The sequence below is a fragment of the Leopardus geoffroyi genome, chromosome A1 (assembly GCF_018350155.1).
Source record: "Leopardus geoffroyi isolate Oge1 chromosome A1, O.geoffroyi_Oge1_pat1.0, whole genome shotgun sequence".
Classification (NCBI taxonomy): Eukaryota; Metazoa; Chordata; class Mammalia; order Carnivora; family Felidae; genus Leopardus; species Leopardus geoffroyi.
Window position 1 is genome coordinate 235,503,728 of NC_059326.1, and position 135,079 is coordinate 235,638,806.

Consider the following 135,079-nt stretch of genomic DNA (forward strand, 5'->3'; position numbering starts at 1 on the left):
GAAAGGCTATCATTCAAAATAGAAGGAGAGAGAAAAAGTTCCCCAGACAAACAAAAATTGAAGGAGTTTGTGACCACTAAACCAGCCCTGCAAGAAATTTTAAGGGGGACTCTCTAGGGGGAGAAAAGATGAAAATATAAATAAATAAATAAATAAATAAATAGATAGATAGATAGATAGATAGATAGATAGATAGATACCAAAAGCAACAGAGACTGGAAAGGACCAGAGAACACCACCAGAAACTCCAACTCTACAAGCATCAAAATGGGAATAAATTCATATCTTTCAGTACTCACTCTAAACATCAATGGACTCAATGTTCCAACCAAAAGACATAGGGCAACAGAATGGATAAAACAAGATCCATCTATATACTGTTTACAAGAGACCCAATTTGGACCTAAAGACACCTTCAGATTGAAAATAAGGGAATGGAGAACCATCTATCATGATAATGGTCAAAAAAAGAAAGTCAAAGTAGCCATACTTATATCAGACAATCTAGACTTTAAAATAAAGACTGTATCAAGAGATGCAGAAGGGCATTATGTCATAATCAAGGGGTCTATCCACCAAGAAGACCTAACAACTGTAAACATTTATGTGCCAAATGTGAAAGCACCCAAGTATATAAATCAATTCATCACAAACGTAAAGAAACTCATTGATAGTAATACCATAATAGTAGGAGACTTCAACACCCCACTCATGGCACTGGACACATCATCTAATAAAAAAATCAACAAGGAAACAATGGCTTTGAATGACACACTGGACAAGATGGACTTAACAGATATATTCAGAACATTTCATCCTAAAGCAGCAGAATATAAATTCTTCTCCAGTCCACATGCAACGTTCTCCAGAATAGACCATGTACTGGGACACAAATCAGCCCTCAACAAGCAGAAAAAGACCAAGATCATACCGTGCATATTTTCAGACCACAACGTTATGAAACGCGAAATCAACCACAAGAAAAAATTTGGAAAGGTAACAAATACTTGAGACTGAAGAACATCCTACTAAAGAATAAATGGACTAACCAAGCAGTTAAAGAGGAAATTAAAAAGTACATGGAAGTCAATGACAATGATAACACCACAACCCAAAACCTCTGGGACACAGCAAAGGTGGTCATAAGAGGAAAGTATATAGCAATCCAGGCCTTCCTAAAGAAGGAAAAAAGATCTCAGATACACAACCTAACCTTATGCCTTAAGGAGCTGGAAAAAGAACAACAAATAAAACCCAAAACCAGAAGAGACAGGAAATAATAAATATTTGAGCAGAAATTAATGCTATTGAAACAAACACACACACAAAAAAAAACGGTAGAACATATCAATGAAACCAGAAGTTGATTCTTTGAAAGAATTAACAAAAATTGATAAACCACTAGCCAGTTTGATCAAAGAGAAAAAGGAAAGGACCCAAATTAATAAAATCAAGAGTGAAAGAGGAGAGATCACAACAAACACAGCAGAAATAAAAACAAAATAAGAGAATATTATGACCAATTATATGCCAATAAAATGGGAAATCTGGAAGAAATGGACAAATCCCTAGAAACATATTCACTACCAAAACTGAAACAGGAAGAAATAGAAAATTTGAACAGACCTATAACCAGTAAAGAAATAGAATTAGTAATCAAAAATCTCCCAAAAAACAAGAGTCCTGGGCCAGATGGCTTTCCAGGGGAATTCTACCAAACATTTAAGGAAGATTTAACACCTATTCTCTGGAAGCTGTTCCAAAAAATAGAAATGGAAGGAAAACTTCCAAACTCTTTCTATGAAGCCAGCATTGTCTTGATTCCAAAACCAGACAGAGACCACACTAAAAAGGAGAACTATAGACCAATTTCCCTGATGAACATGGATGCAAAAATCCTCAACAAGATATTAGCCAACTGGATCCAACAATACATTAAAAAAATTATTCACCACGACCAAGTGGGATTTATACCTGGGATGTAGGGCTCATTCAATATCTGCAAAACAATTAACGTGATTCATCACATCAATAAAAGAAAGGACAAGAACCATATGATCCTCTCAATAGATGCAGACAAAGCATTTGACAAAATACAGCATCGTTTCTTGATAAAAACCCTCAAGAAAGTAGGGTTAGAAGGAGCATACCTCGAGATCATAAAAGCCATATATGAATGACCCAACGCTAACATCATTCTCAATGGGGAAAAACTGAGAGCTTTCCCCCTAAGGTCAGGAACAAGACAGGGATGTCCACTCTCGCCACTGTTATTCAACATAGTATTGGAAGTCTTAGCCTCTGCAATCAGACACCACAAATAAATAAAAGGCATACAAATCAGCCAGGAGGAGGTTAAACTTCCACTCTTCGCAGATGACATGATACTCTATATGGAAAACCCAAAAGATTCCACCAAAAAACTGCTAGAATTGATTCATGAATTCAGCAAAGTTGCAGGATATCAAATCAACACACAGAAATTGGCTGCATTCCTATACACCAACAATGAAGCAACAGAAAGAGAAATCAAGGAATCAATCCCATTTACAGTTGCACAAAAAAAACATAAAATACCTAGGAATAAATCTAACCAAATAGGTGAAAAATCTATACATTGAAAACTATTGAAAGCTTATGAAAGAAATTGAAGACACACACACAAAAAAAAGGAAAAAGATTCCATGCTCCTGGATAGGAAGAACAAATATTGTTAAAATGTCGATACTACACAAAGCAATCTACATATTCTAATGCAATCCCTATCAAAGTAATACCAGCATTCATCACAGAGCTAGAACAAACAATCCTAAAATTTGTATAGAACCAGAAAAGACCCCAAATAGCCAAAGCAATCTTGAAAAAGAAAACCAAAGCAGGAGGCATCACAATCCCAGACTTCAAGCTATACTACAAAGCTGTAATCATCAAGACAGTATGGTACTGGCATAAGAACAGACACTCAGATCAATGGAACAGAAGAGAGAACCCAGAAATGGACCCACAAACGTATGGCCAATTAATCTTTGACAAAGCAGGAAAGAATATCCAATGGAATAAAGACAGTCTCTTCAGCAAGTGGTGCTAGGAAAACTGGACAGCGACATGCAAAAGAATGAACCTGGACCACTTTCTTACACCATCCACAAAAAGAAACTCAAAATGGATGAAAGACCTCAATGTAAGACAGGAAGCCATCAAAATCCTTGAGGATAAAGCAGGAAAAAAACCTCTTTGATCTTGGCTGCAGCAACTTCTTACTCAACACGTCTCTGGAGGCAAGGGAAACAAAAGCAAAAATGAACTACTGGGACCTCATCAAAATAAAATCTTCTGCACAGTGAAGGAAACAATCAGCAAAACTAAAAGGCAACCAACAGGATGGGAAAGATATTTGCAAATGACATATCAGATAAAGGGTTAGTATCCAAAATCCATAAAGAACTTATCAAACTCAACACCCAAAAAACGAATAATCCACTGAAGAAATGGGCAAAAAACATGAATAGACACTTCTCCAAGGAAGACATCCAGATGGCCAACCGACACATGAAAAAATGCTCAACATCACTAATTATCAGGGAAATACAAATCAAAACCTCAATGAAATACCACCTTACACCTGTCAGAATGGCTAACAGTAACAAATGAGGCAACAACAGATGTTGGCGAGGATGCGGAGAGAGAGGATCTCTTTTGCATTGTTGGTGGGAATGCAAACTGGTACAGCCACTCTGGAAAACAGTATGGAGGTTCCTCAAAAAACTAAAAATAGAACTACCCTACGACCCAGCAATTGCACTATTAAGCATTTATCCACGCGATACAGGTGTGCTGTTTTGAAGGGACACGTGCACCCCCATGTTTACAGCAGCACTATCAACAGTAGCCAAAGTACGGAAAGAGGCCAAATGTCCATCGATGGATGAATGGAGAAAGAAGATGTGGTCTGTATATACAATGGAGTATTACTCGGCAATCAAAAAGAATGAAATCTTGCCATTTGCAACTACGTGGATGGAACTGGAGGGTATTATGCTAAGTGAAATTAGTCAGTCAGAGAAAGACAAAAATCATATGACTTTACTCATATGAGGACTTTAAGAGACAAAACAGATGAACATAAAGGAAGGGAAACAAAAATAATATAAAAACAGGGAGGGGGACAAAACAGAAGAGACTCATAAATATGGAGAACAAACTGAGGGTTACTGGAAGGGGTGTGGGGGGGGATGGGCTAAACGGGTAAGGGGCATTAAGGAATCTCCTCCTGAAATCATTGTTTCACTATATGTTAACTAATTTGGATGTAAATTTTAAAAAATAAAAAATTAAATTAAAAAAACAAAAAACAAAAAAATAAATGGCAACTGTGATTCCCATATATATATATATATATATATATATACACACACACACACACACACACACACATATACACACACATGCCTATAGATAGATAACTATATATATAATATATATATCTATAGATAGACAAATATATATAATACATATGTCTGTAGGTAGGTAAATATAATTCACTTTTATCGTATGTATATATGCATACCCATACATTTGTCTGAAGTACAATCATGTTTTACTTACACATTAAGGTAACCTCTTTCCACGTAGACTGTGAGCATGTTGCCATCCATAAAGGACCCACATCACTTCAAGCATCTAGTTCTGCTTCGACAGCACAGCCATAATAATATCTGGCTTTGGGGGGCCGTGGCCATGGGGGTTCTCAGCAATTCACATGCACCGTTCCAGTTAAAGCATTTAAAGCTCGAAGCCGCACTACAAAGTGGCAGTGGGAAAACTGAGGCACCCAAACTTACACAGATAAAATGTGTTCGGCTGTTGAGATACTGGGGTATAACATGAAACGGATTCTGGTCTTCATCTCCAGGTCCTGGCACAGAGCTCCCAAAAGCCATGTCAGACTCTTGGAGGGTCCCCTGGGTAGCTCCTGGGTGGAGACCGGTCACCAGAAAGAACAAAATTTGATTGAAAGCTGGGAACGTTCAGCCCCACCCACCTTCTTCAGGGAGGGGAGACGGACTGGATATTGAGTTAATAATCATCCGTACCCACGTGATGAAGTTTCCTTTAAAAACATCCCTAAGTGACAAGGTTAGGAGGCCTTATGGGTTGGGGAGTACACTCAGGTACCTGGAGGGCGCAGCCCCCAGACACAGACCCTTTTGGACCCCGCATTGTGTACCTCTTCATCAGGCTGTTCACTTGTATCCGCAACGACGTCCTTTATCACAAACCCATAAAAATAAAATGTTTCCCAGAGTTCTGTGAGCCCTTAGAGCAAACTGTGAAACCTGAGGCAAGGGGTGTGGGAACCTCCCAGTGGCCAGTTGGTCAGAGCCCAGGTGATAGACTGAGACCTATGGTTGGTGTCTGAAGTGGGGGCCGTCTTGTGTCTGAGCCCTTCACGTGTGGGGTCTGTGCTATCTTGGACTAGTTCGTGCCAGAATTGAATTAAATTGTACATTGCCATCCACAGAGACTTGGAGTACTGCTTGGTGTGGAAAACCCATCATTTAGTGGGTCTTCCTATCAAAACTCACAGAATCATAGCTGTCCCCAATGTTATTACTAAAAACGATCTAATGAATATCTTTATGGCCAAATATTCATGTGTATCTGTGATTATTTCTCTAGGATGACATTTTTAGAAGCACGATTGCAGAGCTTAAGTACATGATTACGGTAAAGAATTTTGGTGAGCGACTTCCTAGATTGTGCTCCACTGTTTCTTAATTTATGGGCTGGTGGGGGAGATATGGCTATTTCTGCTTTTACCTGTCATATCATGTACCACAGCAAACTCCTTGTCAGTCAGACAGGACCTCCGTCCCAGAGAGGTGAGGCTCCGTCTCTTCTCTTTCTCTGGGTGGGCCAAGCTGATTCGGCATTGTTGCTGGTAAACCACACGGGGCACTTTTCTGGAGCTGGGGCGCTGTGTCCTCTGCGATCCGGGACTGGCCCTCCACCGCACCTCATGCAGACGCACCAGTCTGGAAGCGTGGCCAGCTTGTCGGAAGGACCCGCCATCAAGGTCTATCAACAGCTTTATTTGAAGAGAGCCCAAGCCCCGAGATGGCAGCTATGAATGCAGATCAGTATGTGAACGGACACTAAGTCTATTTATGGTCCTGCCCAGCAACCCTTTTCTTTCATTTCCCCTTTACCAGAAGCTTCCAAGTATAATGTGCTCGGCACTGAATTCAATCAATATCTGCATTAACATCCTTTCAAAGGCAACGGCCCATCAGCGTTCTCGCTTCCCGCGACCTTGCTCCACACGTAGGCTTGGCATGTGCTCAGCACCATCCTCGTGACTGCCCTGTCAGCGTGGGGCGGCGTCATCCTCAGATAGCGTCCAGGTTAATTAACCTTTAGGTGAAAATGCCGAGGATCCCTGTGATACGTGCTTCCTTCTTGCTCATTACATTCAGCTGGAAAAGCAGCAAGGTGCTGCAATAAATGCATTCATTAGGAAAATGATTAAATGCAGTTGCCTTTATTACCTTGGCAGTTAATCCTCTCTGCAAGGTGCCTGAAAAGTCACCCTCATCAGGGGGGAGCCCATGCAGGGGAGAGGCAGCTGTGAGAAGCCCAGGGTCCCTCACTCTCTCACTAGAAGATGAACTCGAGCTTCAACCAGTTCCACAAAAGCCCGGCCGGTCACCCAAGCACAGCATCCTCCCCTGCTTTTCCCCAGAGCCACCCTGCTGAGAAGGTGTTAGAAGAGAGTGTGGACATCTGTCACCTGTCACCCGTGGGGAGTACAGACCGCGTGGCCCACAGGTGGGAAGGCTCCCTGGCTGTCTAGCATCTCTGGACACTCAGTGTAGAGTTCTACCGGTGGCGTGAGTGGAAATTAGTAATGACAACTGGTAAGATTGGGCAACGTTTCGAAAGAGAGGTGAAGGGTTTCATTGACAGATGCCCTTACCAAGGAGACATGACCGAGGCCAAAAAGCATCCTTCTGGGATGACCATGCCATCTGATGTGCTGTGTCTCACCCTGGACGGTATGTTGGAACCTGATCTACCATTGCTCAACCCGGAAGTCTCACGGGGTCAAGTTAAATTGCATCCAGTGGGTAAACCGTCCAGAGAACCACTTTCTCTCTCTGCTTTGGGATGCATTGCCTCTCCTCGTTCCCCTTCAAACCCAACCCTGACACCTCTCACCCTTCCCGGAACCACCAGGTTCCCTCCTACCCACACAGACACCGTTCCGCTGACCTTCCTGCCAATCTCACTGCCACACTCTTCCCAATAAAATGCAATTCATCCACTTACCTCACATTCATGCTCACAGCGTCAGTTGTCCAAAAGGGGCCTACCGCATTGTAGGTGCTCAGCAAACGTTCATAGAAACCGACTTGGAAGCACAATACATGATATCTTCCATAAAGATTCAAGGAAAGGGAATCAGCTGTGCTACAGACTCCATGTGAAGGCAATAACTAAAATGTGTAAAGCTGACTCTGCAAGCTGACGTAGGACAGAAGGGAGAGGGGCAGAGAAGAAACGATTCTCCCACCTCAGTGCTCCTCAAGACGGACGTGAGTGTCCACTCAACACCAGCAAACCTCCTTATAAAACCACCTTCTGCCCCTCTCTCTGCAGGGGTCCCTGACCTCCTGCCTCTCCATCCTATCTTCTGTATGCCATCCCGGAAAACACAACTGAATCTCATTAAAGGTAAAGTCCGAGACTCAAGAATTGTGACATTTACCAATTTCTATGGGGAAAACAATATCAAATTATTAAAAATTAAAATTCTTACCTGCGATGAGTGAAAACCTCTTTTTCCCAGTCGGTTCTACACATTTGCTGTTGACAGAATCACCGCAAAGCCCTGGTCCATCCTGTTCTCTCCAGCCCCCCGTCCCGCACCCTAGGCCTCCGCCAGGTGGGACCTCGCTGTGTCCAGCTGAACATATGCACCGAGTTTTCTCCAGGAAATCTATGAAGGAACTCCAGCTTCCTTTTAACCTGAGTGAAGATGAGCCACTTAACTATTTACAGAGTGATTTGCTACTCTATTTGGAGAACGACAACAAGGTCCCCCAAATCCTGGAAACATCTTAAAAACTAAATCAACTTCAGTGCCAGAAGGCTTGTCTACTTTGGGCCTCTCATTCACGGAAATTGAAAGTGATGTCAGTGCTCTGTCTACGAGGCCAGTCCAACCAGGGCAGCGTAGGAAACGCCAAGCCCTCAAAGCCAGTCTTGGCCCACCACGGGTTGATTTGCACCAGCAAATTGCCCTGTCTGCAAAATTCACTGAAGTCCCAACCCCCAGGTGCTCAGAATGTGACCTTATGTGGAAACAGGGTCCTCGCAGGTGTAGTTAAGCTAAGATGAGGTCATACTGTAGTTAGGGGAACCTCTAATCCAACATGGCTAGCGTCCCTATGAAAAGGGGAATTTTGGACACAGAGACAGGCATATGCCCACGGGGAGAATGCCCGTCCCGGGGGCGGGAGAGAAGCGACAGCCAGGCCTCCCACCCCGCAGAGCGGCAGGGCCCCAACCAGGTGGCTGGGCCTGACTTCCCTCTCGACCCCAGCCCACCGCCCCACCTCAGAGGGCTCCTCTCTCTCCTCCAGGGCCAGTTCTTCAGCGACAGGAGCCCCTTGGGACTGTGGCCTCCATCAATCCCACTTGGAGAAAGCCAGTGAGGACAGGACACAGGACACAGAGTCTACGGCCATACCACCCTGAACGCGCCCGATCTCGTCTGATCTCGGAAGCTAAGCAGGGTCGGGCCTGGTTAGTACTTGGATGGGAGGACACAGAAAGACAGTGAGGACAAGAGACAGGACACAGTGAGCGCGTGGGAGGAAAGGGGAGGCCCTGGCAGGGCCCCGCCTCAGGGAGATGCCCCCAGGTAGCCCTGTTCAGGCCTTTGTGCCGCGGGGGCTCCCTTGCTCCGGCCCAGCTGGGGCTCAGAGCCAGAAGGAGGACATGCTTCTGCTCCCGACCTTCCCCACCCAGGTCCCTAAATCTCCCCGCCTGGACATCCTCTCAGGAAGTATCTCCACCCTGGGACTCACCACAGGGGGATCATCCCGGGCACCACCCCACTTGGTGCTTGGCCAATGGAACTATTTCCAAAAGTGGTTCTTTTTTTCGTGCGCAGACACATTCAAAGTGCTCGCCCGCAGACGCTGAGGGATGGTGCCAGTGCCACCAGGCACTGGCATGGACCCCACCCCCACCCCCCGCCCCGCCGGGCCATCGAGTGGTTATGCACCAAGCTTAGAGAAAGGATGCAAAGCTTTTCTACCCCACCCCTGGGTACCGGAGTCCCCCCTCTCTGCTTCCTCGACCCCAGTGGAGATGCACGACCCAGGATATCTCCCCAACCTCCGTTGCAAGAGCCGTGTGGGCTGAGAAGCGTGGAAATGAGCTCTCTATCACTCATCCGAGCCAATGTCACCGTGAGGCTGCTCTGACGTTCCCACATTGAGCTAACCTTGACACTGTGCCATCTGCGCAGAAGCTCCCCACCGTCGCATCCCTGCGCCTGCGACGTTAGGGGAGGTCTGTTTGCAGCCGACTCACCTGAAGCAAGCATCACTCCTTCCTGGTATTCACACCTAGGTATTTTTTTTTTGACATTCTAATGACTCTTAAATATGCATAATCATTTTCCAGAAAGGCATTCCACACTTTATAATCACTTGCATAAACCGACCAATTTTGAGAGCTCGCCCCTGGAAAGGGGGCACAAGTGAGCCGTAAATTTAATTTGCTCTCACATCTGCTGTCATTACGCCGGGGCCTCCTGGGCTCGATGACCGTCCAGGACTCATATGTTCTAACGCCTCAGTTTTTGTTGTGACTGTTTTTAATTATAAGCGCTTCCACCAAAATGAATCACCGTTCACAATTCCAGCCAGGGAAGTCATTTTTTTTCTGCTGAGCTACACTGAGCCCAAAGCACATTCCGGCTAGAAACGCCGGGGCTCAGAACGAATCCATTACAAGAGCGTCCCGGTTTGCTGCTGTCACTTTGTGTCCTGGCGTGGGGAGGGCCGTTTCCCTGGCTCAGTGCACCCAGCTAGAGCTCACCACCCAGCGGGAAGCCCGGGCCAGAGGATGCGGGGGGGGGGGGGGTGGCTGGTGCAGGAGCACGGGCCCCCAGGGCCGTGGGGGAGGCTGAGGTGGGCTAGGAAGGGGGGCTGTGAGCCTGGAGCCCCCTCTCCCCATCCTGGGAGGTCTGAGAATCTGTATTCAAACTGGCCTTCCCCAGATGCTCAGAAAGACCCAGGGAGAGAATGTGTTTTATTCAGCAGCTGTAACTCTAACTGCCCTGGATTATAATCTGCACTGACTTTGAACCTCAGTGGGGAGATGGTGGGTGGGGGGGGGGGGTGTCTGCCTTGGCAGCTGGCCAGGTGCCCGGTGCCCCCGTGCTGGCCTGCTCTGGCTTCCTCCAGTGAGGAGGCCCTCTCACAATGGTTTGGTGAAGTCTGGAAAGAAACAAGAGCCCCAGATCGTAAAAAGCACAGCCCCGAACATAAATTCTTGTTGAAGAAGAAAACGAAAAAGCCCCAGGGTGACCCCGCTGTGTTTTATATGGCTGAGGGGGTGTGATCTTTTTCTCTTAGAACCCAGCTTTTTTGAGGGTTAGTAAAGAGAAAAGGTGCTCTTTGGCTTTTGAAGGATAGTTTGAGTCTCCCGCGGAGCGGAGTCCTGACAGAAGCGGCCGCCCGTGCTGCCTCCTCCCCTTTCGTATTTGCATCGTTCATTCATTTTTCCTGCGTGCTGCCTGACCGCTCTCCAGGGCTCAACTGGGGGCCGGGGGGCAGGTAGATTGCTGCAGGGGCCCTGGAAGCTCACGGAGAGGAGATGTGGCGTGCCCGCAGGAGCAGCAGCAGCTTCAGTCGGCTGGAGGGGCCATGAGGCCTCTGGCGGAGGACAGAGTTGAAACGGGCTTGGGGTGTAGGGTCTGGTCATGGGGGGTGGCAGTGAGAGGCAGCTCCAGGCTACAAGGGCTGAGAGGAAGAAACAGGCAAGAAGCGATCGCAGACACAGCATGGGATCCAGGATGCCGCGGATACGAGGGAATAGGCTGGGAGTAAAGGTGGAGACCAGTCACAACGGCTTTGCACAGCCTGCTGCAGGCGTGGGACGCTGTGAGGCTGCGGGCGAGGGCACGGCGTGAGGGAGGCGGCCCTTTCTATGTAAGACGCTGTCACTGTGATCATCCTTACAGGGCGCAGCCGATAAGGAGCCGGAGGAAGGAGCCAAAGGCACAGAACTAGGAAGGGAAGGCTGTGGCCATCGGAGGGCCCAGCGCGGGCCAAGGCCACCGCTCGACAGCCCAGCGGGCCTTTGCGGGTGGTGCCCACTGTGTCCTCAGGCCTCCGAAAGCGCGTGACGCCCACCTTAGAGACCCAGCGGAGACTGGGTCCAGTAAGTTGCCACAGAAAAGCCTAGATAACACACCAGGATCTGCCCTTGCGTCTGCCTAACCCCGAAGACCATTTCTACCCCTTACTTCACAGGGAGGGTATTAGAAATTAAAAATATATGTACCTATATTTCTGTAAGCCTTGGTGATGCCTTAATCTGGGGGTTTGGAAAAAGAAGGAAAATAAACATGGCTCAGTCATCTTACAAAAACATGGAAGTTCGGGGGGGGGTGGTTATTTGGGGAAAAGATCAAAAGCCAAGTGTCAGGCTTGTGTGCTTTATGATGAAAAAGGGGCATCCGGGATATGCTCAGGGAACGAACTACGTCGCACCAGGGGCGAAGTCTTTGGAGACAGGGACCGAGAGGTTCTAGTTGTAGGTCTGTTCAGAAAAGTGGGGTCTGGGTCAAGGACTCAAGGGAGCAGTTCATTTTATCAAATCAGGAAAGTAAAAAAAAAAAAACAAAACAAAAACAGTATGACCTTAGTTTGGTGATTTTTCTTTAATCTGAGTAGAAACAATCCATGCCTCGCCCCCCTGCCAGGGCTAATTAGAATTAAAAGATGAATCTGTATACCACAGAGGAAACCAACCAAGCTAAGGCTATTCCAACACCCCATCTTCTAAGGACTGCCCCTCCAGGAGCGGGATGTGCCCGGCCCGGTGGCTTCTGGAGAGCCGGCTGGATTTAGTGACTCCCCTCGGAAGACAGAGCGTGGCAGGAAACCAGGTGTGAAGGGTCCGGGTTCACCAGCACCTCTGCCCCGCTCTCCAGGGAGGTGTCCATTCCGCAGGTGCACGAGAGGTGACCCCGTCGGGTGGGTGAGCTGACACCACGTGGCTCTATGCAGCGCCTCCCGTCCCCACCGCCCTCAGCCGGCCGCACGCCTCCCACGGTGTCTCTGCGGAGCGGTGGGCACGCAGACCAGTCTGGGTTCCACTGAACACAGACCCACAAACAAACGGATGATGGGAAAGGGAGAGCCGGCCGCTGGAGACATTCTGACCCGGGGAGGGAGGGAGCGAAACCAGATAGGTCTTGGCAGCCTCCCCAGGGGAGGGCTGGGGAATTTCACATCCTGACTGTCCCCAGGGCCTTCCCTCCCATCTCTGTCCCCTGCAGGGAGGCTGGAGAACAGTGATAAATGGCCTGTCACCTCCCTCGCCATCAGTCTCCAGCTGTTTACTGACACTGGGTTCAACTCTACGAATTCCAGTGACCCTTTTAAAATGGCTTCAAAATGCGTCATCCACCGCTGAACACTATCCCCCACTTTTGAGTCCTAAATGTTGTCACCGCTCGCTTTTCTCAAACCTGGTTTCTTTTTGCCCGGGAAAGGATGCTCGCAGAGAGGCCCCGGTCGGTACAGTAAGCTGCAGTGAGGTCAGGCCAGCATCTGAGGCGGAGGGAGGGCTCGTGGGGTCCGCGCCCATGAAATTTCACCCCTGAGCGCGCCCCTCCCTGATGACACTTCTTCCCCACGGGGGGGGGGGTTTACATGCGTCATCTCATTTCAAAGAGAAAACTATGAGGCAGAGGTGAGTAACTCGCCTGGTCACAAAGCCGGGAAGTGAGCAGGCCCCTCCGGACCCCTCTAGACCAGGCCCCGGCCTTGGGCTGTGACTTCCGGCTTCTCAGCTTGTAACCCCGCCTCCTTGCAGTAACCATTGTGCGCGCGCGCGCGCGCGCGCGTGTGTGTGTGTGTGTGTGTGTGTGTGTGTGTGTGCGCATGCGCACTTTTTACAAAAATACGATACTGCATAGACTGCTTTTTTTTTTTTTAATTTTTTTTTTTCAACGTTTATTCATTTTTGGGACAGAGAGAGACAGAGCATGAACGGAGGAGGGGCAGAGAGAGAGGGAGACACAGAATCGGAAACAGGCTCCAGGCTCTGAGCCATCAGCCCAGAGTCTGACGCAGGGCTCGAACTCACGGACCGCGAGATCGTGACCTGGCTGAAGTCGGACGCCTAACCGACTGCGCCACCCAGGCGCCCCTAGACTGCTTTTTTAAAAATAATTTTATGGAGGTGAAATTCACGTAACACACAATCAACCATTTTAACGCGAGTACTTTGGCGGCATTTAGCGCATTCATCATGTCTCGCAATCAGATCTCTGTCTCATTCCAAAACATCGTCATCCTCCAAAGCGAAATCCACTCATCCTTGGGCAGCGTCTTACCATTCTCCCCTCCCCCTCCGGCAACTGCCAGTGTGCCTTCAGTCTCCGCGGATCTGTATGTTCTGGACTTCTCGTATAAACGGAATCGTGCAGTATGTGACCTTTGATGTCCGTCTCCTTTCGGCCAACACTATCCCCGAGAACACGCATCCACTTGATAGCACGGATCAGGACATCGTTCCATTTTACGGCGGAATTAAGATACTACTGTGTGGATCGACTACCCTTGATTCATTCATCCCTTATGGACATTTGGGCTCTTTCTGCCTTTTGGCTGTTGCACTTGTGCTGATGGCTATAAGCATGTCCTTGTTGAGTGCTTGTTTTCAATTTTGTTGAGTCTATACCGAGGCGTGGAATTGTAAGGTCACAGGGTAATTCTATGTTTAATTTTTTGAGGAACCACCAAACTGTTTTCCACAGAGGCCTAACCGTTTCCCCCCCACAGGCAATGTACAAGGGCTCCAATTTCTCCATACCCTCATCAACACTTCATATTTTCCTTTTTTTTTTTTTTTTTTTTTACCACTATTATAGCCATACTGGAGGGCATGATGTGGTATCTCGTGCTTGTCGTGTTCATTTGACTGATAACTAATGGTGCATTTTTCTTCATCAGCTTGTTGGCCATTTGTACATCTTCTTTGGAAAATACGTATGCACCTTCTTTGCCCCACTTTCTTAATTGGCTTTTTCTGTCGTTGAATTCTAAGTGCTCTTTACATATTTTAATGTATATATCAATGATCAATGTATAATTTACAACCAATTTTTTCCATTCCCGTATGTTGCCTTTTCACTTCTTCGTAATGTCCTTTAATGACAATATTTTGACGACGTCCAATTTTTGTTTTTTGTTGTTTTTCGTGCTTTTGGTGTCATACCTAAGAATCCATGGCCAAGGTCATGAGGATTTACCCTGATGGATTTCAGCTCCTATATTTAGATCACTGACCCGTTTTGTGTTAATACCTGCGTGTGCTGTGGGTAGGGGTCTGACTTCACCGTGTTTTGCGTGTGGAGATCTAGTCACCCAGCACCACCCATCCCAGAGATGATCCTTTCCCTGTGAGGAGGTGACTAGTGAGCAGTCTTGGCACCTTTGTTGAAAATCAATTCACCATAGATGTATGGGTTTATTCTGCACTCTCAGTTTTAGTCCATTAGCTATTATCTCTATCTTTATGCCATTTTTATTATTGTAGCTGCATATACGGGTTTATAAACTTTTTGGCTTTACTTAATAAACCGAATACGTTCTGCAATGACAGCACTATAAATATCCTCCTATAACATCATAACAAGTCAACCTTTTTTGGTTAAGTGGTCCATATTTCTTCATTATCAAGAGCAACATAATAAACACGCTTGTAGTTTCATAAATGAGATGAACCACAATCATTCCTCAGAATAGCTTCTTGCCCAAGATTTTGCAAAACTCTGAAAGTTTACATAGCTGTTGCTGAATTCCCTTCCTGAGAAGCTCTGCCAGCTGGTCCGGTCCCCAGACCGAAGCCACCAGCTCAGTCCCTGTGCCCCACCCACTCTCTCTTCCCTGCTACCAGACCCCAAGGACAATTGTCCCCTCTTTTCTTCTTTTTCCAACTGCGTTCCATATCATCTCTTCTTCCTTCCAGTGTTGACATGAATCACACGTTGGAAAATGTAGCACACCCTCCATATTTCTTTAGCCCAGAGATTGAAAAAGTCAGCTCCCTTGGAAAAGCCTGAAAGCCCCATTCCTGGTGCAATGGCCCAGCGAGGACGGAGCCTGATCACGAGTGGCTCCTGGCTGATGCCTCCACTGGGGCACAACTGAAATGATGGGTCCCTGCATCCCAACCGCGCAGTATCAGCTCTTGGTGATCGCCTTCAGAATGGAGAGATAGTTGAAACTACCCAGCATAAATAGTTGCTAGTCTCAGCTGAATGATGCTGCTGAACAAAGTCCTCTCAAGCCCGCCGGGCAGGGATGACACAACAGAGACAAAAACATGCCTCCTTTGACGCCAGACATTGACCCTCCTCTCTGATTCCCTGAGAAGACACGGTTCTGAAAAATTCCTGCTCTGCGGCTGACACCTCATCAAAGCCACATGGACTGCGAAGGTTCAGTGAGATGGAAACGTCCTTCACCAACGAACTCAGAGCAGGGACTGCTGGGCCGCACATGGGGAGAAATGGAAGCGGGCTGGGGCTGCCGCTGTGCACAACAGGGGAGAGAATCAGGTCCCCCTGCCCCGCATGTCTGATTGTGAGATGCACTCTGCAGCCCGGGGCTGCCCTGCAAAGCTTCCTGCCCGGGTCCAGTCCCCGGGTAGGAGCACTGAACCACTCGCCGCGCCGAGAAGCTGCTTCCGTAGCTGAGTCCCGGGGACAGCCGCTGGGAAGACAGAGCTTCTGGACTTTGCCTTTATTTCCAGGCTCTTTAAAGACTATGACACAGAGCAAATGAAGAATTGGCAATGAGGAGGGACGGAAAAGCAGGTGGGGAAAGTCAAGAACGTGCGGGACAGCAGGAGAGAAGGAGTGATGAACTGGGGGGAAACAAGCGAATACAGACGCGACTTTCCGTTTACAGGTTCCCTTCACAAAGCACTTCAAACACCATCATCCGGTCATCTGCTAACTGTACCCCCGGGGCGGGAAGCATCAGCCCTTGTTTCCAGATGAGGCGCTGGGGAGGGGAGACCCCCATGGTCTGAGCGAGGTCACGGGGCTCCTTCGCAGCAGATGTTTGCTAACCCAGGTCTCCCGGCTCCTGCTAGCGTCTCAGCTGATGTCAGATAGACAAATAAATGCACAAGGAAGAACACGTTTAAGAGCCCTGATTTAAAGCAGAGCAGAAGGGAGTTAGCAGAACGACTTGGGAGGAAACAAAGGGGGGAAAAAGAATAGCTCTGAGTGGAGGAAGGGAAGGGGAGCACGGGCCAGGAACAGGGCTTGGGGACACAGTCACCCCATCCCCACGGCCTCTGTGGGCGGCAGGGAACTCAGAGGCCGGGGAAGGTCACAGTTCAGAAGGAGCCGGCTGGAAGCACAGAAGCCAAGAGTCGAAAGGAGAGCAGCAAACAGCAGGTGGAGAGAAACTTCCAGATGGAGCAGAGGAAGGACGGAGCTCCACGGAGGACTATGCCAGGGTTCTCGCCAGGTTCAAAGCGGGAAACGCCAGGGGTGGGGCGGGGAAACCGAGGCAGAGGCGACGCACACATCCGGACTCTGATCACAACCTTACGACACTTTGGATTAAAGGAGGCTCCCCTGGTGCCTTCTCTGCCTATTTGACACCTCCCTTCCAAAGGTGGCTTGAGAAAAGGATGTAAAAGTTCACCTAAAGGTTTCCACTGCAACTCTCTGATGAGGGACCGCCTGCCACGGCTTGTGTTTTTATTTCAGCGCTGTGCATTCACAAAACACGGTGATTTGTTTTCCTTGGAGAAAAATCAGAACAGAGTGGCTTTTAGTGGCCATTAATCCCTGCGACGTCATTCACTATTCTCTTCAAAGAGGGCAGAAACCAGAAAGATTTCAAAGGAAGGCTCCTCTAATGAGCAGAGACAGACAGGCAATCTGGGAGTAATGATCCCTGAGCCTGTAATCAGCCACCGTGTTAAAAAGTGTCCCCAGACAAGAAAACCCTCGGAATCCAAACAAGCACACATCTTACCTGATGTGGCTTCCTCTCTCCAGAGGAACTCTTCCCCCTGTAATTTCTCACTTTCCCCCCCCCCCCCCTCCTTCCCACCAAGACCCAGGCGAGAGGTTTGGGGAGTGAGAAGTCTGTTTATTTTATGTCGCCCTGTGGTTCTCAAACAGAGATAACCCCCCTCCCCCCGCCCCTGCCGAAACCACCACACGTACCACCCAGGAGACATTTGCAGCGTCCAGACATACTTTTGAAGGTCATGACTGGGCAGAGGTGAAGGGTGCTGTTAACTCTGGTGGGCGGAGGCCAAGGGATGTACCTCACCAGCCTACAGTGTGTAGGATGGCCCCCAGCACAGGGATCCCGGCCCAAATGTCCATACAGCAGAGGTGGAGAAACCGCGGCTAACTGCATGACAGGAGAAATCACACCTCGCCTGCCGCCTCTGACATCAGAATTAGTTCACACTCAGATCCCGGATCGGCCATCTTTCTCACAAGTACGGGTTCCAATATTCGTAAACCCAAATAGGGACGGGAGTAGGTGGCTCATTGTTGCCGCCTTATCTACTGCTGAAGTGCTGTCTTCTTGTTCAAGATGTTGCTGGCAGAGAAGGTTGGCCTTAATTACACACTGATCTGGGTGGGGATGGCTCCAGAATGTGCGACTGCCTGGGGTAGGGATGCGCCACGAAGAGTTAACTTCGGCACAGTCCACACATCAACTCTTTTTCTGCAAGAATCTCAGAGGCCATATTCTTACCTGCCTCATTTGCTGCACTGCTTTCTAGAAGTCAGCTACCTTCTGATGACTCATCCCGTCCTGATGGGATACTAAGAAAATGAAAGCCCCTCTTTAACCCTGGGCAAGAGGCTGCTGGGAGCTTGGAGACTATATGTGTCTAGAGGAAGAAAGGGTTGTGTAACTTTTTTTCATCGTGGTGAAAACAACAGAGAAGACGTCCTTTACAAACTGAGCATGTAAGGGCACCTGGGGGGCCCAGTGGTTAAGCCTCTTGACTTCGGCTCAGGTCATGATCTCACAGTTTGTGAGTTGGAGCCCCGCGTCGGGCTCTGTGCTGACGGCTCGGAGCCTGGAGCCTGCTTCGGGTTCTGTGTCTCCCTCTCTCTGTCCCTCCCCGGCTCATGCTCTGTCTCTCTCTCAAAAATAAATATTTTAAAAAGGCATGTAACAATAGCTAACACGTGGAAACAACCCCAATATTCATCACCTGATGGATGGATTAACAAAAGCAGGAATGAAGGCCTGAAATAGTCTGCAGCGTGGATGAAGCTTGAAAATATTGCACTAAATGGAAGAAGCCAGATGCAGAGGCCACGTGTGGTATGATTCCACTCATATGAAACGTCAGTAAGCAAGTCAGGTGAGACAGAAGTGAATTAGTGATTGCCAGCTTCTGGGTAAGCAGGGACTGGAGAGTTTGGGGCAGGTCTTGGGCCCTACAGGTATATCAGGCAGATTACCTACCTAGTGCTAATTAAGTGACTTCTGATCGGCTTCTGGGTAAGCAGGGACTGGAGAGGGGAGTGGAAAATGTTCCCCAACTAGGTAGAGGTGACGGTTTCACAACATTGACAATGTACTAAAAACCACTGACATGTAGGCTTTCAAGTGGTTAAATGGTTAATTTTACATTATGTGAATTTATCTCGATTTCCAAAGGTGGGGGGGAAAACATGTTTTGGGACCCTTCGCTTGGGAAAAATCTGATAAAATGAGCTCTCTTGAATGGGAGGGAAGTTAAGTATGAAAAACCATTCAGAATCTATTGACTTATGAAAAATAAAGCCAAACAAATAGCAAGAATTATCACAACGCCAGGTGTTCGTGGATGGTAAATTGTATCATCCACTCTTGGCACCCGGTCCCCCAGTTCTGGGACGGAATAAATGAATACATGTCACTGAACGTAAGTCAGTCCCTGATCACTGTCCCGGCATATTGTTCTGTCATTTCCACTTTTAATAGCTTTATGCAGCTTAATTTCACCAAGACTTGGAAAGCTGAGTGTAATCATGGTCAATGCCAACCCCCGGCACAGGTGGCTGCCTATCCATTGGGACCTTGAGACCTCCCTCCCCAACCCTATTTCTGCCAGTGGCATCAATGGATCCCCAACTCTGGAGTCAAAACCTATTCTGCAGGTAGTCCTGGGGAGGAGACAGAGTGCCATGAGCTGTCATCTGTTAAGTCTGCACGACCCTCAACAAAGTGAATAGCATACAGGATGACCAGCCTCTGAGTTACCTAAACCACACTGCACTTCCTACCAAAGCCTGGGTCAAGCTGGAGACCCTGCAAGCTTGCAAAGGCAGAAGACAAGAAGGAAAGGCATAGCCATTCTGAAAAGGAGGTGGTTTTCAACAAAAGAAGATGGGGTGGGCTCCAAATAGGAGGAGGTAGGGCCCTGAAGTTCAGCTTCATTGCTTCCACCTGCCTGAAGACCCCACCTTGGGCTCAGTCCCCTGTCATCCTGTGGTTAGATCTGACCGTCACCTACATGCTCCAACCCTGCCTTCTTTTTTGATGCTGCTAGGAAAGGCAGACTTCAGGGTTCCAGAATCTTCCAGCAACTTGTCAATCCCACAATCAAATTCACAGGGTCAAGGTCATTGCAGAAAAGCAGAAGCCATTCCAACCAAGACATTTTTTACAAAGGAGAGCAGGTGTGTCCACTCAGACATTGGACATCGTTTCTCCTGCTCATTGCTCATTGCTATGCTGCAACAGCACGTGAACGTGTTTTGGGCATTCGCCAGTGTTAGAAGATGAACTGAGGCCTATTAAAAAATTTAAGAGCTTATTTGAGCAAAACAGCTCATTCGGATTGGCAGCATCCAAGCTAGCAGGTAGAAAGGAGATCTGGGGTGCTGTACAGAATTAAAGATTTTTAAAGGCAGAGGTGACTGGAAACAAGGAAGTTCTACCGGCAAAAAAGAAAAGCAGGTTGGCTATTGCATGGTCACCTTCCTTTAGGGAATCGAAGGAGTTGTAGGAAAGGAAAAAAAAAATCCTTTCTACCCTACAAAATCCTTCCATCTGGTCTAATAATTTGACTTGCATGAGACAGATTAACAGGAGGAAAAAAGCCAAAGTTTTATAACATGTGCTCGGAGACCCAGTGACAAAACTGGGACCCAAAGAAGTGACCAAGGCACCCAGTTTTTATGCTTTTTAGACAGACAATAAATCTGGGAGGAATTGATAAGACAAAAATAACTTAACTTTAGGAGCTTTAATTAGTAAGGAAGTCTAAACAGAATTTGGGCTGGGGTAGTAAACTAGTAAAAAAATAACAAAGGGTGTTTATACAGCTTTTGGGCTGCAAGTTCCATATCTCTGGTGATCAGGGTGTTTCTTTACCTCCTGGTACAGGGAGGGTACCTTTCACACGGGACATTTATTTCCTGCTTTCTGGAGGCAAAGTGGGGGGCACAGTGTTCTTTTTGCACTGGCTGTTCTTAAGTATCTCTTAATTCAAAAATAATTAATCAATATGTCAGAGTGGTGCAGTTTGGGGCAGGTCTTGGACCCTACAGGTGTATCAGGCAGATTACCTACCTAGTGAAAATTAAGTGACTTCTGATTGACTTATTTCTGCTTCCATTTCTGGGAGAGCCCAAACTTCAAGTCAGTTAGTTCTCAGCTTGGTGACATGTGGCTTAGCATAAGCGACTCCGTTTTGAGACTGTTGTCTTGTTTTTGACAGCAGCCTGGGTTATTTTCTTTGATTTGAAGCAGGGTTTAAAAATCACCATAGCCAATGGAAGCTATCCAACCCTTAAGAAAAAATAATTTCCGTCTTAAGATTGTCTCAAATGCTAAAATGGGTTTTGTTTTAAATGCTCAAACAATACCAGAAGGCTTTAATAAAACTGAAAAGAAAAACAAACTAACATATAAAGTTTCAAAAATCATAACCCTCCTAGGCTCCTCTGGTGTGCACTCCTTATGCTTGTCTAAAAACGTACACAGAGGGGAAATGGAGGTTGTTTCGAGTTATTACCCCATCACATAGACAAAGGCAAACACCTTGCTTGGTTACATGCATGGTACCTGATGGCCAAAGGCACAACATGATCCCTCACACTGGTCAGAGTGGCTGAAATTAGCAACACAGGAAACAACAGATGTTGGCGAGGATGTGGAGAAGGGGGGACCCTCTCGCACTGTTGGTGGGAATGCAAACTGGTACAGCCGCTCTGGAAGACAGTATGGAGGGTCCTCGGAAAGTTAAAAATAGAATTACCCTATGACCCAGCAATTGTACTACTAGATATTTACCCAAAGCATACAAAAACATAGATTCAAAGGGGCACATCTACCTGATGTTTATTACAGCCTCATCAACAACAGCCAAACTACAGAGAGAGCCCAAGTGTCCTTCGACCAAAGGAGATGTGGTATATATATACAACGGAATATCACTTAGCCATCAAAAAGAATAAAATCTTGCCATTTGCAAGGATGTGGATGGAGCTAGAGTGTTAAGCGAAGTGAAGTAAGTCAGTCAGAGAAAGACAAATACCGTATGATTTCACCCCTATGTGGGACATAAGAACCAAAACAGATAAACGTAGGGGAGGAGGAAAAAAGAGAGGGAAGCAAACCATAAGAGACTCTTAACCATGGAGAACAAACTGAGGGAGGTGGGTGGGAGATGGGCTAGATGGGAGATGGGTATTGAGGAGGGCACCTGTTGTGACAAGCACTGGGTATTACACGCAAGAGATGAATCATTGAATTCTACTCCTGAAGCCAGTGTTACACGATATGTTAACTCACTAGAATCTAAATAAAAACTTGAAATTAAAAAACAAATTGTGGTCCCATAGGCTACGAGAGCACAGTGGGGGGGAGGGGGGCAGTCACACTGCACGGCCCCTCCTGCCTGCACTGACCTAAAACCCCTGTCTCCTTAACTTCCTCCTTTGGAACTTGGTCTATTTTAAGACTGGGATCAAATACACAGTTGTGTACTAGAGTTCCTCCAAGTCAGTGCCCAGGCCCTTGCTGAGGGCTGCGGTCAACTCCCACGGGCCACCACCCGCCCCTCCGCACCGTGACGGAGGACACCTGTAGATCGGTGACCGGAAGACGAGGGGGAGTTGGTGTGTCGACTGGGGTTGATGTGGATCCCAGGTTTCTCGTCACCCCCTGAGGGAGGGGAGCGGGAGGCCAACAGGGACTTCGGGGTGTAGGTGGGAGCATTTAGGGACTTCTTTATACATCTGGAAGATGCACTGAATGTGAGCGTGTGTATACGGTACCTATGTGTGCGCACAAACTTGTAAACACATATAAGCTCATACAAAGATGGGGGTATGAGACACCACCGCCCCCTGTATGAGTCAGCTGGGCTGTCACGAAAAGCGCCGTGGACTGGGTGGCATAAACAATCCATTTTCTCTCGGCTCTGGAAGCCCGAAGTCCAAGGCTCCTTCTGAGGCCTCAGGGAGAGTCATGCCTCTCCCCTCACTTCTGGCTTGTGGGCAATCTTTGGCCTTTCTTGGCTTCGAACACATCACCCCCGTCTCTGGCTTCACCCTCCCTGAGTGTATGCCTGTGTTCAAAGCCTCTCGTTGTCATAAGGGCGCCAGTCACGCCGGGTTAGGAGCTCACCTCCTCCGGTACGACCTCGTCCTCACTCACTATGTCTGCAAGGACTCTATTTCTCAGTAAGGTCACGTTCTGAGGTACTACAGGCTAGGACTTCAACACATGAATTGGGGGGTTGGTCACGATCTCACAGTTTGGGGGATCGAGCCCCACATTGGGCTCCGTGCTGACAGTGTGCAGCTTACTTGGGATTTTCTCTCTCTCTCTCTCTCTCTGCACAAACCCCCCCCCCAAATAAATAAATAAATATTTTTAAAAAGGGAAAAAGTATTCATGACACTTGGCAAGACGGTAAGGCAGACTTTCTTGAGGGGACTCTCACGATCGCTCCAGGAATCACCACAGTAGGGTTTTGTAGAAGAGGAGGGAGGTTGGGCTCGACTCTGGATGTGAGAAGGAAACATGGGAAGTTACAGCCCGGGAGGGGTTCCAGCTCACCTGGCCTGACAGGACTCTTGTTGGAGGTGGGCCAGGGGGTCGGGCGTCACTGGGCCAGTGGGGGGGTCAGAGACCTGAGAGATATTGGGGGTGACTAGATATGCAGGGAGGGTGGTTCTGGCTAAACCAACTTAGCAGGACTTTTGCTAAAAGTTCATGAAGCAGAGAGAGACAGGGAAGTCCGGAAGTCAGGGTCCAGTTGGCAAGAGGGCTCAGAGAGCCCTGACCAGAGTGTGGTCAGCGAGGGGTCACTTGACCGCGTTGGCCCGTCGGGTCTGGCGAGTAACGGTCGTCTTCCCCATTGTTTCCTTGAAAGAAGCCCCCGCTTCTGAGACCAGCCCTCTCCTCCAGGTCTCCCGAACCATCTGACTCTGATTTCCTCTTCTGCCGGGACCCTGACTGATCCAAGCCTGGGGTCCGGCCCTGTCCACGACGGCCACCAAAGCCATCACCAAAGTGCCCAACATGAGCTACTGTTTTGTTTCTCCCGGTATCATGCAGCAGAAATTTGAAGACCTCCTGACAACAGGCAGGCCCCTCCTTCAACATGGAGGCACGTGAAAGACAGATGTCCCCCCCGCCCCACCCCATGCTCTCAAGGCCTCTCAAAGGAGTGGCTTGTGAATAGGAAAGATTTATCACTGTCATCCCTGCTGGGGAAAACAAGTCTGCACCTCACATCAGAGCATTCCAGCCGTAGACAGCGAAGTGACACAAAATCGGCCCGTGAAGACGGCCGGAGAGGCGCCTCCCCACCGCCAGACGTGGGCTTGTCTCTCACGAATGCTGATCTGCCTCTAAAGGGGATGGCTCTGGCCTGCACCGCGGAGCCCGCACTTTCATTCTGAGCTTCCCTTGGTCGCCGAGAACGAGGCAAGCCCACGAGCCCAGTGCGCGGAGTGACCCCTCTAGTCTTGCTGGAAAAACCCACCGCGACACACGGGTCAGTGGATCATAACTGGGCGAAACGTGGAGGCAACTGCTTGCTGGTTTTCTCTCACTCAAAGTGTAAAGTGACACCTTTCTTCGACTCGTCTTCCTTCACTGACGCCAGAGAACAACCACAGCCTAACGGAGGTAAATACTTGATATCACGGTTGCTCAAAAGCCACCTCACGGGGGTGCCTGGTGCGGCCCCTCCTCCGCCCCACCTTGAACTACACTCTGCCAGAGGCTCTGACGGGGACCCGGGGCTTTCTCCGTCCGCCTGCTCATCCCAGCTTCCCTTCCGGCCCCATCGGTCTTGGCCCTGGCGCGGCCCGTCTAGTTTTGCTGCACTTTCTGTAACTCAACGCCAGGCATCTCCCCCGCTCTGCGATGACAGCTTCCGGGACCGCCACGTGAGAAAGCGCTTGGCCCCCGTCCTTGCACAGCACTGAGCGAGAAGTCGGCCTGCAGGACTCATGCTGAGCATCTGAAAGACAAACCACCTCGAAGACAAAGACACTTGAAGCCCTACTGAGGTTGCTCCGTGTTGTAGAAATCCAACGCAGAGCAGCAAGGTGCTTCCACTAAAGGGAACAAAAAACCTTTTGTTCAATGGGAGGCTTACACGAGCAAAAGCCTTACGTCGTCAGCTGTAGGCACTGTTGGCTGGACACTAAATAACGCCACCGCCCACGAGCGGGAGTCTACCCAGCTCTCACGTGTCCATAGTGCATCTGTGGCCGGTAATGGAGTGAATGCACACCAGACCAGGTGACAGACAAGAGGCTGGCGTCGTGGCCCGTGAGCTAAGCCCGCTCCGTCTCCTACGTTGCACGTGGCCCATCGAGTATTTGCAACCACTGATAAAATAATTTGGGGCTTTGGTATTTTGAAAAACTGGTCTTTCGTTCCATAGTGGGTCATCAGAAACGGTTTCCTAATGAACCCACGTTCCACTTACCGAACTTTTCCTCCTGTACATAATCTCTACTAAACGCGAGGATGTCTACAAAGGCCTGGGATTAACTCGGTGGTCTATTTACAAACAAAATACTTTTCCATATGTAGAGTATTAGTCAGGTTGCAGAGAAACAGAACCATAGTGTAAGTGTAGACAGAGAGAGATTTATTTTAAGGAACTGGCTCATGCGATTGTGCAGTCTAGCCAGTATGAAATGTTGAGGCAAGGCTGGCAGTCTGGAGACCCAGGGGAGGGTGCAGTCTGCAGCTCAAGCCTGAAGGCTGTCTGCAGACAAAATTCCTTCATCCTCAGTGAACACCAGTCTTTCCCCCTAAGGCCTTCACCTGATTGGATGAGGCCCACCCACATTAAGTAAGAAAATCTGCTTTAATCGAAGTCTTCTGATTTAAATGTGAATTACTTCTAAACAAGTACCTTCACAGGGACATCTAGACTGCTGTTTGACCCAACGCTGGGTATCGTGGCATCGCCAAGTTGACTCATTAAATTACCAGTTACACGTACAGATATAGGCAGGTAAAAGTTAAGTAGTCAAGAATGTCCATAGAATGTGCTACCTGTCTACCTGCAGGTGCTAATATGTTTGAGCTTTCTGGGCTAAAGTCCTATTAAATAAAATCAAAGTCGATGGCATTAGACGTTCGTCATTCATAACAATAAATACCTCTATGCACCTAACTTGTCCTTTCTGGAAATTGAGGTGATTCAGTTTGCACAAGATGTTTTAATAAAGTAGTGTAGTGCAAGACCCAGGGTTTTAGAGGCTGTCCAATCTCAGTTCACACCTTGGCTCCTTTATAGACTCCCTGCATGATCTCGTACCACCGACCTATCTGCTGAGCGACCACAGAAGCACGGAACTCACAGAGCAATTGTGAGGAGGTGTGCCTGAGACCCATTAGGGAGGCAGTGCCGGGCGCACAGTTGTGGCTCAGCAAACGGTGGCTGTTAAAGCAAGACGGAGAGGGTTTCAAATCACGGTCTACTGTCCACAGTGGAACAAAGACAGACTCAGATGAAGGCAATGAGGATACCTGAGCGGTAAAAGTATCTGAGCTTCAAGGAGGAAGCGGGGGAGCGGCGATGGCCAAGACCCTGCAGAGTTTCTAGGCAGGCGGGGACCTGGGAGATGTGACCAGATGGTCCAGCCCAGGGTTTACGGGGATGACCGTCTCCACGCTGATTTCATGGCCAGTTAAGAGCAGAAAACACAATCAAGTTGGCAGAGTATCCGAAAGTCATGAACATTCTAGAACAAAAATATTCCAGTGCTGGCATGAGAGCAGTCTTTATTCGTTAGCATGGTCATAGATAGCTGTGAAGAAGAAGGTTGGTGGGTAGGTTCGATTACTTTCCCATGTATTACGTGCAAACTTTCCATGAAATCAATTTATCTAACAAATGGTTAAGATATGGCTATACAGTTGAGTTCTAGCTCCACTAATACCAGACTAATCCTTCTCCATGAGAACACCCATAAAATCTGAGAAAATATTGTTGAAGTATATTTAAAGTTGTCAGAAAACTAACACAACAAAAAAGATGACAGAAACAAGCTTTGAGACCTGTTTAATTTGTTTAATTTGAGACCTGTTTGAGACCTGTTTAATTTTAACAGGTGAGTCTAGCATTGGGGGATTTTTGCCCTAGAACCTTCTCCTCCTGCTGAAATGATCAGCAGAACATGTAGCAATGATCAGAGGCTTTGGCTGACTCCCAGGGATAGAGACAGAAACTGGAATTCAGGGCTTTCCTGGTATGGAGGGTGGTTCTGTAAATACATGTAGGCATCGAGTCGGAACATCAGAGAGTTAAAACCTAGGAATAAAGATCAACCAGAAGTAGACTGACCCTCACAGAAAGACTGTAGTCAAGGCACCTGGGTGGCTCAGTTGGTTAGGGGTCCGACTTCGGCTCAGGACGTGATCTCACAGTTCATGAGCTCGAGCCCCGCATTGGGCTCTGTGCTGACAGCTCAGAGCCTGGAGCCCGCTTCACATTCTATGTCTCCCTGTCTCTCTGCCCTTTCCCTGCTCATGCTCTGTCTCTCTCTCAAAAATAAACATTAAAACAAAATTGTTTAAAGAGAAAGACTATAGTTAAGCATTGATCCACGCCTGTCCCTGAGAGTCAAGGTAACCCCAGCTTTGAATCTGCTCACCTAGTTATGGTCCAGAAGTAGACTGAAACCCCCTGCATAGGAAGAGAGCATCATAAAGAACCTCAAATTATCTCTACAACTTTTCAAATACGATGCCTGCACCCTGTCAAAAATTACCACGCATGAGGAGAAAAGAAAGCATTATTTAAAATCCAGAGAAACCGTCAACCCACGAGGGATGCAGACAATGGCATTATCAGACACAGGCTGTAAAGCAACAATGCTCAACGCGCTTATGGAAGTAAAATGCAGGCTGAGAAATTTTATAGAACTAGATGCTCTTTTTGCAGAGAATTTTGTAGACAGCTACGAATTACTTTTAAAAGCCCAGGTGGATCTTCAAGAACCAAAAAAAAAAAAAAAAAAACCAAAAAACCCAAAAAACAAAAAAACTACAGTGACACCATGTTAATGAATTTAACAGAAAATTATGAAGAGCTGAATATGGAATTAGCAAACGGACAGGCAGGTCAGAAGGAATCACCCAGACAGTATAATGAAGACAACAGAAAGAACATAGGAGATGCAGGCACATGGTGAGGAAGTCTACATGACCTATGCCTGAAGACCCAGCCAAAAGGGAAAAATAAAGAGGCAGAGGAAATAATGATACTTTTCCAAAACAAATGAGAGACCTGAGGTCACGTATTCAATCAGCTCTACAAACTCAAACAGGGTAATTGTGACAACCCCACACCTACACACAATGTAGAAAAACAGAAAAACAAGGGAGAAATCAGGCAGAGAAAAAAGACAAGTGGCTTTCAGAGCGATGTCCGTGAGAGTTAAAGCTGATGGTTTACGCGAAGTGACGGAATCCAGGAGGAAATGAAGTCATGTCTTCAAATGACAACAACAACAAAACGAAGAATTGAAGTTCATCCGAGTTCTAGGAAAATATATCTCAAGGATGAAAGTAAAACGAAAACATTACGGCAAATGGGCGGAATCTATTAGCCTGGAACCCCATGGGCAGAAAGGCTCGAGTCCTCTCAGTGGAAGAAAAATGACTCCAGGTAACAAAAAGGATGGTAAACATCAAACAGGTGAGTAAATCTGAACAGAAGTGTCCATGTCAAGTGCTAATAGCATCCAATCAACGTAAGTGACAACAGGAACACAGGAGGTGGGACAAGACTACATGCAGGTAGGATGGACCACCCTTCCTGCTGGGGGTGGAAACAAGTAAAAGCAGGAATTCATGTCAGACATCGCAAGTCACAATGCTTGTTGCATTCTCTAGGGTAATCACTTCTGTAAAAACAGTACATAACTGGGGCGCCTGGGTGGCTCAGTCGGTTAAGCGGCCGACTTCGGCTCAGGTCACGATCTCACAGTCCGTGAGTTCGAGCCCTGCGTCGGGCTCTGTGCTGACTGCTCAGAGCCTGTTTCAGATTCTGTGTCTCCCTCTCTCTCTGACCCTCCCCCGTTCATGCTCTCTCTCTGTCTCAAAAATAAATAAACGTTAAAAAAAATTAAAAAACAAAAAAACAAAAACAAAACAGTACATAACTGGGGCCCATGGGGGGGGTGGGGGGCTCAGTCGGTTGGGCGTCCGACTTCGGTTCAGGTCATGATCTCGTGGTCTGTGAGTCTGAGCCCCGCATCGGGCTCCGTGCTGACAGCTCAGAGCCTGGAACCTGCTTCAGATGCTGTGTCTCCCTCTCTCTCTCTGCTCCTTCCCCACTATGAAGCTAATGAGGGTGGGGGGGTGGGACAATTAAAAAAAAATACTTAACCAGTTTAATAAAAAAGGTAATCCTAGACAGAAAAACATCTCCAGGTATCAAGGAAAGCGTTCACCAAGGAACTGCCATGCACTGATCATAGAGCAGAGTGTGTTTTGGCCCAGTATCATTTTTAAAAGTAGCGTGACACATTGCGATTTTGCAGCCTCATTCATATAGATAGTCTTATGATATTCATATAGATATCATATAGATATAGATATAGATGACTGTATAGTCAGAAATCCTACTTGGGTCGGGAGTGGATGAACCACAGAAAAACAAAGATCTAATGAATCAGATGGGTCACATTCTCCCTGAGAGCCTGTCCCAGATCAGGAATTTCTGAGACTCGGAGGGCCTGAGAGAGACAGCACGAGAAGCCCCAGCACGTCCTACGTCCTGAGGCTTTGCGAATAAGTACGTAAGGCTGATTTTGTGCTCTCTGCTCAGGAATCACTGCCCTGAGCTCATCCTTCTTTCGCTCTGGTCTTTCCAGTGCAGGAAACAGTGAAATCACGATCAGCCATGAGAGTTGTGCCCCAACCCACACCTTCATCGGGAACTCTGAGAGAGCCTCCCTACCGCGGACGGCGTAAAGCATGGGACACTCCCGGTGGAGACTGGCCTATGAAGCTCCCTTCATCTCCTCCGACCCTTGTCCGAGTGCTTTGGCTCGGTCTCAGCCTCTCCCCCCATGGGTCATAGGGCAGGGATGGCATCCTGACTTCAACAACCACACACGTGAAGACAGATCCGTGAGTGGGCTCGTCCAAGAGTCCATGTGATAGCATTTCCAAAAGAATCATCCCAAACAAGGGAAATGAGAATCCGTTAAGGAGAGTTTCCAAGTCTACTAACTGGGCTCATAACAGTAACTATATCCTAGGGCTTGAGGCTTAAATTAGATTAAACTAGATGTAAGGCACCTGAAACAGAGTAAGTTCTGTAAACAGTAGGCATCACCATCATCGTCATTTCATTATCATCTCCACCATGTTTGTCCTCATCACCATCACGGCCACTGTCATCACCACGGCCATCATCATCATTATTCTGGAGCTGGTGTGTTATTTCTTAACTTCTTGGTTTTTTCCAGCCTCCCGCACTCTGGAGTGCTCCACCCCAGGCCTCCGGAACTAAATGTGCCCAGCCGTGCCCACCACAGAGGCACGGGCAAGGCGCTGTGTGCCCCCCGCCCTGACTACGTGAAAATAAGCAGGGATGCCTGTCGACGGCCAACGGCGCGCCACGTTAGTCAGACCCACCACAGCCCGGCCTGGACACATGGCTTTGAGCTCATGGACACGGACGAGGAGGACCTGGGTCCCGGGAAGCAGCGTGACCAGATGGCCAAGAATAAAGATATTAAGAAACTGGCTGCCTGTGATCTTGAAAGTGCAACTGACTTGTGGCCGCAGGGAGCCTGTTTTGAGACTCTTTGGCCTTGAGGCTTTGAATGGAGCTCATCGTGATGCGTGTCTGTTCTGCTTGTTTATAGTGATGAGATAAAACCCAGGTGAGTTATTTGGCAGCAGGGAATGCTGCTGTTTTTAATCAAAGCAAATAAAAAGACAATCTCTTTATTGAAAAGATGTATCCTCAAGGCCTTTTATAGACTGCAGATGTGTGCACCTTAATCTCATATTCCTTTGAAAAGAGAACGCTCTTGAAAAGCAATCTATATGTTCCTAATGTCACAAGGAAATACCTGAATAGTTCTGTCCTTCTGAACCAGAAAAGAAAAGAAAGGGGGGGGGGGGGGAATAAGCCTGCTGGGACACGGGAGCCACCTCATGTCACAAGCTGGAAGGCCGCATGCTGGGGGGAAAACCAAGGTCAAGGCCATCAAAGCAGCAGGCTGCTAAGAGGCAAATTCGATTTGGCAACAGAAACACGAGAAGTCAAGACAATGGCGGAAATATGAGCACGGAAAGGCTGAACAGACCAGCAGAGCCCAGGGCGTCTGCGGTTATGGCTGCAGGTGCGTGTACGTGCCGTCAGAAAAGACTTCACACCCACAAGTCAAGGAGAAGTTGCACGTCGTCCGCTATCTCCTATACAACGACAACGAGCAACAGAGGCACATGGGCAATGGCTCTGGAAAAGCAGGAAAAAGCACATCGGCCTCCGTGCGTGCTCCCAGGGAGAGACCTACAGGGACAGGTGCCCGGGTCGTGCACACAGGCGTGGCACGGTCTTCTGCCGAGGGGGGCAGAGGGATGATCTCTCTGGTGGTGTTGCTAAGGAAAACCATTCTCTCTTACCTATTCACTTCTCGTGCCTTTATAGACAACAGTGTATATAAAATATATCTTTGTCACTGGGTTTCTAATGTGATTTCTTCACCCAACTAGATTAGAAGCAAATCGTTATGGCTAATTTTCTTTGAACGTTTCGTTTATTTATTTATTTTGAGAGAGAGAGAGCACAAGTGGGAGAGGAGCCGAGAAGGAGAGAATCCCAAGCAGGGTCCACACTGTGAGCGCAAAGCCTGAGGGATGATGCAAGGCTAGGACCCACGAACTGTGAGATTGTGACCCGAGCCGAAATCGAGCGTCAGACAGTTCCCCGACGGAGCCACCCAGGCTCCCCAGTTTCTCTTTATTTTTTAAAATACCGGTTTGTGGTTGCAAATACAATTTCTCCATTTCTCCGGTGGTTTCACTATTCCTGCGTGACTCTGACCGCCAAACCCAGTGATACCTTGAGGAGTTTTCGTCACAAAAAGAATATGCAGAATGAGCGAAGCTGAGGGGCAGTGGGACTCGGGGGGCCTGAGCTCCAGGGGATAAATGTGTGTGTGCTCACAAAGTATGGACCGGGTAGGAGAGCGCCTCTCCCCGGACCCACGTCCACCCTGGGCTTCATGGTGTGACTTTATTTGAAAGCGAGGTCCTTGCGGGTGGCATTGGTTCAAATGAGGTCCTTCTGGGTTCGGCTGGGTTCTCACCCAAGGACTGGTGTCCTCATACAAGGAAGACAGGGACGCAGCAACAACAGGGAAGAAGGCCACGTGAAGACAGGCAGCGAACGAGGTAACGTGTCCACCGGCCCAGGAACACTGGGGATTGCCAGCAACCACCAGAAGCGGGCGAGGCAAGGAGAGATCTCCCTTCGAAGCTTCAGGAGAACACAAGCCATCAAGTGTGTGGCACTTTGTTACCGCAGCTGCAGGAAAGCCGTGCCCGGTCCCGTGGCCATCTGGAGAACGATGTTCACAGAACAGCACCGTCCAGGGACCCTTACACACTGAGCATTCAAGTGCCTTTTGAAATCTGTGAAGGGAAGCACCTGTGCGAGTAGATCAGGAAAGCCCTCCCTTGGGTGACTGTGCCAAGGCGCGGAGCTCTGACGGGTACTCTGTCCTGCCCTGCGTGACGTGCGCCACCGGGGGTCCGCCAGTCCCGTGCGTGTGAGGACCAGGCTGATGGGAAGCGACGCCTTTAATCATCTAGCCTGCGTTTTCAAAAGCCTGGACTGGCTTTCGCTCTACCGTCCGTGGTTTTTAGCTGAGATTCTGGAAGTCTCACCTGGTCTTTCCGGCTGCCTCCGCATCTGCCATGACTCCCGTGCCGGTCCCGCCCTGCCCCATCTCTCCCTCCCCTGGCCCTTTCGCTCTCCCCGCCCTGTACGCCAGGCTTCCTCCAGCCCCTTTGCACCTTGTGAGCCTCTCTCGTCCCTGCACACACAGGTGCATTAGTTTCTGGGTCACTGACGCAACACCTCTCTCTCTCTCTTTCTCTGAAGCAAACTTCGTGGCCGAAACCCACAAAAATTGTACCCTCCCACAGCTCTGGAGGCCAGACGTGTGCAGTCAAGGTGTCGGCAGGGTCCCTGCAGGCTCCAGGGAAGAGTCCCGTGCCTCCTAGTTTCTGGCGCTGCAGACGATCCTCGGGGGTCCTTGGCTCGTGGCCACATCACACTGATCTCCGCCTCTAGCATCCCCGTGCTGCTGTCCCTACATGTCTCCGTCTCTGTATCTCTCCCCTCAGAAGAACATCAAAGGCCGAGTGGGGTCCAACCTACCCCCGCACGACCTCACGTGAGCCTCGGCAAAGATCCTATTTCTGAAGAAACGCACATTCGCCCTGTACTAGGGGTAGGACTTGGACAGGTCTTCGGGGTGGGGGGGACACAGGTCAGCTGACGGCTGGAGACCTGGCCCTCTCTCCCACTGTCACCGCTCCCTGCCTGCAGCCAGCCCTGCAGGGCAGGTGATGACCCTGTTTCGGAACCTTGCTCTAGCCCGCACAGGGTCTGGGCCTGGCGATCTCTGGGCCCCACCTGTGCTCTCAGCCCTTCTGCCCCTCAGGACACACACGGGCCCGTCTGCTGAGGGCCCGCCTTTTGGGGGTCAGAGCTCCCCGGTGCCCTCGGCTTCAGGAGAAAGCGGCAGACCCAAGTGGGTCCCTGACCGACCACAGCTTCTGGGGAGGAGCGATTCTACACCCCCGATGACACCAGCCAGGGCCTCCCTCCGTGATGGCCATCCCGGAGCCCGCGTGGCCCTGCTCTGCCTGCCGAACCTGAGTGGGTGTGCCCAGGGGAATGAGGCTGCTTGTTCGGGAAGAGGGCTTTGCCCACGTGGGGCCGGGGTCAGGAGGTGCAGGCCGACTCAGGCCACGGAACACCCTCCACGTGCTCGGCTGCCGTCAGCAGCCCCGTGTCTGCCTCTTTGGAGGGTGGCCCGTGTACGGACGGTTCCCCAAAGGAAGACCGAAGCGAGAAGGAGGCCGACACATGAGAGTAAAAGCTAAACACAGGCACCAGTTGTGAAGGGCTCGCGGATGACCTGAGCCCTGCGTTATCAGAACCTCACCAGAGCCTGGAGGTGGGCGTCTGGATCTGATCAGGAGGCCGGGATGCGGGTACAGTGGCCTGGTCGGGCCCACGTGACTCAGTCGAGGGCAGGGCTGAGGCCTGAAGCCCTCAGCGTCTGATGCTGCAGTCATTAGCCACGGTGCCTCTGTGCCTCATCCCCGGGCGGCGCCCGGCTCGGGACGCTCCCACGTCTGCGTCGTTTCCGGCTGCCACGAGAGCTTCCGTTTCAGCCGCAAACTCCTTGCCTCTCCAGTGAATGGGGTCAGGTGACAGCCGGAGCAGGGCTGCGGGTGGAGGTGTGGTGGGATCAGAGCTGGGGCCCTACGGCTGACCCCGGCGCCCGTGGCTGTGTGACTCTGGCACTCTGAGACTCCAAACACCTGCTAGTTCAAGTGGGTGATGTGGCCCCTGGGCTGGTGTCTCTGAGCGGGCGCTGGGGTTACCGTCGGCTTCCTCGGGAGCAGTGAATCACAACACCCGCTCTGACGTGGGAGAAAAATTCCCAGATCCTCACCGTCCTGAAGGAGCCCCTACCACACCTTGCTGGGGCTCAGTTTCTTTCTACATAAAATAAAGAGACCGGATTGTGTCATCTTGGGGAGGTGACATTAGTCTTTCACTAGAAAATTCCCATCAAGACCAAAGCTGACTTTGCCTCCAGTGGGGCAAACCACGTGCAGAAGTTTCATCTAGCAAACCACGTGCAGAAGTCACTGAGCCAAGCGCGTGCTGGCCTCCCCAGACAGCGCCCTCCCTGCTTGTCCTTAAAGTTGCCAGCTCCACCTCAGGACCTTTGCCTCTGCTATTCCCCCTGCCTGGGATGCCTCTTGGACAGCGGAATGCCTGGCCTCTGGATCCTACCCTTCCTTCAGGGACAGGCGATCTGGGCTGTCCTGGGAGGAGGGAATGTATTCGGGATACGGGCCAAGGACACTGTTGTCCAGATTTACTGAGGGACAGGGACGTGGAGGGAATGAGAAGTCAGTGTATGATCACTCTGAGTTCCCAGGCCCAGACAGTAGGCAGGATGCAGCCACTGGGAACCGTGAGAGCAGGAGACGGAGAGCAGGCAGCAAGGGCACGTCAGGGGTTGTATCTAGACGTGTCACATCTAGGATGCCCCTGGGACTCACAGGGGAAGATCCTGGATAGCCACTCAGAGATGAAAGTCTGGAGTGGACATATTGCTCGTGGCTGGAGGTACAAATCGGGAACCAAGAGCTGACGTACCACGTTCAAAACCGGGAGAATTAAGTGTGAGCAGAGGAGGGAAGAGGCATGAAGGCTTGGAGAGCAGGGAGGGAGAGCGCCCACAAAGGAGGCTGCCCAGGTGGAGGGGGCTGGAGCTCCACCAAGCACAGAAGGTGCCGAAAGACAGGAGAAACCAGCTCCTTACAACAGTATGTGAAGTGTTTTTCCTTCTTTCATGGGAGGAAATGAGATAAGGAACTTGCCTAAGATCACTGAGCCGGTGAGACACTGATGTGGGATTCAAATCCAGGTCCGCTGGAGTTGAGAAACACAGATGTTTCCACCACAGTCTCCTTACTGCTCGATAAAGGATGGCATATTCTCTATAGTTATCATGCCATATGTCATAGGCAGAGGAGTCCCGGGGCCACTGTATCATTCACACCCCTTCCGAGTGCACTGCTTTAGGGGTATCAATTCTTTGTTTTTCCAAAGTTTTTAAAAACTTAAATAGAAGAAAGGGGTGCTGGGTGGCTCAGTTAGTTAAGCGTCCGACTCTTGATTTTGGCTCAGGTCATGATCTCACAGTTTGTGAGATCGAGCTCCGCATCAGGCTCTGTGCTGACAGCGTGGAACATGCTTGGGATGCTCTCCCTCTCTCTCTCTCTCTCTGCTCCTCCCCTGCTCACACATGCTTGCTCTCTCTCTCTCTCTCTCTTAAAATAAATAAACATTAAAAAAAATGCAGGAGTACCTAGGTGGCTCAGTCGGTTGGGCGTCCGACTTCGGCTCAGGTCATGATCTCGTGGTCCATGAGTTCGAGCCCCACGTCGGGCTCAGTGCTGACGGCTCAGAGCCTGGAGCCTGTTTCAGATTGTGTCGCCCTCTCTCTCTGACCCTCCCCCATTCATGCTCTGTCTGTGTCTCAAAAATAAATAAACATTAAAAATTTTTTTTAAAAATTCAATACAGGAAAATGCATCCAGATGTATACAGCTAGACAAACGTCACAAACTCATCATTATCGATGAGCTCCTTATATCTGTGAATCAATGTCCTTCATCAGTTTGGGGAAATTCTCAGTCATCATCTCTTTTTTTTTAAATTTTTTTTTTCAACGTTTATTTATTTTTGGGACAGAGAGAGACAGAGCATGAACGGGGGAGGGGCAGAGAGAGAGGGAGACACAGAATCAGAAGCAGGCTCCAAGCCATCAGCCCAGAGCCCGACGCGGGGCTCGAACTCACGGACTGCGAGATCGTGACCTGGCTGAAGTCGGATGCTTAACCGACTGCGCCACCCAGGCGCCCCAGTCATCATCTCTTTAAAGATCATCTCTGACCCATTCTCTGTTTCCTCACCTTTAGGGGCACTCACTCCATCAACATCTGAGCTTTCCCTTATGCTACTCTGTCCTTCCATTCTTTGTCATGTTTTCCATCACTTACTCCTTCCGTGATCCAGTCTGCATCGTGCTTCTTCTGTGCCCTGGTTCTCAGGTGAAATTCTCCGACCTGACTTTTGGTTCTTGATATCTTACAGTCCATGTCTGCTAACTCCACCCCCTCTGTTTTCATTACGCCATCAATCTGCAGGGCAGATTACCTCTCTCGTCAGACTGGTGGCCAGCGTGGGGTGAATTCACAGTGGAGCCCCTTCTTTGGGAGACCTGACCGGTTTTTGGTTTACCCCTACCCTTACATGCTATCCTGTGAGAGTCTCACCTGAAAGCCTGGACTTCTTCAAGATAGTCTCTGAGACTCCTTTCCTGTCCTTTCAGTTCTACAGATGCTGAGACATTTGGCTCCTGCAGTGTCTTGAGAGGAAAGTGGCACCTGATCTCAGGACTTGCCTCCTCAACTCCTGCACTGTTGAGAGCTCTGCAATGGCTACAAACCGATGAGTCTCTTTCCTTTTTATTGTGTTCAGTTTTCTTATTGTTCTCGGTGGGAAGGTTGTGCTGCGCTATCTAGACTTCCATCACCAGGAATAGAAGTCTCTTCTTCTGAGCTGCTTAAAACAGCTTCACAGACGTTCCCCTGAAAGCATTCATCCGCCCATCAGCATGGCAGATGCCTAGAAAGACACAGTTCACCACGCAGTTCCCACAGGTATAAACACAAATGACTTCATGCAGTGCCTTAAGCACATTATTTCAAGTAATCTCCTTAATGAAGTTTTCTTCCCCCTGCTTCATTTTGCATCATAAAGGGCCTAAAGTGTTCACTTTTTTTGAAACAGTAAATCTCTCTCAAGTTTCATTTGTGTTGTGTTCATAGAAACTGTCCACTCCTCATTAAAGCATGCAGAGCATTTTACTGTAAGTTTCCAAGCAGCAGTTGGGCCAGGATAAGGGGTTTCAAGATGGACAACCTCGCCTCAAACTTAATAAATGTATTTTTAAGGGGCAAAAAAGAACTTTAATTAAGAAAGCAAAATGAGAGATCAGAGAAGTATAATCAAGCAAGTCAATCCTACACAGCCTCATTTTTGTATCCATTTCCTCTTGAGATCCAGCTTGGAGAATGAGAGCCAATGATCAGTTTGAGTTGAACTCTTCCTCAGAGTTAGCCTGTGCTCATCCCCCCACCCCCCCCCAACCCCAGTCCTCGTCACTCCCAGGACCCTGTCATGCAGCCTGAGTGTGAGGGCTGGGAAAAGAGGCAAGGAAGGAGAGCTCATTGTACAAAGTAGAGATGGGGTTGGCGGGGGGCGGGGGGGGGGGGGCTGCCCCTGTATGAACAAGCAAAGATGTGCTCACAGATGCGTACGGGCAAGTCAGGGAGAAAACCTTGCAAGCCCCCTGCCTGATGAGTATTTTAGGTCACTTAGAAAACATACTCACTAAAAACATTAATCTCGTGTGCCAAACCTTATCAATTGGCAGGCACTGTGCTCAGAAAGATTCTGAAGCTGCATCAAGGTCAATGGCAAAGAACACTACTGTAAACAGGTGAAGTCAGCCACAGGCTTGGAGCTGCACCAGCCACTCCTCCCATTAAAATGTGTACAATGACAAGTATTCCAGAATTGCTGTGACACGTCAGGGTGCATCATTATTTTTTCACTTGTTTCTAACACAACCTCGTGATGTAGGTAAGACAGGTATCATAAATCCCATTTTCAAGTAAGAAAACTGTAATATGGAACATAATGGAATTTGACCACATCACCCACAGATCCTTATTGACTCTTATCCCAATTTCTACTCAACTTTCCCACAGTTGTAAGGAAGACAGCAGGCACTGGATGACCGGGGCATCGTGTAAAAAAACTGACCAGGCAAAGATATTCGCAGGGCTGGTCTCAAACAACACAACAAATAACTCTCTAAAGAATAGCAAATAATTCTGCCCATTCATGTTACAAAAAATGAACATATAATTCATATTCTTTTATAAAACATAATTAAAATCTAAAAATTATGAATAATCATGAACATAGACTTTTTTCATATTACTGATGGAATACCATAAGTGGTTAATGCTGTAAACACATAAGAAAATATAAAAGGTGCCTCCAGGATTGAAAACTTTAGCTGATAATTATTGTGCATACCCAAAAACAAGGCAGAAAAAAAGCAGTTCACATCAGTAAAATAAATATTTAAGTGGACCATATACCAAATGCCTAGAGTATAATCTATGTATAGGATATACTAGAATATAATCTAGCATGGGTTAGATAAATGTACAAATAACTATAATCCAAGACTACATATGACACATGGCATTGCAGAGACACAGAGAAAATATCACGGGGGATCACTGAAACAGGAGATTTGGAAATAAGCCTTCAGAATGATGACTGCAGGAGCATCATTTCATTTTTATAAATATTTAAAATTTACTCTCAAATTCCAGAAGGAAAAAGAGAGAGAGAGAAGGATTTCTTTCAACTTTGTGGATTGAATCTGCTCCTGTTGTCTTTCCTAGAATCCTCAGACGGGTATGAACAAACCAGGGCCCCCCATGTACTCACGGCCATACCCAGGAACCTTCCTTTGTAGGATGGTGTATAACAAGCATTCCATAATAAACCAGTTTATCCCAGAACTCATGGCATGGATTTTAGTTTCTGCTTAGAGATCTTCAAAGGTGAATAAAAAGGAAAACGTCTTCTCCAAACGAATCCTAGAAACCAAGAATTGGATGTAATTCCTTCCACCTCAAATAGAAATATTGTTAGACTATCCAACCTAGACGATTACTCACCTTCTTCTATGGCTCTCCTGGAAACAAGATATGAGAACTCCTTGCATCAAGCGTTTGGGCACAAAGTCCCTTTGGGCTGTGAGCTCTTCTTCTCTTCAGGGTAAACACATGGGCACCAGGCACGCGGAGAGAGACTTTAGAGTTGCGTTACTAATTTGTTGCAGTCTCAACAGTGGTGTCTCTTTGTTGTTGCCTCCCCTGAGACCTCTCCCTCAAGTCAGGCAGGCTTGTGACTGCTTCAGGCTGTCCATATGGCAGAAGGGACACCACCTGACTTCTGGAGGGAGGTCACACAAGCCATGCAGCTTCCATGTGGCTTCTTGGAACACTCTCTCCTGGAATGCTCCTCCTCAGAGCCTGACCCAGCCTCGTGGAGAGGCCCTGTGAGGGCACGCCCGCTTACCTGCCCCAGCAAAGCTCAGCCTTCAAGTCTCCCCAGCCCAGACACCAGATGTCTCCGTGAGGGAGCTTCCAGATGCTTCCAATGCCAAACTCAGGTCACCCCAGCCATTCGAGTTTCCCAGATGAGACCTCCAAACCTTCTGCATTCTATACAATTTCCTGAGCCGTTCTGGACCCATAGGGTTTGTGAGCATGGTAAATGACTGCTGCTCCACACCTCTAAGCTTGGGTTTGTCTGTTACACAGCGCTCAATAGCCACATCACGTATCATGATTTGGGCCACGTCACTCAAACTTGCCCAGCGTCTACGTCATAACCCTCTTCTATCCTGAGCACATGGTCTCTGTCAGTCCTTCTGCAACTTTTCCATCTTTCACCCAATTTGCACTCGTACTTTTCTCATTGTCATATTTGGGTGTGCTCGTTTCCATTTGAAAGCCGTCTTAATATTATGCTCAGGTTCTCTTCCACCGGATGCAATTAGGGACGACGCGATCACGAATAGCTTTGTATGTGATTCTGTGCTTGAGTTTGGGATTGGTTTTATAAGACAGATTTTCAGAAGTTCAATTACTAGCTTAAAGAGGATTAATGACTGTAGGCTCTGGAGGCACACTGTCAGATTTATTTTCAAAGAGTTGTAACAACTTAGAGTGACACCGATAACAGAGGAGCGTGTCTATGTCACGGCACCCTCTCCAGCTAAATTAAGTTTTAAAATTAAGAAAAATATTAATTTGAAGCATCAAATGCACAGATTAATTTATCTCCCAAACACATGTGGATGAAGAGTAACAACAAGGGCAGCTAGAACAATAGGCACGTTCCAGTGTGGGATAAATACCAGATGACGTATGATTTGGAAGTGAAGAAAGCAAAAGAAAATCGTAATTGTCAAGCCCGAGGGAGAGACAGGAGGCGGGAGGGAATAATGCAGCAGCAGGGAAACTCAGAGGCCGTGGCTAGACGGCCGTGCCTAGAAGGGAGAGAGAGAAAACCAGAAAACTCCGAGTAGCTGCGTGCATCACTGTCTCAGGGACGATTCTGAGGCTCCAGTAAAGCCCCTCGAGGCTGGGTATCGAGGTGTGCTAGACGCGACTTCACTTCAGGGGGTTTTCGGGATCTCTGCGTCTGACGAGTAGACCAGGTATTGACTGGAGGGGCCCAGACAGGAGTCATCAAGAGAACGAGGGGCAATGCTGAGCACTGGGGTCACTGGGATAAAATTTCCACCCTGTTTATCATCCCTTTAGATAAATAGCATTAGGAAAAAAATATATATTTGGAGTGGAGCGAATGTGGCCCGAAATGGGATTCCAAGAACTCCTACCACCGTTTTCCAACTAACGGTTCGTCTTCTTTCAGGTAAATGTGGTTCTTAGACGGAAGAAATTTATGAGGACATTCAAGATGGCATTTTAGAGAGTGTGTTCCTTGAAATCCCCCTGTTTAATGGCCCGCGTGCTGCGCTGTCCTATTTTTTCCCGGACACCAAGGGTTTGTGATAAAAACATCTGGTGTACGTGAGCTGGGTTTTGGCAACAGCACGTTATGTAAATAAATATCTGCTTCAAATGCATCACACGGTTGCAACTGATGTCATCGGCCACCCAGTTTTCCAAGAACAATACGAAGTAAACCCCCAATTAAGCTTTCTCAACAGGAAGAGGACAGCAGATAGAATGACCCGTTTCGTTCAGGCTCTGCTCTGGGCTAGCAAGCAGGACCCGTGTAATTCAGGGCACGCGGCACTACGGCACTCGCAGAGAGAAACCCAGCTCCCCCCAGATCACGTGCACGTGCTCCGCACATACACCCCGCGTGTCCCAACAGAATTTGGGTTTCTCCTTGGCCGGGAAGTGGGTAAATTCAATATTCCAGTTGATAGGGTAAGCCATATTTATATATCAGGTGGATTGCCCATCACTAAAGATCACCTGTATTTGCAGACTGACCTGTGGTGTGAGAGATGCTTTCCCGTCTATCCCATTCCCTTCGCATAATCCTGACAAAAACCGATTAATAGCTCCACTTTTCAAAAAGGTTCCCGGTGGGTCCGACTGCTCGTCTACACGTGAGGAGCCAGTGCTGCGGGCAGAAATTGCACAAGCACCACAGAATGTGCCTTCAAATGTGCGTTCTCCGCGTGCACCTGAGCTCCCAGCCTCCCCACCACACCCAGGCGCCCGGGCCTTCACCATACCGGGGTCCCCACCACGCCTGGGCACACAGGGCCCCACCACACCTGAACCCACGGGCCCCACCACACCTGGGCTCCTAGAACTCCAGCCACACCTGGACCCACAGACCGCCAGGAGGCCTGAGCCCTCCTGCACTTCCAGCCTCCGCGGGGACTCTGCCTTCCGCCCGAGAGCCCCCCGGGTTCGGCAGCCCTCGCCCACTGTTCCATCATATTCACCACGTGGCCCTGTGGCACCTGCGGTTCTCCCGGTGAACCCAACACAGGCCCGTGGAGAATGAAAGACTTTGTAAGGTCTCAGGGGGTCTCAGGACAGCCTTCAACATCATTTCCTGAATCCCTGGTTTATGGGGGAACCCCTAATGGGACAGAAAGGCCTCTCTCCGCCCAGAGATCCCTGCTGCCCTCCGACCAGCTTTCTTCCCAGGCAGACGGCATTCCCGTTTGGCACCCATTGATTTTTAACGTTTATTTATTTATTATTGAGAGTCAGAGAGAGACAGAGCATGAGCGGGGGAGGGGCAGAGAGAGACAGAGGGAGACACAGAACCTGAAACAGGCTCCAGGCCCCGAGCCGTCAGCCCAGAGCCCGACGCGGGGCTCGAACTCACGAACCGCGAGATCGTGACCTGAGCCGGAGTCGGACGCTTAACCGACTGAGCCCCCCGGGCGCCCCAACATGGTGGCTTTTAAGGCTGCTTGGCTAGAGCCCGTGGAAGGTGCTTGCTGGCACCAGGGCCGCGGACTGGCCCCTCCAGCGATCAGCAGGTGCACCTGTCTCTGACCTCAGCAGACTTTACACGCGGGACAGGAACGTGGGCGGCTATGGGAGGGACAGGGCGGCACGGTGGGTTCAGTCCCAGAATCCCCAGCGTGGGGCCGGGCAGCTGTCGGTGATGTTTCCAGTCAGGTCCCCAAGAAGCAGACCTGAGTCACGGGGTGACGTGCGTGTGACAAGAAAGGGGGCTGAGCAGAAGCCAGCGCCAGTTGAAGCCGGGCAAGGACGGGGACCCAAGCGAGGGCAGATGCCAAGCAAAGTCCCTCGATGGCAGCTCGGCTGACCCCAAAGGGAGCCTGGGGCGTGAGCTCCGCCTCCCCCATCGAGGCAGCCGGCACCAGGCGCCACACCCGGGGACACGGTCAGCGGTCACCCTGGGCCAGGCACTCCTGCTCTGTGCACCTGGGAGGACAGGCCCAGCAGCCCGAGGAGGCCAGTGCATCAGGGAGGAGCCCCAGCTTCTGGCCACTGAATGGGCGCTGAAGAGGGGGACCAGCACGGAGCAGCACCCAGGGACCTGGGGGGATCCGAGCAAGGACCTGGCTTCGTCCACCACAGGCCGTGACTATTTTTATTATTCGACACTTAAGCAATGTATGCATAGGAATTCACTTCACCCTTGTAACAATCCATTTTACAGACGGGTAAGTTGTGCACAGAGAGGTTGGTTAAGTGGCCAGAGGTCGCAGGGCTCCTCTGTGGTCATATTCCTACAGATGGAAGAGCCAGGCCCCCAGTCCGCCCCGAGGGCCCGCGCTATGACCTCTCTGTTCTGCCTTCGTGTAACAGCCTGTTTCCTCCTCTGGAAAATGAAGTAACGACTAGCTAGTAAGGTCATACAGGAAGATCCTTGCTAATTACGAAACCGCTGATGAACCGCGTTCCGGGAGCAGGAAGAACCACAAAGGGAACCTTGCTGGCCCCAGATGACCAGAGGCCTAGTCAGCTCCAGCCACGTGAGCCTCTGGTCCCCGAGTCCAGTGTCAAGCTGGCTCATGGACAGGAACAACTACGCACATGTTTAACTCCACCCTCACGACAGCCTCTGTGCAACAGACACTTACACCAGTCCTCTTCCGCGTGCCAGGACCAACCTACAGAAGTTATCCTTAAAAACTGGCAGTTTTGTTTCCTTCACCTAATGGGGATTCCAGAGGCACTGGTTGCCAGCACTGATTCAGTGACTCAGTCCAGATGTCTGGAAGCAGTCTGCTAGTCTCTTGGCCTTCCCTCAAGGTCACAAGATGGCTGCTGTGATTCCAGCCATCACACCCAAACCGCAAGCAACAGGAAGAAAGAGCCGAAGGGCAAAGGGAGAATGCTAAGTGCCAGCTGAGCCTTCTGCCTTTTCAAGTTTTCCTAGAAAGCTCACCCCAGGACACGCATCTGTCAGAACAGTTTCACATGGCGACATCGTGAGCAAAGGAGGCTACGAAATAATACTCCCTCATCTGAGTTCACTGCTGCTCGAGAATGCTGTTTCCATGCGAGCATTATTTTCCTATTGCTTCCGTAAGAGAATACCGCAAACGTAGTGACTTCAAACAACACACATGTATTCTCCTCCGGTGTGAGAGATCAGGTGTCTGACGAGCCTCACCAGGCTAAATTGGAGGTGTGGGCAGGGCTCTGTTCTTTCCTGCAGGCTGTAGCAAGGCATCCGTTTCCTTGGCTTCTCTGGCTCCCAGAGGCCACGTGCATTCTCTGGTTTGGGGCCCCTTGGGTCTTGAAAGCCAGCAAAGCCTCATGGAGTCCTCTCGAACTTTGGTCTCTCTGGTTCTCCCTCTTCTGTCTCCCTCTTCCACTTTCAAGGGCCCTGTGATTACTTTGAGCCAAGGCTGACAACCCAGAATCCTACCCCCACCTCAAGGGCTTCAGGGGCCTCAATGCCCCTGTGCCGCGTAAGGTGACCCATTCACAGGTCCCAGGAAGTAGGTCGTGGACATCTTGGGGGGGGGGGGAGGGGTGTCATTTTCCTGCCCACCACAGTTGGAAAGGAAATAGACACTGGCTGGGCCACCAGCAACATCTACCCCTTGGGTAAGTGCCTGGATCCTTGCAGTAAAATGTTCAGTGAAAATAACCCCAGGTTCCTCTCTGGGCAGGGTTATAATATCAAGGAACGCAAGAAACAGCCACCAAGTACCTGGTTTTGTTTGGCACTGAAATTGGAAAGTGAGGCATGAGAGGGCTGACCCGCCTGCTCAGGTCACGGAGCAGCAGAGCTGGGGCTGTTCGTCGGGAATGGGGGGTGGAGGGTCGAGGGCGAGCTGGGACCTGGTCCTGGGTCTGCGTCCTCACGCCCCAGACGCGGCTCCTCCCCGGCACCCCGCCCTCCTGCCTTCCCCACCCAAGGCGTCAGGACTCCTGGGCCGTCCCTTTACGTTTGTGTGCACGAAGGGGGTGGGGGTGGGGACTGTGCTCGGCAGGCCCGCCCACCCCGCGCAAGGAATCAGATACTAAATAGTCACACTTCAGGACTCTGCGGTCTAGTCGCGACCCTCCCACCCGCGGTCCGCGAACGCAGGTGAATGGGCGTGGCTGCGCGACAACGGCACTCTGTTCCCCGAGGCACCCAGCCCAGCCGGGGGCACAGCTGGCAGTTGGTCTCAGAAAGCTGCCGTGGACGCTGTGCTGGCCCGGGCCGAGCCTTGTCGCACCGAGTGGTCACGCCAGGGGAAATACGGGGGCCTCCGGGCACCCTTGTCAACCTACCGGTACACAACCTTGTTTTACGCGCGTCTTTGTTTCGAGACAGCTTGTTTACAGTAGAGTTGATGCAAAATCAACACCGCGATGAGATGCCACCTCACAGCTGTCAGAATGGCTGGAGTTCACTCAGGAAACGACGGATGTTGGCGAGGATGCAGAGAAAGGGGATCCCTCTGGCACTGCTGGTGGGAGTGCAAACTGGGGCGGCCGCTGGGGAAGGCGGCGTGGAGGTTCCTCGAAAAGTTAAAAATAGAACTACCCTGCGACCCAGCAATCGCACTACTGGTATTTATCCAAAGGATACAGGAATGCTGACTCGACGGGGTCGACGCACCCCAGCACTGTCAACAATAGCCAAAGTATGGAAAGAGCCCGAATGTCCATCAACCGACCAAGGGATAAAGAAGATGGGGGTTTATATACACAATGGAACGTCACTGGGCAACCAACAAGAATGGAATCTTGCCATTTGCAACAATGTGGACGGAATTAGAGGGTATTGCGCTAAGCGAAATAAGTCAGGGAAAGACAAACCGGATTTCACTCAGATGCGGAATTGCAGAAACACAACAGACGAACACAGGGGAAGGGAAGGAAAAGTAAGATAAAAACAGAGAGGGAGGCAAACCATAAGAGACTCTTAGGTACAGAGAAGAAACTGAGGGTTGATGGAGGGGCGGTGGGTGGGGGGCATGGGTCAAATGGGCGCAGGGCATCCAGGAGGGCACTTGTCGTGAGGAGCGCTGGGTGTTAGATGCATCACTAGATTCTCCTCCTCAAGCCAAGACTACACTGTACGTTAACTAAGTTGAAAATAAATTAAGCGAAAACAGAATAAAAATAATAAGAAAATATAATTAATAAAATAAAATAAAAATAATAATTTAAATAATAAATTAAATAATAATTTAAATAATAATTTAAATAATTTAATATAATTATATAATATAATATAATAATTATATATAATAAATATAATATAATAATAAATATAATATAATAAATACAATATATATTATATTAATATATATAATATATATAAATAATATTATTTAATAATTTAATAATTTAAATAATAACTTAATAATTTAAATGATAATTTAATATATTAATATATATTAATATAATTTAATAATTTAAATAATAATTTAAATAATAAAAATAATAATTTTTAATAATAAAAAATAATAGAGTAGAGTTGCCTCATTAACACTGAAGCTGGGCCGCCTGGAGCCATCCTGCGGAGCAGAGCGGGTCCACCTGTGTGCACCCACCTGGCTGTGGCTCCCCCTGGCACCGCTTCCCTCCTGCTACTGACTGTGCCCCCCCCCCCAAATTCCCATGCGGAAGCCTAACCCTCAGCGGGATGGTATCTGGAGATGGGGTCTTTGAGGGGACCTCAGGTCTCCCCGAGGTCCTGGAGGTGGCACTGCCATGATGGGAGCAGCGTCCTCATAAGGAGAGACACCAGAGAGGTTGCTTCCTCTGTGTCCTCTCTGACACGCAAGGACGAAGCAAGACAGCCCTCTGCAACCCCAGAGCCACCCTCGCAGAGTCCGCCAGCACTTCGATATCTAGGGTGATGAGAAATACACGTGTGCCACTCGAGCTGCCCAGTCTGTGCTGACTTGTCACGGCAGCCCGACAGACGGAAACAGTAGCCCCGCTCCCTTGCTCCCCAACACCACAGGCATCAGCCAGCAGCACATAATCCTTTCCTCAGGCTCCGCTTTCTGGAGAACGCAGGTTTGGTTCCAAGCATTCCATCTTTCAAATGGAGATCAGAAGGTTGGGGACGGAATCACATGCGGAGAAGCCGACACTTCTTGGGCGTGAGCCGTATACTGATACTGTGCTCAGCCGTTTACATTCAGCACCTAGTCCTCAAACAACCGGTGCGGGGATCCTGTTTCACGAAGCAGGAAAGTGAGGCAGGGAGACTTGGAGAGATTTGGCCAAGGTCAAGTTGTGAGTTCAGGGGCTGCACAGGGCTCCACACTTGCAGGTCTGGCCCCGGACGGCCCTTCTTTACATGATCTCTAAAGCCAGAGGTGGCTCGTAGATGATGGCCTCCCTTCCCCTGCATCTGCGTTTACCATTATGATAGAACATGGGCTTTCTTTAGCTGAACATTTGTAACATGATAATCCCCAGATGCGTGCCTCTAGCTCCCATGACATCTCCTATCAGCACCCTCCCACGCTGGGAATGGAGGCTCAGAAAAACACAAAATGAATGGACTGTAGAACGTAGGCCATTAAATTATTCTGCAAGATCCTTAAACGTGCCAAAGTGCCCGTCTCAATAAATATTTATTCTCAGAAGCTGGTGTTGTTTCTGAAACGACGTGCAGCGTATTGATTCTTATTATAGCCCTGAAAAATCATTCAGTTTGATCGTAGTTAGTTCTGCTTGACTTAACGATTTTGCGAGTAACTTTTTGATTCCAGGAAAACAGATGAATTAAAAGTCGACTGCAGGAATTGAGTCACACTTGAGTTCAGAGCCCCTCGCACTTTTTTCCCCGTATTTGCTGCCCACGCTCTCCTCTTGCCCCTTTGCTTTCAACCTTAGAAGAAATGTATTCTCACTCGTGGGAAGAAAGCCAGCATGATACGCTATTTGCAGATAACTGGAGATATTGACGCTGGCTACTTTCTGTGGTTCTTGGGAGGTTCTCAGGCACCAGCTGAGCCCAGGGCCCCAGCGGACGGCCCCCCGGGAGAACAGCAGGTGGAGGAAGGCAGCGGGCAAGGCTCTTCATGCCAGAACTAAAGGGTGAAAGCACAGAGCTTGGGCTCAGAGTGGGGGACAGGGAGGCAGCCTCCTCAGGAAGGCTGCAGGGGGTGAGCCCTCGGCTGCTGAGAAGCATGGTACTTGTCCAGAGACTCGAGGCAAGGAAATCCCAGATACAGGTTCCATGAGCAAAGCCACAGGGGATGGAAGTTCGCCCAGCTGGGCGTTCACAGCGCAGATGGTGTGTGACAAGATGGGACTGGAGACGCAAGGGGCGAATGCTGGTCTCCCGTGGGCCCATCAAAGAGCCAGACTGGCAGGTGAGTGGAGGCAGGTGATCTGTAAAGGCAGTGAAATTAGCATTCTACCAACCAGCAGGGGAAACCGATCCAAGCCTGGAACGAGGCAAAGGCTTCCTGTGTGCCATGTCCAAGGCGAGGGAGGGGTGCGAGGGGATGGACGGGTTTCCCGGCCCCACCCAGACCCCCGTAGGTCTATGCCTTTGAAAGGGAGGGAAGAAAGAGAGGGGGCGAGGTGCCGGGACAGGAGCGCGTGCATCATCTGGAGGACGGCAAGGGAGGGTCCATCGTGGTGTGCAGCCAGCTCATGTAATCTCCTTAAGAGGAACCGGAGATGGGCTACTGCTTCAGCGTTTCTTTCTAAGCCCCAGCCTTCACCTTCCTTCTGCTCGGGAACCTGTGGCCTACCCCAGTTTGGATGCGACTGTCTTCTTCAACGGTGTGCCGATGACAACCCTACGCCATCGGATACACTGAGGATAGCAGGCTGCAGCTGGACCCCATTGTGGGATTCTGCAGTCCACCTGGTGACCCCACGTGAGATGGAAGATGGTGTGGCTCTCAAGAGGCAATGGTGCGACTATGGAAAGGCGCTGCTGATCTGGGGACACAGAAGCAAAGGGCTCCGTACACCCCGAGAGGAGGGGTGAGTGGGGAGGCGGAGGGTGAGCGGGACCACATGTATGCTTTGTGTCGGCGTCGGCGTGGGCTGGGGTGGCGGGGTCCAGACAGGGTGGTCCAGCCCCCATACCCGTTCACTCCGGGGTTCCGGTCCCGACCAAGCAATTCATCCTATGATGACTCTGAGAACCGACATTCACCCACCCGGTGTATTCACTCTAGAGTAGCCAACGCGATTGCCCTCAGCAGAAAGTATCACACGGGTATCAGACTGAAACCCTCACAAACCAGAGATGAAGAGATTGCAGCTCAACGAGTTTGCAGTCAACCACTGCTTTTCATTGAGAAGGTAATGAACAGGCACATCATGAGGAAGTATACAATGAGCACTACAGCACTGTTTTAGGGAGTCTGGATTCAGAAAGATGAATGCCCTGGTCCCCCAAAATGCCAGCCTGAAGACACCTTCATCAATCACTTTAAGAATGTTTCTTTCCAAATAAATGACCTTCCCACCAAGTCACCTGCTTCCTCTGCATTGGGAGTATGGGTTCTCCAGAGACAGATACCAAGAGGACATGTATTGGTCGGGAATATGTAGTTCTGTGTCTCTGGAGAACCCTGACGAACCCAACACCGACAGATGATCAATAGATGATAGATAGAAATTGGTTTCAGATATATCAGATATAGATACACAGACATAGAGAGACCTAGATATGACATGTAGATCTCTGCATCTATTTGTAGACAAATAAATCTAGATATCTATGTACGTCTCTACCTCTATATAGTTACCTAGATGGATACAGATTAGAGAGATTATGTCTATCTATAGATTTATATAAACCTATATATCTATTGCAGATGTGAACCACACTTGGAAAATACCCTCACAGTGACGTGGAGATAGGTGTTTGACCACAGCTGGGCACCACAGCCCAGCCAAGCTGATGCATAACGTTAACCATCCCAGCTGGTACGTACTTCCCTCCCTCTAGAACTTCCATGGGGTGAGAACAGTCATCTTTCCCCAGAGAGCACACGTGCCAGTGGGTCCACCAGCCACAGGTCCCAAAGCAGAGGGAAGTCAGGTGGTAGGAAACTGAGGAAGGTGGGGGACCTGGGAGGGCAGGCCGAGCCGGCTGTTCTGGGGGTGTTCTGAAGGTCAGATGCTTTGTACCCCAGGAAATTTCCCTGAAGGTGACTTCAGGTCTGCTCTGTGAGCCTCAAGGGTGGAAAGTACCCAATTTCACACAAGGGAAAAAAAGGTCAATGTAATTTACACACATTGAAATGCTCAGATCTCGAGTGCATTATTCTACAAGTTCTGTGACTATCCACTGAGGCACACAGCACCTTCCTGCATGGAAAGTTGCCTCGCTCCTCCCTGGTCAATCCCTCCCTCCCTGAGGCAAGCTCTGATCCTGATTCCTATCACCATAGGCCTCTTTTACTTATTCCTGAAGTTTATATCTACAGAATTACACAGTATGTGCATTTTCGCGTTTGGCTTATTTCACTCAGCCTATTATTTCTGAGACTTACACATTGCGTGTACATGTAGTTAATTTCTTCTCATTGCTGAGTAAAATTCCACTGTGTGGACAAAGCATGGTTTATCCATTCTGTTGATCAATAATCCACATGTGACTATTAGAAAGGTCTTATGAAAGACTTTTCATACACACAGACACGTGTATTTTGGACAATTTACCCAGGAGTGGGATTTCCGTGTCATAGAAGCAGATTTACCACTTTAAGAAACGGACAGCTTGCCACAGCAGTTATATTCCCGCCTACAACGTGTGAGAGTCACCGTGTCCTTTGTGTCCTCCAGGCTTTTCTGTGGTCACCCCTGTGCATTCCAGACATTCTAGTGCAGTATGCGTATCATTATATCATATTATAGCCAATGCTGCATTGGGTTTTTAATGTGCAAGCTTCTTGATGATTAATAAAGTTGAGTAGGTTTTCACAGGTTTATTGACCTGTGTGTGCGAAGTGCCTATTTGCCTTTATCGCTTTTGAAACTGTATTGCCCCTTATTATTGAATCCAGGAGTTCCTTATATATTCTGGTTGCAAATACTTGGACTTATGAATATGTCTTCATAGTCTGTGACTTGCTTATTTTATTGACAGTGTTTTGTGATGAAGAATTTTTTCTTTCCATGAAGTCTAATTCATCATTTTTTAAATTTTGTGAGCATGTCTTTTGACTCATTAGAAACCTTTGCTTACCCCAAGGTCACAAATATGGTCCTTTGTGTTTTCTCATTTTCTTGTTTACATTACCTTATTTTCTTGCTTACATTACCTTTACATTTTGGTCTATCTTAACTAGGATCTTGTATGGAGTGAATTCCATACAACGTTTTAAATGGATCTCATGCAAAGCACATTGTAAGACCTAAATTACAAGGTATTAATATAGAGCAGGGGGATCGTGTACTCCTTCCTTCCTCAATTTGGCATTTAATACAGATTTTGACGACCAGCTTTCATACACCTGGGGGCATAAGACAGCCCCCTGAGATCTGCCTGCTTTTCTAGCATTTCCAGCTACTCTCCAGGGCCCCACTCGGACCTATCGGCCACACTTGTCTATCGCTGTCCGTGTCCTTGCCACCGAAATAGCACTTTCTTTGCATCCCTTTCTTTGCATCTCCAGATGGATTCACCTCCCTTGATTTCTTTGTCTCTCTACTTCTTTTTTTTTTTTTTTCAACGTTTATTTATTTTTGGGACAGAGAGAGACAGAGCATGAACGGGGGAGGGGCAGAGAGAGAGGGAGACACAGAATCGGAAACAGGCTCCAGGCTCTGAGCCATCAGCCCAGAGCCCGACGCGGGGCTCGAACTCACGGACCGCGAGATCGTGACCTGGCTGAAGTCGGACGCTTAACCGACTGCGCCACCCAGGCGCCCCTCGTCTCTCTACTTCTAATACACCCACACACTTATCATGTCCTTTATATGTATACAAATACATACCTTTTCTGGTGCTCTTTATTGCTTCCCACAGATTCAGCATTGGAGCTGACATTATTCTTCAGCCTGAAGAAATTATTTTAGTGTTCCCTGTAGAGAAGATTTCATTGGGGGAAGTGCTCTTAGCTTTTCTCTTCTCAAAACTTATTTAAGTTAATCTTTTCATTTTGAGATAGTATTAGATTCATAATCAACTTTAAAGAACAGAGGGATTCCGTGTATCCTGTACTCAGTTTCCTCCAATGATAACACCTTGTAAAACTACCCTACGATACCACAGCCAGGATACTGACACTGGGGCAGTCAAGATACGCAGCCTCCGTCACTACAGGATCTATTATGGCGCCTCTTTGAAGAAACACCTCACACTCTCTAACCCGTCGGTGACTCCTAGTGACCACTAATCTGTCTCCCCTTTCTGCAACGTTGCCATTTCAAGAATGAAATTACACAGGCTGTAACAATTTGGGATTGTCTTAGCTTCGTTTTTTAAGGCTATTTTTCAGGATATTGAATTCTGGACTGACAGCTGTTTGCACGTGTACGCATGCGTGCGTGCACGTACACGCATGCGTGAACATCCTCTATTTTTCCCGATTGGTGTTTTCCGAGCATTTTGGAATCGTGCGTTGATGTCTTTCGTCAATTTTAGACCATTCGGAGCAAATATTTCACTAAATGTATTCTTCCTCATTCTCTTCTCCTTCTCAGATTCCAATTATGATGCTGCGCCGTTTGATACTGTCCCGTAAATTAAGACATTTTTATCTATTGTTTTTTTTCTGTTGTTTTATTTTTTTAAATATTTTTCCTCTTTGCATTTCAGTTTAGAGCCTTCCAATTAACCTGTCCTCAAGTTTACCAATCATTTCCTCTGCTGACTCACTCTGATATTAAACCCAATAAAATATTTATTTCGGATACTATATTTCTCACTTCTAGCATTTTTACTTGATTTGTTTGATACTTTCCACGCATCTGCTAAAATTCACCAAATGTTCATATCTACCGCACACTTTTTCCAAGAGATCATTTAACATATTTCTAGTTATTTTACAGCTATTGTCAAATAATTCCAACATCTGAGCCATCTATGGGTCTACTTCTATTTACTGTTTCCTCTCTTCATCATGGTATATGAGAACAGTAGAGACTGAAGTAAATAGTATTTTTATCTTAAAGGGCACTTCCTTTCTGGCTCAGGCCACTGGTGTGGAGGGACCGAGTAAATGTGTCTTACAATTAAGCCAGGTCTGAGCTTTTTGGCAAGTGTAGTTGATTCACCACGACCTTCAAATGTTTTGAGAATGGGATTAGGGTTTCCCATTCTGCAGTGCCTGGGGTCTGGGCTGTGGCAAGATTTCCCAAATGTCTTCATGTTACCCCAACCGCCTGTTTTCCACACCATGAGATCTTGAGATTTACAAGTCAACCGATATTTTGAGCTCTCTTTGCATTCTGGTGCAGCCACGGCCCCTGGGGCACCTGTTCTGCCTCGGTACGGGGACGGGCTCTCTCCGCTCTCCCACCCACCTGCAGCTAATGCCCGTGGACAATCCCCCAGGTCTCTTGCTCATGCCCAGCCCTCGGCAGCTGACAATCCAGGGTGCCTCTGACTGACTGACGTCAGTTCTCGTGTGCCGCTTCTCCCCTCCTCTTGTAGGTGGTTGTCTTGGACTTGGAGGAGGTGCCAGGAATGTTGGGGAAATCTCCAGCTTCCTGTCCAGCCCTGATCCTGAGCACTTGAGGAGGGCCTGTGGGAAAGACCGGTTCTGTGACTGGGGCTCCTCGGAATTCCAATCTCTCAGCTTCGTGTGGCCATGCAAAGACTTTTAAAATTCATACCCACTTCTCCTTATCCCCATCTACGGCAGAATCCTGTTTCTCTTGTATGTACACCAAGAATGAGAGTTGCTCTGGGTCTCTTCTCACCTCTGAAAACCTTGCCATTTCTTGGAATTAAGTTCCTTATGGGATCCCCCCCCCCCACATTTTAAGCTCTCTCACTGGTTTGGAAAGACCACGATTTCGTGGCTTATACATCTTGTTTGGGTTATCAAGAGCATCAGTCTCTTGGGAGACATCTTCCACGCCTCTCACCCTCTATTTCCTATCATTTTTTCTCTTGAGTTGTTTTCTGTAATTATTTGCAGAGCACTCTTATACCAATAACTCCTGATTTGTAACTAATCTGCTTATATCCTGTCTCCCGGCTTTATACTTTGAGATACACACGTGCGTGTCTGCGTCTTGTTTTTAGTTCTGTTTTGTTTTTCACACCGATTGTCTGATAAACCTTCATCATCCCTTGTCCTCCTGTTATGCTTTCATATTCCCGTCCAATTTCTTTGAAATGTGAAATACTTATTGTGTGTATTCTAAATCTGGGAAATAAGACATACACAAAGTCCATAAATCTGGAGTTTGTTCTTACTGGAAGTTCTCGTCTCTTCAGTAGTTTTATGGGTATGAGTATGAACTCATGCTCCTTGGAACTTTACCTGTGGGAATTCTTTAAGGACTGGGCTTTAAAAACTCTTTCCTCCAACAAGGATTTCCATTCGACTTTTCCAGGCGCTTTAGCACAACTAAATTGGGATCGCTGTAAACTCACCTGGAGGGACTGGGGCCACACAAGTGGTGCACATTCCTGTCCACACTCACGAGTGCAAGACGTGGGGTAGGAATTCTCATGCAAGATACTGTTTTGTGTGTGTGCTGGGGGTGATTTTTCCTGTTCCATCCATAGCTGGGATGGAGGGGAGTTCCTGTCCCTACCTTCTCCTTCTGTGGGGTTTTTTTTTTCCCTTGGCTTGACTTAGAATTTCATCCCTACCTGTGTCCTGGCTTCATGGGGTGCGGTTGTCACTGATGGAACCCGTGTTCTCTCCGCAGGCCTTGTCACCTCTCCCCTTCCATGTGGCCCGCACACCTCAATCTGTCTGCCACCTGAGACTGGCTTACTCCCTCCCATTGTCACGCAGGCAGACGCTGAAATGATGCCTCCCCGAGTGGATTCCAGCTTCCTTGTCCTGTCTCACCTTCAGCAGATTTTCTTATTTTCTGCCAGCTCAACTGTGCACTCTGTTTGAAATGTCTTCCTCAGCATTTGTGAGTCTGCAATTCTGCAGGATTCCTTCTTTAACTTTTACCTCTGTTGGGCTTTCCTGACAACTAGTGTGCAAGTTTGTGCTTTCCAGGGGCCTCAGGATCTGTATTTTTTTTTAATTTTTTTTTTCTCAACGTTTTTATTTTATTTTTGGGACAGAGAGAGACAGAGCATGAACGGGGGAGGGGCAGAGAGAGAGGGAGACACAGAATCGGAAGCAGGCTCCAGGCTCTGAGCCATCAGCCCAGAGCCCGACGCGGGGCTCGAACTCACAGACCGCGAGATCGTGACCTGGCTGAAGTCGGACGCTTAACCGACTGCGCCACCCAGGCGCCCCATGGATCTGTATTTTTAAACCACACTCCAGGACCTGGGTTAAGTGCAGGACAGTTGGGCAAACTTCCACACACTCGTCTGGATGACCACCTTCCAGAACTTTCGAAGGAGAGAGCCTGCTCCTTCCTCGGGCCACTGGCCCATTTTGACTTTAAAACCTTTGGGTTAAAGTGGCTTTTATATTAGCCTTTACTTTGGCAGCTGTACATGCTGAAGTGAAGGTAGATATTACTAAGTTTAAAAGCAAGGTTGACTAAATCCGTGCCAGCTTCGTAAAAGGGAAGTGCGTCATCGATACTGGAATTACATGCAAACGCCGTGAGCCGGTCCAGGGTGAAAGTGGAAGTAAGTAATCTTGGAATTCTTCACACACGGTCATTTTCCCTTTTTGCAGAGAAGAAACGCCTCCTGCACGGATACGCACGCTGGGTGCAGATAATGGCACGGGCACTAGGAACAGCGGGTTCGAGACTGAAGTCACAGAGACCTGGCCGGGTCTGGGGGCAGTGGGGCTGAGAGCACTCGTCTGTCTGCCTCGTGTGGGCCACTGGCTGTCCCGCTCTACTGGCCGGGGCACACCGGCAGCTCCATTCTTCTGAGACAAGGCGAGTGGCTAGAAATCAGGGCTGACCTCTCAGATACTTTTGTCGTGCCTTTGCTCAGTCTACCGGGATCTGACTCAGGAAACACCGTATCCATGGCCACTGACACTTCACAAGGCTGCTAGAAACAGAAACAAGCTCCTAAATTCTGTTTAGTGCTCTTTACAAGCCATGCTGTCACTGACTGGAGGTCACCTAACCTGCCTGCCGCTCAGCTCTGGAGGCGGCCGCAGCGGTGCCCTTCCCTGATTTTCAAGCAGGCTCTAATGCAGACAGAGATACAATATTCCTCTGTTTTAATAAAATAGTTTAGTCTTGAAAAGCTCTACCGAGCAAACAATTTAAACATTTAACCGAATGAAATTAGTGGCACTTAATTACTTCAATCATTAACACAGAAGATTGTGATATTTGGGTATAAACATGAACATGTAAAGCAAATCTCCCCTCTCCCCACCCCTAAAAAAAACCCAACCGGAATCAACAAGAAGACAATAAAGGCAAAAGAAAGCAATCAAAATAATTCCTTTCCGATGGTGAAAGGTTACTAGCTGTCAATTCCCAAACCACCAGGATGCTGCCCAAAAGCTATTAGAGCATTGATGGGCTTTGCTAATAAACAGCAGTGTCTCCGAGGTGAATGTCTCCTTGATGGGGGATCATGGGGCAAGCTGAGGGCAAAATACAGGGTGGTACCATCCCCCCCACCCCCCGCCCCGGTGTATGTGTGATATTCTCTGGACACTCCTGGCTACCCAAGAACCAAGGAGAGGGGTTTAAGTGCTGGCTATGGTGGTGTGGGAAACTAAGGCAAATGAAAAATTAAATTCCCTTACCGCCTGCAGCCCACTGACAAGTCCTTGGAACGGGCAGAGTGACCTCCTTCTAGGAGCTCAGCTGCCTCGATGATGACACTTTGCTGGGGACAAAAGAGCCCCTTAGCTTAACGCTGTCCCGACCTCGAGGACCCTGTAAGCCTACTTCCTTTATCTCACCTGCCCTGGGACATATGCTGGCAATCCTACTCCAAGCTTATGGTCCCCGATACACATCTGAAAGGGCTCATGACTGAGGTTTTATTAAACGGTAGTAAGTGGCGTTTCCCTAGCAACAGCCAGCCCCTCAAGGTCCTGGAAACCTTGCTTCCAAAATACCTTAGAGACTTACCCTATCCCTAACCCCTTCCCAACCTGAGGTTATATAACGAGTTACCCGTCAGGACCCCATGGCAGCTCTTGTGCCCACGGGTCCCGTCCCCGTGCTTTAATAAAATCGCCTTTCTTGGGGCGCCTGGGTGGCTCAGTCGGTTGGTTGGGCGTCCGACTTCGGCTCAGGTCATGATCTCGCGGTCCGTGGGTTCGAGCCCCGCGTCGGGCTCTGGGCTGACAGCTCAGAGCCTGGAGCCTGTTTCGGATTCTGTGTCTCCCTCTTTCTCTGACCCTCCCCTGTTCATGCTCTCTCTCTGTGTCTCAGAAATAAATAAATATTAAAAAATTAAAAAAAAATCGCCTTTCTTGCACCAAAGACGTCTTCAAGAATTCTTTCTTGGTCATCGGTTCCGGATCACCCCACCATCACCCTAAAACTTCATCATCCTGAGCTCAAGTTCTCATGATCTGAATTGGCATCGTTCAGGGGTACTGTCTGTATTTTCTACAGAACAAAGTTTTAAGCCCCACCGAAATTTCTTGGGTGACTCATAGAAAGATGTGACGTATGCGATGCGCGTCTTCTGTCTCGCTACACCCAGACAGAAGACAAGTCCCAGGGACGCCAACAGCCTCAGGAAGTCACAGGAGAACACAGACATTCCCCCACCCACCCTCCACCCGCAGGAGGGTGCGCGCTCCCGGCCCCAGTGGTCCCGCGGAGGCTGCCCCGTGATTAACAAGGAAGGGTGTGATCTCTCAGCAGGGTCTCTAAAGGTCCCCGCCTGAAGCCCCTGCCCCAGGGGGAGCCCCACCACACCAGCTCACGCTGCCTGTGCGCCCCGTTCCTGCGGCCGGTGCAGTGCGCCCCCTGCAGGCCGGCCAGGCTCCGACGGGCACCGCCTGCACCAGATTTCTTTTAAATCCCAGGCACCAGGGTTTTCTTATTTTAAGATTTTTCTTCTCCCTCTCCTTTCTCTCCACGCGGCCACACTGGGATCTCAGAGTGAAAGGGGCGCAGGTAAAGCGCACGATGTAAAAACAAACCGTTCGCCATATCGTTTCCTTGATCTCAAGCGGGCTGGGAAGGTGGGGGTGTGCAGTTGAGCAAAGCCAGAAATCAAGCAACATGAACCAAACGGTTCCTGAAATTGTATTTATCGCGCTTTATTCCCCCCCCCATGTTAGTGTTTCTATTTACAAATTAAAGTTATGTATTTCACAACGGCATCAGAATCCAGAAAACTAATTTCCCCATCACTAAACAGATAGGCTGTCCGAACAGAAAGACGCAGGAACATTTTATTCTGGATGACGGCTTCAGGCTCCCTAAAAATTCGAATCCGGAAAGGTCAGGAAGGAGTGAGTGCTTTAAAAACTGTTTTCCGCTCCACCGCAGATTTAACAAACACGTCTCCAAGGTGCAAACGAAGGCTGGCCCTGGGTGGCGAGGCAGAGAGGAGGCTGTCTGAAGAGCCCGCTGAGTCACGCCCCTCCTTCCGCCCGCAGGTGGCTCCCCAGGACAGCACGTGTCCCTGGGGCCTCAGGCTGAAAGGACACTACAGACCCTGCAGGCATTCCGGGGACCGCCCTCTGCAAGGAGTCCCCAGCATTCAAAAGAGCACTTCTCTGCATTTGAAGGGGGGGGGGGAGGTCCACCTGGCTTTCTCCATCAGTCTCTCCCTTGATGTCCCCAGAAGAGAAATGACTCTGGAGCACTGGCTGCCACCACAAAGGACCCCGACTCTGCCTTTCTAGAGGTTTCCACACTAACGAGACTCCGGAGGAAGTGAACACCCGACGACTGGCAGGGCCTCCCCCTCGGGGTCCCTTTCCTCTTCTCCCCAAGGTCCCCAGGGTGACGTGAAAACAGATGATGCTGCGGACGAAATCCTGAGAGCCTCCGAGTTACTGGTGGGGGCGCCCGCCGCTCAACAGGTACAGGGCTGTGGGGGCTTCCCCTTAACCCTCCTCGGCCCAGGGCAGGCGGTGGTGGGGGGGGCGGCTGGCCAGGGCTCCACGGAGCAGAAGAAACCCCCGCAGGCTAAATGCCTGTTTTTGAAAGACTCTCCACTTTCTCCACAAACGCACTTTTTCCCCAAAGGAGAAGCACTGGTGGGAAAACTACAGACATGCAGGTCAGGAGACCCGACGTGCCAATAGTCTTCCCGCGAGGGAAGTTTCCGCAGGTCAGACTTGGGTTGTCCAGACACCTGCAAACATGACTGCTGTTTGCTATTAAAATAAGGCAAGTCGGGGAGCGCCTGGGGGGCTCAGTCGGTTGAGCGTCCCACTTCGGCTCAGGTCACCATCTCGCGGTCTGGGAGTTCGAGCCCCGCGTCGGGCTCTGTGCTGACAGCTCGGAGCCTGGAGCCCGCTTCGGATTCTGCGTCTCCCTCTCTCTCTGCCCCCACCCCTGCCCCTCACACTCCATCTCTCTCTGTCTCAAACATAAATGAACATTGAAAATAGGAAAGAAAATAAGGCCAGTCCTCAATTATCTGCTAGTGACTGATGGGCAGATCGAGGTGGGCTTTCCCCAGTGCCTGTGGGACCAGGTGCCTGGGCCCCCAAGGGACACGTGGGGGTGGTACCCAGGAGGGGCAGAGGGCCTGGCACTTGTGGTTTCGGCCCTACTGTCAATCGTTTCGCTAACCCCCCCTCTGTCACCTTCCATTAGTCCACTCGTTCAAGGTGGTCTTAAATACCGCATCAGACAAAGCAGGTGTAGACAGACACTGACTTGGTTGGCTCATCATAAACACAACCCCCCCCCCAAAGTTACTAGGTGGTGGTGTTTAGAGGACTATCAGGAAACCCGAAGTAGGATTCCTCCGAGGTCAGAATGGTTCCCCTATTTGGGGGTTGCTGCACGGATTAAAGCTGGTTTTAAGAGTCTGACCGGCGTTGGCTTGGGCTTCAGGGAATCATACGACGGCCATCCGCCCGAGTTGGGGTTCAGGTGTACGAGCCACCTGAGTGGCAGCTGGGTTCAGAGCCACCACACGGCCCTCCCCACCTTCAGGGGGAGCAGGACCCCAGCGGGAGTGCCCGCTCCCAGAATGCTAAGGCTGGAGTGAAGGGACAGCCCTCCAGACCGGACTCCCTGCCACCTTCAGCTTCTGAGGGCACCCACTTACAAGGGTACACGTGTCCCCCCCAGTCACTGTGGGCCCTCCCGTCCCCGCCAAGTCGGCAGCCTCCCCGGAGGACCCCGCCCTGCAGGCAGGGGAGCAGCAGACAGGAGGGCCCGCAGCCCCGCTGTCAGTAAGCTCTGGGTCGTCGGCAGAGAGGGGTGAGGCGGGCGCGCGGTCCCCCACGTTGGCGTCAGGCCATCCGGTGGGAGTCGGGAGCGGCTGGCGGATGTGGAAGGAGCCGCGGGCCCAGGAAGCAGGCCGGAGGGAGACTGGGGGCCAGCGTGTGACCTGCTTCCCTTTTTAATTTGCTGCGTGCACACGGAACAGAATTAACACGGAAAATCAAATTAAACCTTGCACCGGGTCCCAATTTCAACTATTAAAAGTGGATACACGGGAACACACTTACACACAGAAACATGGCAACAAGCAGATCGGCTGTGAACGCGAAAGGTGTGGAGGGTTCAGGGTTGACATTCCGAGCCCTCGCTTTCCTCTTCTGTCAGCTGTGCACCTGGGATGCAGGGTGACGTTATCCCACAGCAGCAATTACCGAGCATGTATTAAGAAGAGAATATTCCAGGGGCGCCTGGGTGGCTCAGTCGGTGGAGCGTCCGACTTCGGCTCAGGCCGTGATCTCACGGTTCGTGGGGTCGAGCCCCGTGTCGGGCTCTGTGCCGACAGCTCGGAGCCGGGAGCCTGCTTCGGATTCTGGGTCTCCCTCTGTCTCTGCCCCTTCCCCGCTCATGCTCTGTCTCTCAAAACTGAATAAACGTTAAAAAAAAAAATAAAAGAATAAAAAAGAAAGAAAAGAATATTCCTAACGATGCACCAACAACTTAGAACAGACCGCGGTTCCCGACGGCGGGAGGTTACCGGCCCCTCCTCTCCCGCTGCCCCTGAAGGGAATGAGGGGGGCCGTGCCCCTCGCGGGAGGCCTCTTACCCGCGGCCCCAGACCCCCCACTCTGGCACTCGTGGGCGCAGGGGGGAGGCCGGGCCCTCCCAGAACCAGGGGTGGTGGGATCGGCCCAACGGGCCCCTGGCCGCGGAGCACAGAGCCCCCAACAGGGCAGCACCAGCCGCCAGGTATGGGCACCAGGGGGCCCCAAGTCCTCCCCCAAGAGCCGGCAGACATGGTCACTCTCCCAAAACCAAAGTCACACCCTCCGTGCCATGTGAGCGTGCCGAACGCAGGACCCGGCTCAGGAACCGCTCCTCACTTCAGACAGACCCATGAAAGTCACTCTCCCTCAGAACTCTCTTCGGAGGTACAAAAAGGAACTTTCTGCGAGTCACAACCACGCGCAGAATTCCTCCCACCAGGTATCCGGCAAACGGAAGGAAAGAAGCAAGGAAAGTGTATTTCAGTTAATGGCTCGGCCCTCCTTTTGAAACGCTTTCCCCTACGTTTCCAGAACGTTCCACACCGAACCCCTTCTCTTCAGTCTCCGGCAGGTAGATTAAACTTACCAGTCTGAGCTCCACGTGCGCCACTTTCGTGTCTAAGCCCTTTGTTCCAGGGTCGTTAAAAAACATCCAGGAGAGAATCTAACAGGCAAAGCGTGTGCATTTGTGTTTGGCGGGAGGGGTAGGTATGCTCTCAGGTACCGCTGAGCTTACGTGTGACCCTTTCCAAGCATTCTCCCCATTTGCTGCTGGGGAGAATGGGCCGAGGCAGGGGAATCTCACTCGGGAACCAGGTGTCCCGGGGTGAGAGGCTCTGTGAGTGTGCACTGTCCTCATCAGCCACATCCCAGGCAGGTGCCCTCTGTGGCCCGGCGGGAGTTGCTCACGGGCGAGGCTGCAGTGCCCTCTAATGGCCACGGTGCAATTCTTCCCATTCCCAAATTAATCCAGGCTCCTAATTCTTGCAGAAGTTCAATCTGTGAGTTACGCCACCACATGTCTTGAAAAACGAAGCAAGCAGTGACCGAGTGCCATCAGGATGGAAAATGGCAGCCTGAAGGGCCGCATGCGGGCTGGTTTTCGGAGCGAAGAGCAGGGACTTCCTGAGCAAAGTCCCTGAAGACAGGGCTCGGCAGTGAGTGACGATCACGGCCACACGGCTCACCGCCCCTGCTCACCGCCACTGTCCCAGGGACAGCTCCTCATCCTGTGCCCTTAGCGTTAGGGGGCCCAGCCCAGAGTGCGTGGCCTGGCCTGCCCCGGGCTGTAATCCTAAGCTGTGTGGGGCCCGGCTTGGGCTGCCCAGACCCTGTGTGGTTCCTGGGCACACAGGACCCCGCTCTAGCCTAACGTCCCATCCAACTCCAGGTTCAACTGCACATTCCCTTTGTTGTTTATTCGTTTCCCCTAAGTGATAAAACCTGCAACGGTGTTCTGCCGGGATGCCAGCATTCTCCACCAATGACACCTACCGAGGTCCAAAAGCCGTTCCGAAGCCTATGACCAGTCCATTTACCAGGCAGATTCTCCCACAAGCCTGTCCGCGGACCCACTCTTCTCTCTCCCTTAACGCCCTCTCCTTTGGGAAAGGATCAGCGAGTCCCCGCCACCCGCGGGGGGGCAAAATGCATCACCTCACCTGGCCTCGCGGCTCCAGCACAGAGAGACGGCCACCTGCCTGCCTCCCTGCCTTCTTAGCCTCGGCCAGGAGACAGCCGCCAAGGGGCCACCCCACTGTCCCCGGCCCACACAGCCTCAAATGTCAGGAGGTACTGAAGCTGGCAAGTTCTCCTTCCTCGTGATCACACACACAGCTTCAAATCGACTCCCCAACTTCTGCCCGATCTCATCCGCCCCCAGATTTCTGCCCGTAAAGGCTGCCCCCTCCACTGCCATGTCTCGTGGTCCCCACATCCCAGACGCACACCTGGGACTCGTGATTCCAACCACCAGCCTCTGCACCTGTCCCCGGCCCCGGTGCCCGACTCCGTGACCCGGGGATCCCGATTCCGACCTGCCCCTCCCGCAATGCATAGTTCAGCAGTGACCTTACTTCCAAGGGGGACTTGAAACCCCCCCACCCTTCGCCCCCTGCACTGCCGCCCTGTGCTCTCCCCCGACTTCCCGACAGGTCTCTGCTTCCCTCTTGCCCTCCTCCCATCATTTGCCACAGTGGAAGGTGACTTCGTGGGACACCTCGGTCAAACCTCCCTCTAAGCATGAACGCGCCCGGGGCCCCCGGGTGCCGGCGACGGGCCCTTGCCTGTGTGACTGACTGAACAAACACCACGCGCTCCCTTCCACAGCGTGCCCGGGCCACACCGGCCTCCTTCCCGCACGCAGCGGGTTCTTCCCTCTCAGAGCCAGCCGCCTGCCCGGGAGGGTCACTCGTCTCCTTTCAAGGCTCGCTCCCTCCGCCCAGCTCCCAGCTTGCCGGCCACGGCCTCAGAGGGACCGGTGCAGACAGAGTCTCCCCTGCTGTTCCGGCACAAACCTCCACGTTGACCTCACTACACCTGCTCCAATTTCAGACGGCTGATTCACTGGGGGGCCGGGTTTTTCTCTCCCGGCAGCTCACAGGTCTTTGAGAACACAGCCCGGGCTGTCCGCTCCCCGGCTCCTCCCAGGGAGGCCCCAGCACGGAGCCCACGCTCAGTAAATACTGGTAGAAAGAACAACCCGCCAACAAAAAGCTTCCAAAGGGCAGCGCAGAGTTATTCATAAATGTCAATTATGTTTGTTATAACTGTTTTAAAAACACGAGGCAGGAGTGACAAAAGAGTTGTCGGATGTGATTTTTTAAAGGGCAGCAATATTCGTTAAGTAAACAAAGAGGGGCCATCAGCACGTAATTACGCGGGATCCAGTGACGCCAAGAGCATCTCGGAGAACACTCACGACCGTCTTGATAATAGCACGTGGCGTATTCCTGTTTTGGAGAGGCCGTCTTCCCTTTGGTTAGAGTGGAGAATTTTCCATCTTTGCTGATAATACCCAGTGTCACTCTTGGCGGATGAGAACAATCACGTGCGTGGCTTACTTTTTATTTTTTATTATAAAAAACACATACAAGAGTTTTAAGAAATGATGAATATAAGACAAATCGGAACCACGGTGAGTTATTAAACCCATTTTCTATGTACAAATACTACAATTCCGAAAGTGGAATATCATCAAATGTGAAACACATTATAGCACTGTCCATATGTACACGGCACACACAGAGACCCACCCGCGCTGGCCTCTGAATCGTTTAGATACAACGTCGCGGACACGACCCTGCAAGTGACCTTTGCTCGGAGGCGCTCCTGGTCCTCCTAGAGTGACAGGGTTTTAAGGAACCGCAGAGACAGGAAGAAGACGCGCTACAACGGGGCCCGAAGGCTCTCCCCGGGTCCCCTCTCACCCGTGGCGCGCCCACCTGGAGAAACAACGGAACAGTCCGTGTCCAGCTAAGACCGCGGAAGAGTCTTCTAGCTCCTTCTTAGCCGATTTATTTTTTCCTAGTCAACCGTTCCAGCGCAAAGTCCAAAATTAGCTCAGGAACCAAATCAATGCTTTTATATTAAATTCATTATAAAATGCCACTCAATTTTAAAAAGCGACTAAAAGGACACTTTCTGCAGCAAAAAAGGGCTAAGTTCAAGTTTTTGTTGTTTGACCAAGACACAATAATACAACCCACATGTCATGGAATCACAACAGCCTTAAGTGAAATGTATGCGGTTTGGGGGAGGGCGGCCCGGCCCCTGCTGGCTCCGGTGTCCTCGCCACAGTGACGGGCGCGCCTGGACATCCTCTCCTCTGCGACGACGTTCCGAAGCCTCAGTCGGGACTCTGCGAGCTGACTCAACTGTCCGGACTCAGACACGCGAAGGCACTTCTCTAGATGCAGGGGCGCACGGCTTCTTAGCCCACCTCCTCGGCGCACAGGCAGCTGACTTCCTCCAGGCAGCTGAGCACCGCGGAGGGAACGCTGTGAGAGGTCTCTCTGCGCCAGGCTTCCAGGATGCGGGAGATCTCCGCTGGGTTGCTGGGACTCAGATCGCAAAGCGCGTACACGGCTGCTAGCTGTATGCCCCACGGTATATCTGCAAAGAATTTTCCTATCAGTCGCTACGCAAGAAAATGCTTGTGATTCAGAATCTGAATGCCGTAATCTGCGGAAACACTCTTCACACACAGGACACTTTCTGCCAGCAGTGAAAAGTATCAGAGAAAAAACCCACAGTGAAAAAATGAATGGAGACCCATCCACACGTGGCAAGAAACGAAACGGCAAGAGAGCCGTGTGCAGGCCGGCACCCAGGGCACGGCCGGGGTGTCCGAGTAGGGAGCTCTGGAAGGATCACGCTCCACATTCAGGTTGCGGTGGGAGCTGGATCCCGGAGCATTCCTCAAATAAATGGTTCCATTACATAGCCACTGCAAGTGCTTATGAAAGGGCTACTCTGAAAACGAACACAGACACGAGAGGAGAAGCAAAGCCCTTCCCCAGGGCAGCACTGCCCCCCTCCCCCCCGCCCCCCCATGTGCCTGAGAGAGGCGACGGCAGAGGAAGGTAGGTCACAGCGAGGTCACAGACCACGTGTGCTAGGTTTCTTTCTCATTTAGCTTAAGTTTATTTACAAGTCCTTTAATGAAAATTTAATTTAGCCGAATTTCAGCTAAACTACAATTCAAAGAACACAAAACCCACATGTGCTCAAACGTCAGTTCTGAAACGTAGCTTTAAAAATTACTCACCCCTCAAATAAACATTTTAAAAAGGCGGTGGGGGGGGGGGGCGGGGCGCCTGGGTGACTCAGTCTGTTGTGTGTCTGACTCTTGATTTCCGCTCAGGTCACCGTCCCAGGATCTTGGGATCGAGCCCGGTGGCGGGCTCTGGGCTGTGCCTGGAACCTGTTTGGGATTCTCTCTCCCGCTCTCTGTGCCCCCCCTCCCCCTCACGCACATAGACACACATTTAAAAAAATGGAAAGCCACTCATTTCCCCCAGCCGCACGGCAACGAGAGGTGCACAGAGCAGGGCGCACAGTGGGAACTCACAAGAGGCTTAACGGGGCCGCGAGGGACTCAGAACAATCTCAGCGGACACGGGTCCTACCTTCGTCCTGGGCATGCTGAATAAACATGCCGATAACGGAGCTGATGCTTTTCACAGCAGACGGGAACCCTTCCTTCAAGCCCAACTGGCCCAACCGACCTGGGGGGAAACAAACCGACACGTAAACGGTCTTTGGTTACATGACAACTTTTCCCGAGAATGTAAAATTCACGTTTTCTCTCTTATGCCGTTCCGCACATTAAGGTGAAGGATCCTCAAGCTGAAACGGGTACCTGTCCTCACCCGAGAGCGGGCGGAACAGGAAAGCATCGGGACGCCTAAAGCACCCCTTGTCCCCCTGGGGGGGTGGGGGCAACGGTGGCCAGGGTGACTAACCGTCCCTTCTTCCGGTCACACGAGGGCGGCACGCACGTGCGGCTTTCTCCGCCGAGGGAGCCGAGAGGGAGCTCAGCGGAGCGCGTGGTCTCGGCAGGCTCCGCGCAACAGGGCTGACTTGTGCTGGGTCGGGAGGACCCAGGCGAGGCCGCGGCGCCGGCAGCCAGGTTCTGGACCAGCACCCTTCCGAGCGGCGCAGCCCCGGACGTGCCGCAGCCCGGGAGCGCGCGGGCGTGGTTTGCACGGTCCCCAGGGTCCAAATGATTTTCACAGCGGAACGACGTGGACTAAGAGGCGACCTGCCTCCTTCCCGATGCTGAGATAAGACCCAGGCTCAACACCAGCGCAGATCGGACGACTGGGTCCGCGGCACCAGTCACGGCAGCGGCCGCAAGGGGGCCACTGCTGCCACCAGGAGCTCCCGGTCAAAACGGCTACTTTCACGGAACGATGCCCCCTCCGAAGCACCAACAGTTACTCTTGCCGCGGCCAGCAGCCCGTAAGCTGCTGTGGGTGTGGGGGGGCACACGGCACACCGGGGGCCTGGCCAGGCTCGGGCCGGGGCAACGCACCGAGGGGGCTGCCTGAACCGGGAGGGAGGCGGTGCTCTTCCGAGACACGCCCACATTTCTCTGCCGAGTGACTGACAACCTACAGCTATTCGGACCCAGACAGACCTCTTCTCAAAAACGAATAAAGCGAGGAAATTTATCACTGCTGTCAGTGACAAAATGTGCGCTCTTAAGCCAAATTAGAATTTTGGAAAAACTTCCACCAGCCATCCTGCGCCTGACAGCTTCAAAATTTAAGACTTCTCTGATGAGATTGTGACGATATTAATGTCTGTCTTCTGGATGTTGTTGACGGCTGGAAGATCTGTGCAAATCAGTATTTTCCGAGGGAGCAGCGCGCCTTATGAAGTCGCCCTGGAGCCCTCAGGACCCGTGACCAGCGGCTGATGCGGCAGGAAGGCCCCCTGGTGACGGTTCAGACCCCACTCCGTCCGTTTAGGGAGTCGGCACTTGTGAATTTTTACGTGCTGTCCCAGCATATCCACAATGATCTGAAAGGGCTATTAAAACACTCAGGAGCTCCGTACAAAGCCGGATTTTCTTTACACACTTCAACCAAAAAACCCACTGCAAGAGCCCGGTGCAGCGCGGACAGGCCCTCGGATCCTGGCAGAAAAGAGGATCGGCAGCAAGATAACCGTTCTCCTCGAGGTCGGTTTTGTTTGGCCACCACTTTCCACGGAGAATGTCATTCATGTTCACACCGGTTTATCATGACTGGCTTTATTTAAGTGCTAACGGAAGCTCTCCCCCAGTCAGTAGGACCTGGAGTGACAAGCCCTGGGGGTCCTCACGGCGGGGGGGGGGGGGGGGGGGCACATCCCGCTGAAGGCGGAGGAAGCGCGATGATGCCACGCGCCTAGCCCCGCCCACCTGGATCCCTCCTGTGTTCCGTGGTCCGTGGAGGTGGGCTTGCTTCGAGGTGGAACCCCGTTCCCTCCCTCCCGGTGCGGCCTCGTGTTCTCCGCCCCTCCTCTCTCACAGGAAGGGGATTCCAGACGAACTTGGATGCCCTTTTATCCAAGTCCTTTTCCTGAGTTGTTAGGACATCGCCCTGTAACCTCACTCTTCTGTGTCTGCGTTTTCTCAACTCTACACACACCCTCAGCTGTATATATATATGAACCCAGGCCACCAGCTCCGTTGCCATTTTGAACGCGGAGAAACTGAGACATAGGACACTGAAGTAACCTTCATCACTTAGCATTTCCTACAGGAACCAACTCAGCACTGGTTGCGTGCAGCCCACATGCTGTCACAGACGGCTCGATAAATTCCTACTGATGGATGGATGGATGCCTGGAAAATTTCGAATCCAGGATGAAACTATAGACATCTGGATAATTCCCGGGAAATCTCTCACCGAGGTTGAAAAGTAATGTACTTTAGAGATCAGGAATTTCAATCAGTGATCACTCAATTATCTGCTTCCAATTAGATCAAACTGCTGTCTGCCCCCATCTGTCCTCTGAGACAACCTACTGGGGGTGCTCAACATACACGTGGCAGCTGAGCAGGGGGAAGGGCGTGTGCCAAACAGACACGGGCTCGCTCAGCCCGGGATGCGCATGTCTTCCCAGATAATATAACGGCCCCTTTCATTTACATTAAAAGTGCTTAATGAACTGGATTTTATAAGCTCTTTGAATTAATGGAACTTTCAAGGATCAAATGATCAGTAATCATGAGTCGGAGGTAGGTGGCTTGGGGGAAAGACCTTAATGCACAAGAACAAAGAAGAGAGGCAAATCTGCCCTACAGACGGGAGAAACAGTCCCCCCAGAAGGAACCCGAGTCCAGGGGATTCGGCCACGTGAAAACACAGGTAAGAAACACGGAGTTCACCTCGCTGTCAAAGGTAACAGCCCCCAGCACTCAGGGAAGCATGAGGGAGGCAGCTGGGGGCCTGCGGGGAAGGTGACCGAGTAGCCCCCCAGGGTTCCCTCAAGTCTGCAGGTGCAGGCAGGCCATGGAAAACAGGAGTTGAGGCGACGTCAAAGAAAGGGTGAAAGAAAGGCCTGGCAAAAGGCTGGGTGGAAATGGACAAGCAGAGGCTACTTCAGCCTGGCCTGCAAACGCCTCATGTGGGCAGTGCTCCCCTGGCTTCTAGGCTGAATACCAGGTGGGCCCCGGAGGGTTCCTCAGCCCTTAGGGGCAAAGGTGGCGCTACACGGCTTTGCACTCGACCGAGTCCAGCAGCAGACAGACTTCTGTCTCCGCTCGGCCACCTTCAGCGTCGAGGGACCTCAGACGAGGGCTTGACCTTCCCTAGCCTCACCGCTGCCCTGAAATGAGCAGACTGAAGCAGGTTCTAGCACTTCTCCACATCCCCCTTGATCTAGAACAACCCAAACACTCCCCAAAACGCTCTAATACGCTATCACTCGAGCACGTTAGAAGAAACCCCACTTACTAATCATGTACGACCACCTGCGGACAGCACTGCTCATCCCGCCATCCAACGTCAAGGTAACCCCGGGCTGTTCTGACAGAAAGCGTCTTGGGTTTCCCATGGAGTGAAAATTCATTTGGGATTTTGCCAATTTGGAAATAAAAATAAAGACGACTCCTCTATTCTTTGAATGATGAATGTGTCACTATTAGGAAAATCACGGCTCACCAGTTTGTGTGCCGAATTCTATAGCGTCAGCTTCAGAAACTGCAGGAAGGTTCTCTAATGGAGTTTCCTCTCAGAAACGGCTCAAACTCCAAATGGGACAGCTGTGCAGGGGGTCCGTGCACATCCGGCCCGGACACAGCTTCTCAGAGCTCTGCAGTTCTAGAGAACAGGCCTCACCCGTCTCTGTCCCCACCCCCCGCCCCCATCGCCCAGTGCCACGGCTTCGGCGCCCACAGACGACCAGAGCTGGCCAAGCTGAGCCGCCCTCTCTGGCACCGGCCTCTGCCCGCCGGCCCTCCCCACACCTGCCTCGGGCAGGGATGCTGCGGCGGCTACGCCGGGTGTCTGCAGACCCGAGGAGAATCCTCCAGGCCCGACCCTGCGCTCATTTCCACCCTTACCACTTCCTAGCTATCCATCCTCCGAATCACACTCATGTGTTTATATATTATCATCTCATCCCGTAATGCTGTTAAGTACACGTCATCGTTTACTCCTAGCTTATGTAACTTCATTACATATGGCTTCATTATGTAAGTGTACACATATTCTTTAAGAAGCTTCTCAGGGAATCTGGACGACCAGCCGAAGGTGGAAGGCACGGACTCCGGAGAGCCAGCTTCAGGGGCGAAGCACGTGTGGGGCCGACCCTCCACCACAGGTGCACGGGGACCGCACGGAAGCCACCAGAAGCGCAGCCCTCCGCTCTCCCACGCCCGCTTCCTCTCCCGTCACAACCAACAAGTGTGTAAATGGACAACCTCCTGCAACAACAGTGGCAAAAATCACACAGTATTTTGTAAGCGTGACTTCAAAACGTTTCGTGTTCGTTTCAAAATCCAAAGATACTTTATGGAGGGTGATATATGTATTTATAGACTTAACATCTTTTCCTAATTTTTTCTTCAAGAAGGTTTCTCGGTTTAAAATAAATCAGTTCAAACTATGAACATCTGTAAGAGAAGATGCTACCGAAAGGAGAATGTGCAGACACACACACGGCCCGTCTGCCGTCCCCTGGCCCTCGTGTCCTTCCTGCTTCCTGCTGTCGCGGACTGTCCCGGGGGCCTGCAGGGCCCGTGTGGCGGCAGTGCCCACGGAGCCGCTCGCCCCCTCCACCACCCACGCCTTATTCATCTCTGCAGGTGGCTCTCTTCCTCCACGGTCGCGGGCAATCACTCCGGGCTCACACACTTCACTCCAAGTGTATTTTCTGTCCTTTCCAGTGAAATTAGAGTCTTCCTTGAAAGCATGTTGCCGTCTTGAACCATTTTACACATTTACTTAGCGCAAGGTTCTTAGGTTTGCATGTGAAGCAGATACAGAGCAGGAATACCTTCTTGCTGAGACGGTAACAAAAGCAGCCACAGACAGCTCTAAGTAGAAGACTTACTTAGACAACGTAAATAATCCTCTCAAACCTTCTTTTGAGCGGTACTGTCTTGAAGTTCTAAATAATTCAACTCTAGAGATACTTGAAAGTCGAGTACCTTCAAGGATCTGGGGGGCTACGATGCAGGTTATCAGACGAACCTTGTTTGTTGTGTGTCGGGGGGCAATGCTACATGCTGCAGACAGAGAAGTCAGTTCCGAGTAAGGAGAGCCTTCTGAAAGGTAACAGATGTCATCACATAAATCCCGCAGGGCTTAGAGAGCACCTCATCAGAGATGAGGCAAAGAGGAAAAAATGAGTAACACTAAGAAATAAAAATCTGTGGCAGACAGGGAGGAGCAGAACCAAAAAGCCACTGAGGTCCTCCTTATCTGAGATGCCTCATTTAAAATATGTTTACACAACGATTTTCATTCCTACATATCAGCTTGGAGGAAAACAAAGTTGGTTCCCGGTCACGGCACCACAGGACGTGACCCTGCCTAGGCAAACAGGAAAGAACCCGGGTGCCTGGCGGGGAGGCAGCCGACTTTCAGGAACCAAATGAGACCAGAGTGTCCTTTAGAGCAACTCTGTGCCCCGGCTGGCGTATGGCAGTGTGCGCCTGTGCGGCTACGAACAGTACGGACTGAGAAGCACACGTTCAATCATACACAAAATACACCGGCACGAAAACTTCATTTCTGGCAGAGTGGGATAAAACAAGAACTTGTAAGAGTAGGAGTAAGGAGAGTAAGTGAGAAAATATCTACTGTGATGGTGATAAAGTCACTCGTTATGGTCAAGTTTCCCCCAACGTGTATTATTACACCTTTATTCCCCTACCAAGATACGATCAATAACAAGAAAAGGCTTAATAAAACAGACAACTCACCAATCAGCCTCAGAATTGATGCTATAATAATGTCGGGAGTATATGCAATGTTTGCATGTCCTTTTCGGTACTTTATCCACTTATCCATGACGGGCCACAGCTCTTTACTACAAAACAGCAACAGCACGCGTGTGTGTTTATGTGCATGTGCAGGAAAAGAACATATGTGTCTCACCGCTCAGATATCAACAACTTGAAACTGGCCCATAAAAGACAGACAATTAGTCAAGAAAAGGGACTTCTTAAAAAAAATTTCATTTGTTTATTTATAAAAACAGGCTCCATGCCCAATGTGGGGCTCGAACTGACAACCCTGAGATCATAAGGCACACACTCTACCAAGTGAGCCAGCCGGGCGCCCGAGAAGAGGGACTTCTGGAGATGTAACTTTTTAGGTTAAAATGAGGACAGTCACGGGAGGCTCACACGCTCTCCAACTATTCGGGGCGTCTCTGCCCACACTGGCTTCAAAGAGGCTACAAATAGCTATGTTTGCATCTTGATTCTGTTTTCGCCCTTTTCACAAGGGTTTGAGTGGAGAAGCTGAACAAGGTCTCCAGGTCCCAGAACTGGCGGCGGTGGGGGTCTGGATTTTCACTGGGACCCTCCAGACGTGCGCGTGGCCTCTGTTTCCCAGAAGCCTAGCGTGACGTCGGAGGAGCACGGAGCTCAAGAAAACCACACTTTCGAAACTTTCTACTGACTGAAACACTGCCAATCCTCTTTGCTTTCTCTCCTTCCAAAACCCGATTTCCTTCTTACATAGCATTTGTAGTATTCAAAAAGCTAAGTGACAACACACAGGAGAATAATGTAACTTAAAAGTGCCCCAAATAGCACATTTGCAGCGAATGTTGCTCCACTAATTCCGGTTTTTCTTTCCACATGCTTCTCCACGTGCATGTACGTAAAAACCTGGGGAGGGTGACCACTGCGCTTAGGGCTCCGGGACTGGAGTTGCTCAGGCAGAGATCCCGGCCTTCCACACCCTGTCCTCACACCCAGAGGGGGGCACTGGCCAAAGGACCTCTGGTAAGAACCACTTCCAGTGGTCTCCTCGGTCACCCTGCCCACTGGCTCCCACTAAGAGCCAGGGGATGAGGCCCGCAGGAGGCCCGCGTGCCTTTCCTGACAGCACTGAGCAGACGGCTGTCACTTCCTTACTTGTCAGCAAAGGACTGTGAGATGCTGTCATGTCACTACCCGAGCATCCGTTTATAGCTGTGTATTTTAATACAGCCGTACCTCGTTATACAGAAGTACCATTGTTCAATTCCCTACTGTTTCACATTTAGGAGTATAACCTTTCCCTAGTGTTAAGGAGAAAAAAAGGAGAGTACACTTTCCCACAGAATACATTCAAGTATCTCCAGGATACGGACTATCAATCCTTTGTGAATCCTTTTTCGGGTCATAAACTCCTTTAAACCAGCCTTTCTGGGGCGCCTGGGTGGCTCCGTTGGTTGAAGTGTCCAATTCTTGATTTTGGCTCGGGTCATGATCTCATGGTTCGTGGGAACAAGCCCTGCATTGGGCTCTGCGCTGACAGGGCAGAGTCTGCTTGGGGTTCTCCCCTTCCCTCGGGCCCTCCCCGCCCCGACACAACCCCCCTATGCACGCACACGCACACACGCACACACACACACTCACTCGCTCTCTCAAAAATAAATCACCTCAAATAAATAGATAAATTAATTAATTAAATAAAATCAAAAGACCCCCCCAAACCCTTAGCCTTCCTAAGTCAGGTCCCCAGACAATTAAGATCTAATAAGAACAATTGTTTGAGCAGCTATTTTCTCCTTTCCCCCACCTCCCGGTCTCCCAAAGATGGCACGCTGCCAGTGCCAGAATTCTCCAAGCCCAGAGAAAGGCAGATTCGTTACATAAAACAGATGCCTGGGACTCTGTTCTCTCCTGAAAGGCCAGGTGAGGAGAGCCGCTAATCTGGACTCTCACTCTGCCTGTTCGCGTGGGTTTTCCCAAGTATTTGAAGGTTAAGATACGATCGTCACACTTCATCCTACGCTACTGGCTGAGCACTTCCCTCGGTGGACACTGCTCCCCATGCCGGCTTATGCCAGCGAGCCCACACCCCTCCTCCAGGAGATTCCTTTCCCCTTGGGACAGAGGTGGTAATAAGACAACCTACGGGAAGAAGTCACAGGCACCACAAGAAAACAGAGCAAAGACATGTGACGATAATACGAGTCCTTCAAGGGCAGTTTTACCAACTCTTGCCCAAATCAAAATGTCATTTGTACATGTTTCCGCTGCCCTCAACAGCCAAATCTGCTCCAACCAAATTCAGCAGCCATTCGACAGACTACCTTCCAATGCAACACCCAGCTCTGAGTCAGCGAAACGGCCGTACCTTATGATGTTATCATGTGTCCAAATCCATTTCTGGTGGCAGCACAGCAGGTCAATGGCAAATATGTACTCCCAAGTGTTATCACTCAAATCCTCACCAAATTTTTCACTGGACTGGAATTCTGTTTTTGGACACAGCTGTATGGTCAAAAGCAGCTTAGAAACCATGAAACCCACATCCACAGGAGCATTCTAGCAAACGAAAAAGGAAAAAAACAAAATACAATTTAGACTTTCAAATACAGCGCCTTTCATTTGTAATCTCGAGTGTAACAAGCATCCCATGAATAATCATTTAATTTTAAGACACCTTTTGAAAGCTGTATTTGAATAAGGAACTACGTTTATCTTAGTCATAATACTTGTCCTAAGCTGATTATAAACCGGTGGTGGGTAGGCCACAAAAAAGCTCCAGGCAGGATGCAGAATCCAGTCAGGTAGAAAACAGAGCAGCTGCAATCCAGATAGAAATGCAAACTGTCATTACCTCAAAGCAAAGAATTAAAAAGTTATAATAAAAAAATTTTTTTAACTTCAAAAAAGTCCTTTAAATTCTAACATCTTCTTGACCCTAGATATCAGTCTTGTTACAGAAATTGATAAAATTTAGTTAGCCAGTACTGGACTCCTTGGCCTGGCTTCATTCACACCTGCGCACATTTGTTGATATTTACCCACGTCCTTGTACCTATTGGCGGTCTGAACGCTCCTTGCTGCTGAATAGTTCTCCATTACATGACGGACCAGTGTGCTTATCCACTCACCTACTGACAGGCTTCTGGGCTATTCCGGCCTCAGGTGATGCACGAGAATGCTGCTGTGAACACACATGTCTTCGTGTGGACGTTAATTCGACTTCTTGGATAAATACCTAACAGTGGACTTACAACTTTTTCTTTCTCGTCCTATTTTCTGTTGGGTGTTGTTATCAACGGTAAATAGGAAGCTTTCAATCTTTTCTTATACTTGCAAAAGACTAGAATAACTTGGTTCTTTATAAGGTGAAGCAAAATTCAGGTGGAGCCTATACATGCTTTTTATGTTTTACATCAACTTTTCCACCTATTCTATAAATGTTAGCTGAAAACAGCTGTTTCTTCAAGCGTTCTGCCCCAAAACCAAATCTGATACTGTTTGTTAGAAACCGTCCTTGGCTTCCAAATCTGCCGCCATAGTTGTGGCTAGTGGTCTTCTCGCACTCTTTATCCTATGACCGTAGTTCTATTTTCTTTCTCGTTTTGAAATCTTCAATATTTTCCCTTTTCTCTTTTTTCATTAGTCTGACCTGAGAGCTGTTTTGTTACTATTTTTTAAAGGCAATGTGTTTTTCTTCTATGTGTTTTCTTTTTGTTCACTGCTTCATACCTTTCAAGCTATATTCTTTTTTTTTTTCAGATTGCTTCTCAGAGTTTTAATTTTTAAAATAATTATCAGCCACTTTATCAGTTTAATAATGAAAACACTTAAACTATGTTAGTGAGTCTAAGTTTTCCCGAAACTAGGGACCCTTGGTATGAAGGGTTTTCCTTTTCAATGAGTTGCGAAACACTGATCTTACTTCCGAGTTCCTTATTCCCCAATTGTCCAGGATCATATATGCCAACTTTCAAGATGAGCGGGGGAGGGCACAGAGAAGGAGACACAGAATCGGAAGCAGGCTCCAGGCTCCGAGCTGTCAGCACACAGCCCGACGTGAGGCTGGAACTCACAGACCGCGAGATCATGACCTGAGCCGAAGTCAGATGCTTAACCTACTGAACCACCCAGGTGCCCCGGGAATCTTCACTTTTTAAGAATTAAGGTTTTCACGTAACCAAATTCATGATGGGTTTGTACATGTGCTATAGGCAAACAGAAAAATAATATTCTTCATTCAAGTTTACTTTACGTATTAATGAATTCCAGTGTGTCTACTCCTTTTTGTCTCTCTGAGAGAGAAAATCTGCAGGTCTTGTACTATAATGGCATTCTTCCCCCAAGTATTACTCGTTTTTGTATACCCTGGACTTGATATTTTTATTTGATATATGGCAAACACATTTCTTAAAATTCTGCTTTTTTCATAAAGAATGTCTTTTATCATCAAATCACCCGTATCTGGTTTCATCCTGAACAAGCCAGAGGAGCAGGCTCCAGTGCACAAGCAGGGGGACGAGGCAGAGGCACGTGGCCCCACAGGGGACCTGGGGGTGGGGGTGTGATGGTGGCCATCGCGGCCGATGGCAGGAGACGGAAGGGCCCTTCTGACTCCGTGCCTGATGGGAATCTGATGATGCCTCCCAGGACTGCACTCTGCTTTGTCTAGACAAGTTGCTAAGCAGATGACAACAGACTTGCTTTTAAGTTTTTCCTTAACTTGTATCTACCAGTAGCCCTTTCCTGTACTTTTCATAAGAAAATAGAAGTCTAACGAATATTAATGTCAAAAAGTACCAAAAAGGAAAGCAAAACGGCATAAAAACTTCCACTACGTGCGTGAGCCAGGATAATATCAAGACGATATTAATACACAGTCGTTTAAAATCAAACCAAAGTCAACCCGTCACTGAATTCGACATCTCTTCGAGTTTCCCACTGGCAATTCAACACCCAGAGATTCTCATTCGATAAAAGCTATCCGTAAAGGAATACCAATCTAGATGCGTATTAGCACTCAGTTACCAAATAAACACATAGGAACAAAGTACTTAAATAAATAAAAATCCCATCAACCAAAAAGAAAAAGAGAGTACAGATTGAAAAAAATCAAAACGAGGAGCTGAAATTTTTCACCTCACCATTTTTTTTTGCCTCTCCAAGTGCCTACTGCAGACGGCCCCTCTGGGCCCTGCACACATACACATGGACTTCATCAGCCGTAAACCAGCGGACAGAAGAAACTTTTGTTAAATCAACACAACACGTAAGTCTACACTTCTTCCCAAGCTGGCCCGTGCACACTTCCCGAACTAAACGCGTAAGCTTGGGCTAAAATGGTATTTTAAAGGATCTCATACAAAGAGGAATGTCTCTGAAATGCTGATGAACGAGTACGACCCGAGTGAGTACATTCACGTAAGATCTACAAGCACGGTTATGACAATAAGTAAAAGCCAGCCTCACCTTTTCCCAGTTGAGGAACGCTCTCAGACAGTTCCGGACCTCTCCTTTCGCACGCTGCCTGGCAACCAGCTGCATTGCTTTATTAATCACCGACTGGGAAATAAATATATCATGCCACATGTTTGCAATGAACAAAGTCAATTTTTCTGATTCCGGAAAATCTATGAGAAAGACAGACAGACAATAAACCTTTACATCTGATCAAATGAATAAATTACAAGCTAAGAACAAATTTTAATAATTGTGCTTGTGCCTCGCAAGGCCTCCGAACAGTGAAGGGAGGGAGCCCGAAGAGGCCCCGGCCGCGGTTATTTCAAAATCCGCTTCCTTCTCCCGCAAACCCTTCGCTCTGGCAAACCTTCCTTAATTACATCTGAACCATGACAGCTCAGAAACACCACTGAATTATGAAAAGAGCCATGGAATCCAAAACACGAAGCCAAGGCAAACCGCTCTCTCCAGATTCCCCAACCCTAGAACCTTCCCGTTTGTTGAGTGTCATTTCAGGCCAGTTTTTGTGCATCTGTAAGAAAGAACTCACCGGTACAACACTTTTATAAAAGGCTTTCGACTTGGAGAGATGTTTTTATACACTGCGGAGGATGATCTTCTATCGTGAATGCTCTTGCCCACGTCTGGCTTTGTTTAATCAGCCTAAGCCACGTACAGCTCACACACAACAAAACGCACGCTTTTCAAGCAGACGGTTTGGTGAATGAATGGATCTGCGTGGCCCCCACCGCAATCAATTTAAGAACATTTCCGTCACCCCAAATTCCCATGGTCTGACCCTTTCCAGTGCGTCACTTAGTCCCAGATACAGACAACTCTGATCCGCTTACTGTCACTTTCAATGAGTTGCTTTTTCTCAAATATGTACAAACGGGTTCGGACAGCACGCACTCCTTTCCGTCCGGCTCCCTGACTCCACAGAATGTTTCTGCGGTTCACCCGTGTTGCCACGCACATCAGTGGTCCCTCGCTTTGCGTGGCCAAACAGTGGTCAACTGCTTGATATAGCACACTCGTTCTTTCACCTGCTGAGGGATGTGGGCTTCCAGCCACAGGCCACTGCAGATGGAGATGCTATGAACAACCGCGAGCCAGCCCAGCGAGCGTATGTCTCTACTTCTGTTAGGTAAGGACCTACGAGTGGGATTCCTGGGTCATTTGGTAAGCGAGTATTTGAATTTTATAAGAAACTGCCAGTGTTTTGCAACGTGGTTGAGCCAGCCAACACAGACTTTTACCCTGTTTGGCAGGAAGCGCATCTCTTCCGTTTCCTGTTCTATCTCATCTAACGCTGCAATGTGTTGAAAGAGCAGACGACCAAAGCATAAACTCACTGCACTCTCTTGATCTGTTCTTTCTGAAATCTTGGGTCCTGCCCCAGGACCTCTGCATATGCCGCTTCCTCTGCCTGGCGTTCTCTCCCTCGCTTTTCTTGGGTACACTGCCTGGCATCTTGCTACCTCAAGCTCAAAGGTCACTCTGACAAGGAGAGCTTCTCTGACCCCACAGACACTCACAAATCCTCCCTCCACAGCACTATTCGTTCACTCATTCAACAGATACTCCGTGACTGTGGACAGCGCGTTGTTCTGGGGTCGGAATAAGTGGGGACAAGACGAAGTTCCTCCTTTACAGAGCATGCAATCTAGTGGAGGAGAAAGACAAACAGATTCAGACACAATGGAAGCGGGGGTGAGGGCCATGAAGAAAACGCCAGGAGAAAGACCGCAGGAGTCCGTGTGGGAGGTACCACGTGAGCCCCAAGAAAGCTAAAGGGAAAGCTTCCCAGGGGAGAAAACTGTGCCCACGAGCCTGAGGGGCACGGGCTGAACCCCGGAGGGGGCTCAGCAGAGCGCACGCAGCTCGCCTCTCTCCTGCCCACCACTGACGATGCCCTACGCGAGCCGGGGTCATGTTGGCTTGTGCGCATCTGGGTCGGGCTGTGGCCACCACCCAAGCCCGAGGCCTGGCACGCACCCCGTTACCACTGCTGAGGAAAGCAGGGCCTGAGAGAGTAAACAAGGCGAGGGAGAGGGCGACACACAGCAGCCTCACTCGCAGCCCCGCAGGCAGCAGACATGTCCCGTCACCTGATGCACACGCCCCCCCCCCCCCCCCCCCCCGTAAGATTAAAAGATTAAAGGTTAAAAATCTTCATGATCCAGGTCAGACTTTCTGGGCTGCAGTCAAATCGCATTTATGCGCCGTGTCACTGTTCACAAACATTGCCACCGATGATGTGTGATCAGGAAGGAGGCTTCTGTGCTGACCCGTCCGTGGGGACGGAGGGAGCGGAGGGGCAAGGGGGGCCCAGGGGAGCCCTCCTAGGATTCCACGTCTCTGGTCCTCGTCTTGTGGGCTTTACGGCTCCATTTCAGACGCTGCCTCTTCCAGCCAGCGACACGGCAGCACACTTTGACTCCGACCTTATAAAACCATCCTCCCGTCTCGTGTGGCCTACACCTGACGCTCGAGTGGCTACTCTAAGAACAGACAGGCACGCGTCATGACGACACTCTATGCACAAGCGGGAACGCGCGTGCTGCTACGAGCAGGTAAGCCACGGAAACTGCCCCCCGGGCAACGAGGCACGGCTTCACCCGGCCAAGGTTCTTCACGGCCTCGGGGAAACGCACCAACATCTTGCGTATTTGCAAAGATACAAGCGATCCCTCGGCTGCAAGGACAGACCAAGTGTCACGGGGTAAGTACACAGATGTCAACGCAAAACGACCACCGTGTGAACGCACCTTCCTTCAGTAGGCTGTAGCAAAACAGGCGGGCTCGCTCCAGGTCTCCCAGTTGCCGGCATATGCCCACGTACACCCTGCAGAGGGCGTGAATGTAATTGCGCTCCAGGGAGATCTTCTGAATCTTCAGCTCTGAGAGGATGGAGTGAAGCAAGCACTCTGCTAGATGCTGGGTCGAAACACAAAGAGAAAACATAACGTATACCGACATTTCTTCTGCTTACTAAACAACGGCCACAACTTACAAATGGAGTCTGTCGGGACCACACAACGTGCCCCGGAGCGGCAAGCAGAGGAGAGCGGTGGCTGCGGAGGACGACCCGCCTCGCTCGGCCCAGTGAGCCACGCGGCGAGGGGGTCAGGGGCCGCGGCCGCGGGCTGCCTGCAGGTGCCACGGGCCGCGCCCGAGCACGCCTGGGCCCCTGCAGCCGCCACCTCCCCACCAGAGTACACTTCCTTGCTTTTCGCTAAAGTAACTCTCTGAGCTACTCCAGTTCCTGTTTTCTGAACTCCTTTAGATCTTAAAAACACCGGGCAGGGGCGCCTGGGTGGCGCAGTCGGTTGAGCGTCCGACTTCAGCCAGGTCACGATCTCGCGGTCCGTGAGTTCGAGCCCCGCGTCAGGCTCTGGGCTGATGGCTCGGAGCCTGGAGCCTGTTTCCGATTCTGTGTCTCCCTCTCTCTCTGCCCCTCCCCCGTTCATGCTCTGTCTCTCTCTGTCCCAAAAATAAATAAAAAAACGTTGAAAAAAAAAAATTAAAAAAAAAAAAAAAAACACCGGGCAACGTTTGTCTCACTTTGGAAGAAGGGCGTTAAATGATGTGATCCATTTGTTCGTTTCAAACGAACCTTCCAAAGTCACTCGTACTGCTCTTGCGCTTTCTGAAAGTAGGCGACCCAGGAAAACCACGTGCGCGTTTCCGCCACTCCACCGCGAGGAGGTGCGGGTAAGCAACACAGCAGGGGCACCGGAAGTAATCCGCACAAGGTGTCGGCATGGGCGCTCAGAAGACACAGCCCTGTGAAGGCCCCACTAAACCACCTGTCGGTCTACACGGTGCTTCCATTTCTGTTCTCCCCATCTGGAAGCCAGCACGTGGTCCTGCTTCGTGCGTGACGCACATCAAGGGAGGGACGGGAAACCCCGCGCTATCTTTGTGAGAGACGCTCACTCTCGGCTGTGTATATGGTGCAATTCATGGAAAAGAAAGGCTCCGCTACAGGAGACAAATCTGCTGCTTTGACACAAATCATTTTGAGCCTTTCAACAGGCCAGAATCGATGGAAAATGTGCAACTGTGGTCCTGACAGACACTTTTTTCCTTCCAAATTATCAGGTATTAATAAATACAAGTGATCAAATCTCCACTGCCTTACCACATCCCACGTGTGTAAAATGCTGACTAGAAACCAAGTATGGGCCACAATGTGGACACGGGCAACTGTCCACCTCTGGAATAAAAGTCCTTTTCGGGGCCATCTACCACCGGGCTGCGAGTAGACAGCGTCTCCGAGCACATGCAGTTCCTAACGCTCATACAGAAAAGTTCCACATACCTTTTTGGTTGTGCTGAATTCGTGAACAACTTCCTTCTCTTGATCTCTCATTACGGGCTTTTTGGAGATATTTCCCACATACACGTGACTCCGAATGACAGGCAGGAGATCAAAAGACGACTCTGCAATCTTCTTCAGCGCGTCAGCTATGGCTTTGTCGTGGGACTCTACGGTTTCTTTCGGGTTTGGAGGCAACTGTGAGGCTGTACTGACGGTCGGAAGAGCACTTCTCTCCTCCTCTGTCGTCACGCCTTCAGCCTGAGGGAGGCTCCTCCGGAGGGTCTTGTGGACTCCTTCTGCGGCGGTGCTCCCGGGTTCTGGTTCGGGGGACCCGCTGTCCAGCCGCAGTCTCTTAGCGCTCCTCAGCGTAGATGCAGACAACGTCCTTTTCCCACCTGAGTCCTGGTGACTCCCCGTATCTTTGGACTTATCCTGACTGCAGTCACTCCCAGAGCTGCCCCCCGTTTTCACAAAAGCGGTTGACGTGGACGTGATTGCTTTGAATCCTGTGATGGCACCGACGGGCCCTGCTAAGTTCTTACAGTCAGCAGGTGGGCCCCGGGCGAGCTGAATGTTCCCTTTGAGGATGTTGAGGGTGCGGGCCCTGGCAGACAACTCCGGGTACATGCTGTCAAGGATTTTGACGGAATTCTCCTGGGGTCCGGCCACAGCCGCGTGGGCGGAAGCAAAGGGGGGGAGGCGGCCCGGCACAGGGAGGGCATGCTTTGGCGTCGCAGCACAGAACTGCAGGGGAGACGACAGGATCCTCTCGCCAGCTGCTGCGGTGGATGGGGACGGGGATGTGCGCAGGGGCGAGGGGCATCCGGGCTCTTCCGGCAAAGGAGACATCGCAGGAGGCACCGGGATTTCACACAAGGGAGAAATGGGGCCGATGGGAGAGGCGGGGGAGGAGGGAGTGGAAGCGGCTATCAGAGGAGACACCGGCCGGGAAGTCCGTGGGGGGGTGGCAACCAAAGGAGCAAGCAAGGGTGGCAGAGGGGGCCCCACCTCCTGCCGTATTTTACTCAGGGTGTCAGAACAGTCCGTGGGGGTCGACGTGTCCGCATTGGCTAGGATGGTCTGAGTTTGATTTCTCTGGGTTTTTGTGTTCTCTCTTTCCCCAAAAAATGACTGGGAGCCTTCACTCTGATTAGCTTCAACTCTGCTTGACGCTGAGGTCTTTGCTGGCTTGTTTGACTGATCTTTGTTGGTCACCTTGGATCGATTCTTATTCTTGCCAAACGGCTCCAGTTTTGAGTTAAAATACGTGTGATCGGACGCAACTACCTGAGACTCGAAGTTCTGGTCGTAGATTTCGGAGCTAAGCCTCACACTAGGTTTGACCGGCCTGTTGCGCAAGCGACTTTTATCGAAGTTGGTGCTCTGACTACTGCTGGAGATTTCTTCCTGGGCACCCGGGAGGCTGCTGCCCTGGGGCTCCGGAAACGCAAGGCCAGGGTGACCGGTCTCTGGAGACTTGTCCACAGCAGTGACGGAGACGAAACCGGCTCCCGGGCCTCCCGGCTCCGGGGAGACAGCGATGTCCTCCGGAGTGTCACACAGTATAACCTGGTCCACGTTTGGCATGAGAGCCACCCCGTTGATGATGGTCCAGTGGTCCCCCTTTTCAATGACTAGATTCTGATCCTTGTTGATCAGCACATTGATGACCTCGGAGGTCACTGTAGAGATCTGGCACTGGAATGTTGTTTCCGCCTCCCCTTCGGCACCACGCTCCGCCGTCTGCCCCGCTCCCGAGTCGGCGTCCAGGGCTGAGGGCTCCGCCGCTTCTGACAGGCCCTCCTCCCCACCACGGTTCGGGCTGGTGACGTGGGAAGCGGCCTCGGGTCCGCTGGGGGCGTTTCCGTTCCCCGTGGGACCGCTGCCGGGAGAGCCGCCCTCGCCGGCCAGGCCGGCTGCTGGAGGGGGCGTACCCGTGGGCAGTGGCGAGGGGTCCCCCGCTTCCCGAGGTGGGCCATGCTCTCGGACGGGCCCGGCGGTCACGGCGTCGTGCACGTTGAAGAGCACGAAATCGGCAGCATCCTCTCCGGCGGGGCCCTCGCAGCTGGCCTGAAGCTCCTGTCCGATCTTGGTGAGGACCTCTGACAGCGTTTCCAGAGAGCGCCGAGACAGCCGCCGCGTGCCCCGCAGGGGCCCGTCCTCCTCCTCGGACTCGAGCCACTCTTCCGGGGTTTCGAGCGTTTCTTCTTCACACAACTGTTTCCTGTACTTTTCTCCTGATGGCTCACCTGGCTTTAACTCTTTGCTCATGTCCTTACTCAGGGTTCCTTTGCTAGAACATTCTGAAACAGAGTCCCCGGAACTATAATCTCTTAACTGACAACTTTCGAGAAACATGACGACCTCGGACGTAGAAAGTCCGTCTATCTCCGAGAGAGTACTGATGTTGAAGTCCTGCAGGGCTGAGGTCAGACACCCCACCTCCACGGAGGGCCTGCTCTCGGCCGCGCCGGCCCCCAGGGCTCCCCCACCTTCCCCGGAGGCGCTGGCGGCCCCGTGCTGGGCGGCCCCCGTCACGGCCTCGGGCTCGCTCTCGCCCTCGCTGCAGCTGGGAGCCTCGCTCTCTTCCACCTCCGTGTCGCCGCCTGCCGCCTCCCGGATGCCCGTGTAACAACACGGGGCCGCGGCCAGGGCACCCGGAGGGACGCCGCGCGTCTCTTCATCTTTCCCGAGACCCGCCGACGGGAGCGCCATCCCGGAGGTGCCTGGGTCTCCGGGAGAAGCGCCGCCCGGGGTCGGCGACGGCAGCTCCAGAGACCCCCTCAGGCTCTGCCGCCCGCCAGGAGGGTCCTCGGACACGGCCAGGGCCCCCCCGCCAGATCTGCCCGAGCCCCCACACGGTGCTCCTGCACCAGGAAAGCTTCTCGACACGGGTGCCGGCGTGGCCGGAAGGCGTCCATCCACAGGCAGCCCGGACGAGTCCAGACTCGGGGCGCGGAGGAGCAGACCTTGCTCCCGCACTGCCTCCTGTGCCGGGGCTCCCGTCAGGACATCCTGGTTCGGGACTGGGATCTTCTCACGAGAGAAAGACAGTTTGCTACTTGTGGAACAGTGAGGACTTTCTACAGGTAAAGAACCGCCTGTAAAGTTGAAATCTAATTTTCTCCTTGAGGCAGAAACCTGTGGCGAGGTCCCCCCCGTAGCAGCCGCCCCCGGCACATTCCAGGCCGGGTCCTCTCTCTCTCCACCACGTCCCGCTCCAGACGCCGTCACAAAGGCAGGCTCAGTCCTCTGCGGCCCCCAGTGCTCTGACCTAGCCCCGTGTGCCGTTTCGGGTCTGGCCTGCTTGGTGATCACCGAAACTTGGTTAGGCAACAGTGACGGAGCGGCCCTGAGCCCCGCGGGGTTGTTTTCTCTGGCGGGTTCAGGCCTGGGCACGGGTCCCCTGTTTTCTAAGGCTGGCACTGCCGTTTGTAACTGATGGTCAGTCTTGTGTTCGTGTTCTGATTTAGCTCTCGGCCTTTCCTCGCTACCTCTCCTTAACAGGTCACTCTGGTGCCAGGAAGGGCTTTTCACGAAGCCAAACCCACTCCTGGTCAAGCCGCACTGAGACTCCACCAACGGCGTGGAATCCGCCCTGGTCAGGGAGGGCTCAGTTCTCGGACCCTGACTTCGACACTGAGCCTCTTTCGCAGCTTTTATGAACACCGAATGCGGAAGTGAACAGACTCTGGGCATGCCTTTCCCAACGTCTGTGCCCTCGACCTCACTGCTACTCAGGTTATTAAAATGTGATGTTCCCAACTCGGTGCTCAAAGCATACAAGCTGTTTTCCAGATGGCTCTCTCCGGCAGGACACTCTGGGGGCTCGGGCTGCAGGCCCAGCAAGGTGAAGGCCTCAGCTCGTAGCTTCTGTTCTGAGCGCTGCAGCTCGGTGGGGGCGGAGTCAGGAGGAAGGTGGGCATCAGAGCAAGGCTGGGAGTCACTGCACACAGACGACGCCCCCGAGGTAGGAGAGGAAGAAAGCCTGGCGTCAACACCGAGCCCCGTGGTGCCCACTGTGTGACCTGCGTCGTCTGCTGGTTCAGGCGAGGCTCCTAAAATGAACCTCCGAACATCTCTGTCTTTTCCCAACACTCTACACGTTCCCTGAAAGTGGTCAGAAATGGATACATGATCCGATTCAAAAGGGACTTCGTTTGTCAGTGTCCACGTAGTAAACTGTGGTTTGGGCGATCCTATCATCTCGGACAGCAGGGTCTTTCCTTCAGATTCCACGAGGTCACTGAATGGTCTGCTGCCGAGGGGAGGGTGATGCACGTCAGCCCTCCAGAGGGCCGCTGCCCCGTCCTGGGCCTGGCGGCCAGACGTCCCCCCACACACGCTTCCTACGGTGTCATCGAGCGTGTTCTCTGTCTGCACCGACTTGTCCACCTCGCGACCCTCTCTCAGTCTCTGTGCCTCATCTAAAATGCCTCTTTCTCTGTCACTCGTGGCTTCCGAGGACACTGCCCAGGGTTGCTCGCAAGCTAAAGCGCGTGTGGCTGAAGGCTCTCTCAGGGCCGCTGTGACTGTCCCAAACCCAACCGCTGTCACTCCATTTACTTCCAGCGCAGTCAGAGTTCTGGAGGCTTCGTGCGATGTGAGCTTTTCCTCCCGCGTATCCCTCCTTCCATCACTTCTTCTGGATGAGCCAAAGTAATGTGATTCAGACGTCTCATCTTCTGAAACAGACGCAGCAGAATTTCTAGGTTGGGACGACTCATCGTCACTGGAATCCGTATACTCTCCGAAGTAGGTTTCCTGAAAAACGAAGGAGTTGTTCCCGTTAGTTAAGACTAACTGAACCGAGTGAACACAACTTACCAATCGCATGCATCACAGAACACACTCCTGCTTCCTGAAGAGCCCGTAACACCCATCTGCAGAAGGAGCATCTCCTCGAGTGCAGCCCACAGGCAACGGGCGAGTGGCAGCGGGAGCACAGACAGCACCGCCTCGCCTCCACCCTGACCCTGTCCCAGAGCCCCACCCCCACCGCCAGCTCCTCCCACAACTCACAGCCCCACGTGGCCTGCGTTCTGTTCTCCTAAGGCCTGAACAGTCCCTCTCTCCAGCTCTTCCCCTCCGTTTCCAGGCACAACGGTGTCCAACTCGGGACGCACTGCCCTCTAGTCCCCGGCCTCCGGGTCACTCTGGCCCAGGCGCCCAGCTCCGGCCCAGCACCACCCGTGTGGGCAGTGCACCTGGCCCCCGCTCTGGTGACGCCACGTAGACCTCTCATGCCAACAGCCCCTCTCACCAGGCTGCACCCGGGGTGCCACTAACAAGTGGACGGGCTCCACTCTTTCAACGGTGCACACACAACACTGCTCCTTCCCACACAACCCGCTCTCCACCTCCGCTCCAGAAACCCTCCACCACCCCTGGGCAGCCCCACGGCCCGGGTGAACCGGCCCCCATCACACAGCACCTCCAGGAGAGCTACCTCCTCAACCGCGGGGCCTCATTCCACAAGGGAGACTACGGACCGGCAAAGAACAGCACGGGCGTACGCTTGCCCCATTAAGCCAATCCTTTCCTCCCCCGAAACCTTAGGCGCTTTTATCTGGTTCTCTTCCTGTCCTGTCACTCGTCCTCAACCTCCTCTCCTCTTCGATGCGGTCACCTACAGGCGGATGCGCTCCCGGGACCCCAGCCTCTGCTGCTACCCACTCACACCAAACAACCTCCCAGTCCCACGGCTTCTGTGACACCCCGAGGCTGGGGAGCCCCGATGTCTGGGCCCGCCGCAGCCTCCTCCCGGGCCCCACGCCCGTGGGCCTAACGTCGCAACGCATGTGTCCGCCTGGAAGGAAACCCACGCACACCTCTATCCGCACCTGACACCGCGCCTTCCCACCCACGCAGGGTTTCTTCCTTCCTCTCCTTTCCAGCATCGCTGACTCCCGAGCCTCCCTTTCCACCACGTGGCAAACCTCGCCAGAGGCCGCTCGTTCGCCTCCTACCATTTCTCAAGCCACCCCACCTTGAACCCCAGTGCCGCTGCAGGGATACGACCTGTGGAGAAGGCCGGCAACGGCTGAGTCAGTCAGTGACGTCCCCGTCCACGCTCCCACCTCCCTCCGGACTCTCCCCACTGCCTACACTCTGCCACACAGCGGCTAAGTGGAACCTTCCAACTGAAAACCTACCAGCCGCTCCGCCTCCCGGGATCCACCGCTTCCCAGTGCCCCCACGATCAACTGGAAAGTCCCGAGGCCTCAGACGGCCCGTGCACGCCTGGTCGACGTGAACATCCTCTGGCACGGGATCACCTTCAGTCCCACAGGTGTGTAAAGAGCTCCAGCACCGGACACACCCTGCCCTCTTGAACGCTCAGCGGGCTCCTGTCCTCCCAGAGCTTCTCTGCCCGCCCTGGCCTCCCTGAGGGCCGAGCCTCCGGCCTGGGTCCACTCCAGCCCCACGGTGTCCATCACGGCCGCGCAATCGCCTGCGCCCTTCCCCACCCCACTGCCAGGCGCGACCCCGCCGAGTGGTAACCACGTCACCTCGCGTTCCCAGTGCCGGGCACGGCCTCCGGAACAGAACGGACACGCACTGCTTCCCAAATGAAGGGAGCGACTCAGAGGAGCAATGCTTTTATCTTCTCCTTAAGCCAAAAAGCATACAAGTCTGCTTTATCGAGACTGGCTTCCTAAGAAATTACAACAAACCATCGTGCAAACACACGAAAAGATGATGAATTCATCAAGCGAAGGTGGGGAATTTGGCAAACGCGGGTTAACGGGCATGCGTGCTACAAACAGGGATGCCCCATCTCTGAAACCAACTCTGTGCCTACACACATTGTTTGTAGGGACTCAGGATTTGGTTGTGAATAAAGACAAACAGAACACAACCCTGACACAAGCCACCAGTGTCACGGCAGCCACGCTGGTCCCAAGAACACGGGCACGCCTTATGCAGTTCTCACTTCGTCCCCAATAAAATCTGGCCCGAGTATCACCGAGCACCTCCCACCGAGCACGGCTAAGTGCCAGGATGGGCAACGTGCCCACTGGATAACTCAAATCCAAAGCGCAAACTCACAGGTGCGAGCGAAGAAGGTAACGTGCTCAGGTGTGGTAAGGACACCAGAGGCGGGGACGGCACCGGAGACAAAAGAGGAGGGGGAAGTCTGAAGAAGTCGACTGCAGCCTGGAGATCTTCATCAAAAAAGCGATCACGATCAGAGAAGTCAGCGCTGTCCTGCTCACTCCTATGCAGCGAGACCTCAGGATTCCGGCCCTCGGGAGACACGTGTTCGGGACGGTGAGCACCGGCACCGGGCCCCTCTGTTCCCACACTCTTACAGGCAGAGAAGTCACCCTCTATCTCCATGGACAGTTCCGTCAGGCACGTCTGCACGGCTGCGGCTCTGAGGGGACCGCCTCCCGCCGGAGGGGGTGCGCCAGCGTCCCGGGACTCTCTGGGTGCGTGGGGGTTTTCTTTGGCGGGTTTTTCTGTGGGAGACAAAAGCTAATACTAAACATCTATAATATCAAGAAAACTTACAAAAAATATGCTAAACGTTCAAAATGCTTGTATTATTGAGTAAATTCGAATCAACAGAAACATCCTTTAAAAGGCAACCTACCAATCCCTCCCCACAGATCACCCTAGAAGACCCGAGCACATTTCCCATAAGCACAGTTCCCTAGCAACAAGCAAGCCAAGAGGGCCGGCAGGCAGAGGGAGGGGATGCCCCCCGCCCACCAGCAGCACGGTGCCCGGGCGGAAGGGCACCACGATGGCGGGTAACGGGCCTGGACGGCACGTGCCTTCTCTCAGTAAATCTTCCACACAGTGAGTAGTACTGGGGAGGAACGGCTCTGTGCATAGAGGCTGACAGGGAACATGATCTTCATGTCTGAAAAGCAATCAAAAATCAGCCAACATCAAGCCTATCCAGTGGTCATATTTATACAACGCTCTAATTAAGGGACTCGGCTAGGTCACATAAATGCTTTATATCACAGCACACCGGGAAAATTATAGTAAAAAGCCAATGGTTTGGGGGTCTTGATTTTGGTGAACTGTAGCGAACTGTCAAGGAAGATGTTTGTGTCCTGGGAAGTAACTGGAAACAACCATCTGTCATCTATGAAAGTTGTAAACATATGTTTTACACCAGGACTCAAGGCTGCCTGGAGAAGTGACTGACTGACTGGAGGGCTGGGGTGGGGGGGGGGGGGGGGGACCTGAACATCTCACAGAGCCAGAAAGAAATTCTCCAAACAGGCTGGGGGTGCCTCAAGGGCCCGGGAGCCGACCTGAAGATGGACCCAATCACCAAGTGGGAAAAATCTGAACAATGAAATGATATGATGAGTTATGATGCAAATACAGAATTCCGATTAATGTGTGTAGAAGGGATGAGAGAAATGCAAGATCGCTAACAAACTAAGTAGTAGTTGTAGCACAGGGGCTTTGCCAGTGGGCTCGACTGGGAGAGAAACAGACTGCACAGCATCCCAGTGTCCCCCTCCAGGCGATTCACGGCGACTTGAGGTGGAGAGCCCTGGTGGACGCCACCGTGAAGCAGCAGCCCTGCCCCCCCACCCCGTACGCGCCCCCTCCCCTGCAACGGCCCGAGCACAGCGCCAGGCGCTACTGGGGACCTCTTGCCATAAACACAGTCTCCACCTAGCACGACACGACGGGACGCAGATGAAACTGATGGGTTTCCTCCCTCCCTGAAGGCGTCAAAGACAAGAGACAAAGCGAGACGGACGGACCGCGGACTGGGGGCCGAGATGCGGGCTGGGGGCGCTGCGAAGGGCAACAAGGGCTCGGGGATGGAAACAGCTGGATCGGAACTGGAGGCGTCCGTGTGAGGCCCTGCTCGGCTCAGAGCCCCGCGCTGAGGGTGACATTCAGCGGAATCCGGATGAGGAGCCTGAGGGGGATTCTCTGCCTTATTTTTATGAATTTTCTCATAGAAAAATAAAAAATTCGAAAGAAAAAGATGTTTTAGGATTTAACATTCCAAAGATGCCCTGTTTTCCTTTTTACTTGAAAAAGTTACCATTAAGCCATAGACTTACCCCTCAAAATAGTTTGCTTTTAAATAAAAACATCGGATTATCAAACGGAAAGCCCTTTTAATAACACCTTTAACGACGAGAAGTCGCGTGCTCATAATAAAACACGACTACTACCTGCTGAGGCAGGCGGAAGAGTCCCAGGCTGCTTCTGCCTGAAGGCACGAAGAGAGCGATTCGGGACCGCAGAAACGGACTCACGAGACGCAGGCCCCACCGGCCCGTTGGCGGTGTGTCTACCCAGAATGTGACAATCTGCTTAAGAGCACCCCATCACCGTGCCTCTCTTCGCCTCACAAAACCTCACGAGTTCCGAATCGAGCACTGATGAGAACCAGGAACTTGTCTAGCAACCTTTTTCCGCAGCAACTTTGCCTTCAGAGCCGGAGAGTAAACACTAGGTCCACGTTTCTACAGATTTAGATCCTCAATGATCTGGGAATTCAGAGCAGCTAACCACAAGAAACTAGTTACACGAAAGAAAAACGGCCAAGAAACGCTTTCCTCTAACGCGAGACCGCCAACTTCTCCCCATCCCCGCTGGTAGGACCAACCCCGATTTCCAATTCCTAAATCCTGGGTCGGGTGCACGTGGGCACGTGGGAGAACACCTCCGCAGCTTTCCCCTGCAAATCGGGGTGTCCCGCAGATTAGGTCAAACCTCTGAAAACACATTAGGGGTGGCGCTGCGCGGTGACCACGTGACGTGACGGCGTGAAAGGAAACGGGCTCTCGTCTGACCACAGCGGTCCTCTAAAGGAGCCGATGCTAGAGTACGGCAGGTGGAGGCGACAAGGTCAACCAAAGGCACTGGGTAAGTTGCAGGAAAACTACACGCAGCTGGGCTGCCACTGGATTCAGAAAGGGCCGTGCCCCCCGGCGTCCTGCCAGCTCCCGCCACACGCGCTCCGTGGTGTGTCCATCCACTTTCTCTGCACGTTCTCTGCTGGAAGCCGCCATTTAAACGGTGAAAGCCGAAGGCGCTTTTAATTTTCTTTCAATTTGAATTTCAGGCCCCGCTGAAGGGAAAGGAGCTCCGCGTAAAGAGAAGTACCCACGCCAGCCCATCTCACTCTTGTAACGGGAGACGTCACAGACTAAAGGCATACAATACCCCCGGTAGACGCTTCTACTGTCACGTATGAGAAGGGCTTGCGGAAGCTGCGCTCTCACCTGGGACACACCTGCTGCCTTCACCAGGTAGTCTGTGTGTTGTGTTTATACAGAGCCAGAGTTCCTTCAGAAGCAGCTTTACTTTTCCTGTGAAAAAGAGCAAAGTATTAAAGACAGGTCACTTGGCCCAGTCCACCCAAGGCCAAACACACGCGTAGGAAATCGGGAGTTCCAAGACCAGGTTCCCGCAACACTGCCCCCCGAGCGCAACCACCGCGCGTGACACGCTCAGCTGCAGACGGGAAGGCCTGCGACGCTTCAGCTCAACACTGAAGGCTGAATGCACGCTTGGTTTTGTTCGAGGGGTGGGGGAATGAGAGGGCACGGGATTCGAAGGACCAAATCTACTTGCTGTTGAAGGCCTCTATCGTCTTTGTATATGCGTGGGCCCAATACATCTCTGGCCTTGTCACAGAAGGCGGTGAGAGATGAGGGACGGAAGCACGGCCAGAATGACCGACGTCGGAGACGCCGGCTCCCCGTATACGACAGACAATGGCAGAGAGGCACCCTCGGTCACAACAGGGTGTCAGAGAACCCGTGAGAACTGACCACGCTGTAACTGACCCGGGGGCTTCGCGGATAATGGAAAAATCCATTAATGGTTTTCAGGGGTGACAGGGTGGGAGACAAAAATACGTGTGTATAAACACTTGGAAAGGAAGGGATCATCACACACACAAACAGACACACAGAGAAGCGTATGCTTTTATAAGGAAAAGTGAAAGTCTCTAAATTTGTATGAATTTTCAAAAGGGTCTGAATTCCTAAAATAGTTCAGAACCATCGGTTCAGGTTGAAAAGTAAGTATTTCTATAGATTTAGATCCTTGATGATCTGAAATCAGATTTTTGTAACTAAGAGAGGCCTAATGAAATTCGTGTAACATTAAGAATATGACACTATGGTTTTTAAGTGAGTTTAGCATTAATGTGTACATACATTGCAAAAAACTCCCAGAACAAAAAATATTCTTAAAAACTTAAGTATGAACGAAGAGCCTGTGGTCAAATCTGCATCAAAAGACCAACCACGCTAAGTTCAATTAAAAATGCGCTTTAAGTGTTAGGTAATTTCAGGCCATCTCAAGCTCTATTATAGTTTCCCTGAAGCTCTTAAATAAGCCGGAAGCACTTATTGAAAATACTGAAATCTTTAATCCGGTTCTAGAGAGGATAAAAGACCAATCTTTTCAACCAAAATATCTGCAAGAATTCATACTTTGAAATAGCTCGGCTCTACGGAAGCTGGTGGACTGCACGGCCCCAGAAAGGGGACCAGGATAAGTGGTGAGAACACGGTAACAGGCAAGTTTAAAAGTCTGACGTTTCCAACCTCTCCTGAGCCAGGTCAGCTTCTGACTTGCACTGTGTGTGAGCCACATCCATTCTTGAGTTCCAAAATTCTTCAACAAGCAACTTATCTACGTGGCGATTTAACCTACCCCAAAGCCTCCTTCCAAACACTGTAATGCCCTTTGCTTAAATGACCTGACCGGGATCCCTGCTTATTACGTATACCCAAAGCAGCAAACAAGGAACCTTAAAAAAAAAGAAACAGAGTTACTTTTCTATCCTAACGGAGGCTACTGCCCACAACTACGCCTGTTCTAACTGAGCATTCATTACTTCTCATCGGACAAACACAAAACCAAAGTAGCCCTTCCCAGTAAAGCAGGAAAAAATCCACCCTGTGGTTTCCTTACTCAGCTGTGAAGAGGAAACCTCATTGGGTCCAACTGCACACCTTCCCCCACGCCTGTAAAGTCCTCCCTGAATCAGAATCTAAGGCGTCGACGAGCATCTCTGAGCCTGTCTGCTCCACGGATTTGTCAGTTACCACCACATGAACACCACGCTTCCTTCATCATGATAAGCTCGCAGTTACGTTTTGACGTCTGGGTGGGCGTGGGCTTTGCTCAGGTTCTTCCTTCCCAAACACTCGATTATTCTGAATACCTATTCTTCCTGATAAGCCTCGACCGCCTGCTTGTCCTTCCCCATATGAAACCGCAGCGGGGTCTGCGTAAGACGGGAAAACTCACATCTTTACACAGCGAGTCTCTGATCCAGGAACGTAACGTTCCCTTACACGTTCTGGTCTTTAACGCTCTCCACAGGGTTTATGGCTTTCCCCGCTGAGGCCCGGCGCACGTGGTTTGTAGGTTTTCTCTTCCTAGAGGGCTGACGGTCCCGCCACCTTTGGAGGATGGGCTGTTCCTGTCCCGTCCCTATTCTGACAGGTCACCATCGGGCACCGCACATCACACTCTGCCAGCAGAGTCCACGAGACAGTCTTACCATCTGCAATGATGACAACTCTGAGCCTTCCTTATCGGATCTACAGCTCGCCCTCGTCTGTGCTGGCCCTGCTCCACTGCTGAGTAGACGGCACAGAAAGCACGCGCGTCCGCTTCTCACGGTGGTGACAAGGCTCCTCCGTTTCACCTTTCTCGATTTCAAAATGTGCTGTTCTCGGGGCGCCTGGGTGGCTCAGTCGGTTAAGCGTCCAACTTCGGCTCAGGTCATGATCTCGCATTTCATGAATTCAAGCCCCACATCGGGCTCTGTGCTGACATCTTAGAGGCTGGAGCGGGCTTCCCATTCTGTGTCTCCCTCTTTCTCTGCCCCACCCCACTTGTGCGCCCTGTCTCTCTCTCAATAATAAATAAACATTTAGGGGGCGCCTGGGTGGCTCAGTCGGTTAAGCGTCCGACTTCAACTCAGGTCACGATCTCACGGTCCGTGAGTTCGAGCCCACCTCGGGCTCTGGGCTGATGGCTCAGAGCCTGGAGCCTGTTTCAGATTCTGTGTCTCCCTCTCTCTCTGCCCCTCCCCTGTTTATGCTCTGTCTCTCTCTGTCTCAAAAATAAATGAATGTTAAAAAAAATAAATAAATAAAAAAAAAAACAAAACAAAATGTGTTGTTCTATTATTACCTCACCAAACATTTTTCCCTGAGGAACGGGTACTTTTTCTCTTCGGCAGCTGTTGTGGTATTCCTGAGACAAACCTGTGAGTCGTAACTTGTGTGTGTTCTCTACTACTACTAAACTTGAGTCCCCAAAACTTCATCTAGTGCCTTGCAGCCACGTTCCTGAGTGACCGCGCTTGGAGTCTTGAGGATGTGAGCACAGGATTCTCAACCGCCTTTGGTACTGGCCTATTTGAGTTCGAGAGAATGACATGGAAAGCGGTCCGTGTTTTTCTAAGTTCTGAAATGAATACATAACAATAAAGACATTCGTCTCATCCACTGGCGCATTTACAGAGCTCCCTTATAAGTCATCTGGATCTTCGACGGTGTTAGATCTTTATTTTATTTTAATTTCTTCTGGGTTATTTTTCCTGTTCAGGTTTACAACTATCCTGGCTCAATCTGAGCATGCTTTCCTTGAAAATGGCCCATTTCACAAACACCATCAAATCTGAATATAAATCTGTGAACTAAGTAATTCTCTAACTGCAGTTTTGTTCCAGTTTTCCCAGTCCTCATGCTTTTGTCCCTTCCTGTCTCGGTCACACCTGCCAAAGGAGCTGTGGGCTCCACCAGCCTTGCAAAGATCCAGCTGTTCCATTTAATGTTCCCAAATCAATTGCTTTGTTTCCTATTTCATTAACTTAGGTCCTTCCTCCCATTTTCCTTAGTTTCTATTTTCCGTTGCATTTTCTTACTTTGTTATTCACCTTCTGTAGGTCTTGCTTTCTAGAATAATCACATAGGCCCATTTGTTCCTGTGAATGCCATACTGGCAGGATCGCAGAGACTTCAATACTGCCCTACTGTTTACTTCCAAAAGGGCTTAGTATTTCAGTTATTTTCTGTTATCCAAGAGGTGGTTTGTGTCTATGCACATTTAGTTACCAGATAGGTTTGGTAAGTAATTTTCCCCCCTTTGGGCGAGGGCAAGATTTTTGTTAACATCTTATTAAACATCGGTATCTTAATAATATATTAGGCTATAGTTCCTGTTGTCTAGTAGTCAACCTTCATGTATGTTTGAAAAGTATTTTAAAGAATTCTACGTTTGTGGTTTAAAAGGATTAGATGGAAATCACCAATCTGCAATTATGAAATCAACTCTACCTCCTACTTTGTCTGCTTTTACAAAATCAACTGTTTCTGAGAAGAATACTAAGGCCTCTTATGGAAACAATGTGACTATTCCCTCTTGAATTTCCAGGCATTTTTACTCGATGCAGTTTCATGATTTCAGGTCTATGACCGTAGCATTTGCTGGCGAACTGATCAATCACCAACTGATCAATCAACTTAATCAACCTGGATATTCCCTTTTAATTCATGTAAACTCATTTCCAGGCTGGAATTACTTTTTGCCTGATTACGGCTTCAAGTTAGCATTTGTTTGAAACTTCTTTATCCATCCCTCTATATTCAACTCCATTTGATTTTAAAAATACTTCCTACGACATGCCAAAAACAAAGGTCACGCACAAGAAATCACACCCAACACCTGAAAGGCCTTTCTAACACAAATATCACGTGTGTGTCCTGCTCCTGAGTTTCCTTCAACTACCTCTTGCCGACCTTCTGTCCCGAGGGCTCTGTCCTCCCCTCCGAGAGGTCTTGCTGGAGGACCATGGGGACATCGACGATCTGGCTTTCCACAGTCGAGCCCCCCACTGGCTCAATTTCACAGCAGCAGCCGATGGGTATGCTCTTAGACTTTCTCTAACGACATTACCTCTATTTTTAACATTTTCTCCTCGTTCATGATTTAATCCTGTTTCTTCAGGGTTCTTCTCCTTGAGTGTGGTGGCTTCCTTTCACATGACTGCTGCCTCTCAGTTTTAAATGAAAATCGAGGCAGGACACCTTTGAGAGCCAGTGTCTACTTCAGCCTCCATTTCCCTGGCAATAAACGAAGGGTCTCATTTCACGGACCTACAGGTCTCTACCTTCGGACGGAAGGGATGCAGAGTGAACCAGTTACGAGGATTTACCCGGAGAATGTAAGTAACCCATTTCCTGGGAACCTGAGTGGCTACCCTTCAAAGCAGCCATAATTCCTCAATTTCCTGATTTCCTTACATCCACACCCACTGCGAGTGCCTCCTGTGCCATAAATGACACTTCACAGACCCGAACTCTGGGCCACAGCGTGTGGACAAGTTCCAGAAACAGCTTCTGACGTGGAAAGGCTACAAAATGTTCACCCTTGAATCAATCACCTGGCAAACCTCTCCTGTCCTGCTCTTTCTCCCACTCCCCGTGCCCCTGAGTGGGAGCAACACAGGGCTTCTGCAATAAAACTTGCTTTCTGAGGGCTGCTGTTTTCTCTGTCGTTTTGGGTTTCATCACCAACTGATGCCACCTGCTTTATATCTTACTCCACTGCATACACTTTTTAACTCTAAAGGAGAGTTCTGTGTTTTTTTTTTTTTTCCCTGCCATTTTTAATGGAACTTAGAAGGAATAAAAGGGAAATGTGGCATTCAGGCAGACTTTTTAAAAATGAAGTCAACCCGATACTCTAACTTATGAATTCTTTCATAAGTATAGATGGCCCTTGAATGACACGGGGGTCAGGGGCACCAAGCCCCGGCAGTTGAAAATGCACATGTAACTGTGACTCCCCTAAAACCTAATTACTAATAGCCCACTATTAGCCTGAAACCTTCCTGATAACATAACAGGCAATAACACATATTTTACGTTATACACATTATATGCCATAGTCTTACAGTAAAGTAGGCTAGAAGAAAGAAAACGTTGTTAAAAACTCAGAAGAAACATTCACAGTGCTGTACTGTAGTTACAGGAAAAAAGAATACCCACATATAAGCGGATACGTGTGTAATTCAAACAAGTGTGAAGGGCCAAAAGAGCGTATTAAGAGAAAAAGTGTTACTTGGGAATTAAATCCACCAAGGTCCTCAGTGAAATAATTCACGGATGCCCAAAGACTTCACTTACTTAGAAGAAGTAAAACGTACAGCAGACAATATGCTCAGCGTCACGGTGAGGGGAGGCAAAAGACCAAAGAAAACAGAACGCGGGGCTAGAGAGCAGCCGAGGCGATGGGGTGGGAGGGTTCGGTTTGAGAGGGCGAGGCCTGAGCACATCAGATCCTCAATCACCCGTCAGCGCAGAAGAGAAGACGGGACACCGGCAGCCGGCAGGTGGCTGCGAGAGGCCAGCCCAGCGTGCCCGCTGCTTCCCTGGGCAGCACGTCTGCCCAAAGCCTGGCTTCCCGCATGTAACGGCAGGAAGAGCAGGGTCAGAGCACGCGGAACGTAGCGAGAGCAGTGAACGGCCAACCGGGGTCCAGGCAACTGCAAGGCGTCAGCTATTAAAGCCTCAAGCCCAGGAAAAGCTGGTCCTATGCTCGGAATTAAAAGGAAAAAAAAGGAAGCAGAGACAAGGTAAAGGAGACTTCCGAAGAGACACTATCTACACGCCCAGAACAACACGTGTGGTTTTAGTAATTTCCGTTTGGATGAGAAATGACACGCTGGTGAATGAAAATACCATTAGTTACTTATTTACCATTTTCGATCCATCCCTTCCCGAGAAAGTGTGAGACAGGTAGAGCAGAAATTCACAATCTAGGTTTTAAAAGTGGAAAACAAGGGCGCCTGGGGGGCTCAGTCGGTTGAGCTTCCGACTCCAGCTCAGGTCATGATCTCACAGCTCGTGGGTGTGAGCCCCGCGTCGGGCTCTGCGCTGACGGTGCAGAGCCTGCTGGGGATTCTCTCTCCCTCTCTCTGCCCCTCCTGACTCTCACTTTCTCTCTCAAGAATAATAAAAGTGAAGAAAAAAGAAGGAAAGTAAATGGCCAAAGATCGAACAATAAAGAGGAAGATTAAAGCAAAAACTCCCAATTTCTCAACTTCCAGAGTTAGACCTTCTTGCCTACAAGATAACACACCGAACGACAAACGCACACTGGACGCAACCCCTCGCTCCCCCACGACTGCCCTTTTACTTTCCTGTATAAATGCTGGGCTCCCCCAAATGCTTCTGTCCTCCAAAAATACAGCAGAGGGCTTTGACTCCAGTTTTCCTGCCTGACTTTAATAATGATTATACATCTGGCACCTAAGAAACTTTATAAATTAACTTGAGAAACTTCGTAAGAAAACTATACTTATTTATTGACAAGTATGGAAATTATATCTCTGACAGTTTCCTTTTCCAAACAATATTGCTTTCTGAGTCTTTCACTCGCTATTTTATTTGATCAGACAGCAAGGTGGTAACACGTGCAGACCTGAGGGAGACGTAAAACAGGACAGGACGCCTCGCACATGAACACCCGCTAAACCTCAGAATCTTCCTAATTACAGGTGAGAGCAGCGAGCCACCTCCCAAACCACTGAAATCACGCACAAGTAAAAAGAAATCTGTAATATACTCACTTTTATCTATGCTTCCGTAAGAATCGCTTGAAATTTGTGTTCCAATATGTCTCAACTCTAAAATCATGGAGGAGAAAACTGTTAATAAAGAACACTGCATGTCGAGCCAGGATTTTTAAGTAGGCATGAAGTGAATACTCACCCTTTGCAGTTTTCTGTTTAGAGAATTCATCCAGCCGTTCCTGTGAAAACAAAAGGCTGCCAGTGTCTGTAGGGGACAGAGGGGGACATAGAGCGCAGGCGCCCCGCACCCAATGTGAGACAGGGAGCAGAGCGGGTCCTGCGGACTCTTTCGTGGGGTGGCCCTGCTCTTGACTCCTGTGGGACCAGGACCCGCTGGGCTGACGGACAGTACGAAGCCCCGAGGCTGGCAGTTCCCACGTGTGTGTGCTATTATCTGTTACCTGTGTCTTCCTAAATTCCTTCTCGAGTATCTTCTTCTCAGTCCTCAGTTGCTTGAAGTCCTGAGTTTGCTTAACAGCAGCCTCTTTCAAGAGTGCAATGGAGAGAGAGAACGATAATTTACCAACTTTACAACTACCGTTCGCATAATACTCAAAATATAATCTCAGTTTTCCTTATTTCACAGAACTTTAACACAAATTTTGTAAGTCGCTGCTCCTTCAGCGTGTTATCGGTCAGGGATAAATGTAGGAACACTTCGCATTTACCCTGTTGTCTGTGAAACCACAGACTTGGCTCAGACCCTAAGACTCCTTTCCGATCCCAGCACAAGCCAGCCCGTGCCCTCTGGTCAGGCAAGAACCCGATACACATGAACTTTCCAGAAGGAGGGGCACTGCTCCCCCTTGCTCTTCAGCAAGAAGCAACGTTCACGCTTCAGACGCGTCAGAAGCGTGGCTTCCTCCGGGAATAGTTCCTACCATTCTCTGTGTTGGGGAGGGGGGCAATCTTTGCCATGCTTCTTCTATGTTATGCCTTCCTGGAGTTCCCTTCAAGTACATACTTCTAGCAAGTGCCTTTGCTCTAGATCCACTTCTAAGGAATTGTTATAGTTCTTCCCTGGATCTTCAGCAAATTCTTCAATCTGGCTTCTGGTTCGGAAGCACACGCTCCAAATACATTAATCAAGAATTTAGGGGAGCCTGAGTGGCTCAGTCGGTTGAGCATCCGACTTCAGCTCAGGTCATGATCTCGTGGTTCATGTGTTCAAGCCCCACATTGGGCTCTGTGCTGACAGCTGGGAGCCTGGAGCCTGCTTCGGATTCTGTGTCTCCCTCTCTCCCTGGCCCTCCCCTGCTCATGCTCTGTCTCTCTCTCTCTCTCAAAAATAAACATTAAAAAAAAATTAAAAAAAAAAAAATCTAACCAGCATTGACTTCATCTGAATATGTTCAGACACAACTGCCATGAAAACTAAACTCCCATAAGCCACTGCAGTAACGATCCATCCCTGACTGCTCCGACAAGCCTGAGTATTTCCTTACCTGATTATTATGCCATATCACTTACGAGGAAAAAATATTTTTGTCACACGAGAAATAAAGGCTACACTTTCGCTTCAAAGGAAATCTGTTCTAAGAGCTATACACAGTCTCCCAGGCATCTCAGATGTCTTTGAAACATTTCCTAAAATAGACACTTCTCTCCACACACTAGCAAGAGAAAGCAATACTTAACAAACACGGTCATATCATGTTTACTACCATATTGTCAGTGTTTGTGCAAAAACCCAATCAGAGGAAAACCTGTTAAAATATTTATAGAGTTTAAATCTAAAAACGTAGGCTCAGTCTAGGTAAATTAATGATGAGAAATATTTTCAGCTAAGTCTCTTCTCTGTGTCCGATCCAACTACGCGGAAATTCTTACTCCTCACTACATGAAAACCGAACCACGCTCTGAAGGAAGGTGGGATCAGCTTGATGAAACAGCCCACGCAGGAATGAAAGGGGGATGCAGAGACCCGCAAAGCCCCACTGGTCTCTCCCTGACGTATTTCCGTGTCCCAACCACATAACGAAAGGGGAAAGAACCCAAAGGAAAGATCTTGAGATCAGTTCCTGAAAGGGCTATTAGCTGTCCCGTGAGGACTCAGCTGGCCCTCTTGCGGTCCCTCTGTGTTCTGCCTACTCAGCGTAGACCAGGAGCCCGAATCCAAACGCTGGGGCGGGGAGGGGGTCAGAGACAAAGGGATGATACCCAGGGCAGGCAATTTCTCAGAACCTTTCCACGGATGTGTCATAACTATCTAAAAACATCAAGTTTCCTGGCACCAGAAGTAGTATTTTCTTTCTACTAACCTCTTATTTCAGGGAACAATGAGAAAGCCTCCTAAAACTCAACTTCCCGAATTAAATCCTTTTCCTGACTGCTGATTTTTAAGGTAAAAACACGGGCCACTCCTAGTTTGGGCCACGTTTCAGAGATTTGCCACACAGTATGCTCATATTCCTATTCCTCCCCCGGAAGGGAGCGTTGCCGTCGACCCTCCCGCTAATTGTGCCCTCGGCGCGGCCACTCAGGGCCCGCCCTCGAGAACCACGCAGCCACCGGGCCAAGCACTACAACTCTGTGAAGTCACCGGTGGGACTGGTGAGAAGAGCAGTGACCCCACCAGCGAGGTGACAACAGTGCCCATTACCTTCCAGCTTCTTCACCTTGGCTTCTAGCTTCTTCTTCCTATTGAGACAATTTTATAAGTTAAAAAGGTAAAAACGGTCAGCTTTCAAACCAGAAACATGTACATTACAACTCACGGTACATAGATTTTCTTAAATCGCTACAATTTACACAACAAAGGCACGTCGGTCATGATCAGTCATGACGAGCCTCGCGCCTCGACCACTGAAATCACCAGCAACTGTTCTGAAGGCAGAGGAAACCCAAGAGAGAGTGCTACGCGGCTTAGCATGCACTGGTTCAAAAAAAACTCTCTTCCCGCCAAGGCTGGGGTTTCCCGGAACTGCAGCGGGCTCGCCGCCGGGCCGAGGCGTGCAGACGGGCTCCCGCAAGCGGTGCGGCACGCATGCGGGCGGGGGGGCTTCTGGGGCGCATGTGCCGGCAGGTGCTCACGGTCCCACGTCCCAGGAGGCAGGGGCTGCCGAGCCGCACCAGTTTTCAGACAGACCTTGGAGTCAGAGCGAGTGGGAAACTCCGAGAAACCGTCTCTGAGTAACCACCGCGTCAGATCGACGTCACCGCACCGTGTGTGTGGCTCCCAAGCTTTGTGAGGAGCGGGGAAGTGACCAAGTGGGCGCCTTCAGACAGCTCTTTTTATTAATGGTAACAAAGACCCCACCGCACAGGGCACAGGGCAAGGAGCTGACGGTCGTGTCTGAAGGCACACGGAGACGCGTGCATGCATGCGCAGACAGACATAAAACTCTGGCGTTCTTTCTCTGTGCAGCTCTTCAACGCGCCCAGGCTTCTTAGTCTTTCTTATAACCCTTCACGCGAGGTGTGACCTCCGTTTTACAGATGTGGAGACTACGGCTGAAGGACCGACTCGTTTACAACCACAAGGTTAGTTACAGGCAACAACCCAAAGACAGAGAGACAAATGGTACCGATGGAAGGTTTAGTTCTTTTGGAAAAGGAAAACCGTATTTCCACAGTTATCTTAACACTTACTGAGCATCTGTTTTCAAGCATTCTTCTTTCACACGAGCATACTCCTGATGAGTGTCCTGGTACAACTTCAGAGAACTCTGAAAAAAGATAACATATCTTATCACCATCAGTGATAACTTATTTTGACCTTGACCAGCAAAATTATTATCACTTAACAGTAAGAAGTTAACCAGATGAATACATACGTTAGGCAGGAAACCCCCATATAATTCTTTGAGCATTTTAATAAAGATAACCAGATCCTTAACGTAAATTTAACACGATTAATAGTCTCATCAAAGAAAGCTACTAAGAATGTGAAAATGTACTAATTTCAGGGCAACTCCAAATCTCTGTAATACGGATTAGCAAATATTTTGGTCTCAACCAGTTAATATTCAACAAAGTCTGAGGAAATTTTAGAGCCTAATAAACATAAGCTATCATTTTTACCATACAAAAATATAAACAAACCATTATCCTTAACAATAACTGGGAAGAATGTGTTAACACCCATTGACGTGTATGTCCCGATGGCCAGCACAGAACGGGAAAGACTGTCACTGAGCACTGTCTCCTACTACGGGCACGTGCGGGGTCGCTAACTGCCACAGCTCCGAGAGGGCTTTCACGACCCCCTTGTACACGTGAGGGGTCTGAGGGTCCACAGCTGACTTATTCCTCTAGAGCCACAGAGAACGAGTGACCAATGAGGGCTTGTCACTGGGGTCTGACGCCAGTGTTCCTGCTTCCTCTCGGCTGTGGCTGCCGACGTGATTATGTGTCAGAGGCAGCCAAAATTCAATGTTGCGGCTGTTTCCGTTTCACCTTCTTCGCATCGTGCAACACGGAATAAAGACTTTCCACAAAAGTATTACGACCGGTCACTGTTGAAGCAGGTCAGACAACCGATCGGTGCACGGCATTGCTAGAACAGCACAAGGTGAAGACTGGGAGGCACAGACACTATCGTGACAAGGGCTTGGAGAACAGGCTGAGAAGACCAGCGTTGTCCCAGCTTAGCTACGACATGTCTCAAGCAAACCAAGCAACCAACTTTACTGGCCTCTGACTTACGTTACCTGCAAAAGCCATAAATTCTCTCCTAAGACTCCTGGGAAGAGTAAGCCGAAATTCATACTGAAGCGCAAGTTTACAGCACCTTTTCTGCACCACCCCCCAGGTTTACAGAATTTTAAATAAACTGCAACTTGATTTTGAAGCAGAGAACATGATCTCTCTACCTTTAAGTTTGAATTTTTGCTTTTCATTTTATAACTAAAGCAAGACCAACGTGAATAGGCAATCAACGCAGGACACACAAGAGCCCTAAAAACCCACAGTGAGCAGGTTCCTCCGGAGAACCTCAAAGAACACAGAAGCGATGAACACAGCATTACAGGGCTAGCAATTACCATGAGGACCAAGCCATGAATCAACCCGTGCGACCTTCTCTAAAGATAGTAATACGCTTAATGCTTCTTGACTAGCACCTGTTTCCTTTGTGAAGACGTAAGACGCCCCCTCCTTCCCATGACAGTGAATAAGCACACCTTGGTTTACGGAAGGTAAAGCTTTGTGGGAAAACCCCTTCAGGTACCTTCTTCTCCTCTAGCTCTGCTTTTAAAGATCCCAGCTCTTCCTGACATTTCTGCAGAGGAGAGATTTTCTGAAGCATCTGTTCCACTTGGTGATGCAGAGTACTGTTCTCTCTAAAAATGGACAATGCGTTAGCGTCAGTCGACAAAAGGATCTCCAGCATGTTACTAAACAGACCTACTGATGATTTCCTGGTTTCTCTAACTTGGAACAAAAAAGAAACAAGAGAATGTCTCATTTGAAATGCCTTCTCTCTATTTACATCAACATGACCTTCATGCTGCCCTTTGTTCCTTCGACATGATAGTCTATTTCTAATAAAAAGTATATGAAACAGCTACCTGAGACACTCTCAGTCTGACGGAGAAGATATTAAAGAACAATCTGTCGATGCTCTGGCTTTTCCGATCTGGAAGTCATCTCCATTTACTCAAACTAAGTGACGGGCAATTTTGTGATCCAGGTCATAACAATGTTTTGCCTTCTTCTAGGTGACGAATGTATTCAGAGTATGAGACACTGCTAAATGTTAAGTCCATTTAAAATTGTTTAAAATGCACAAGATAACTGCACTTAACATTCCAATTCATACAGACTACAATTTGATTAACAGTAAACTTCATTTCAATGGCAATGCCATGGGTTCAAGTATTGAAAAGTCAAATGCCACGCTGTAATTTAAGACCTTGATAAGAAATTGATTTGGATAAAAATGTAAATCTTCTTCTATTATGACCATCAAAGCAACATTGTATATAACGGATCAATCCTATGTGACACTTTGATTGAGTCTGTTTAAAAAATCTAGTCTTTTAAATGTCTACCCCAAAACAACGATGAAAACAGGTAGCTTACCTTCTTGCAAACTGCAGCTGTGAAACTTGTTAAAGAAAACTCTTGAGAGTTTTATCTACTGACACTTGTCTGAAGATTAAACTCACTTTAAAAGTATCTGTAATAATCTCTGTTCAATATACATACAGGCAAGATCACGATTCCTAGAAAACAATTATTTCACGTGCCGTTTATAACACAGCAATAAAAATTTTTACTACGTTATTCTATTTACCATACCATGTACCTAAAGTCAAAACACCTACTTCTCTAAATTGAAACAAGGTATTCAATTAAATACAGATTAATATGAAATTCCAAGAATAAACACAAGGTAATATTCAACCAACGAGCAACACCTCCAATCCTGTAAGTAACAAAATCCTGAAACAACCTACCCTGGATTTCTCAGATGGTCCCCAGCATAATTCCAGCAAACAAGAGTTTAGGTTCTTGCACAAACCATCTACCACTACACTTAATGAGCAAGGAGAAGAGAAACACAGGGAGAACAGGAAATCTAGACGACCTTACTCTGACAGCGTCCACGGTATGATCACTTCATCCCCATCTCATGCTGCCAGGAAAACGTGCTAAAAGAACAAAACAATTATCCCTTTAAATTTCACCTCCTGGAAGTTTCCACGTTTACAGCACAATGTGGCAAATGTCTACAACATCACACCTCCATCCTCCTCCCAGAATACAGACTGCTCCAGATCAAGGACTATATTCACTCTTACCAGTCTTTGCAAGAAAGCAAAGTTCAAAAATATCGAAAGGAAAAATAAAATATACTTTCTGTCCTTCAGAAAAAGGAAATAAAAACACAACAACCAGAATTACACAAAAAAGTAGGAAATGAAGTTACAAAATAAAGCCATTTAAACCTGCACCACGAGCACCGTGGGCTGCGAGAGCAAGCTACTGCCCACGCGAGGTACAGAAGTCCGTACTTGGGACCAACGCCAAGTACGCAGCTAGGCCGCAGAGGATCAGAGCACAGAACGCGCATTCAAGAATTAAGCCCGAGGCTTACCAGTTTTTAATAAACTATTCTAACAATTTTGACTTTAAAATTTGACAAATTTTTGAAAGGTAAATCAGTTTTCCTGCTAGATTACATGTGTTAATTACCTCAAAAATTTATGCCAAAAAAGGATACGATGAAAGTATATACTCTTCTAACACCGGAATCGCCTATTTCCCTATTCAGCTAATTACAAGTATTTCTATTAATTGTTTCTGTTCAGCTTTCATGATCAAAGATATAAAAGATATCATTACTATCAAAGATATCATTGCTCTTACCATAATGTACATTTAGTTAAACAGACTGCGAATTTCAACAAATAAAGCACAAGGGGCTTTCACTGACCTATTGTTTTTAACATAAAAATCCAGTACTAAAAATAAGTCTAAAGCTTATGCCTTCATTTTATTACTCGAATCACACAAGTTAGATACGGGAGCACCAACACAAACAATCAGTGATGACACACAAGCTCAGGAAAGTCAGAAGGAGTATCGAAGCAGGCCTCAGGTTCCCGACAAAGCTGAACAGCAGAATGTGTCCCGAGACTGAAGCTGAACTTCAGCGAATCCTCACAAATACACCTGTGCTATTTTTTACGGGGGAGATTTCCTTCGTGATGAATGTTTTCACCACAAAATGCAGAAAAATGAATCACACACACCATGTGCACCCTCACAACAAAATACTTCGACGGTTACTGAACAAATGCTGACCACGAGTCCACGCCTGTCTTGTCAACACAAATCACCCCGATGAGGGATAACATCTATAGTAATTCTCTACAAATCAGAAAGCTAATTAATAAAAGTCAATTTTGCAACATTCTGACTATTCCTACAGGGCAAGTCTTTCAGAAATTCCGAAACATTCTCACATTCAGCTTCACGTTATTCCTAAACCCGCAGAACATACGTCACACCCCCTCAGGACAAATGAAAGAGACCCACGCGTTAGAAAGTCAGGAAACCTGAAGAAAACCGAAGCCAGGGACAAAACCAGACTGTTCTAAAACGGCCACTCACAGTCTTTGCCATTCCACGCGGTCACAGGAAGAGACTCACGTCCACGCTGTGTTCCTTCCTTAGAGGCTGTAAATCCCACCTTCCGAAAGATAACTGAAAATCCCCACGGTTCATTAAGAAACTGTCAAGATGTCAATGTTACAATTCGAAGGAAAAAGCTGGTAAAAGGATATCATCGCATTTCTTCTGATACTCTGTTAATAAATTACTGCAACAAAGAAAAGAATTACGTTACCTTTTTGATCTGGAAAATACATTGTTAAAATCACATTTCAAAATATGCCAGGCACCCTTGTTCCTAGGTTTCTGGCAACAGATTTATGCTTAATATGTATGCGTGAGTGTGTGTGTGTGTGTGTGTGTGTGTGTGTATCGCAGCTGTATCATATATCGAATGTATATATGTATATACATATATATGTACACATCACCTTCAATTCCTTAGAAGCAGTGCTGCACTGATACGTGGACTTTTAATTTAAATCCCTTTGACTGGAGTAACATCTTAGCCTATAAATTCATGTGACTTTTAGAATATTAAAAAAAAAAAAAAAAAAAGACTAAATCTCATTCCATGACTATGAAATACTTACTGTGAGGAAACCTGAGGTCCAGTCCTAAAGCTAAGAGGGCTTTAAAGACAGAAAACAGCTTGAAACAAAATGTCCACTCTGTCTAGCACAGATCACTTCCCAAGCTGTAAGGCCGGCTGTGAAGGCCTGTGGGCCAGTAACGCAATGTGAGTTGCGTGACCCACAGCACACGGGCTCCAGGTGACAGACTCAAGGTCTCTTTGGCCCAGGGGTCTAACACACCACCTGCTGTGGCTTATCCGTTGGGTTCACGAAGTTCAACCAAACACTTGAAAACATACTCACTCTGTATTAATAATTTTTTGCTTCAAGGTAATTAATGCTTCAACATACTCGTTTAAATTCTGAAAGACAAAAACAGCTACAGTCAGCTACTTGTTTTATAAATTACACAGATTCTCTGTGTAACATATTGTGAAACACAAACACGTTGTTCACTCACTCTGTGACATAAAAGCAGAAATGAAGACGCTACTCACTTTACCTATAAACACAGACCCACAGACTCCGAGTGGTCTTGAACCCATGCTGTATCTCTCTGAATTTTTATGTGAATGACACTCTCTCCCCGACAGCAAGGGAGCCGTGCTGAGGCCGTGACTTGTGCTCTCAATGACAGTCTGGTGAGTAGTCACTACCTGAGCTCACCAACTACCAGTCATCATCAGTCTACAACTTACTCTGCATTGTTTCTGAAGGGATTGAAGACAACCAAAAAGACACAGAAGTTACAAACACATACACACACACACACACACACACACACTAAAAATTAAAAAAACACAGGAAGGACAAATAGGAATTTTAAAATAGGGACAAGATTCAATAAAAAAAATTCATTTTATAAGGACCTGTAGATTTTAGGGAGTAACTACAAATCTGGCTGTACATTGCTGCTATCAACAGGGAAAACATCATTAATTACACTGCTCAAAGTGTTTCTAAGATTTAAAAGCAAAAATTTTTTTCCTTAAGTGACTTTTTTCCCCTTCATGTCTGCACATTTCATTAGCAAATATTTCAGAAATAAGTACTTATTTTCACTGATTATACCAAAACACCTTTTTCTAGATAATCCAAATGATTTTGAGAATTAAAGAAACATCTCCCTCTACAGTACCACGAGCACCTTCTTCAGTCCTACACGTAACGTGGTCGTTAAAATAAAAACCGTATACACTGAAAGACATAAAAAATCTTAGCTCTCTTCTGGCCCCACCCCCCAATGAAAGATCTCGATTCCACGTCGCCCATCTCCCTCCGGAACTGCTCCCACACACGACACTGGGTGTGCTCAGGGCACCAGGGGCCACTGCGGGACACGCGGGTTCTCCTCAGCCTTCACCCGCGCCCCACGAGCGTCCCTGCCCATGCCCTGTGAGACGCTGCTCCCCATCCTCAGGATCAAGTGCAGACAGGCTCCTGCAGCAGTGACAGTTACGGGCAATGCAAATCTCAGGGCCCTTATTTATTTTTTTCAACGTTTTATTTATTTTTGAGACAGAGAGAGACAGAGCATGAACGGGGGAGGGGCAGAGAGAGAGGGAGACACAGAATCGGAAACAGGCTCCAGGCTCTGAGCCATCAGCCCAGAGCCCGACGCGGGGCTCAAACTCACGGACCGCGAGATCGTGACCTGGCTGAAGTCGGACGCTTAACCCACTGAGCCCCCCAGGCGCCCCATCGGGGCCCTCATTTTTTCATTTGTGTTTCTCCAGGAGCGTGACTGACAAATCTCTTCCGGCTACTCAGTTCTTCTCCTCTTAGTTAACAGCTCCTTCCTACTGTTTGCTCACTGGGAAGTTGCCCTTTCCGAGGGGCTGCCACATCTAAGGCACGGTGACATTTCATTAAATGTTACAAATGCATATACGGTTTGTCAGGTGGCCACAGAAATACACCCACGCAGGCACGTATACGTCTTAAACACTCAGAGTTGAATCCGTCACTTTTTCCAAAATTTCGGCTTCCTGATGTATTTAGAAAGTCCTATCCCACCCATGATGCTAACATAAAAGGATTCTCCTCTCTGCTATCCTAGTGCTTTTAGGCTTTCATATTTTGTATTTCCAGCGTTAACGGCTCTGGTGCTGTGTACAATCCAGACTCTCAAGGCTCAAGGTCAAAAGGGCAACAGGGGCCCATTCATTTTTGTATTCGATGTATACTTGGCCTCCCGCGTTGAAGAAACAATCTTTCATTAACAAATTTGGGGTGTAGCAACAGACTTCCGGGCCCAGAGGGTAAGGAATGCATCTGCTTTTACGCCCTCCCCCAAAACCAGCTAAAACTGAGGTCAAGGAACTTTCCGCCAAAGGCAAGACCCACAAAGATGAGAGCAGAATAAGAGGCCAATGGCAACTGGAAAGCAGATTCAAGAACACGGATTCAGGGGGCTCAAGAGAGCAGGGGGGTGGGGGCGGGGAACGGGGACACCAGGTTCCTCTGAGACCAGAGGCCGGCAGACGGCGCTAACGTGAGAACTGGCCGCAGGCCCTCTTGCAAGCATTTAATCCTCAAATTCCTACCTCTCTGCCACCATCCAGGAAAAGGTCTGCTGTGAGGAATTCTCTGCCCGGGACACTGAACGCAGTGCCAGGAACAAAGGGACGAGCCGCTCCTAAACACAGAGGGGACGCTGACCACCTCCGGGCCCCACGAAGCTCCCAGACACTGGCAGCCAGTCCTTTTGCCCTCCGGGCAGGAGACTGACCACACTTTGTCGGAGGAAGTGTAACCAGCCTGCAGACGAGATCTAAAGGTACTGACAGGAGATCTGCTTCAAATAAACGGCCCGCCAGACCTTCTGCGTGAAGCCCGGGGTCCTGAAGCCCCACGCTCAGCATTTCCCGCCAGCACCTTAGCCAACAGTTTTAATACGAACAAATAATCAAGGATTTCCGCCCATCAGAGAGAACCCTGAACGTGAGCCAGAGACCAAAAGAAGACAAAGCAACTTGGAGTAAAAAAGACTGAGACGAAAACCGCAAGAACAGTAGTATGAGCGGAGGTTAAGTGATGTTACATTCCTGAAACAACATTTTTAAAAGGAACGTACAGAGTTCCTAGGAACTTCATTATAGCTCTTAAAAATTAAAAACATATACACGCACGAGGATGGCTAAAAAAACCAAAGTGACAGACAACAGCAAGTGCTGGTGAGGATGCCGAGACCGGAACCCTCCGAGTCGGGGGTGGGGGGCAGGAAACGGTGCAGCTGTGTCGAAGAGTTGGGCAAGGGCTCAAATGTCAATCACCTGACCATGCAGCAATTCCACTCCGAGGTCCGTGCCCCGAGGAACCGAAAACGCACGTCCCTGCCAACCCCGCACAGCATTAGTCACGCTAGACAAAGAAGTAAAAAATAAGCTAATAGAACGTATAAACAAAATGTCACACGGCCACATAACGTGACTACTCGGCAATGAAACGGATGAATGCCACCCGCTACCACAGGGGTAAACCTTGCAAACACATGCTACCCACACGAGCTCGCAAAAGGCTGTATGACTCCATTCACGTGAATTGCTCATAACGGGCAGATCCAGAGACAGGAGACTGGCGCTTGCCAGGGATGGGGGCGGGGGAGACAGGGAATGACCACTAACGCCTGAGAGGTTCCTGGCAGGGGCGAGGTGGGGGACTCGGGTGGAGAGGAACGTGTTTTACAAAGTGGTGACAGGGTTCCAAAACTGTGACCGAACTAAAAACCACTGAATCGCACACATAAAAAGGATGAATTTTATGGCATGTGAATTGTATCTCAATAAAACTGTCAGAAGTAAATTAAAAACAGGAAAGCAAAATAAAAACCTCAAAAGAGTTGAGGATAAAGTTGAAAATAAAAGTTCCCCAGATAAAACGAAACACAGACCTAAGAACAAAGTAAAATAAAAAGCAGTTAAAGTTGTCAGGGCAAGATCCCACATGCCCAACAAGTAAGAGTTCTAGACACAGTAACAGGAAAGATGGACAGATGATCAAAGTCATTCTGATACTCAAGGAAAACAAATCTCAGAACCAAAGCCAGACATTTCCAAACTGAAAGGTCCCAGCACATAAATAGAAACAGAATCCAAACCAGGACACATCAGCACCAGGTTTCAGGGCATCGGAGACACAGCAAAGACCCTACAGGAAACCTGAGAGAAAAATGCAACCAGCCAAGTCGCATGCAGAGAATCTGGAACCAGAATGGCTTCAGCCTTCACAACAATCTGGAAGCCTAGAACCCTGCAAAGTTTGGAAGGAAAAGTGAATTCCAAGGTAAAATTCTGTGCAAGCTAGCAATCAGTTGGGATGGTAAAACTGACACTCTTGGTTTTTTCTTCCAACAAGATTTTATGTAAATTCAAGGTAGTTGAAAATAGACTCTTCCCAGTCAGAAGTTCTACAAAGTTCTACTTCGCAGACATCCTTCCTGAGGGAGGTACTGCAGGTCATGACCACGTGACCCCCCCAAACTCCTGGAGTAAACCCAGAGAAGGCGACGTGGCACAAAAGACAGAGGTGACGAGAATCGAGAAGGCGGCTGCACCCCGGAAAGGAGCAGGCCCCAAGGCTCTGCACGGAATTTCCCCCTTAAGGAGAAAACGACAGAGCATCTGGCCGAATGAAAGCCCTGAGGATACTCTGACCTAACCGGCAGAGAGCTGCAAGTAAACGTGGTTGGTTCGCGCCATGCATTTAAATTATGATTTTGTAAACACAAGTGATTCTTCCTTTTTTCCCATCCTCTTTCCAGTTCTTTGCTAGTGGATTACATCTTCCCCACCTTGCTTCCAGATGCCGTTCTATAGTGCTAAGTACCATGCAAGAGACATTCCTGAAACCTCTAGAGTCCCACACAGCTGGATTCAAATTCCTGCCCCACCTCCTTCCAGCCCGGGAACTTTGGGCAGATTTATTTAGCCTCCCTTTGCCTCAGGACCCTTTCCAATCCTACAGATAAGGAGACAGAGCACTGGGAGGGACAGGACTGGCCTGCTATTAGAAGTAAACAGGATGAGCCAGGAAAGCGTCAACCCGTCCCTGGCATACAGCAAAGAGTCCTTACCGTGTTCAAGATGAGCAAGCTGAATTAAGGCTAGAATCACTCATCCGGGGAAACAAACAAAACAACACAAGAAAGGAAAAGTAATCACGATTTACTCCAGAGTACAGCTCTGAAGACCATACGGTCAGAATAACATCCGCTCGGAGCAGGGACGGAACCGAAATTACACACGGGCTGAGAAGGCAGGGGAGCAGAGGGAGGGCAGGGGCCTCAGGGGCAGCAGGGTCCCGGCTGCAAGGAGAGCTCAGCGTGCACCTGCCGAGGTCAGCCATCCAACAGGACGCCTGACACTGAAGAGCACGAAGCAGCAACACGAGTCTGTCGCTTAACGCTGTTAAGGTTCATTACAAAACGCACTGCGAACGATTCAAAGTGGGACGGGAGGGAGGTGGGGCTGGGGGCTGCTGGCTCTTGTCCGTCCGTGGACACATCTTGTCCATCTGGCCACCTCTCTAACCTGTGTTCACCCACATTTGCTACAGGCAAGAAATGAAAACCACAAAACACAGCACCACACAGGGGAAAAGCAGACGAAGCAAAGACGAAACCACAGCACTCGAGGCCCTGACTTTTCCCTCTGAGCCCGCCTTCACGGCAGCTCAAATCCGGGCAGATCCTGCAGCACCCTGACAAGTCTTCTGTGTCTCTCCAATCTGGTCCGAACCGTCTCTAACCAGCACATCTCAGGGCTGTGAGTGTGCAGCGCGCTGTGTCTAAGTGACTTTCGCTCATTTACGAGTGCACACGGCCCTACGCCGCCCAGCCTCGGGAAGGAGGCAGGTGTGGGGAGCTCCCCTCCAGGACAGGCTGACGTGACGGGGTTCCCCTGACCGCGGCTTCCCTCCCAGCCGTCTGGCTCTTCTGGAAGTCGCGCTGCAACGTCTGCCGGAAGGCTCGGGCTTCCTCCCGGTTGTCCCCCATCGCTAACCCCACCCTGAGTCTCCCTCCAGCCCTCCGTCGCACTTACCCACTCGTCCACCAATAGGGCTCCCGGACCAGCACGTCCTGTCACCCCTACTTACTCCCCACGTACTCCTCTTCCACAGCGCGCTGTTTCAATCTTATCCACGAAGATCCTCTGGACGGTCACTGCGCACGTCTAGCGCTTGACGAAAGTAAAGGGCACCACCGTTTGCTCACCTTCCCTCCCTTCTCCCAGAGACGTGGAACGGGGGAACGGTGGCCGGAGGGCACAGGGCGAGGAGGGGCGGGACAACCTGGCAGGGGGCCGGCCCGCGGGCCTGGGGCAGGCGAGAGGCCACCGGTGCGGTTAGGAAACCGGCACCGCCGAAGGGGTCAGCACACGTGCAGACAGACAGCAAGTCAGTTAGCAGAGGTGGCGACAGGAGAAGTACGGTGCCCAGGTCGACCTCCACACTCACATCCGGGCTGGCAGATTCTTGTCTGCGGTGGCTGTGCCGTGCACTGTGCGATGTTCGCGGCTTCTCTGGCCTCGGCTCACGAGGTGGCGGGAGCACTCCCTCAGCCCCCCCCCGGGGCACGTGTGGGAACAAAGGACACGGCAGGTCTGAGACTGTGCCTAGAAAGGCCTGCTACAAGGGTGCCCGTGGTGGTGTGTGGGGAATTGGGATTCTAGAGGGTTCCCACCCTTCGCTCGATGCTAAGAGGGGCTCCCTGTGCTGACCTGCAGCGTGGTTTCTGCCGAAACTTGCTTTCCTTCTGGAATCTGAGCGTGTATCCGCCCGACCAGCCCCCAGCAGACACTCCGTGTGTGTCACTGAGCACTCACTGCTGGGTAACGTCACTTGAGTCCAGTCACCCTCACTGGGCTTCCTCAGGGCCCCACCCCAGGGCCTTTCCACCCGGCAGACTCTGCTTTGTGCCCTCCGGCCATAAGGCCCCTGGCGAGGAGGGGGGCGCACTCACGCGCATGCTCCTGGCCAACCCCTGGCCCCGGGTGTGGGCTCACAGAGCCCTGACACAGCGTGGCCCCCACAACGTCTGCAGACCTCGCCAACGAGAACACGTGCTCCTGAAGCTTTCAGGGACACGAAATTCAGAGAGAGACTCCACGGAGGAGGCTGAAGACCCACAAGTGCTCTACAACACGTTTTCCCGACCAGGCCTCGAACCAGCGAGAGGCAGAAGCTCCTCCTTGGCCCGGAAGCAAACTGTGAGGGGCCCAGGGACTGGGCGAGCGGCTGCACCGACGCCCGCGTCAGGACTGGAGGGCAGCGGGCTCACCATGCTGAAGGGTGCTCGGACTTCAGGGCAACACAGCCCGAAGCGTGCAGGGCAGGGAAGGCGTGTGTGCACAGCAGCGATGAGGCCCACGAGCAAACCCCTGGACAATCGGCGAGTGGGGTAAAGAGAATGCCCGAGTTCCGTGTGCTATTCTGGCGACTTTCTTGTACGTTCTAAGTTGAGTCGTTTTTTTTTTTTTTGTTTTTTTTTTTTCAAAAGAAATCATTTTTAAAAATCACAGTAATCCATTAACCCCTAGGCTGGGGGTGACGTGGCTCGCTGCTCGCCTTGAATCCTCTCCAGGGTGCCACATCTCCGCCTCCTCGTCCTGGCCAACTTTTTATCAACTGCAATCATTTAAAGTCCACACTGATCTCCACCAGAGCGGAGCGTGTCTCCTGAGCGGTGAGCGAGGACCCCCCTGTGGACTCCTTGGCATCGAGTGGCCGGGAACACGGCAGGAAGGTAGGGACGCCCCCCTCCAGCGCTGCTCCGGGTACTTCTCCGCCAGACCAGCTGAGTGGCTCCGCTTCCCGGGAAGGCAGGACAACGTGGCCCCCCTTCGGGCCACAACACTCTCCCTTCACTCTTTCTCCTTACTCAGCTAAGAATCATCCTCAGACCTCAGTTCAGATTCACTTCCTGTAGGAAGCCGCCTTCCGCTGCCCCGCCCCTCGGTGCTCTCGGGGTACCCCGTGCATCCCCCAACGTGGGACCCGTTTCCTACACTTGTTCTGTGGTTTTCTCGCCATCTGTAACCTGAAATAGAACACGAGCCTCAAGCCCCTTCTGTCCGTGACTGTGTTCCAAACTCATACCGTGACGTGACAGGCACACACATTTGCTAAATGACCGACAATGCTGGACAAGGGAGTGTCCCTTGTAACACAACCACTTACAAACCACTTACAGTATGTCTAGGAGAGAACAGGTTTCGGGTTCTAAACCACAGGCAATTATCAGTGGGAGTCCAACACAAGTTTACATAAATCACAGGCTCGATTCTGCTCTGAGGACGGCCAGAGAGCATCTGTCCTGCATGCAGTCCAGTGACACGAGCGCAAAAGGATCACCATGTGCTTCGGCCTCTCATCAGGGTTCCCGGGGTTAAACGGTTTTGCTCCACAGGGAGTGGAACCGGTGACAAGGGGGCCTCACCTCCACCAGAACACAGCAGCCTGTGCCAGACCTAAAACAACCAGCTCAAGAACGGTCACTGGCAACAGAGTAAGGACGCACACTGGATCCCGTGGGGTCTCACACTCAGGAACCCATACGCACCTTGGGCCAGAGCTCAGTGACAAACCATTATCACCACTGAGGGTGACAAGACACAGGAGAGGAGGCACGAGACTACAAAACACAGAGGATGCAGAAGATGTGGTTAATCCGCACCCTGCGGGACGCAGCGATGACCGCAGGGCACCACGAAAGAGAAAGACGGAGTGGGCAGGAGGAGGGGGGCAGGAGGGAAGATTTCCAGTGCAAGGACAGGACCGCGGGACTTAGGACACACAGTCAGCTTCCCGCCACAGTCCGGAACAAAGGCCTAGCACCCGCCTCCCGCAGGGGTGACACCTGCCTGCTTGCCCGTGGTGCGCGAGATGCGGGGAGCTGTGCGACACTACACAGCAGGCCACCCTCTCTGTGCAGGGCACCCCCTTAGCTTCTCTGGCACAAGGTTGCCTCAAGTGTGGAACCCGCTGCGGTCCGGAGGCGCCTCTCCAAAAGGTGACCCCGCTCAGGCTGTCAGATCCCTGCTCCCTGTTCTCCACGTTCCCCACCCTGACTTCGCGGGCTCCCATTTCCCTGTGCCCTTCTGTCCCCTTCGGTCCACACTTGCCTTCCGCCAGCAGCTTTCCCTTCACGGACCCCTCACGACAGCACCTCGTCTCATGATTGCCGCAGAAGTTTCCAAAGTTTCCATAAGCGATAGAGCGTACCCTCCGGGCCGCTTCTCTTTTCCTAAAAGTCCCCTGGGTACCTGGGGGCACCGTGTACCACACAAATCGCCACACGCACCACGTGTGACTGCAGCTGGGGATCCCCAATCCCGCGGTCGTTCCAGAACCTCACTCCCACGTTTCCAACGTCTCTTCCGGCCGCGTTTCTACTTCCCTTCCCTCCACCCGTGCTCAGCTGCTCAGGTTTTACTCTCTGGTCTTCTAGTTCCCAGACCTGGGACCCGTCTCCTCTTCATAGATTCTCACATTTAGACCTTTTTCCTCTTTGTTCCCATCCCTGGGAAGCTTCAGTTCCCCCAGGCTTTTGTTATCACTAGCACGTACCACAGCTGGTGGCACCCCCTCCAATCCAAGCAGTACATCACCACCTGCTATTTTTAGGGAAGACACGGCTACTACGTGGCAAGACCTCGCTCTAGCCCATAAGCTGAGAAAACTGACGCAGAACTGTAAGGTGGTGACCATCGAGATCTGCAATCGCCTGCCACAGACCTATTTTCCCAGCCTCACTTTGCAAAATTAAAGGCTCGCTCGAGGCTCTACGCGTATCTCATCCTCCTCTTCCCCTAAAAAGACGTTCCAGGCAAAAACCCAAATGCAACGGAGTGTCCTGATTTAGGGAAGAGGTCTCCAAAGGCAGGCCCTGCTTTTGTGAATCAAGTTTCCCTGCAGCCCAAGCATGCCCACTCCTTGCCTGCTGCCCGCACGGCGTGTGCCCTGCGATGACCAGGGGAGGAGCTGCCAACAGCCTGGATCTCGATGACCTTGCCCCCCCCCACGGAACCAGTTGCAGGCCCCTGGATTGAAGAGACTTCACAGGTCTCCCATTGCTGTTCTGAGACCCAAGAGTGGGAATGTGGCAAGGGCAGGAGAGAGGGAGTCCTCAGCAAGATTCAGCGAGAATCTCTAGGCCAGAGATCGCGCTGGGTCACACAGGCTGGCAGCAGTGGGGAAGAGCAAGGAGTGGGGGGAAACGAACGCGGGGTCAAGGGAATGGGTTGATAGACTGGATGCAGGATGGGAGAGAAAGACAGGAACCAAGGATGACACTTAGTTTCCGGCCTACACACAAGAAAGCTACAGTTGCTACTTTCAACTACCAGAGAATGGGGAACCACGCTCCTGAAGGAGGACCAAATCCGCAACTGAAAAGTGAAATTCACATCAGTTGTTCTGCACAGAAGCCTCCAATAGCTCACTGTTCTTTCAGAGTAAAAGCCAAAATCCTTACAGGGGTCCAGAAGAGCCCCACAATCAGGCCCTCCTCATTCTGCCTTCATCAGACTCCCTGACTGCTAATAAACGCCACCCAAAACTCACAGGTTGAAATCTGATCCCCAATGTGACAGCGTTTGGAGGTGGGGTCTTGGGAGGTGTTTAGGTCATGAGGGCAGAGCCCTCAGGAATGGGATTAGTGCCCTTTCCAAAAGACCCCAGAAAGCTCCCTTCCCTTTACACGGCGAGAAGACAGACAGACACAAACCAGGAACCAGAGCCACGCCGCCCCCACCCCCACCCCCCCCGCCCTGAGCCCTAAATCTGCCTGTGCTTTGATCTAAGACCTCCCAGTCAACAGAACTATGAGGAACGAACTCCCATTGTATTTTACGGCGCTTTGTTACGCAGCCTAGAAGGGGTATGACATCCACGTTCACTCCACTGCAGCGACACTGGCCTTCTCTTCCCAAGCACATCCAGCATGCTCCTGTGTCGGGCGTCCACGCCTGATCTGCCTGCTGGACGGGACGCTCTCCTCCCAAGATGTCGACGGGGTTCATTCTCACACTCCCTTTGCTCAAACAGAACCTTCTCAGAGAGGCCTTCCCAGGGCTTCCTATGTAAATTCCACCAACCAGTGGCCCCTTCCTGGCCCATCTGTTCTTTCTACCTCCTTTGCTTAATTTATCTCCAACATATTTATTATTTTCTCATGTAACTTGTTTAATCTGTTCCCTCCCCCCACCTCCTAAGATGGAAGCTCAAGAAATCAAGAATGTTTGCCTTTTTCCTCCTGCTGCCTAAAACACAGCAGGTTACCTATAAATAGTTTTGGATGAAACTGGCCCAAAGAATGCGGTTTATGAAAGATCCAAGAGACCTTCACTCAAGTTCCTGGGGTTTTGAGGGAAAATAAAAGCACATTATACACACCTATCCAGCGCAGCAGCTGAGCCCAGAAACGCTTTTCCTGCCAGTGCAGGACTCCCTTTCTCTCTCCCCTGCTCTCAACACTTAACATTTGGGTTCACTTCACAGATAGCGCCCTTAAAACAACAACAACAACAACAACAACAAAAAACACCTCATCTCGATGGCCTATCTGGCCTACATTCTTCTCTGGTCTCATCCCAGCAGCCACTCTCCCCTCCACACTGTGCTCATGCCAAGCAGACGCTGTTCTGCTCCCCAAAGACCCACTGCTCCCTCCCACCTCCCAACATCCCACCTGTTGGCTCCTCCATGTTGACCCCTCCACGCAGGAAGGTCCTCTCCCGCTCTTCGGCTCAACATTCAGGTCTCCCTACCCCTCCCCCTCAAAAACCCTCTGCCCCCACCACGGCCAAGAGGCAAGACCACCATTCCAACTCCTCCTTTTCCTCCGAATCCTTAAATTCCTGTAAAGTCTTACTTGCACACACGAGTCTTACTTATAAAGGCAGATCGTGTGTTCTGCTCACTATGTCCCTGGTGCCTAGAACACCAGGCAGAAGGAGTGACAACTTCATGACATCTAGTAGGTAGGGCAGGGAGGGGCCCCACTTTACCACTAATGGTGCTGACAGAAGTTAAGAGACCCTCGATATCAGACAGCTAAGAGGATCAGGTCGGACACAAGTGCCTGGGACCGTTTCTACTACCTCACAAGACTTGGGGCCAGACACTAGTAACTCCTCTCCTGTCACCGTAGAGAACAGTCCCTCCTGCCGTTAGAAACTTCCAGTACGTGCACGCCTTTGATGAATGACCCTCCCCCCGCCAACCAGCACGGCCTGCCTCCGGGCAAGAAATATTTCAAGATGAGCCAGAGCAGCCCCAAACCTCGTCCTCGGAGAGGCAGCGGCCCCGAGCATTTCGCCCATCACCCGTCGGCCCCGGGGAAGCCGTGAGACTGGGGGAGTGAAGCAAGGGGCCCCGCCAGCGCTCGCTCACGCTGCCCCCCGCTACCACCACCGCATCCCGGTAAACGAGTGCCGGGTTGCAAGCCTAAATAAAGCAAAGGAGGCGGTTCCCAATACAACTGCAGTAGAAAAGGGGGCGGGCAGGGGAGGAGGGGGAGCTTCCGCCGTGGAGCGGGCGCAGCGCGCGCGGCGGGACCCCCAGCCCCACGCCCCGGCCGGCCGAGCTCCTCCGCGCCCCCGGCCCGGGAAGGCGCCGCACCTGCTGCAGGGAGGCGCAGCCCTGACACCGCGAGAGGTCCGCCGCCGTCCCGGGCGCCGCCGAATGGGTCTCGCCCGGCATCATGGTGCCAACGCCGGGCCCGGTGGGCCCGCGCGCCTCAGGGACCCGCGGCCCGGGCCCTGTCCTCCCTCTGCTGACGCCGCCGGGGCCGCCGCCTGCCAGGCCGCTTCCCGCCGGGTCCGGGCGGGTCCATCCGTGCACAGAGGTCCCCGTGGAGCTGGTGAAGGGCTCTCCCAACCGGAGCCGCCTCGGGCACTAGAGAGAAACGCGACCCGGCGCGGCCCCCGAGCGCGACAGCGCCCAGCCAGGACCCCGCCCCGCCCTACCTCGCCCCGCCCCTCTCCGCGGCTTGGGGCTGCCCGCGGCGCCGCCTGAGCGAAATAGGGAGCGGAGCCGAGCCGAGGCGGCGGGAGAGGCGCCCACAAAGGAAAAGTCAGGGAGAGCAGAGGCATCGGAGGTGCACCCCTTGCGCTGAGTAGGGGGTTAATCTTTTATTGCCGGCTGGCTGTGTGGCAGGTTCCCATAGACACCTACAGCCTTCAGCGAGGGGGCGGTGACCCCCTTGATGACGTCACCCAGGCGCCTGCAGCAATGGAAGGTCCCACGCCGGGACGGGCAGGTGTGCGATTTGGAACTGGAGGGAACCGCTCTGTCCGAGCCCGGCCGGGTACCCGGAGGGGAAGGACGGACTACGCTTCCCGACGCCCCGTGCGGCGGACGACCCCGGGCGGGTCCTCCCGCCGTGGCGCGGCCTTCGCGACAGCGGCCGCTCCTTCCTGCGGGACCGTCGTTCTTCCCGGCAGCTGGCCGCGCTTGCGGCGGTCGGTCGGTCGGTCTCTCTGCCAGGCCCTCCCTGCGGCCCGAAGCCCTGGGTGGGGCGCAGCCGGTGACCCCAGTCACGGACGGTAGCAGGCCGCTCCCAAATCTCAAGTCTATACCCCTTGAGAGGGAAAAAACAAAACTCCTCCCCCTGGCCGCATTCCTGGGTAAATTCGGGCCCTGATCCTCGGCTTGGACCGAAGGTCTTCACCTTATCCCCCGGCAGCAGAATTCTCTTCTTAACGATCCCCGCTCGTTGCCGTATCACTGCCTGGCTCAGAAACTTCCTGCGGCTTCCCAACGTCCAAATTCTTAGCATTCGATACGAACATTGTATGTGCTACCTAGACACCCAGACTTCACCGGCTTTTTCCAAAATGTTCAGTACAGACACTGCGACGGGAAACGGCCCTCCCCAGAGAGCAGTCTGGTTCCTTTACAAATACCGCACCCCTGCCCCTTCTTACACAATCTGTGGCTGCTACTTGCTGTGGAGCAAGGGACCAGGGCTCCGGACCTGACAGCCAGATTTCCTGTCGTTGACACCTAAGGCGGTCCAGTACCTGACGGATCCATTTACCCCTGAGCGGAAAACAAGACCAGGGTTTACAGGGAAAGGAGATGAGCAGCAGCGCAGCGGGAAGCAGATGTACCTCGGAAGACCGTCGTGTGACCCATTAGAGAAAGGGGAGAGCAGACCATGTCTGCGTCCTGGTGACTTTCCATCTCTGGCTTCTGATCCAGACAAACGTGTCTTAACAGTAACTTCCCTTTTATTTAAAGTTTCCCAAATGAGTGTTTTTTTCCCAGGTTATTTGAGTGGAGGAGGCACCAGCTTACCCTCCAGCCTTATCTCCCTCTACATTGCCCTCCACACCCACAGCGCACCTGCTGTTGCTGGAACTCAGAACTCTCACTGCTGCCTTTCTGCCTTTGTCTTTCGGCCCATTTCTTCCCCTTGCCTGGAACACCTTCCTCCCAGGTCTACTGGTTGTCATCTACCAGGTAATCCTTCCAGGTCCCACATTTTATTCCACAACCTGAAGTGACACCTACCTTCTTTTCTTCCCCTTAGCACCAACTGATCTCTTTTTTTTTTAATTTCTTAAATGTTTATTTATTTTTGAGAGAGAGAGAGAGAGAGAGAGAGACAGAGCACGAGCAGAGGAGGGTCAGAGAGAGAGGGAGGCACAGAATCCGAAGCAGGCTCCAGGCTCCAAACTGTCCGCACAGAGCCTGACGCCCAACGTGGGCCTCGAACTCACGAACCGCCAGATCATGACCTGCGCTGAAGTTGCTCAACCGACTGAGCCACCCAGGTGCCCCCTGACTGATCTTTTTGTAACCCCGCATTTAGACTTGGATGACAGTGATTGTCATGTCTTCTGGGATCTCTCAGTTTTCCTTATAAACCTCGTGAAGTGCTGTACACAGTAGGTACTCAATGAATGTCAGAGTGAATCAAATTTGCTGCAGCTTAATCGAAGGTAAAAAAAAAAATAAGCATTTAACATTCAAAACTGAATGCGCATTTTCTTCTTTTCTCAAACCATTCCTGAAGATGTTCAAAGAAACAAACGTTTTGTTCGTATAACGTAGGGTAGACAAACTGTACAAAGGGCCACAGAATAACTGTTTTAGGCTTTTGGGGGCCACATAGATCTACTGCATATTTGTCATTATTTTTTGGATTTTAAAGAATCATTTAAAAATGTAAAACTTGGGGTGTTTGGCTGGCTTAGTCCATGAAGCATGCGACTCTTGATCTTGGGGTCATGAGTTCAAGCCCCAGGTCGTGTACAGAGATTACTTAAGCTGGTTAAGCATGTGACTTTGGCTTAGGTCATGATCTCGACATTCGTGAGTTCCAGCCCCGTATGGGGCTCTGTGCTGACAGCTCAAAGCCTTAACCTGCTTCGGATTCTGTGTCTCCCTCTCTCGCTGCCCCTCCCCCTCTCACGCTCTGTCTCCCTCTCCCTCTCTCTCTCTCTCTCAAAAATAAACATGAAAAAAAAAAATAAGTTTTTAAAAAAAAATGTAAAACTCATTCTTACCTTGCAAGCTGAACAAAATCACATGTTATACGTGGTGATGGAAACTGATGTAGGGCCACTAATTGAGGAATGCCGAAAATTACATTTTTCCTCTTTCCCCCATTTCCCACAGCCACACCTGTCTCATTGTTGTCATGGAAAAAAGCCAGCAAACGTCTACACTACAGAAAGTCACGAACAGTGAATTTGGAACCACATGCCTGCCTTTAAATTGTCAAGTGAGTGGCCTGTTTGAGCCGGTGTTTTCTTATAAAGGATTACCTGTCATTTAGGGGAAAAGCATCCAGGACAGATCCAAATCCATAGGATCTATGAAGCAGAGAGTACTTAGTAACAAGTTATCAATGGTATCCATTTCGGAAAACAAATATGTCTTTAGCTTACTTGTAGAAAACTAATTTGTGGTCTCTTGGGTTTGGTTTTGTTTGTTTTTTTAATCATTTTTTTCATACCAAATTTACAAGAAAAACATTGCATTTTTCTGTCCGAGCGTCCTCAGGCCTGGAGAGATGTCTAGATTCTGGCTTCTGATGTGGGGGCTCCCTTGTACATGTGGAGCCCAGTCGGTTGTTTAGAGGAACTGACTCAAAGGCTCAGTTCTTGCCTCACGGCCTCCTGGATACTCAGTAACATCTCCAAACTAAAGCTTTAGAACGTAACATAATTTGGAGGTTAGTTACACTGATGACTTAATTCATTAATGTCGTCTTCCCCTGAAATGGTTAATAGATTTGGTCTAGAAGCCAAGCAGATATGAACTCAAAACGGAAAGATACTTGTTCTTTGCAAGTTCCTATGTTTTGCTTTACGAAGAGCTATTCCTTCATCTGATGCGCTTCTGCATAATAAAAATAAACCACATTATGTCTTTTAAAATCTCTGGCTGTGTTTCATGGAGTGGTTTCCAGCTCTGACAGTTTATAATTCAGACAGCATCTGAAGAAGTTAATTTCTGGACCTGTGATGTCATGCTAACAAATGGCCACCAGATGTCAGTCTTTCCTTGTGTTTTTAGACACAAATGGCCTTTGGAACCACATTTATGGTTCTATTTGTGTGGCATCCTCAGTGGAAGGCACTTTTCAGGGAGCATCTGCCCCCTCACAGTCCATCACGCATGGTCCTAAGCTCCCTTTGCTCTGGTGTCACTTACTGTCCTGGGTTACGGCAGTGACTTGTCCCCACGGGCCACTACTCGGCCCTGGGCCCTCGCTTAGAGCCCAGCTCCCACCCTCGAAGTGATGCAGAGTTGGGGGGAAACGCGGCCGCTTCCTGGAAGATGGAGCTCGCTCAGAAAGCTGAAGAATCCATTTTTCAAGACAAGCATCATTGGGAGGAGAATGCAGAACCCATGTGAGTGTTAATGATGAAGCATGACTTTAAAGGACTTTCACGGTTGTGTAATCCTTTCCACGGGAGTTCAGGCTCACTCCCCTCGTGGGGTGTTCTGTGAACACCAGGCAGCAGTAAACCACTTGTCCCGAGTCGCTTCTGGGGATTTGCAGAGGGAGGTTGGGGTCTCGGGGGCAAGGGAGAGAGGCTTCCCTCAGGGTGGGCTGGTGGGTGGGGTGCGACCCACCCACCCCAAAGGAGAGGGAGGGAGGGAGGGGGCTGTGGAATGGCCCACCCCAAGCCAGGCACGTGCCCTGGTGTGATTCCAAGGGGACCCACTCCTGAGGCTGTGGGAGGTGGGGCGCGCGGGGAGTGAGCCGCGCTTTCGCGGGCGGGGGACAAAAGGTGAGGGTTTTCTGCCCACTGGATATCGTGGGCCTCTTGGTGGAAGCCGCCCGGGACCCAGAGGGCGGCCCGAGGGAGGCAAGCTGCCTGGCAGGTGTTCCCAATGCCATGGCCAAGGCAGAGTGGAAGCAGGCAGCCGGACGTCCAACGTGGCTCCTCCGCCACCGTCAGAAGCACTGTCTCTGGGAAGGGTCCGCTTGGGCCCCCTCCTGGGTCTTGTACCAGCCGCAGACCAGGGCAGGGCAGCGGCTCAACAGCGTCAGGTTTTCCGAGGCATTCGAGAACTCTCCGGCCCCCGGCCCCTGGCGTGCAACTACCTTCTCCCGGTTGACTGTCAGCAGCTGGGGCCTGGCCCAGAAGACCCTCTGTGCTCCTCACTTGCCCCCCCAGGGGGCAGAGAGGAGCCCCAGGGCACTGAGGGGTAGGGAGCTCCCGCCTCCCAGCCCCACCCCTCCCCTGCTACCCGCCCTGCGGTACTGGGACCCTTGAGCTGGGCCTGCTGGGCTCCCGCTGCTGGGGGCCCGCAGACTCTGCCCAGAGGCTGCTCCGCGGCGGTGGGAGGAGGGAGAAGGGCCTCGGCCTCCCTTTTCATACTGGGGGATTCCAGGCCCTGTCAATGTCTCTGCCTCGCTTTGCCCTGGGCCACATCTGATTCCTCGGAGAGTCCCTTCCCAGCCCCACAGGGCCCCTCCTCCCACGTCTGAACCTGAGCTCCAGGGGACGTCCTCCAGGCAACCCTTTTTGCAGGTTCTGTCCTTTGCCCGAGGTCGCCTGCAGCCTGCGGGGTGGCTGGTGCCTCTGGCAGCACCGAGGTCCCCGTCCTGAAAGGAGGGGACGCCCCCCCCCCCAAAGCCTGCTTGTCCACGTCACGCTCTGACCCCGAGCTGAGCAGCCTGTGAACCCAACACCACAGAACCAACCACGAGGGACCGTACCTTCTCTGCCTGGAGAGCCCAGGCCCTGGCTGCAGCAGAGAAAAAGCCCGCCAGGCCTCCCCTCCCCTCCCCTAACCCTAACCCTAACCCTAACCCCTCCCCCTCCCCCACCCCGCCTGGCCTCCCCCTCCCCCAGCCTCCCTGGGGCATCCCAGCACAGGCTGGAGCTCAGCCAGTGGGAGAAGTCAAGCCCAGGACAGGAGGTGAGCAGCCAGCAAGCTGTGCTGGGCTTCGTGTGGATGGAGACGCCTGCGAGGCCACGGGCCCAACACGGGGTCCAGGGTACCAGGGGCCCCAGACAGCCCGCGCTGCGGGGACCGGCGACAGAGAGCTCGGTCAGTGGAGTGGCTTCGCGGTGGCTCTGCCCAGGGTTGTTCTTGCCCACCTGCTGCACTTGTGCAGACCCTGTGGTCACCGCCCTCCCTCCTCCCCCACCCCCCCACCCCCCCCCCCCGCCCCGGGCCTCGAAGGGGGCTCCAGGCACCTGGCTGCCGGCCTGCACAGGACGCCCCTCTGGGCCGCCACTGAGGGGCGGTGCCGGGCATCCCGGTGGCGGCTCCTCCCCTGGGAGTCTCCTTGGTGCTGCCTGGTGGCTCGTCCCCTTGTCTTATTTGGCTGTCCTCCCCGCTCAGCCCCCCCGCCTCCCCACACGGCCGATCACCTGCCGGCCTGCTGGTGCCACGTCCCCGCCGTCCAGCTCCCCTCCACGGCTGCCACTACCATCCGGGGACCGGCAGCCCCTGGACGGCCCGGGAGCCCCCCACAGCCAGCTCCCGCCCTTCGCCACCAGCCGAGATTGGTGCCCAGCTGTCCACGAGGACGACACCGCCGACAGGAGAGAGGCGGACAGGCTCTGGATCGATGCACCGTCTCCCTCTCCGGCAGAAACAGGATTTGGACTCCTCTCCACCGTCGCCAAGGCTCCCCAGGCTCCGGTCCACGGAGCTTCGTGCCACGTGACCCCACAGTCCTCCGGATCTGGCCGGCCCTCTGCCTCAGCCGGTCTCAGCCCGGATGTTACCTGCTCAGACCTTCCAGGCCTCTGTGCCCCCTCCGCCACACGGCTCCTGCGTTTTCCTTCCCCGCAGTAGCCCCGTTCTCCCAGGAGGAAGGTGAATGTGAGATGGGAAGGGGCCTCGCTGTGTCCACGCCGGGCCTCGTCCGCTGTCCTCCCTGGACGGGGGGGGGGGGGGGGGGCGGAGGGGCAGCCGCCTCCCCCAGCTCTTCTCCGTCTTCACCGCTTCCTGCAAATGTACCTTAACAGGGGCCTCTTCCCTGCTCACCTCCAGGTGCCCTGAGACCAGACCCAGAGACCACGCTTCGTCCACCTTCTTTCTTCCCCTCCCCGGCACTCGTTCATCACGCGGCAAACGTCGCCATTTGACCGCGTGCGCCAGGCACCTGGCGCCTCGGGGAGGGGAGGCCGGACACGGCCCTGCCCTCGGGCCGCTCGCTCCCCGGCTTCCTGCGCAGCCCCTTTGTCTGCCTGGACCCTCCTCAGCGACTCGCTCCTTCCAGGCGCCCACACCGCAGGCCCAGCCAGCTTCCAGCACCTTCCAGCGCCAAGACCTACTACGCGATTTGCGTGGCCCAGTGCAAGATGAAAACGCCAGGCCCTGTGTTCAAACGTCCTGAGGCTTCGAAGGCACCGACAGCAAAGCTTGAGAACGAGAGCGGAGGGGGCACCGCACGCCCAGGGAAGCTCCCTGCCAGCGGCCTCCTGGCCACACCCCTCCCGGCCCCCTCGCCTGCAGGGACAGGCCTCCTCCCAGTCCAGAGTCACAGAGCCACCCCACCCTGGCCCTCAGACTCTGCGCTTTGCCTCTAATGGCCCAGCCCTCCCTGTTCTAGGCACGTCCATCCGGCCGGTCCACGGGCACCGACCCGTTTCACCCTCACCAAACTCAGATTCCAGGTCTCGCATTGCCCTTTCCGTCTGTCCGTCCAGGCCCTTCGTGATTCCGGTTACACAGGAGCTCTCCTGCCCGCCCACGCTGCATGTCTGTCCTCTCTCCTGGGGCCGTGGACGTAAGACCCGAGGGAGCCCTGGGACACCTGCCGAGTGACCCCAAGAGGAGCCTGAGAATGGAATGTTCCTAAGAGGGAACGTTGGGGGAAAGGCGGCTTTGGGAGCAGCTGACCTCACAGGATTTTTAGGCAGATGGAGTGACCACGTGTGGCCTGGGGGACAATGGACTCGGTGTCAAGGGGGTCAGACCTAGAGGGCGGGGGATTGTGGGCAAACACTTAGCAGGACTCTTGAGGACAATGCAGAGATGAGCACGGAAACCCAGAAGGCGGGGCCTGGCCGAGCAGAGGGTCAGAGCCTGGCCGACGCTGGGTCAGGAGAGACTGTCACGATGGGAGGCAGCTACTGCCACGGGGCTCTGGTCCCCACCGCAGCACACCTGCCACCAGGCCTCCTCCGGGATGCCTCCTTGAGGAGGGCTCTCACTCCCGGAGAAGACGGACCTGCGCCAGAGTGAGAGCCGAGGCCTGGTGAAGGAGGCTCCGCTCCGAGGAGGTCCCCCAGGGCGTTTCCACCTCAGACGCCTGGTAAAGAATCTTCTGGCCTTACCACCTCGGGGCTGAGAGGGCGGGTCCCTGCGTTGGGGTGACAGGAGCAAGGCAGGCGTCACAGGGATCCCTGCTCACCGATGCCCTTGCTAAGGCTGTCCGCTGCCTTAGGACCTGCCTGCTGGTTTAGCTCTGATCCCCTGGTCCTTCTAGGCAAGTCTGAAGGAGGCGGTCTCTAAGGGGCGCTGTCCAGGGAAGGCCGGGCTCCTTCAAGGACGGACTCCCTTGTGGGAGTCCCAGCTGCTGAGTCGCCCAGAACCCAGGGCAGCTGTCGCCTGCCAGCTGCACTGCCCACCCTCTCCCCCTGCCGCGGCCCTGGAGGTCCCTCCCCGGGGGTCTGGTGCCACCTCCCTACGTCCAGCACAGAGGCTAAGCCCTCTGCTGACCTCTGGCCGTGGGCCTCACAGGGTGCCGGGCGTTCTGTTGTAGGGTTCCTCGGAGACCGCTCTGATTTTCCATCCCTCTCCGCGTGGGGGGCCCCCGTGCCGTCCCCTCGCCCCCTTCCACCGTGCGCCCTCCCAGCCCCATGGGTTCAGGTCCCACGGCCTCCGCCCATGCGCCCACATCCTCATGGCCCCGAGCACCTGCTCTGGAACTGGTCTGTTCCTGCACTGCCTGACGTTTCCTGGGCTCCCCTCCCTTAGCACCCCTACCTTGCTTACCATCATCCACGGGACTGCCTGAGGTCTGGTGAGCCCTATTCAAGGTCTGGCACGACCTAGCCCCCTGGTGTCTTCAGTCCCACGCGGGCAAGTATTGTCACAGATTTGTGTGCTTGGTGTAGGCGGTTTCCACTGGGCTCTGCTAGGGGGCCTGAGGCTGGGGGCTACTCCGAGCGGGTCTCCTGGGTCTCCGGCCGGGGCGATCCTATGCCCTGTGCACCGTCCCCCACGTCTCACGCCAGCCTCCAGGAACGCCTGGCCCAGTCCCGTGGTCATCGTAGCTGTCTCCGGACTTGCCCCACGACCCGGGGAGGGGGTGGGGGTGGAGGGGGGAAGGCACAGAAGCTCCCTGGTGGGGAACTGCCACTCTACATCTAAGCAGTGGCTTTTGAGATGTTCTCGGTGGCTGGAAGAGGGCCATTGGAGTCAAGGGAAAGGGTTGTTGTTGTTTTTGTTTTTTTTTCCTCTGGAGAAGGAGTGAAGAAGCGGTCATTCACCAAAGAGTTGTTGAAAGGATCAATGAGCACATGAATATGTGGATGTTCATCTGAATGAAAGTATAACCTTGTGAGATTAAACACCGGGAGCTCCGGCAATCACGCTCCTCGGTATTTAAACAAATGACTTGAAGACATATCTCCATGAGAAAGCCTGCACACGTTTATAGCAACTTTATCACAAATTGTCAAAACTTGGAGGTCACCAAGATGCCCCTCAGTAGGCGAGTAGATAAACCGGGGTCCATCCAGACAGTGGGATATTATTCGGCACTAAAAAGAACTGAGCTGTTGAGCCGTGAAAAGACAGAGAGAGGAATCTTAAATGCGTATTTTTAATTTTATTTTTTTTTAAGTTTATTTATTTTGAGAGAGAGAGAGAGGACATGATCAGGGAGGGGGCAGAGAGAGACGGAGACAGAGAATCCCAAGTGGGCTCCGTGCTGTCAGCACAGAGCCTGACGTGGGGCTCGAACTTACAAATTGTGAGATTGTGACCTGGGCCATAATCAAGAACAGGACACTTAACCAGCTGAGCCGCCCGGGCACCCCAAATGCGTATTTTTCAATGACGGAAGCCAATCTGAAAAGGCTACATGTGGCGGGACTCCAACTCTGTGACCTTCTGGACAAGGCGAGACCGCGAAGACAGTAAAGGGGTCAGTGGCTGTCACAGGTTGGGGGAGGGGGGGCTGCACAGATAGAGCGCAGCAGCTCTTGAGGGCAGTGAAACTACTCTGTGTGGTGCTGTAATGACACGTACACGTCATCCGTACGTGCATGAAAATCCATACAGTGTGCAACACCAGGAGTGGACCCTAACGCTCCCCATGGACGGGGTGTGAGGATGTGTCCGTGCGGGCTCATCAGCTGTAACAGACTTACCACCCGGATGCTGACGATGTCGGAGGCTAAGCACAGTGCGGGGGCCAGGGGCACGCGGGAACCCTGTACCTTCCGCTCTATTTTCTTGTGAACCTAAAGATGCTCTAAAGAGTAAAGTCTATTAAAAAAAAAAAAAAAAAGAACAAAAAGTTGCAGGCTCTGGAGGTGACAATAGAGAGTCTCCAAGTCAGAAGTGAATTTGGCATGTCGAAGCATCAGAAACCAGCTCAGAGTCTGGAGTGTAGAGAGTGGGAAGCCACTTACCTGGTGTTGATTGCTTGGGGGGCAGGGTAGCACCTGCCGATGCCACCAGGGTCTTGGGAACCAGGGTAGACACGTTTTACACTCTAGGTGCAAGGAGCCGCCATAAAGAGTTTTCAGACACGGGGGTGGCATTCTCGGATTTGCATGAAAACCTTTGGTTCCGGCTGCCTTCTGGAAATAGACTTGGGAGCCTGGGTGTCATCTCCCCAGTTGGGAAGGAAGAGTTGGTGCTGGGTAGGTGGGAAGTCAAGGATGTGTTGATTCAATGACGTATGCAGCCTAAAAGAGGTTTACTTTTTTTCGGGACAAAAAGCACACAACACAAAACTCTCTGGACCCGAGAGTGACAAAGAGCTTTTTCGAAAAGCAGTGTTTTGAGTTTCTAAGTGGTCTTGAGAAGCCACGGGTCTCAAAACTTCCTTATTTCTGAAACTGATGATTCAGATTGTGAGTTGGAATGGTGTTATTCTAAGATCGTGAGAATATAGTACATTCTGTAAATTATCCAGGCAGAAAATTATTGCCAAGAAGGGGGTGGTGGCGAAAGTGTCTTTCATTTAGAATAAGTGTGTAGCAATTGTTTGAATTTTAGATAAAATGATACCAAACATCTTCGGCCAGAAATTTTCCTTTGGGCTCATCTTCAAACCCTGCCATGAAGAAAAATGGTGCTGACTTGAACAGTGCATTCCAGATGTGTAGCGAGTGCTCCAAGAGTTGGAGACCATATACCAGAATAAAAAAAAAAAAAAAAAAAAGCTTAATGTTCTTTATCGAGAGAAAGATAGGGAAGTATGACCCCCAAATGTCTCTTGGATGCATCCCGTTGAACTTGTGGTTATATCCTGCATTTCTGTTTAAGAAGAGATTTCGGATCCAGTAAGGCATTTTATGGTTGATGAGGGGAAAACTTAAATCTCTACTTAAACACCACTCTCTTTCTTCCCTTCTGCAGAGAAGATGGAATTACTTCTCATTTGCACGAAGAATAAACAAATCCATCACGTTGGGCGGGAGCATCGGGTGTCCTCACGGCGGTGTGGAATCTTCGGTGCGTGATGGTGTGTAGACCCTGAGTTGGCAAAGGAGCTCCTAGGGCACATTTGGCACGTGGGCACTCCAAGTCCATTGGACACTCTCGCAAATGTGACTTCCCAGAGGTCCAAGGTTGAGGCGGCATTTCTGTCATTTTATTCCAACTGCGTCACGCGGAAGTTAACTTCCAGGAAGCAGCCACCCGTATGGGAAGGCTGCGGGGCAGGGGGCAGCAGGGAGCTGTCGCCCTGGCCCGTGGAGCTGGCAGGCAGGACGGAGATGCTGGGTTTCTGTGGCTGCAGCCTGCTCTCTGGGCCCTCACTGCCTGCACCCAGAGGTGGCTTTCTGGTGCCCAGGATGCAGCTAAGGGTGCGTGTTCCCGGGGACGTGGCTAAGGCTGTGCGTTCCTAAAGCAGGCTTCCCGCAGCGGCCTCCCCAGGCCGCACCTTCCTGCCCTGGGTAGGGGACGTAGCTCTACAGAAGGCCTTTCAGACTCATTCTTGGAGCCTGGGGCACGGACCACTCCTCCCTTGGACGCTGATGGCAGCACACAATTCTTTGCAGGAGATCTCTTTCTGTTTAAAATAGCTAGTGGGGCGCCTGGGTGGCTCAGTCGGTTAAGCGTCGGACTTTGGCTCAGGTCGTGATCTCATGGTTGGTGAGTTCGAGCCCTGCGTTGAGCTCTGTGCTGACAGCTCAGCTCCTGGAGCCTGCCTCGGATTCTCTCTCTCTCTCTCTCTTTCTCTCTCTCTCTCTCTCTCTCTCTCTCTCTCTCTCTCGGCCTGTCCCTGCTTATTCTCTGTCTCTTAAAAAGAAACATTAAAGGAGCGCCTGGATGGCTCGGTCGGTGGGGCGTCCGACTTCGGCTCAGGTCACGATCTCACGGTCTGTGAGTTTGAGCCCCACGTCGGGCTCTGTGCTGACAGCTGGAGCCTGCTTCGGATTCTGTATCTTCCTCTCTCTCTGTCTCTCTGCCCCTCCCCTGCTCTCACTCTGTCTCTCTCTCCTAAAAATAAATAAACGTTTAAAAAAAATTAAAAATAAATAAATAAAATTAATTAATTAATTAAATAGCCAGTGATTCCTGCTTCTTGCGTGTTGACGTGGCGTGGCTTTGGAGGCAGGAGCACACGCTACTCTCGAACCCGGTCCCCAAGCTGGTTCCCTGCTCACCCACCTGACTTCTGCCAACGACGGCGCATTCTCCCCACCAGCCCACGCTTCCCCTGCTCCCTTCCTCCTGCCTCTGCTTCCCTTCCTTGCACCTCATCACAGCAAGGGTGCACCCCTGCGTCGGCTGACTTCCAGAGCCCCACACCCCACCTGCTCCACGTCCCTCACTGCTCTACACGCTAGTGCTCTTAAAGGGCTGCTTTTTTTTTTGTTGTTTTTAAAGCAAGTCACTGTCTTGGCCTAAATACTGTCACTACGGTAACCTACAAGGCAAAGCCCCGCTACCATAGAAGGAGACTCACAGCCTCCTCTCCACCCCTCGCGCAGCCTTCTGGAAGCCCTTTGGAAGCTTAATATCAATTAGAACGTTAAGTCAACCCTCAAACTCCCAATCATGCCTTGGATGATGTCACCTTTCATTCGAGACGTTTCCCTCCTGCCCATAACTTCGTCCAAATGCTGCTGCCTTTGACTCCGTGCCCCAGTCCCCCACCCTGACGGAGAGGACAGGGCTGTACCTGGCCCAGAACAGCGCCCTGCCCCATACCTCCGAGCCCTGCGCTGGATGCTTCGTCTTGAGCCACCCCACACTCTTCAACAGGTAGGGCGCGGCCCCTCAGAACCACACAGCAGCACTGTCTTCCCCAGTGCACATCGCAAAGTGACTCCCAAGGCTTTAATCTGTGATGGCACGAGGGGAGCAGGCACTTGGGGATGATGGATGGAACTATAGCTCCGGCCATCAGACCTGGAAGATGGTGGCAAATACCTTATGTCTAGTACCCACCTGGTCGTGCCTTTCCTGTGTGCTTAAAAATATTTTCTTCGCCCGTGTTTCAGATTTTCCTCCCAAGAAGCGGGCGTACGTGTATCGTCTCACCGAAAAGGAATCCTGTGAAGTGTGGTGTTATTCATAAAGCACTGTTTCTCATTGATAAATAGCAACGTGGAGAGGACAGGGTAATCTTCTTTATGAAGTATGTTTAAGTCACAGATCTAAAATTTGGGAAAGGCGAAAGGAGTTTGATAAATTTCAAACTTGACAAACATGATCTATCGTCTTTGAACCCAAGTGGTACTAATTTAGCAAAGAAGACCAAAAAAGAAAAAAAAAAAATCTTTGCTCCTGCCAGAGTTTATGTTTTTAATTCACTTATCTAAAAGTCTTTCCTATTCGTTTGGAAGGGAAATTCCTGTTTTGCACCAGGTTTGATGAGGCATCTGTATGTTACAGGAGGAGAATGCACAATTTCCTCACACCCGCGTCTCCCCAGCACTAAGGGCTCACGTCAGGGCCTCGCCTTGCCCCCGCTTCGGCTCACTGAACCGTGCAGACTGAGCGTGTGTTCAGGCGGGGCACTGCTCTGGGATGTGGACGTGCCGGAGCTGCTCTCCTGGCCTGGCACACACCTCCCGAGCCGGGACACTCTGCACTGTGCGTGACACTCGGGGAACAGAGAGACACCGCAGGGTCAGAGGCAGGAATC

At 50.8% G+C, this 135,079-nt stretch overlaps 1 protein-coding gene across 4 annotated transcripts; it reads right to left on the reverse strand.

The window, feature by feature from the left end:
• Window positions 1–64,412: 64,412 nt before the first annotated feature.
• On the reverse strand, window positions 64,413–121,262 carry ICE1 (interactor of little elongation complex ELL subunit 1). Of its 4 annotated transcripts, XR_006702629.1 has the most exons (20): window positions 120,934–121,262; window positions 108,616–108,674; window positions 107,911–107,945; window positions 105,701–105,719; window positions 104,847–104,958; window positions 103,268–103,344; window positions 102,279–102,316; window positions 100,078–100,160; window positions 99,816–99,855; window positions 99,674–99,730; window positions 92,292–92,378; window positions 89,125–89,537; window positions 82,072–86,835; window positions 80,516–80,684; window positions 77,754–77,914; window positions 74,653–74,843; window positions 72,279–72,385; window positions 71,545–71,618; window positions 66,484–66,582; window positions 65,443–65,467 (listed from the first exon to the last, which is right to left on the reverse strand). XR_006702629.1 is itself a non-coding variant. In XM_045442668.1 (19 exons), exons 1-19 carry the CDS (start codon window positions 121,015–121,017, stop codon window positions 65,286–65,288), a joined length of 6,777 nt encoding a protein of 2,258 aa, XP_045298624.1. In that variant the 5' UTR covers window positions 121,018–121,261; the 3' UTR covers window positions 64,413–65,285. The 4 variants fall into 4 exon arrangements, 3 of the variants coding, with proteins under 3 accessions (XP_045298624.1, XP_045298617.1, XP_045298636.1); XM_045442668.1 differs by lacking the exon at window positions 71,545–71,618 and having other exon boundaries at window positions 64,413–65,467; window positions 120,934–121,261; XM_045442661.1 differs by lacking the exons at window positions 71,545–71,618; window positions 72,279–72,385 and having other exon boundaries at window positions 64,413–65,467.
• Between the last annotated feature and the right edge of the window lie 13,817 nt (window positions 121,263–135,079).

Excerpts from the sequence above, each read along its gene's own strand:
- ICE1 (XM_045442661.1), bottom strand. The coding sequence starts at position 121,017 with ATGATGCCGGGCGAGACCCATTCGGCGGCGCCCGGGACGGCGGCGGAC. Across the intron at positions 89,538-92,291 it reads AGGCAGCAGGTGTGTCCCAG|AAAAACCCGCCAAAGAAAAC; the intron begins GTGAGAGCGCAG and ends TGTCTCCCACAG. Across the intron at positions 86,836-89,124 it reads TACCTTCTTCGCTCGCACCT|GAAACCTACTTCGGAGAGTA; the intron begins GTGAGTTTGCGC and ends TTCGTTTTTCAG.